Consider the following 144,179-nt stretch of genomic DNA (forward strand, 5'->3'; position numbering starts at 1 on the left):
CATTGCCAAGTGTCCCCTAGGGAGCAAAATTGCTCCTGGTTGAGAGCCACTGCAGTAGAGGAAGGTGAGATGGGAGAACAGAGGGCATTTTCCCAGAAGCTATTACCAAAGTAGACATCTGGGGGTGTAGGGGGAAGAATAAGGAGAAAGACATGGAGGAAGGGAGGGAGGAAGGATGGAGATTATAGGGCTTCCAGCACCTCCCATATCATTTTTCCATTAGCCCCTTGGCACCAATTAATTTATCATATTATATAGTTGTCACCTTGGAAGAAGAGCTAGGGTCCTAGGACGTAGGAAACGGAATAAGCCATATAAATACTTCAGCCTGGCGATGTGGGGAGGGAAGGATGGACTAAGGATTCAGATTCCTTAACGGAGGAGGCAGATTATGGTAATTCAGCATCAATGACTATAACCTGAGGGTGCTGTGCTGTATTTCTTGTGTCTACCACCAATTGTTATCCACATTAACAAAAGTGATCTCTTGTAATTCAGCTTTCTTTGGGCTTTCTCAGATCCAATCTTATTTGATTCTCCCCCAAACCCTGTGAAGTGGGCAAGGGAAGATCTTCTTATGGCCATTTACATATGAATAAATTGAGATCTATAATAGAGGAGATAGAAGCACTATCATGTGGGCTTCTAAGACAGACAAATCAGGCTTCCATCCTCGGCTTTACCATTTACTAGTTATTTAATCTTGTCAAGTTACTTAACCCCTCATCTGTATAATGGAGTCAATACCTAGGTAACATAGGTCATCATGAGAATTAAATTGGCTAATGTAGGTAAAGTATCTATTACGGTTCCTGGCACTTAGCAAGCACATAATAAAAGTTAACAAGTATTATTATCATAGTTATCACTATCATCACTGAAATTCTAAGAAAAATAAAAATTAAGCAATTAAGCCAGAGTCTCACAGCCTGTAAACGATGGGTCAGGTCCTTAAATTCAACTTTTGAATACTGGCATCATTTTACTATTCTGTGATGACTGAGACTGAGTAAGGGGATGAAGATCGATTGTCCACCAAGGGGTCTGATACTTTATATTACCTTACTTAATCTCACTATAATATTGAGAATTAGTCAATAGTAACTCCATTTTACAAGTGAAAAAATCTGAGACTTAGAAAAGTAACTTGCCCACTGTCATTCAGGTAGGGAATGGGGTTGGATTATGGGATTTGTGTTATGAAATCCAAGTCATTCTTTTGCAATTCTAGTGACTGGCTGAGGTATGGGATGGAGACACAACTCTGGCCATGAAGACGTGAGAAGTCTCAGGGAGATGGAGAGCTTTTAAGAAAGCTTTTCCTCACTGAAAAAAATTAAGATGCACAGGGGAAGAAACGGCCCCTGTACAGAATAGCTGCCACCATCTGGCAACCATGATAAGAAAAGCTGGAGGGGAAAACTGAAACATCAAAGATAACAGAGCAGAAGACAGAAAGATGATATCACTCAACCAACCACTGATTTAACAGCTCGGTCTCCAAACTTGTTTTCACATGAGAAAATAAACCTCCTTTTTGTTTCATCCATTTGAATCAGGTTTTCTGTTACTTGCAGCCAAATACATCCCGATACAATCAACCATAATAATACCTTTACTATTAATAAGAATAGTATTCATTGTACACTTCCCACATTCCAAATACTGTGTTAAGCTTTTGAGATTTGATATTTCATCCCTACAACAAACCCATTAAGTAGATACTATTGTTCACTCCATTTTACAGACATGTACTAGGGTGGAAGAAAGAAAACTAACATTTGTAGGTTGATGATATGTAACCTCTTGGGACATTGGGAAGATGGCTCAGAGTGCAGACTCTTGAGTCAGACCATCTACATTCAAATCCAGTGTTGTCACTTACTGGCCATGTGCTTTTGATCAAGTACTTACAAACTATTCTCTTCCAGCCTCTGTTTCCTCATCCTTAAAATGGACATGATCATTGTATCCCTCTCAAAGTGTTGTTAGGATGGAATGGGATTCATTCAATCAACAAATATTGTGCACAAGATTTGATGTTCCTCATAATTTTGCAAGGTTGAGAAATACTGCCTCCATATATGTAATTGAGGAAACTGAGGTTTAAAGATGTTAAATTACTTGCCAAACTCCACACTGCTAGGAAGCAGGGTTCTGGAACTCAAATCTAAGTAGGATCCTTTTAGTCCCAAAGAATTGGGCATAATTACATGACAAAGGCTGTTTGGGTCAGGGGCTGGGACATCTGAGAGGTGGAAGGATGGATTAAGCCCAGGTTGTGAAGAGTTCTTTGTCAAGGAGCTTTGTCAAGGAATGTGGGGAACATATTGGGTGAAGTGAGGCTGTGGGACTGTGAGAGGAAGGAGGCAGCATGGTCTAGAGTTGGCAGTAGGGAACAAGAGAAGGTGGGCACTGCCAGATGGGTGACCCTCAGTCTACAGAAATGCTGCCAGTCTCTGGGGACACACTCTCCAAGGATGGCTATGGGATTGCCAACCCAAGTGGCCTCAATAATTATTAGATTTGCCTTGCCCACTGTAATATTGTGATTTATAATAAGAAATATATATTAGGGCTTTGTCCCATTTCTGGTACAGAGTTCCTAAAACTCTTGGAATTTCCTAAGTGTTAAAATCGATAAAGGTGTCTTTTGTTATGTTAATGAGGGGACTTTTGGACACACCTAAGGATGAGGGCTGGTTGCCAGGAGAACCAACCATGTGATTAGAGGGCTGGAACTTTGAGTCCCATTCCCTGACCTTCCTGGAGAAAAGAGAATCTGGAGATTGAGTTCGATCGCCAATGGCCAATGATTTAATCAACCACACCTGTGTAATGAAGTCTCCATAAAAATCCAGAAGGAGAGGATTTGCAGGGTTTGCAGAGCTTCCAGGTTAGTGAACACATGGAGGTGCTGAGCTCAGAGAGGGCATGGAACTCCTCGCCCTTTCCCCCACACCTTGCCCTATGCATCTCTTCCATCTGGCTGTTCCTGAGTTATACCCTTTTATAGTAAACCAGTAATCTAGTAAGTAAAACGTTGCACTGAGTTCTGTGAGCCAATCTAGCAAATTAATTGAACCCAAGGAGGGGATTGTTGGAACTTTCAATTTATAGCCGGTGGGACAACCTGGACTAGTGATTGGCATCTGAAGTGGGGCAGTGGGGAGGGGTGCGATCTTGTGGGACCAAGCCCAAAACCTGTGGATCTGATGTTATCTCCAGATAGGTAGCGTCAGAAACACACTGAATTGTAGGACACCTAGCTGGTGTTGCAGAATGGCTTGGTGTGGGAAAAACCCACACACTGGAATTGGCATCAGAATATTATGCACTCTTGTTGCTAAAAATCTATGAGACGTCACTGATGGCTACAGTTCAATCACCTCTCCATCTTGACATGAGCACAAGCTGACCTCAAGCATTTGGGCAATCAGGGCTCTGAGGCCCCAAACACTCTTATTCCAAAAAACAACCAGATCTAGTAGCCACAGTAGGAAATTTGGGATCAGACAGAGCTGGCCTGGAATCCTTAGTGTCTGGGTGATCTTAAGCACAAATGCTTAACTCTTGGGACCTCAGTATAACAGTGACAGAGTCAGACAACCTGGGTTCAAACCTTGCATCTGCCACCTACTGGTTGTGTAACCTCAGATAAATGACTTATAGGTTCTCTGAGACTGTTTCCTCATCTGTAAAATGGGGAAGACAGTTTTAACTACCTGTTAGAGCAGTGGAGATGATATATAAATTATATAAGTCATACATTCAATGAACAGTTACTGAGAACTTTCTATGTGCCAGTCAGGCTCTGGTGGTGACAAGACAGACAAGATCCCTGTTCTCATGGAGCTCACACTGAAGTAGGAGAGAAGAGATGACACGCAGATCATTAAAATAACAAAATAACATCACGCAGTGATCAAACTAGAGCTGGGCACAGAAAGGGACACCGAAGGGGAGGTTTGAGCAGAGAGTTGAATAATAATTGAGCAGTGGGAATGGCAAGTGCAAAGGCCCTGAGGCAAAACAGAGTTTGATGTGATCATGGAGGAAACAAGAAGGCCAGTATGTCTGGACATACTGAGCAAAAGAAGGGTAGTGTAAGAGGACATCAAGGGCGGGATCACAGGAAGCCTCATCACTCTTGTTGGTATTTTGGATTTTACTCTACTTAAGAAGGGAAGGCGTGGCGTAGCAGTTAAGTGCATGAGCTGGCTGGATTGTCCTCATCTTCTGAGCAGAGCAGACCCCAAGCAAAGTTGGGCCCTGGGCAAAGCTTCTCTCTAGCCCCTTCTCCCTCTGGAGTCTCCAGGCCTCAGCCTCCTCCTCCCCTAAAATGCCCTCCCAGACCCGTCACCTCTGACCTTTTTCTCAGCCTGGGTACAGCCCTCTTCCTGACCACTCTGAACCTGATTCCCCATCTGTGCAAGGGGGATAGAGATGGTACCGACCTCGGGATGCCATGAGATGATGCCTGCACAGTGCAATGCTTAGCACAGGCCCGTAACAGGAGGGGCCTTTGATTGTATCATTATTGCCTTTAATGGCTGCGTACCTTCTAAGGCACCAGTTCTAGGAGGACAGATGCCCCTGGGAGATGATGATGCTAATGTGAAGAGGGGCTCAGCACTTGGATGCTTCTTGTCCTTATGACAGTCTTTGGACGCTGGCATGGACACTCCCATTTTAATGAAGGAAACTTGCTCAGGGTCACACCGCTGGTAAGCAGCATAGTTGGGTCTCAAGCCCAAAGCTCCTGGCCTGGCCTCCAGGGGTCATAAAGGGCTCCCCTGCATGGGAGGCTTTGGCTTTGGGGAACAATTGGTTTCTTGGCTGAAGGAAAGATCTCACCTGTTCCAGGCACCTAACCTCTGTCACTTCTCCTTCTTTCCCTCCTCCCTGCTGGAGCTATGATCTGGGTGACCCTGGCACCCTTCATGGAAGTCTCCAGTCCCTTACAGGCTGGGCCTCTCTCCCATTCACTTCTGGGCTAGTCTGACTTCCACCCCTCCTGTACTGGTCTCTCCTTGTATAACCAGGAGAGATCCCCTCTGGGGAGTTTTAGGCAGGCAACAGCATCTAAACAGAATTTAATACGCACCATTGGTTTGTTGTCCTTGTTTTGTTTTTGTTTTGCTTGGTTTTTACGGTTTCCGTATATTTATGGTAAAAGACACTGATTTTCCTCTGTAACAGTGATGGAATGTTTCCTGTTTACTATACACGTAAATTTACTAAATGTAATAATAAAAAATGGTGGGATTTAAAGCAATGACTTTAAGCTGCCATGGGCCTGAGTGAGTTGGGGAAACACTGTGTGCAGTCATGCAGAACAGCACGTTGGGAAGCTCAGGACAGGGCCCAGGAGAGATGATCACCAGTGGGGTTTGTCCCAGTCACCTGGGTCCCTGGGCCCCTGCCCACCTGCTTGACTCTCCCCGCCCATCACGCCTGGTGCTGCCAAGCTCTCTTGGTGTTGTCCCCATGTGACCCAGGAGAGATGATGATGAACTTTCTCTCTTAAAATGCTCACTTTCCTGGAGATCCTGGGAAATCAATCATGAGAGAGTCAGCTTGGATTTTCCCCACTGAGGTTCATAATGTAAAGCTCATGCTAACAGGTAGCAGGGTGACATAGATAAGAGACATATCCACTGCTGTTTTGGGTGATAAAATATCTGGTTAATTACGAATGATTTTGAGACCATATGATCTTGTCGCACAAAGTGGAATATCCAGACCATAAGGAGACATATTTTATTACCACTTAATCATAATCATATCATTCAGTTCAAATATAGCCTCTTTTCCTTTGGGATTTCTTCCTACAGTCATATTTTATTTATCATATTTATAAATATTATAAAATTTCCAAGCATATGGAAATATCTTGTTAGCTTCTATCAATGACTTGTAGCACAATTACATTAGTAGAAACACGCTCCATGTGATTTCATTCCTCCAAAACATATTGAAATTTGCTTTATAGCCAAAATAAATAGGGTTAATTTTGTAAATGTATCATATGTGCTAAAAATTAATGTCTCCTCAGGGTGGCCCTGTGGCTTAGTGGTTAAGTTCAGCATGCTCTGCTTTGGTGGCCCAAGTTCGATTCCCAAGCACGGACCTACACCACTTTTCGGCGGCCATGCTGTGGTGGTGACCCACATACAAAAATAGAGGAAGATTGGCACAGATGTTAGTTCAGGGCCAATCTTCCTCAGCAAAAGAAAAAATAAATAAATAAAATTTAATGTGTCCTCAACAGTTGTTATACGAGTATAGTTAGATATATGGATACATCTATATGATTAGGACAATTTGCTATTAAGATCTTTTGCCTCTTACAGATGTTCTGTCTCCTTCTTGTAAGAGTTGCTGAGAACCTCCCACTCTACTTGTGTATTTGACTCTTCTTTCACTTCTGTCATCATTTGCTTTACATGTTTTTAAGCAAATGCCCATGGGAAATCTTGGGAGGTTGGAAAGGAAGGAGGGAGCCCCCAGAAGTAGGGGACAGGGGACTTGGGTTGGGAAGGACCAGAAACCAGAAGGTCTGCGAAGGTTCCAAAGAGGACCTGTCATTGGGATGGCTCCTCATGAGGCACCAGCTGGGGGAGGGGCATTCTAAAAATGAGGTCATGCAAGGTGTGCACTGTGATGACCCAGGGGTGAAGGCAGGGGATTGGTCAAAAGGGAGTGTAAAGCATAGGGATTGCTAAGGCAGCACCCACACAGGAGAAGGCTCAGAGGAAGACGAAGTCCTCATCCCCTCCAACTGCTCCTGAGAGTTCACCTCACCTGCTTCTTGTGTCCTGTTGACCTACTGACCTACTGACCTGTCTGAACCCTCCTTCCTCCCTTCTAGGACTTGATCTGACCCAGTACTTTCCCTGACCCCCTTCTTCTCCTCCCAGGTGCCAAACATCCCCCTTCCTGACACACCCACTCCATAATGCATCCCAAATTCCAACTCCTCCCTGGACCCTCTCCCCACCCCTCTACTGACCCCCTCCACATTCCTGCCTCCCAATCACCTTCCTGGCAACCTCAGGGCCCTTGAGAGAACCAGGGGAAGGGGATGCAGATGATGGTCTACTGGTTCCTCCTGCTCGGGTCTCCTAGTTATCCTAATGTAAATGTGAATAAATATCAGACATCAGTGATAGCTTCCTTTTTATTGGGCTGTTTTTCATGGTGGTTAAATAACAGCTTTTTCATGGAATCCTTGTTGGGAACTCAGACATTCCTGAAGACTGAAGACCTCAGGGCAGGTTTCTTGACCAGCCTGAACGGGTTCTGGCCACAGCTGTTCGCATCAAGTTCTGGGTCCTGTCAGCATTGCTTGGACCAAACATAGCAGGACTGACAGGACGGAAACCTGAAAATAGTAACTTTATAGTGTCTAGAAGGAAGGATTTGTGAATATACTGAAAGTCATTGAGTTGTATGTCTTCAATGTGAGAATTGTATGATATGTGAATTATATTTCGATAAAATCATTTTTAAAAACATAAACTCTTATTTAATAGGAGTCATGGGAGTTAGACTGGCTCCTGGAAGCCTGGTCAAGATCCTGCTTCAAGCTATGTAAGTGTCGAGTCCATCTCACGTGTAGTTTTATTTCTTATAAGTACGTGGTTCATATATGTGAAGGCTGGCAGCCCTGGGAACAGTGGTGTCTAAGCGTTGGTCTTGGTGCTAGTCTGTTAAAAAGGGAAATGTCATTTGTGCTCTGTGCTTTCTGGCTTGTTGACTTTTAGCAACTTCTGAGTCGTCCCTTCCTTTCTGCTCTTGGAAGCTGCCCCCAGGGACTCTGTGTCCAACCAGGTTGATGGGAGCCCTGAGAAGTCAATCAGAAAATAAGTGGCTGCATCCAGCTGGGATGTTTATAATGGGGAAATCATTAGGAGTGACATGCCCAGGAGGTGAATGAGTTGTCTTTTCTTTAGTAAAGTGTTCATGTCCAGAGTATTGATCTACTCAAGGCAAAAAGGGTCCTTAATGCCCTCAGGATTGTCCAAATATAAAGAAATTCCAGATTCCTACTGTGAAAGGTTTCACTCTCTCATTAAAAACACCTCTACCTCCAGGAGAGAGAAAGAGAGAGAGAGAGAGAGAGAGAGAGAGAGAGACAGAGAGAGAGAGACAGAGAGACAGAGAGACAGAGAGACAGAGAGAGAGAGAGAGAGACTGAAAATACCCCATAGAGTTAACTAGATTTGTTTTGATTGGCAGGCACCAGATTCTTAGAGAGGGATCTGGAAAGGTCTAGTGGTCAGGAACAACCCTTGCATTGAGGCAGAATCACCCCACATGAATATCTCCAATCAAAGAAATATCTATTCACTTTCTTTTGTATCTATGAAGGAGGAAATTTCTTGATAGTCTTTATTGGAACTTCTCCCCTTGTACTTAGACTGCATTCTCATAGAGGAGTTAAGCTCTCTTTCCTACCTCATCTTTGAGCACCTGGATAAACTCACTTGTCTTTCATTTCCCACATCCACCCTTGCTCATGGTCATTGAGTATCAGAACCTCAGCTTTATGGGCCCCATTGGATCGAATCTAGGTGGGAGTGAACTACTGACATCAGCTCCCGACAGCTGACAGATGTAACAAGAGTCCATGACTGGGGATGTTTTACCAGGTAGTGACCAGATGGTCTTTGCCTTTTTTGTGCATTTGATCCACATGTTTAACCATTGTGCTGAGCTACTGCTCTCAGTCAGTGGTGATTCAAAAAAGACAGTGTATGTTTCCCATGGGCACACATTTTACTGACCCCAGCTGTGAGGGCTGAAGATGAAAACGTTATAGATTTCAGAGGCCACTTTCTAGAGAAGTTTTATTTGCACAAAACTGAAGTTTGGTATGTGGATTAGCATGAATTACATTGTACGTTTGTTTTCTCCTAAAATCCTTGTACATCTAGCTTTTGTAAAACAATGTTTGCCTTTTTATGTTGCCATTTGTTTTGGTGAACATACATTCCAGAAATTTTGTATTCTCTTACAAATTAATTTCATGTTTGCTATTGATTGATTTAAGTGCAATACTATGAAATATGAATGTGAATTCTTTTTATTAGCTTTGTGGAATTGTGTTTTTAACCAACTTCAGTTCTCGTAGTTTTAATCATAAAAGGTCACACTATTATGCAAATCTTTATGTACTTCAGGAATCTGAAACTGTGCTCTGGTTCAGAATCAAAGAGAATATTGAAAGAAAACCTCAATGGTTTTAGAAACTTGGATGAAACAATAATCTATACTTAACTTTTGTTGGAATAATAGTCCCAGTATTATTATAATAGCAGCTGCCCATCTCTCTCAGTTATGTCCCTATCTATAAACCTCTCTCTCTATATTATTCTCATTTGTATCTTTAACAAACATTTTTGACTTATTTTTGCCCATTCTTCCATATTTTCTTGATATTTCAGCATCATTTACAAATCCTACAAATGCTATAGCATGACAAATATTTGTGAAATGTGTTGACTCATCAACCCAGATAGAGAAGCTGCTGCTTTTCAGTTAATTACATAAGATCTCTTTCACATCACATAAGCCAATTTACTAAATTGAGAGGAAAGTCTTTTCAATTTCTTGTACTGTTTCTTGCCCTAGCATTTTAATGGGGGTATTATTAGATTCTTACCAACTATGTGAATGTTTCTTTTCTAGAATAAAATACTAAATAATTTGATTATCAAATCTTTTCACTGAGTGTGATTTTTTCAACAAAAGCTTTACCATTTTGTTATTCCAAAAGCCATTTAAAATAATGAACACCTTTTCTTATCAAACGGCTATATATATAGTTACAATTGCTGGAGCAAATGCTAGGTTTGTAAGTTTCATTCCACAGATGATGTACAATGGAATAGGACAACTTGGATTTTGAGTCTGTATAAAACTATTGAGAAGTAGCTTTCATAGTAAACAAAGAATTTCTTTGTGTCTCTTTTTTGCTCTAGTAACTGTAGTAACTCAGAAAACTAATTCATCACTAACCTTATAGGAAATGCCTGTAGTTCTATGCCTAGAATAGTCGTCTTCTATCTCACACCTTGCCTTCAAAAACTATAGCACTGGACCGTCACATCTGTCTGTAACCAACAAAAGTTAATGAAATATAAAAATGGGCATAATAACTAAACAAGAAAATCACAAAAAGTACAAAAACTTCTCAGAACAACTCATTTCTAACCTATACGACCCATGTTTTTGCAATGTTTACAACAAATTGGCAGGGACCGTTGAGTTACAACCCGAAAAAATTCCTTCCTTAGAATGGTAATTTCCCTGATATTTCAGGAGCTTGTTTGCTCACATTAAGTCAGTTGGCAGTGCAGAGGGGGAGGCTGGGGAAGGCAGTCATGAGGGACAGGCCATCATCATCCTCCTACCACTCTCCCCTCCGTGCAAGTGTTCACCAATTATCCACAGCTTCTCCTAGCTCACTCAAATGTGTGTGGACCTACTGCACACTGTCACACAGGGCAGAAAAGATCTGTAACAAAACTGTTAACAGGGCTGCTCAATCACTGTTCACTACTGTGAGTACAGCATTATGCAGCCCACAAAGTTCAAAAACTACATTTTCAGTCACAATTTTAATGATACAGAATCCCAGCAACATCTCACAGAGCCCCAGTTGAGAAACCCACCTCCAACACCAAGTGATTTTTTTTCATATGAGAGGTCATTTTCATTTGACTCAGATCCTTCTGTGACTTGACTTGCAAGTTCAGGCTTAGCTCCTCCCTCATTCACTACCTGAGTCTCAGATATTGGTTTTGTCTGCTCCAGCTCCTCACTATTCTCTGGTACCACCTGCTGGTTATTTGTTCCCTCTGCTGGGCATTGTGATTTGATTTGTCACCAGATTCCAATTTAGCTTCTTCCCATTTCCTGCTTGTGCTACCTGCTTTAGATTAAGCTGTGCCGGGTCCCTGTCACTCTTCACCACCTCCTGGAGATTATATTTTCTGAACACCAAATAATCTTCCAAACAGTCGGGCAACAGACAGCTTTAATGATTTCTACTACCACTGTGTACTGTGGATTGCTAAAATCCACTTTACTTTCCAAACTGAGGCTGTCTACTATTCCAGTAATAAAAAGGATAAGGAAACAGCCTGAGAAGGATACATGAAGCTTGACAGACAAAAAACAATCTTCATCTCTTTCTGCTTGGGACTTGCTAAAGCAATATATATACTAGTCCACTGGTAATATATATACTAGTCCACTACAAGAACCTCAATCAAATTCCCTGAACTTTTCCAATAAAAAAATACAAATGAAATCCTCAGAAAGAGTATTTTTTTCCCCAAAGAAAATTCAATCTTGATTTTGAAAAGACTGAATATCTAACTACCAGGAAATCTATCTCTCATATTGAAATCCGTTAGGTTGGATATTATTTTAAGGATATTTTAATATACTTGTTCAACATTCAAAAATGTAGGCCTTAAATCTTGATAAACAAATTCTTAAAAACAAGAAGTATTTACCATTGCACACCAATATAAAGTCACTAGGAGAAACATGCCAGTTCTTTGATAACTTCTCTATTTATGTGACTGTTATTTTGAGATTTATATACAATCTGAAATGTCCTTTTGTTTGGAGCTTTAAACCAGGGTTCCAAAAATGTTCCTGCATATTTCTTCCTAGCTTCTTTTTTTTTAAAGATTTTATTTATTTATTTTTTACCCCCAAAGCCCCAGTAGATAGTTGTATGTCATAGCTGCACACCCTTCTAGTTGCTGTATGTGGGACGCGGCCTCAGCATGGCAGGAGAAGCAGTGCGTCGGTGCGCGCCCGGGATCCAAACCCAGGCTGCCAGCAGCGGAGTGCGTGTACTTAACCGCTAAGCCACGGGGCCGGCCCTCTTCCTAGCTTCTAAGAAAGCCCGGCATGTGCCTGAGAGGGTAACATTTGTAGAATAACCCAAGTCATTGTCTTCTTGGTTTTGTACATACCCTGGAGAATATGATGCACTGATTTCTCAGATTCTAAGGAAAAAAAATCAGCACACAACCAACAAGTAAGTTAAGAATATAAGTGCTCAGACATTTTAAAGACTCTTTAAACTCTCTAAAATGAATTTTCATTGGCAGTAACATAAGTTGATGGGAGAGTAGAAGAAATTATCATAATGAACTTTAAATAAGTCTAAGCAACCATTTTTTCCAACTAATACTTCTTCAGTGCCTACTATGTATTAACACTGTATCGAATATTTTAACTCTTTGGCATTATTACTGCTTTCACTAAAAACAACTGTTCATGAAGACGTTGGAGTTAATTTTGTGATGCCTGATTTATCCAACGACACCACCATACTGTTGTTTTCCTATAACAGGAGCAACTGTAAAAGTAACAAACATTAAATAGTACACATTTTTTTACAAAGACAAACAAAACAAAAATCTGCAAGTCACAAAACACTTCATTAATCCATTAGCTAGGTTTGTACAGAAGCCTAGATCTCAAACTTTGGAGGAGCTCCAGAACCATGAACTGCACTAGATCATGATACAGTTCTTAGGCTGCATCCTGACTACATACAAGTCTGTTTTGGGCTGCTTGGTGTTCTCAATGCTTTTATATTAGTTAACTGTGTTTAAAAATCTAGAAACTTTTCCAGATTTCCAACTTCTTTTGAAAAACCAGAAGATCTGGCCCTACCAGGACTACATTCCCAAATGGCTGGAGCCATTCCAAATCAGCCAGAGCTGAGGAGCAGCTGCTCCTTTTAGACAGAACATGTACTCTTGTTTTCCTAAAGGTACACAGAAAGAAAGCCTCAAAGCCAGGTTTCCACTCCACCACCCCATTCTACCTCTCCATATGTCTAGTGCTAACACAGTGTAGAGAGGATGCAATCAAATGATTAACTGAGCCACCACCATGAAGCCATTTTGCAAGCAGTGTTCTCTGAGACAGGGAGGTGTCCGGATGTTACAGGACCAATAATCGTAAGGCATATGGGTCAGATACACCTATCCCAAGTGTCACACCTATCTCAAATGCCACAAAAGCTCATGTCAAAAGCTATATGAAACTCCCAGTGACAGATGGCTCAATACTGACAATAAAAATTTATTAAGAGACTGAGACATCACTCCCCCAAAAACACAGAGGAAGAAGAGAGTTCCCTCAGACTATGCTACATATAATTTAAAAATGCTTTCAAAAGCATCTTGACAGCTTGGGACAGAGTAATGCGCTCACCAAATGAATCATTTCAGGCGGCACCTTAATCCCATCACTAGATATATTTCTGCCTGAAATGACACTCCCTTCTTGGTGAGATTAGACCAAATAGGTACGGAATTAAATCCCTCACTCATGTTCTACCGAGGAACAGGGAACAGAAATAGCTCAAGAACTTGCTCAAGGACCAGTGTAGAAAGGACACGCACTTGTTGCCCAGTTCTCTGCCTCACCAACGGAGCTGCCAATCAAACACTAATATAACTGTACACAGTACACAGCCTTTACTATAGACCAGGATGTACTCTATGTACATAAGCAACCTTTTAGCTAACCTTACGAAATACTATCATTGTTCTCTTCTTTATCTAGCTCAGCAGGATTAGATAACGAGCCCAAGCCCCAGAGCTAGTAAATGACAGTACCTGAATTCAAATCCCCTGGGGACCATCCTCCTGCATTTAACTCCTCGGAGTGTTGGGGTCCAGATCCTAAGCCAAGAACATTATTTCCAAACTGTGACGGGACAATTAGATTTTTAGGTGGTATTGGTGCAATAGTTTTTACTTTTTAAAATGTATTTATACGTGCATTTGAGACATAACTAGCACTAATACTAAACCCACTCTTCCAGAGATACTGCTTAGGACCAACACATTATCACCACCACGGTGCGCACATGGCGGTTAAGACACGGCAAAAACCACGAGGAATGAGGTTTGCTCGAGTGAACTGGACCATCTACTGAAGCTGCTCGAGCCTCAGTGTCCTCGTGAACATTACGTCACAAGGATATCGTGAGGAGTAAATGTTTCTGAAAGAGCTTCAGAAACACAAGGCCTGAGCCGCAGGAAGCAATCTAGAAAGGAGAGCCTCCCTGATTAACGATGCGGGCAAAAGCCCAACGTGCAAGCGTTTCACGACGCGAGGGGGCGGGAACCGGGGAAGCCACGCCCCTTCCTCGCCACGCTCGCGACAAAACTCACGCATGCGTATACAGACAGACAGACAGCCTTCCCGCCTTCCCTCCTTCCTTAAAGCCCTAACGGCCCCGCCCACCCGAGCCTCTACCTTCTCCGGACGGTAAATGTCGTCTCCGTACTTGTTGAGCAGGCTGTAGGCCTCCTCCACGCACCTGCGCTCGTTCATGTTGCAGGTGATGAGAAGGCCCTCTGGCCCGGCTTCCAATTGCCGGAGCCGCCGCCGGCACGTACCGAGCGCTGCCTTTGCACTTGCCGCCGCCAGACTGAGGAGGCTGCTGGACGGGAGAGCTGAGGCTCCCGAGAAAACCTCTCCTCCACGCCTCTCGGCGTCCCCACCTCTGAGGGCGCGGGCTGGTGACGTCAGACGCACGCGACGGCCTCCCCTGGCCCCGCCTCCCAGCTTCCTTCCGTGCTGCGCCGGTCCTAAAGCCTGTCGGAGGCTGTCTGTGGAGAGGGAGCGGGAGACCCGCCGCTGCCCCGCCCCTCGCGAGGATTGACAGGCGTTTCTTTCACGTCACCACCGGAAGAACGGGTTTCCTTGGAAAGTGGTCTTGGAGGGAGCCGGCCTGTAAGCTTAGATGCTGGTCTCCAAGTGGGTGTACACAGTGCTTGCAAAGAACCGTTTCGTTTACTCATTCATATTCATTGATCCGTTCAGTTAATATTTATTAAGCACCTGTGCGCTAGTTATTGTCCTAAGTACTGAGGTCGAGACCATTGGCAAAGCAAGACACACTTCATACTCACGTTGCCCTTGTAGGCACGTTTCTTAGAAGTTAGTGGGGCCTTCCAAACCACCCTCCTAATTCTTGCTCCTATTGAAATGTGCATATTCGATAGACTTTCCTTTACTATTCCTGTTGCAGGACCCCCAAAGGTACAAAGAAAAACAAGACATAAAGTACAAGGAACTCATTGAAGTCAGAGACCTGATTATCAGAATGAGAAATACAAAATTCAGGGAAACTGGGCCAAGCTTCTTAACATTAAGTTGGCACCATGGGGACATTTTAACTTGGAAAATATGTTTATATTAATACCAAAAATATTGTCCATATCAGTTTCTTCACACACTTTTGTTTGACACTGATGTTATAACAAGTGATGGTGACATTTTGGTGAATTATTGTTCCAAGTGTACTTGGTTTGAACAGGAAATCACATTCCTCACTTCTGAACAAAATCATGAAGAGCCAAAACAGGATTTGTCGTTTGTTGCCCTAGAAAGGATTACCTAGTCCAGTGACCCCAAAATGTGGCGTGGATTGTAGTGGGAAGTCAGGAATAAAGAACCTCTTATTTACTGTGAGGCCTGCATCTCTCAGATTCCCATTCTTGTGACTCCCAAGAAAAAGTAATGCTGATATGAAGTAATAGTCTAGAACTCAATATACATCTCAAATAATTTTCACTAACGGTAAGGGAAAATATTCATCTTTTCTCCAATGAAATATCCCTTGCCATTTTCTTTTCTTCATACCTGTCCCCAAAATGTCGAAGAACCCACTCATTAGTCTGGATAGGTAAACAATCCCCTCAGAGTTAACATCATAATATTCCCCCTACCCTGAAGTCAGGAATCCAGCTCTTTTACTTCATGCAATTAGAAGTCAACTTGACCGTTATAAATCCTTGTGATGGGGTTGCACCTTTGACAGTGTACTGCTTTTAGTGAGCAAATGAAGGAACACTGTGTATTTTACTTTTAGATATTTCAATCTAAAGATAGATATTTCAATCTCACATTCTGAGATTTAATTGTTATATATGAAGGAACAAAATATTAAGAGGAGGAAAAGTAATTAGCTTGATACTGAACTTCAGAGTTAACTGGGTTTTTTTCTTCATTATAGCTGTAATGTATATATCTACCTATCTATCTGTATATGGGTAGATATATACATATTCTATCTTGCATAACCTTATCTTCCCTTAAGTCCTTTTGCTTAAATTATTAATATGAAGACTAGAGTTCCTGATAATAAGGTGTTAACTGTCCTATTCCACACTGCAGAGGAGGACAAATGGAAAACATTCATTTCCATTTCAGGGTGCCCCCTTCTGGCCAACTATGGAAGTGATTACATAAGAATCAGAGTACTTGAGAAAGTGTTTTCCAATATGTCTTTATTCAATACCATTATTCTAGCGGATGAAGGCAGAGAAATAACCAGATTCTATTACTAGCAGGGGAAGACTGGGGTAGAATACATACCATGACCACCTATGACTACTTTCTCTATAGTTTTGGTCTAAATTGTGGTTAACATTTGTTGTTTTTGTTTGCTCAACAAACGAATCCCCTTCCTTTTGTGTGTGTGTGTTGGGGGGAATCCATCATTGGACAAGTCTGAGTGGAAGACAGGGTCCCACCTCACACCATAGAAGCTTAAAATGTCAGCTATCCCTTCCTCCCACCCTGTGGTGTGAGCACATCATCTCAGCTTCATCATCAGATGCTCCTGTCTGGGACTGAGTATTGGGAGCAAATGTGTAAAGAAGTAGCACCTGCTTAGAATTCATCCCACCAATGACAGCGCCATCCTGAATCCAGTGTTAGTAGCTTTGCAGCCACTCCAGAAGTGGTGGCAGTGGCAAACTTTCCAAAACACTCATGATGGTTCCAGCCTCCTAGCTCCCCCAACCATCTTGGCACCTGTTCCTCCAGCTTTCCCTATAATTCTGTCAGCTTCCCAAAGCCTTCCAGTAGATTCCTTTTCAGCCTAAATTTGCCAGAATATGTTTCCATATTACTACTCCCAACCAAGGATGTTGGCTTCTGTAAGTGTTTCACACTGCTTTCTCTGTGATATTTTTATCCATAATTTCAGCAACTCTTGTGTTAATATATTATCTTTTTTAAGTCATTCAGTAGATGCCACTTTTGAAGAATGTCTTCAGGAGGAGCGGGTGCTCCCCGTACTCACCCTCAACTACTCCTCAGGTACAAAGCTATTGCCAGATTTGATTTCCTACAAATCCTAAAAGAGGTCATCTGATATTGTAAAGGAGGCACTGAACTGAGAGTCCATGATCTTTGGTTCTAAGCCTAGATCTACCGCTATTTCCAAAAATTTCATCGTCATCTTATTTTTTGCTTCCACCTGTGTATTCAGCACAGTCTTTACTTTTCAGAATATCATTAATGGAGAGATTGCATAGCATAGATTTCCGGGGGTCTTCAGTTGATTGTGAAGAACAGTCTCATTACACTGGCATTGCTGCAGTGTTAGGAGGCATAAAGAGAGCTGACTGAAACTCGGTTTTATTTTTCTTTTCATCCTCAGTGCCTAGCATAGTGCCTGGTCCATAGTAGGTGCTCACAAAATGTCTTTGAATTGCACTCAACTCAAAAAATGGTCAATAAAGGAAAGAGGTTAAGACTCATGCCATTAAGAAGGAAAGTACACCCGAGTCCTGATCCCATAAAACTACGCTGGAGGAGCTAAAAAAGGACGTTGGCCTCTCATAGAATCTGTCTCTCTTCTACTAGCTGGATTTCAGTTGCTCATACGCTGCCCTCTGTCCTTGGGACCTTAGAAGTTAGCCTCCAGATAAAAGTCTAGGGGTGCTGGCCCAGTGACGTAGTGGTTAAGTTCGTGTGCTCTGCCTCAGCGGCCTGGGGTTCGCAGGTTTGGATCCCAGGCGTGGACCCACGCACTACTTATCAAGCCATACTGTGGCAGGCATGCCACATAAAATAGAGGAAGATGGGCCCAGATGTTAGCCCAGGGCCAATCTCCCTCAGCAAAAAGGGGAAAATTGGCAATGGATGTTAGCTCAGGGCTAATCTTCCTCGCAAAAAGAAAAAAAAAATCCAGGGGCCGGCCCCATGGCATAGCAGTTCAGTTCAGTGCATTCTGCTTTGGCAGCCAGGGTTCATAGGTTTGGATTCCCGGTGCGGACCTAGACCACCCATCAGCCACACTGTGGCAGTGACCTACATATAAAGTAGAGGAAGATTGACACAGATGTTAGCTCAGGGCTAACCTTCCTCAAGCGAAAAACAAGGAAGATTGGCAACAGATGTTAACTCAGGGCTAATCATCCTCAGCAAAAAAAAAAAAAAAAGTCCAGATACAAAGTTTGAGCCCCAAGCATATTTGAGTCTTTCATGCTGGAAGTGCCAATCAGGAGGCAAACTTGAAAAACCAAACTCAGTTTATTGTATTTCATGTTTGCTGACTATGCCAAGAGCACCCCTATTAAGTGAAGAATATGCAAACCTCCAACCCCTAGTCTAGATGTGGGAATTATGTAAATTGCCCCCTCGTCCTGTTGCAATCATAGGTGACACGTCCACTTATTTCCCCCTGAACCAGGAGGAAAGCCTTAGTCCTTAGTCCAGCTCTAGATAACTCAGCCTTTGCTTGTTCTTGATTGTTTTTCTTTGTTTATTCTTTTTTATTTATTTTTTTGCGTGCCTAAGTCATTATTTCATTAGGAGAGACATTTCCTTGGCAATGCTGGAAACACACTTGTAAAAGTTTCTACCTGTGTGAACTTTCACCTCCTTAGGTTACCAGTCATGGTCAGTGGACTAATGTCTATCACTGGGCAACAAGGGCTCTGTGATGTGGCTTGTAGACCACACCTTCTGGCTCCTGTATGCCTGAGTGTTTTCTAAGAGGAGGAATGTTGCTGTTATAGAAAGGGCCACTTGACACCTTGTGGAGTGGACAGAGGTGCTATGAGGAATTTGCCTTTTATTCTAATTAGCCATTGCTTCACATATTTAGGAGAGCTTACAATGCAGCAAGGGGGGAATGGTGTAAGACATCCTAAATTCCCCTTTTCTTTCTCTTCCTAACTTCAAAATTACCACCATTTAATTTCTACTTGTACGTTCAGTACAGAATCCATCCTGGTCCCAAACACGGTAGGAAACACTCTTGGATATGCTTCCTGTTCTGACCTCTCTATCCATCCAGGGTTTCCTGACTTATTCACTTGTTACCCAGCATCTTCAGGTAATAGATGTCCTGACACTGAACCCCAGTCTCCTGCTGACTTGATTTCTCAATACCTGCCACCTTGAGTTGGTATCATGTAGGATAAAGAGCCCAAATTCTGGGCCGGCCCCATGGCGTAGCGGCCCCATGTGCATGCTCCACTGCTGGCGTCCTGGGTTCAGATCCCTGGCGTGCACCCAGGCACCACTTGTCAGGCCATGCTGTGGTGGCGTCCCATATAAAGTGGAGGAAGATGGGCACAGATGTTAGCCCAGGGCCAGGCTTCCTCAGCAAAAAGAAGAAGATTGGCATGGATGTTAGCTCAGGGCTGATCTTCCTCACAAAAAAAGAGCCCAAATTCTAAAGTCAAACCAAGTTCAAATCCCAGTTCTGCCATGGCCTGGCTGTGGGACTCTGAGCAAGTTACCTAAGCCAAGCTTCCTTATTAGCTAAAAAAATTTAAATGGAGGTAATAATAATACCCACATCATGGGTTATTGGGAACGTTTGTGAAGATCAGGCATGACAAGTGCTAAGCTCAGAGTCACTGTTCAATCGATGTGGACTTAAAAACAGCTGGATTGGGGCTCAGTTGTGACTCACTGAAGTCTAGTTTTTTCGTACTAGTATTCATCCAATCCAATCTCCTAAACTCGTTATCTGTCTCCTAATCTCTTATCCCAATGGCTCTTTTATATGTGTGACTTACTGAAAGCTAAATTTAACCCTTTTAGGAAGGAGGCTAGGAGGGAAATAAATAAAACATAAAATGGTGTCAAGTAAAATAAGATATCATACACAGCACCTGCATGCCCTCACCTCTGCCAGCTGGTTCCTGCCTCACATTTGATCGAGTGACTCCACAGGCTTTTCACCGGCTTTGTGTCCTCAGCTGACAGCACTTGTGTCGCACTTGCACTTTCATCAACCCACAAGCTGCATAAGAAAGATGCCCAACAAACAGCCTGATCCCCCAGGTTGGGACCCAGCTTTGAACCCATGCGAGCTTGGGTCCATTCCTGAGAAGCCACATTTGGCCTGGCTCTTTGCTCCTACATGCCTCTTCACTCAGCCCTACTGGGCGTCCTGAACTCCTGATCCTGGCCTCCCCCAGTTTGCTCCATCCACCATTGCCTGACTCTCGTTTTTGACAGGTCTGCTTCTTTAAGTTAAACTTAGCATTTTGTGGACCTAAGTTCTCGAAGGCAAAAGTGCCTGAACCTATTTCTCTCCATTTTATATTCTGTACATGCATGAGTCTTTCTCCTTTAAACTTTTCCTGATGTTTCATATATACGTCCTTCTACTCCTTTGAGATTTGGTTGAATAATCTACGTTTAAATTTAGTTGTTTTAGGGGCCATCCCTGTGGCCTAGTGGTTAAGTCAGCATGCTCTGCTTAGGCGGCCTGGCTTCAGTTCCGGTGCATGGACCTACACCACTCATCAGCAGCCATGCTGTGGTGGTGACCCACATACAAAATAGAGGAACACTGATAGAGATATTAGCTCAGGGCAAATCTTCCTCAAGTAAAAAGAGGAAGATTGGCAGCAGATGTGAGCTCAGGGTGAATCTTACTCAGCAAAAAAAAAAAAAATAAATTGTTTTATTATTTAGTTCTACTTCTTTGAGCACTTCTAGATCATTCTCCTGCTTCTTACTTCCCCTTTAGTCAATGCTCCTAAGAATGAATCTGTAGTGGTGGAATCTCAGACTTGATAAGTTGGAGAGAAAGACTTCCATTTGCAAGTGAGATCATGCTATGAACTGCACACTCTACCAACACATAACACTAGTCTTGGAAAAAACACTAATGCAAAAATTTGTATTTTAACAAATTTAGTGGATGTACAGTACGTATTTAAGAATCCAGAGTGACTGAGACTTAGAAGATCTTTCAGCACAGATGAGGCATAAATAAGAATGATCTACATGAGTACTCAGGTTGAATAATTTACATGTAAATTAAAAATTAGAGGGAAGTCAATGAGAATACAGCATTCACTGTATAGATGAACAGAGACAAATTGATTAAGAACATACTTTGAGAGTCAGACAGTCTTGGGTTTAAATACTGACTCTACCACTTTGCCAGCTCTATGACCGTGGCCCAGTTAACTGCTCTAACCTTCATGTTCCTCATGTGTAAAATAGGAATAGCTACAATATATACCTTACAGATCATTGTGAATATTGAATAAGATAATTCATGCCAAACACACACAAAAATATCCAATAAATGTTAGCTGCTGCTCTTTTGTGGTAGCTGTTCCTAATTGGAAGGTTTGATGGGGACAATTTTTATCCAACAAGAGAAGACGTTAAGACCCAGGCTTTTTGTGTTAGTCAGTTTGCTTTGAGGTGTCTCCAGCCACCCCTCACTGATTCCCAGTTCAAGAGACACCTTATTATATCTAAATGTGTTAATATGGAAAGCTTTACAAGATACATTGGAAAATGGGGGAAAAAATCAATGTGAGGTATGTGTAATACCAACCAATTCATGCTTTAAAAGGGAATATATAGTGCACATATATACACATACATATGTGTGTATATTATATATATAAACGTATATATGTGTTTTAATCCTATATGTATATATCCTATGTGTATATCAAAATGATGCTTAGCAAGACTTCTACTATTTCTCCACATTTCTCAACTAAAGCCCAAGGCTAAGGATGAACAGGCACTAAGTCTCTGCCATTTCCATTCTACAAAGAACTGTCAACAAAGACTAAGCTAGGCGCCTCTCTCAGGTTTGCAAAAAGGTGGCTCAACTGGCCCTGCTTCCCCCAATACCACTCTCTTCTCAGCTTACATCAGAAGCCTGGGAGGGGAGAGAAGACAGTGTTTTCAGCCCCTTTGCTGAGAGGGACACCAAGGGAATCTCTCGTAAAGGTTAGAAGTGCCCGGAAGAAGAAGAGACTGGCATCATATTCCTGGGGTTATGTCCCCTTGGGTCTGGCTAAGTGAGGAAATGAGCCAGAAAGGGAAGTAGAGACAGAGGGCAGGACACAGAGAGGGGGGTAGGGGTGGAGGCACAACAGAGGAGAGGCCTGGCGCCCAGGATAGGGTGTTCTAAAGATGTGTGACTGAGTGTCTGGTGTGTCAATAGCCTCCCAGAAGGTGCCTGGGCTCAAACAGATAGACCCACAGACCAGGGATTAACATCACACCCAGCATGGTAAACCTCTTGCCCTAGTCTCTTTTCCTTATCCCCAGCAACAGAGGATCTAGAGCTTAGAAGTGGGAGGGGGTAAAGTTGTCTGGGAGACAGACAAGACCACTTGTCTCTATCCCAGGTGCTGGAGTGGGAGGAGCAGCAGGAGAGTGGAGAGCCCTCCTGTCTGCTGCAGGTTCCCAGAAGCACAGAGCAAGCCCATGCTGGAGAGAGTGGAACAGGTGCAATGTGCATTGAGTGTGAGATTAAAGTTTTTGAGTGGACAGACTTGTAATAATTGAAAATGATTGGGCAGTTGCGGATCATCCCAAGAGGTCATTAAGTGATGGAAAAGTGTATGGACTGAAGATTTTAGTGTGGCTCAGGAGTTACCATGATAAAGGTACTAAAGAGAAATCAAGTATGGCAAGACATGAGGAATTAGTCAAAACATGGAGTGTTCAAACAGATTTTAGAGGCAGTATTGTTGGTAGTAATGAGAAGGTGTGGGGTGTGATCATGAGAATGAGGGACTGAGGTTAGGTAGGAAGGAGGTCATTGGCAGAGAGCAGATCAAGGAAATGAAACACTAGGGTATTGAATGGATCATTCACCTGAAGAACGAAGTCACGAAGAATGATGGCAGAAATTATAGTAGAGAAACATGGTAAAGTAGCATAACTGAGGAAGGAATCTGCAGAACATAGGACACATTGTGTCCAGGTGAGATCTGATATAGAACTAACAACACCAGAACATCTCTGGCTGAAGTTAATTAATTTTATTAACAAAGAAAGAATTACATAAGCACCCAGGCAGAATAAGTAAGGCACTACAATACTGCATTTCAATTCCATTCTGACACTAACTGTGTGGGCTTAGTGTCAGACCCCACAGCTTTAAGGGTACAGTCCCAGCAACTCTGCCCTTACTTCAGATGCTAGCTGCAAGTCCAGGGGTCCCAAGGCCACTCATACCTCTGACAAACTGACTACAAAATCAGAAGGTCCCACAATCCCCTCGTGTTCGTTAACTCACTAGAACAATTCACAGAACTCAGAAAAGTGCTATACTTAGGATTACGGTTTTATTATAAAGGATATAGATCAGGACCAGCCAAACAAACAGAAACATAGAGTAAGGTCTGGGAGGGTCCCAAATGCAGAGCTTCCATGCCCTCTCCCCGTGGAATCAGGGCATGTCACCCTCCTGGCACATGGATGTGTTCACTGACCAGGAAGCTTCACCAAGTTTTTATTGGGGTTTCATTATGTAGCCATGATTGACTGAATCATTAGCCGTATGACTAAATTCCATCTCCAGTCCCCTTCCCTCCCCAGAGGTTGGGCTGGCTTCAAAGCTCCAACCCTCTATCACAAGGTTGATGTTTCTGGTGACCAGACTCCTCACTGGGAGTCATCTTGCTAGCATAAACTCAGGTGTGACGTAAGGTGTGACGTAACGGGTTCATGAATAACAAAAGCACTCCTATTACTCAGGAAATTCCAAAGATTTAGAGTCTCCAAGGACTTAGGAACCAGGGACAAAGGCCAAGTTTTTTATTATACGAAAGCACATGGTAGGAGAAATGCACCTAGCTGACCTTGAGCTTCTCCAAAGTAATACTCAATGCCAGATGACAGTGGAACAAGCTCTACAGTTTTCTGAGGGAAAGAAAATTTAACACAAGAAACCTACACCCAGCCAAGTTGTTCTCCATAGAAATTCAATAAACAGACATTATCAACTAAGCGAGGGAATACAGTCTTTATGAGCACTTGTGAAGAACAAGAAATCTACTAGATAATTAAATTCAGCTAACAAAGAAAAGCAGTCAAGAATACAAGGAAGGAGAAGCTGTGTGAAAAGGAGTATTGGTGAGACTTGAATCCACCTATATATAGATCCGGGTTTCTCAGCCTCAGCACTTGTTGAATTTTAGGCTGGATAATCAATTCTTTGTGGTAGAGGCTGTTTTGTGCATTGCAAGATGTTTCGCAGCATCCGTGGTCTCCAACCACTAGATGCCATAGCACCGACCTCCAAGGTGTGACAACCCACAATGTCTCCAGACATTGCCCAACATCCCCCTGGGGCACAATTGCCCCTAGTTGGGAATCACTGACATAAACTAATGCTTGATAACCGAGGAAGTTAGGGTTACAGAAGAGAATGCATATATCTCAAAACCTGACAGTAATATAAGTAACAAAAATCAAAGGTCTAAGAGAAGGGAGATAGGAGAAATAGAATGTATCAATTGATTAATTTCTCAAAGTGGATATCGATCAATACAGGTTGAATAGAAAAATGTAGTTTTAAAAATGGCTTCAGTCGCTTAGGGTTTTCCTTAACTTTGGTGGGATCTTTTAGGAACCAATGATGTTTCCGGTGAAGAAATATCTACCTATAGTTTGACAATTCTTCAGTTTCATTTCTGTTATATTTCTGTCAGTTAAAGTGTAATTTAATATCACTTTACTTAAAATATTATGCATATCCTGGGCCCATTTTTTATCAGCTTATCCACCTATCTTCCAACTGTAAATACGCATGAAGTAATATCTAAAATGATGTGTGCCCAGAGTTAGTAACAGTTGCTTCTTCATGGTGAAATTTTAAATGGCTTTTTACCTTCTTCTTTATATTTTTCTATGTTGCTTGAATTTTAAAATGAACAGGAATTATTTATATATCAAAATAATTATTCTTCATTATTTTCCTCTGTTTTGTTTTTTCAGTATATCATTTTCATAGATGTGGCTTCTTCACTCACTCATTTAACAGATTTTTACTGAATGCCTATAATGTGTTGGGACCTTTCTAGCTATTTGGAATTGAGTGATGAACAAGACAGCGAAAGTACTTGCATTCTAGCTAGTTTGGAGTGGGCTGACAAGAGCCTTTAGTATAACAGTAACTAGGAGTCGTGACATTGCCTTATTCTGATTAAATGGAATGCCTCTAACATTTCACCATTAAATGTTTCTCATGTTTCAATATCAAAAGGAAGTGTTGGTAGATGTCCTTTATCACATTAAGGAAATTCCCTTCTATTCATATTTCACTTTTTGGAGCGATGGGGCTTGTCATGAATGAGGGCTGAAATTCATTAACTACTTTTTCTGTATTCATTGAAATGCTCATATGGTTTTTCTCTGTTTACCTTTTCTTTCTTTTTTTATTTGTGAGGAAGATCAGCCCTGAGCTAACATCTGATGCCAATCCTCCTCCTTTTTTTTTTTTTTAACTGAGGAAGATTGGCCCTGGGCTAACATCCATGCCCATCTTCCTCTACTTTATATGGTACACCACCACAACATGGCTTGACAGGCAGTGTGTCGGTGTGTGCCAGGGATCCAAACCTGCGAACCCTGCACCCCCAAAGTGGAGTGCAGGCACTTAACCGCTTGTGCCACCAGGCCAGCCCCTGTTTAACTTTTCTTGGAATAAACTTGAACTGGTCGGAATGGATTTCTGGTTTTTGTACATTGATGGTTTCCTTTTGTTAATAATTTATTTTGGTTTTTTTGTTTATGCTCAAAGTTTGTCCGAGTTTGCCTGTGATTTTCTGTCTAGCAGAGTTCTTGTCTGGTTTTGCTGTTAATACTATTCTAATCTCAAAAAATGAAATGGGAGGACTTCTACTCTGGGGAGATCGAACAGACATACTTTTCCCTATTTCCCTATTTTAGTACAACTAAAATCCCTGGGCATTATATATAAAACAAACATAAGAAGACTCTGAAAGGTGTAGAGAAGAAGGCAGACTGGTTATAGACTTTGGGACCAAGGAATGACGCAGTGGTCAGTTCCCTGGGTTTCATTTTTGCCTTATACCTCCTACACTTGAGTTGAAGAAGCCAGCAACCAGAAACACCAGTCTGTATGAACAATAAAAACTCCTGCAAAAGTCTGCTCTCTTTTACCAAATGTCCAGGAAAGGAGCAGCCTAGCAAGACAAAAAAACATTTAAACAATATTGCTCCATTCCAGCCAAATACCACAGAAAAGAATCATGGCTCCAGCCATCCTCATGTATGCCAGAAAAGGTAGAGTGGGAAGCCTAGACTTCTACCTTCAAGGTCTCCCAATACCCCCTGCTGGGATGGTATCAGAGAAGGCCAAGTAGGGAGCTGGCTGGTATCCTTAGATACCCCCTGGGGAGTTGGAACTCTCATCCCCATCCAGCAATAACAAGGATCTCCTCCCCCCACTCCAGTGTCATTGGAGGCTGAGTGGAGAACCTGAACTTCTATATTCACCTGGCAATAATGAAGTGGTACTCTCTTGCTTCCCCTGCCTGAGCAGTGTCAGACAAAGCCAGCTAAAACAGAAGGTTTAAATAAGATCCAGAGTCTCATTACATAATACAAAACATCCAGATTTCAATCGAAGAATCACTCATCATAACAAGAACCAGGAAGAGCTCAAACTGAATGAAAAAAGACAATCACTACACGCTAACTCAAGATGACAGAGATTTTAGAAGTATCTGAAAAATATTTTGAGGCAGCCATGATAAAAATGCTCCAGTGAGCAATTACAGATATTCTTGAAACAAATGAAAAAACAAAGCTTCAGCAAAGAAAGAGAAGATATCAAGAAGAACCAAATGGAAATTTTAGAACTAAAAAATACAATAAGGAAATAAAAAGCTAATTTGATGGGCTCAGCAGCAGAATGAAAGGAACAGAAGAAAGAAATCAGTGAACTGGAAGATGGAACAATAGAAATTACCCAATCTTAACAACAGAGAAAAACCAGATTGAAAAAACGAACAGAGCCTCAGAGACCTCTGGGACTTTGACAACAGAGCTAACGATTGTGTCATCAGAATCCCAAAAGGGGAGCAAGAGAGGGTGGAGCTGAAAAATTAATCCAAGAAATAATGGCTCAAAATTTCTCAAATTTGACAAGAAACAAAACCATAGACTTCAGTAATATATGAAAACAATTATACACCAGGACCAAGTAGGGTTTATTCTAGGCAAGCAAGGCTGGTTCAATATTTGAAAATCAATTAATGTAATCCACCTCATTGACAGGCTAAAGAAGAAAAATCACATGACGATATTAATCAATGCAGAAACGGTATTTCCCAAAATTCACAATAAAAACTCGCAGAAGAGTTAGAATAGAGGAGAATTTCCTCAACTTGATAAAAAGTATCTGCAAAAAACCTACAGTTGACGTTATCCTTAAGCATGAAAGACTGAATACTTTTCCCCTAACATTCGGAACAAGGCAAGGATGTCTGCTCTCACCACTCTTATTTAACATAGTGCTAGAAATTCTAGCCAGTGTAATAAGGCAAGAAAAGCAAATAAAAAGTGTGTAGCCCTGGAAGGAAGAGGTAAAACTGTCTCTCTTTGCAGAAGAAGTGACTATCTACATAGAAAATCCCAAGGAATCAACAGCAATGAAAAACTCCTGGAACTAACAAGTGGCCAATATATTCCTCATTCTGAATAAGTGAATTTGAGTTGGCTTTTTGTCACATGTAACTGAAAGAGTCATTTACTCATTTACCCATCAAATATTGTTGAATGCCTAAAATTTGCCAGCAACTGTTCTAGGCAATAGTGATACATCAGTGAAGAAAACAAAGTTCTAATTCTCAAGGGTGATGGTAAGAGACATAAAATTTTCAAACAGTTTAAAGAGAAAAAAATGAGGGGTGCTATTTTCAAAATGTGATAAAGGAAGACCTCTTTGGTAGGACTCCTCATAAAATGAGGGATTTGACCCAGGGGATATCTGAAGGAAAAGTGTTCTAGGCAGTGGGAACTGTAAGGTCAAAGAGCCCAAGCCTGGAACAAGCTGGTATGTTCCAGAAAAAGCAAGGGGGCAAATATGGCTGCAGTAGAGCCAAGGAGAGGAGGAGGTGGGTCAGAGAGGCCCCTGTGCCAGATCATGAAAGTAGTAGTAGTCCCTGGAAGGACTTGAGGTTTTACCTGGAGTGACCTGGGAAGCACTGAAGGATTTAAGCAGAGGAGCTACCTGGTAGCATTTATGTTTAGTCTTGACAAGTTCAACAGATAAACACAGCAACCGGTTTATGGAGACCTAAAGCAACCCATACTCGCCCTGCAACTTCTTTCCTTTCCATTTCAAAACCCCTCTGTCATCTTCCACCCTTTTTTCTTTCCTCTTTCTCAGAGAAAACTTCCTCTATCCCTTCACAGGACTCCAGCAGCTCTTTGGACACTTACCTTCCTGTGAATACATTACATTCCCAGCCCCCCAAAAGCTTGCAGAGTTTGTAAATCATAACTGTAATAGGGACAACTGCCTGCAGGGAACTGTGTAAACTTTCAGTGTAAACTTAGCCCAGAACTCCTGCTCCTCCTTCCGCAATGTCTCCACCAATCAAGGAAAGGCACTCTGGGCATGTCTTGCTTCTTCCGAGGGTCAGACTACTTCTCTCTCTCCCTTTGGCTGCTACCAGTACCGAAGAGATGTGAGAGCTCATGTTGCTCTTCTAGGAGATGGGTCTGCCATCATCTCCAGCTGTGTCGGAATCTGGCACTTGAGTGAGTACCTTATCTGTCTCCTACATAAGGTTTGCTGGTCTGGCACAAGCACTTTTGAGCCAAGATAACAAACAAGCAAACAAAACCAACAAATCAAAAATGTTCTCACTGAAGTCTTGGGCAGTCAAGGTGTTTCTATGAGAATTTCTCAGTTGTTGTGGAATATTCTTTAGGAAGTGACCAAGAGTATGTACACACAAAAGGGTGGAAACATAGCAGCTGGGTTTTTCATTGTAAGCTTTTTGGTGCTATTTAATTTTTTAAAAACTATGTGCATGTGTTAACTTGATAAAATATTTTGGAAAAAAAATGTAATTGAGTCTGAGCAGCAGCTAGGTTTTTCACTGTACTGTCTACTTAGCTCCCCACTCAGCTCAGTGGCAGATAGGAATCATCTTCTGCATCACCCAGAAAGTATGCAAACTACCTTGAGGAAACTTCTGGAAACACGGACATGCAAACCCAAGGAAATAACCTGGGGCAGCCACTTTTCTCCATTAGCTAGTCAAGGGCAGCTCCAAAAATCCTGTAGAAAAGTTGAAGGCAGCGTCTTGTTAGGGTTGGGGAGAACAGTGGGGCCTCCACCTTGCTTTGAGGCTGTATGTGCCAAGGCACTGTTATTACTTGGTTTCCTTGGTAGGGGAGGTACTTATGGAGATGTGGGAGGCTAGGGTCCCCTTGGCACTGCTGTTTATATGCGTGTAGAGCTTGCATTTCAGATGAGACCTTCAATATTTTCAAAAGCCCATCTGACCAGCAGTGGTACCGTCTTCCTTAGAAGAGTTTTCTGTGGCTCAGTATAAAAACCTGGACTCACACTGGGAAAGTTATCTCAGCTTTTTCATTGGCCAGAATATTGGCGACCTATAAAATGGACGTTGTACAATGCTGAGATCAGTGAAAAGACAGGAGCATAACTTTGTTGAGGAGAAGGCAACCTCACGGTTTGATGAAGAGGGTGTTGATATTTTCCTTTTGGTGGAACAGAATTGTTAGGCTCATTTTAAGCTCCAAATGACTGGTCAGTTTTCCTTGCAACATATATTTGAAAGATTTCAAATATGGTGAAGAAAAGAGCTTCAAAATTTCATCTAAATTGCAAAATCATGGAAACAACTCACAGCATGATCAATAGGGGACTGGAATGCCATGCAGCTGTTTAAAAACAAACAAAAACAGAATAAGGAAGATCTCTGTGTACTGATATGGAAAAACCTCCAAAATTTCATTGTATAAAATTTTTCAACAGACAGAATAGCGTGTCTTCTAGGCTACCTGTTGTGTAAAATTGGTGGAGAAATAAGAATCTACAGTCATATTTGCTTGAATACACATAAAGAAACTCTGAAAAGATACATGGAAATAGTAATAGTGGTTCCCTGTGGGAGTACGGGTGAGATGAAACTGGGCAGCTGTGAGACTAGGGATGGGAGGCAGATTTTTCACTGTGTACCCTTTATGTTTCTTGACCTATTTGAAGACATTATCCAGAAAAATTTAAAAACAGAAAGCAAAGTTACAACACTAAAAACTTAGTGTTGACTACTTACCTTCTTCCTTCAGTGGAAGGAAACCTGATGCTAATTCTGTAAGAAGGGAGATGGCTGCCAAGTGTGAGGGCTGTAACTTGCCAGCAAACAGCAGAGAAGGGCGGTTCCCTCTCTCCTCAACCCCACTGCCAAATAGGATGTTTGAGGACTTGGGGGCTTATTTCTGTTCTCAAGAGCAGTCTCTTCTCCCAGAGCCTGAGAGAACTGCTAAGAGATCTCTGTTAACACTTTCCCTCCCACAGCCCTTAGGCAAGACAACAGTGATGGGCAACACTTGACTAACCCTGAACCCTTAGAAAAGTCTTACCTTGGGAACCCTTCCCCTCAATTTTCCTGTATTTTAATGCCCCATACCACTCTAGTTCTGAGCTTTTATAAATATAGATCAGCACTGTCCAAAAGAATTTTCTGCAATGATAGAAATGTTTTGGGCCTGCACTGACCCATATACAGTAGCCACCAGCCACATGTGAGTATTAAGCACTTGAATGTAGCTAGTGTGATTGAAGAACTGATTCTTATGTAGTACTTAAATTAATTTAAACTTAAATAGCCACATGTGAACAGTGCAGGTATCACATAAATCTGATTAAAGCTGTAGAGGCATTTCTCAGGTCTATTATAACCCTGAGTTATTGGAATAAACCATGTGTAAAAGTTCTCCCTTCTGGAAAAGGGGTTTATTCATTCAACAAATATTTATTAAGAACCTATTATAGGCCAAATGCTGTTACAATTCCCAGGGATAGTATCATGAACATAACACACAAGACCCCTACCCTCATAGAACTCGCATTCTAGTGCAAAGATCAGCAAACTATGGCCCATGGGCTAAATCAGGCCCTCTACCTGTTTTTGTATAGCCTGTGAACCAAGAATGGTTTCTACATTTTTAAATATTTGAAAAAATCAAAAGAGGAATAATTCATGTCATATAGCAATTACCTGAAATTCAAGTTTCAGTATCCACAAATAGGGTTTTTTTTTGGAACACAGTCATGCCTATTTATTTACGTATTGTCAATGGCTGCTGTCCCAACCAGAGTTGAGTTGAGCAGTTGCAACAGAGACCATATGGCCTGCAAAGCCTAAAATACTTACTATCTGGCCCTTTACAGAAAAAGTTTGCCCAACACTTTGCCTGCATTATCTTATTTAATCTGTGGGATAACTCTCTGATGGAGGTTCTGTTAGCCTCTCCATTGGTAAAATATGAAACTGGAGCCTGAGAATGTGTACTTCTAACAAGCTTCCAGGTGATACTGATGCTGCTGTTTCACAGATCACAGCCTCTAGATCAGACATTCTCAACCTTGCTTGCACATTAGCATCCTCTGAGGAAATTTTTAAGAATATGATGCCCAGGCCCCACCCCCAGAGATTCTGATTTAATTGGTCCAAGACCCAGGCATGAGTATTTTTATAAAGCTTTCCTGGTGATTCAAATATATAGCCAGGGTGAGAATCACTGCTGTATTGAAATTCTATTGAACTGTAGTGAAGTGAGCATTCAAATAGGAGTTCAAAGTCAGGACTTCTAGTCCTAACTCTGAGACGACACGTTGAAGCAAGTTGCTTCCCCTCTCTGGGGCTCCGTTTTCTTTGCAGGTGAAAAGTGAGGAGTTGATTTCAGAGGGCTCAAGCTCACTGACTGGTCAGGTCCTCACACAACAGGTGGAGAGTCAGAAGTATCCAGGTTTCCCAATGCATTGGGTGCAACAACATGATGCCCAAACACCAGGTCCATTTAGGGTAAAACTTGTGGCTGACATCCATTATTAATTATTGTTTGGCAATTGATCAATGCAGAAATGCTTCCACATAGCCACGCAGCCTTACACACCACACAGCTAGAATTGCAGTTAAAATGATGATTTAATGATTGTGAAGGTAGTATTTTATTGTAAGGAATTTGGAAGATTACGGAAAGTCTAAAGAAGAGAACCCTATGATGCCTAGAACTGTGTTTTTAACAGCCTCCTTTATGAGACTTCAGCCAAGTCAATGACATCATGATCAAATGATTTCCCACAGGAGCAGGGAGAGCTGAGTGGCCCAGAGGGGCCTCCCCCACAAAACTCCTCAAGGTTAAAGCCCTATTATTACATCTCAGGTAAATGCAGCTCCAGGCCTGGACTCCAAGATAGCATGGGCTCCTCTGGGGAGCGTGGGAACTGCAGCCTATAAGCTGGAGCATCCCTGACAGCGCTTTCATGCCTGATTGGTACCGGGTTCCTCTCAGTTTCTTCATCTATGAATTATCCACCATGGAAAATTCTCCTAAACATTCCTGCACTAATTTTGAAATCTGCAGGTGAAAGCTATTAAATAAAAAGGCTTAGCCCTTTGCTTTCACTGAGAGGAACTAGTGACAGCTTTTCTTTAGAAATGCATATGGGAGGCAACAGCACGTAGTAGTCAGGAGAAGAGGCTGGGACCAGACAGCTCTGAGTTCAAATCCAACCAGTGCCTCTGTTACAGACTGAATGTTTGGGTCCCCCCAAATTCAAATGTTGAAGACCTAACCCCCCAAATGTGATGGTATTTGGAGGTGGGGTCTTTGGGAGGTATTTAGGTTTAGATAAGGCCATGATGGTGAGGCCCCCATGATGGGACTAGTATCCTTATAAGAAGAGGAAGAGAGACCGGAGCTCTCTCTCTCTCTCTACCATGTGAGGACACAGAGAGAAGGCGACTATCTGCAAGCCAGGGATAGGCCCTCACCGGGGGACCTGAATCAGCCAGCACCTTGATCTTGGACTTCCCAGACTCCAGAATTGTGAGAAAAAAATACCTTTTGTTTAAGCCACCTGGTCAATGGTATTTTTGTCATGGCAGCCAGAGCTGACTATGACAGCCTCTTACTAGTTGTATTCTCCACCTATAAACAGAAATGATAATAGTATCCACTTCACAGGGTTACTCTGAAGATTTAATGATAAATTGTATGTAAGTAAACCACTGAGCACAGTGTTCAGAACATAGTGAGTGTTCAGAAAGTGCTACTGATACCGAGCAATGGGTTCGCTCTGCTTGCCACATTCTAAGCCAATTAATCACAGTGAGCTAGGGATCTAGAAAGGAAGTTTCAATTCGATTAGCCAGCATAACTGGGAAGATGGCAGACTAATGTCTCAAAAAAACAACCTTCAAGAATTACAGAATCTTGAGGTAGTTATATAGGGAAAATGGGCAGTAAGGAGGGGATTTAGAAATGTCAGCCTTCAGGCACGATGGACTCCTGCATCTTTCATTGTTCCTTTCTTCTGTCAGTGATAATGAATATCAAGTAGGTGTGTTTCCCGCCTGTGGTCAGCCTGTTCCTGGAGAGAAACTCATAGAACAAAGTTTTAATTTATCAAGCTATAGGGCAGTACATACATAAGCAGAGGCTATAAATCAGGAGAGCATGTGAATTTTTTTAGAGTATGTGCAGAGTAGCAAGTAGTCACATAGAGGAGGGGCTGGGACCATTTAGTAGTACAAGATGGCCTCACTTATGTTCTCTTACAGTACTATTATGCTGATTAATAATAAAACTTAGCTGCTTTGGGGTATGGCTACCTTTAGGACAGAAACAAATTCTTGTCCTTGTGCTTGTCTTTTAGATGGATTGGTCTCTGTGGAAATACTGAGTGCTAAAACATCCAACAAGACTGATTCTGGTTCTCATCACCATGGAGATATTACTTCGTGCCAAGCATTTTCAGCGCCTAGCAATTCCTGGTTCTGTGAGACCATTGCATAAAGATTACAGACTAGTGACTCCTCAGAATTTCTCCGACTATGAATCCATAAAACAGGACTTCAAACTGGAGATTCCTGAGTATTTCAACTTTGCTAAAGACGTCCTGGACCAATGGACCAATACGGAAAACGTATGGAGCAAGGGCCGCTCAGACTACAGTTTCTCAAGTGGGAGTGACTTTGCCCCCAGGGGACATTTGCAATGTCTGGAGACAACTTTGAGCCATGACTTGGGGGAGAGTGGGTGCTAATGGGTAGAGGCCAGAGATGCTGCTAAATATCCTATAATGCACAGGACAGTCCCCCACAACAAAGAATTATGTGACTCAACATGTTAACAGTTCCCTAGTTAAGAAAGCCTGGGTTACCAAAATGTACGATTACAGCTTAATTTTTTTAAAAACAAAAAGGGGTAGAGTGAAAAGTGATTCCAAGAGTCAGAAATGGTAGGAAATGAGGTTTAGATACAGCATTGGGAGAAATATCAAGGGATGCAAGAATTCTAACCTTTTTGGAAAGAAAAATGATCAGGGTCAATGAGAAATGACATGTGTCAGAAGAAATGACATAGCTCTCAACATCTAGAAATAAGGACCTAGAGTTATTTCCAAATATTCTATGTATGTCCTAACTAATGACCTGTGAATTTTCTTCAGAGGAAATATTTCATTAAGTCACTTGAAATAGAATTTAGCTGCATAACCACCTTTAAATCCATGACTGGTTCGTCTTTCCTCAGGCTGGAAAAGCCTTCTGGTGGATAAGTGGAAATGGAAAAGAATTGAGATGGAGTTTTGAGGAACTGGGATCTTTGTCCAGGAAATTCGCCAACATACTTACAGAAGCCTCTGCTCTGCAAAGGGGAGATCAAGTAATTGTAATTCTGCCCAGCATCCCAGAATGGTGGCTCTCAAATATAGCCTGTCTGCGAACAGGTTAGTTTGCAATCTGATTCTATTTAAACTAGGATGGATGGGAGATTTTCCAAAACACCTAAGTAATCAGGAAACATTTATTTGGGTAAATTATTTGAGGAACTGTACACAATATAGTATTATTCTCAGGAACCTTATAAATGTGTTGGAAACGTGCCGTATCTTTGGACCTAAACTAGGCGTTGTGTTTCTCAAAATGAAATGGCATTAAGTGAATGCCGATCAACAGTTGCATATCCTCATATCTACTGCTCTTCTCCTCCTATAGGACCCATGGTCATCTGAAACTCAATGCAGCCACAAACTCAAAGAACCCATCCCAGTTCTTGTTTCATGCCTTCATTCCTCTCATGGTTAATTACCATTTGTCTGGTGCTCTAAGCAAGACTTCTGGACTCCTCCATCCTAATCATCTTGTACATTTGACCTCCTACATGCCTCCAGAGTCCCTCTTCTCCAATTCCATTGCCATGCCTTACTTTACCACCTACATCTTTCCCGTCTGCATCTTTACATTTCCCCAAAAGTATGTTTAATTTAGGTCTTGCGTATGCCCACACCCCACTCCAATCCAATTCTTCCTCCATAGCCAATGTTCTTTCTAGAACACACATTTTATCCTGTCATTTTGCTACTTCACATTATTTAATAACTCCCCGTTGCCTACCAGATAAAGTCTGAGCTTACTTAGGTGTGTCATGGAAGGCTCTAGCTATCTTCCCTTCATTGTTCTCATTTCCCCACCCTCTTACGCTGTGCTCCAGCCATGTCCAATGGTTTCTTATAAGATTTGTGATCTCTCTCATCTCCTGCCTTTTGTGCACACAGTTTCCTATGCTTGGAAAGTCTTTCCTTCACACCAACCACCTGGACAACTCCTATTAGACTTTCAAGTCTCAGCTCTAATGTCACTTCTCAGGCAACCCCACCCTGATGTCCCAATCCAGGTGCTTTCTATTTGGGCTCCCCAAAGAAACATGTATGTATTTCTGTTTTAACCTGTACTATATTGTCTGGGTGTACTGTTTGCTCATATATCTGTCATTCCCATATGACTATGTAAGCTCCCAAAAGGCAATGACAGGTCATCTCTGCACCTCCAATGACTGGCATGTAGTAAATGCTCAGTGAAATATTTGTTGAATTAATTGGTATCCCTGTTGTCATAATAAATCATTATATTAAGTAACATTCTTAATTTATTATAATCATTACTTTCATTTGAGGAGAGTTATATGCTCCAATCTCATGTGTACATATAAATTATATACTAGAGTTGCACAGTCAACTTTTACACAGTTTTTTTTTTTTTAACAAAATGATTGCTTTCCTGAATGCTACTTAAGCTCACTGTCTTAGTAAGAGACTTATTGATTGCCAGGACCAGAAATCCATTCACATTAGTTCAATAAGGAAGGAGAATTATTGAACATCTACTGGAGAATCTCAGAGGAAAAAAAAAAGTACAGAAAGAACAACTGGCCTCTGCAGGCGAACAGGGTCTTCAGCAGGCAGCTTCTATCTTTATTTCTTTTGCTCTGAGGCCACAGGGAACAGGTATATCAGGGTACAGTTTAACCTTGCTTCTCTGTGAGTCCTTGTGTCTGGTTATACTGACTTTGCATATCTCTGTTCTGATCTATTTTATGTTGACTTTATAGTTTAGCTCTTGGAAGGCAATCTATTACCCTTATTTCCAAGCTCTCGGAGAGGTCTGCCCTCTAGCCCCCAGTGCCAACAACAAACTCTCATACCACATTTTCATTTTCAAACTCTTTTCTGTGTATTATTGGCCAAATTCTATTACAACAGAAATCTCAGTATATAATTATTAAAAAATATTAATTTCCAATGAGTTGGTCCCTTACTTTAAGTAATATCTACCACAAAACACTAGTATAACATCCAATCTCAGTCCACATGTCTTTAGGAAGTTTCTAGGTGGATGTAATCCCTTTAGTATTATAATAAACATTTGTTCATTTTGTCTTTGCAACAGCCTTATGATTATGAAGGGAAAGCTTGTTTTATAAACAGGGAAGCCAAAGCTTTCATAGATAAGGGAAAAAGGAACATTGACTCACCTGCCCAAAGTCACTTAGCAAGTCAGTACTAGAGCCCAATGCACTCGCCAGCATTTCCTAGAATTTTCATAAAATTTCAGAATAGAAACAGTTCTTAAAAATCATCTAGTTCATTCTTCTCGTATGAATCACTTGGGGATCTCGGTAAATGCAGATTCTGATCCAATAAGCCTGGGTGGGACCCGAGAGCCTGCATTTCTAACAAGCTCCAGGTGACGTCGATGCTGCTGGCCCATGAGCCACCCTTTGAGTGACAGGGAACTAGTCCTTCCATAAATTTACAGGTGAGGAAAGCAAGGTCTAAATCCAGCAACTTGGCCAAGGTCACACCTTGATTAGAGGAACAGGGAAAACAAGGACCTTGGAGCCCAGATGTCCAGCCCAGAGCTCTTTCTGATATTGCACGGGGCTTTCTTTACACGTTTCCCTACCCAGTATCAGTAGCATGGATCAATCCCTATGCCCTTATGCAAAACAACAACTGTGAAGCAGAAATGGACATTTTATTTCTGGAAGTTTTTAACTTTTTTTTTAATATGAAACAAATTTAAATAGGAATCTTCCTCAGAGAGGTCAACCCTGGCCACCCTATCTGAAACAGTGCCCCCCCACCCCCGCCAAAAGTGGTCATTTTCTATCCTTTTAAATAGCACTTATCATCACCTGATATTGTATATGTGCTTAATGTCTGTCTAGAACGTAAGATCCATGAAGGCAGGGACCTCTGTCCATCGCATTCTCTACAGTATCCTTAGCACTTAGAAGAGTGTCTGCCACATGGTAGGCTCTCCATATATATTTTTAAATGAATGAGTGAATAAACAAATCCATTGTGTTTTTTATATTCAACTAGGACATCAGTCCAGAGCAATACTGGAAGATTTTATTTTTTTATTTAAAGTAACAGTTTTCTCCCTGGCAAGAAACTATGTAATGCTTCCCAGAATGATTAATCTGGACAGGAAATAGTTTTAATAGGTAAGAGTGATCACTGTTAATAGATTATTTTAAAGATATGACATGAATTATCTATTGGCAGAAATTAATTTTCTAAGGGTAATGTCTTTAAATAAAGTGCTTCTTCTGGGCATGAAATGCTGGCAGTGGGCTTATTGCTAGGGAGTGCCTTTAAATTATGGAAAAGTGTTACGCCATGGTAGGTTAATTACTTATCCCTCGGTGGAACAATAAGGAATATCCATGGAGTTAAAGCCTCATACAAATTGCTACATTGCCCTGTTTAGAAAAGGAAGATATGCCAAAGAATTGTATTTTCGCCCTGGTTTTCTGTTTCCTGAAGAACTCCTCTGAAGGGGCTTGATCTTTCCAAAATAAAGATGAGTCAGTGCCAAGAGTCCAGGAATGACCAGACAGAACCTGAGACTCACGGAGGTGAAGTGACTTGTCCAAGGCCAAGCTGTAAGAGTATCTGGCTCCAGGACACACTCTTAACCATTCCACTGCACCGTACAGTAGAATTTACAGCAGAACGGAGTAGCAGCGCAGAAAAGATGAATGCCTCAATCCTTCCCTTTGGAGAGAAACTGTAAGACAGTCATGGCCATTATAAGAGACACTGGATGGAAGTGGTTAAGTGTGCAGCTCTGGTGTCAGGTTGCAGGGTTCAGTCCCTGCACTGCCACTTCCTACTGGTCATCTTGGGCAAGTTACTCATAGCTTTTGTGTTTGGGGCTTTTGGGTGGGGGTTAAATGAGTTAAAACAGGCAGAACATTTAGAATAGGGCCTGGCACTCAAGTACTCAATAAACATTAGTAATATTACTTTTCAATCAAAACCCTCTTCAAGCTGAACACCATGAATGGTCTTCAGATAGAAGGTAATCATCCAGCATTTAACACCCTTTCATGTTAGGTCAAAAGGGTCATAAATTTGAGATCCAAAGAAAGGCAAATGCAGAATAATTGGAGAAAGACAAGTTGATCCCTTGCCTGGTACATTGACTAACTCATTCTGAGAAATACAGAATGTACATGAGCTATCTACACTACGCTAACTAACATGATGAAGGAGATCCTTCCTTCTAAACATTGTTTCTTTTCTGCTCCTTTAGGGACAGTTTTAATTCCAGGGACAACTCAGCTAACCCAGAAAGACATCCTCTAGAGACTACAATCTTCAAAAGCAAAGTGCATTATTACCAATGATGTTTTAGCCCCGGCAGTAGATGCTGTTGCATCTAAATGTGAAAATCTGCACTCCAAGCTAATTGTGTCTCAGAACCCCAGAGAAGAGTGGGGGAACCTCAAGGAGATGATGAAGTGAGTAGCCATAGTTGTTGTAGAACAGCTTCCCCAAAACAAATGCAAGTTGAAAAGTCATTCAACCCACAAGTGATCAGAAAAATGAAAATTAAAACAATAGGCAAAGGGAACAATTGATGATTATTGTTGCACTAATAGTGCAAAGTTCTGAGGCAGGAAGGAGCTTGCAGTGTTTTCTTAGGTTGGGATTTCCAGGAAGCAGTTGCTGAGAGAGATTAGCTGTGCAAGAAGTGTGTTAAGGAGTTCTCTTGGGATCAACACCTGTGAAGGAGGGGGAAAGATGTGGAATTGGGAAGAAGAAGAAATTTATCTGCCATGTACTCCCCCCAAAACCCTCAGCCAACCCACTGGGACCTGTGGAGTTTGGATAGCCCCTCAAAGTTGTTCCCAGCTAAAGTAAGAGGTCCTGGCGTTTATATGCCCATACTGACCAGTAATTGTTGTGGGCTGTCCCTAGAAGCAGGTGTGATCTTGAACAAGGCAGCTCTCTCCAGCCAAGGCAATCTTTAAAGAGGACTCTCAGGGGCCGGTCCCGTGGCTTAGCAGTTAACTGCGTGTGCTCCGCTACTGGCGGCCTGGGTTCGCATCCCGGGCGCGCACCGACGCACCGCTTCTCCAGCCATGCTGAGGCCGTGTCCTACATACAGCAACTAGAAGTATGTGCAACTATGACATACAACTATCTACTGGGGCTTTGGGAAAAAAAAAAAGGAGGAGGATTGGCAACAGATGTTAGCTCAGAGCCGGTCTCCCTCAGTAAAAAAAAATGAGGAGGATTAGCACGGATGTTAGCTCAGGGCTGATCTTCCTCACAAAAAAATAAATTAAAAAAAAAAAAAGAGAGAGCTCTCAGCACTTGTGGGGATAAGTCCTTCATTCCTGCAGCGGGATCTAGGGGGTGCCTCACAGCATCAACCACAGAGCTGTTATCATTTCCCAGGGAAATTGACTGCTATCAATCCTTCTGTGTAGGCTATATAATTCCCTTGCTGGCAGCAACACTTCTATCAGGTTAATCTAAGAGGAACACTTAATGTTAATGGATGCAAGTACAGAACTGATTTGTACTGATGTTCACGCTCTGCTATGGGGTGCTTCCAGGGTCACTTGGAACTCTTGCCAGGCATTGGTTATATCTTAGCTTAAGGTTGACAGCAAATTCGCTCTCTAGAATGAGCATGCTTTACTCAAGGATTTAGGAGCATGCTTGGAACTCTGAACTTATTCCCACCTTCTCTGAAATAGCTGACATTTATCAAGTTCTTATCAAAGGCCAGGTACTGTTCTAATACAAACAATGTTATAATTGCAAGAAGAGCTAACATTTACATGGCACTGGTTGTGTGCCAAAAACTGTTCCAAGCACTTCAGGTATATTAACTCATTTAAATCTTAGGTATTATAATTATACAGATGAATAAGGTCAAATGCTAGGATCTGGCAGTGTTGGGTTCCAAACCCAGGCAGTCTGGCTTCTGAGCTCGCACTCCTACCTGCTATGTTACTGCTTCCAGTAGTGAGATGTTAGTATAATAACCCTGTCTTAGGTTTCCAAAGCAACCATACCTATGATAGAAGTCATAGGTACAGAGCTATAGGTACTGACTATTTTTAAGGAAGATAATTGAGGAATCATAGACTAAACACTTGGTCTAGCTTTGTTAGTCTTTGAAAACAGCTTTTCTATATTTCTCATGGCCTGGGTGTTTCTGATTCATCCATTCTCAGCCCAGTACTTCCAGATAAACTCTGTGTGCCTCTTAGACACTGGATGTGCAGAGTTGACCCCCTCTCAGCTGCCCTAACGTATGACTGATACAGCAGCCCAGTTATCCTTTGGATCTAAATGTTCTCTTTCTCTTTCACTGCGGCCCTTCCTTCCCTGATGGATGCTGAGATCCTCTTCAGTCTTACTGTTCACTGTATTCAGAACCACGTAGACTCTCTTGTGGGAAATAGAAAACCCATCCTTTCAGGAGTCAGGAAACATTTTCTATAAAAGTGGTGGATAACAAGTATTTTAGGCTTTGTAGTCTCTGTCACTACTACTCACCACTGCTGTTGTAGCATGAAAACAGCCATAGACAGTATGCAAATGAGTGGGCATGGCTGTGTTCCAATAAAACTTTATTTATGAAAACAGGAGGCAGGCCAGATTTGGCCCGTGGACTGTAGTTTGCCGAATCCTGCTTTATACCATTACCCAGGACTTCGGTTAACAGACCCATTTAAAAAAAAAATCACATTTTAAAGCATCCACAGTGAAGGGGAAGGGCAGTTCTTCACATATCCATGATTACAAGATCAGAGAATCCTCATTCTGCTGGCAGTATGATAAAATTCTTGAGTTTTTAAAATGCTTCCAACTCTTCTTTATCATACGGTAAAAAGCTATGAAACAGCTGTTATAAATGGGCTGTTGATGGCACAGTTTAGTTTGATTCCAGAAAGCACCTAAAAAGATGGAGAGAGAGATGGCTTTTTCCTTGGAATTCAACCTAAGTCACTGGGGCCTGATCCATGAGATGAAGAGGTCCGAGTAGATGGTTTCTCGAATACTTTTCTGTGGTAACGGTCTATGATGCTGTGTTTAACGTGCAGAATCATTATAGTTTTCCTTTGTAGACATGCCAGTGATAACTACACCTGTGTGAAGACAACACATGATGAGATGATGGCCATTTACTTCACCAGTGGAACAAGTGAACCTCCTAAAATGACCGGACACACCCACAGCAGTTTTGGCTTAGGATTATCTGTAAACGGAAGGTACTTTCACAGAACAGCATCTTGAAGTGTCAAAACTGCCAAGGTGATGATCCATTTATGGGTCTTTTAAATTTGTTTTCCTGTATATTTCAGGGCTATTCTTTGTTTTCCCAGGTTCTGGCTGGATTTGACACATTCAGATGTGATGTGGAATATCTCAGACACAGGTTGCGCAAAGTCTGCATGGAGTAGTGTTTTTTTCTCCATGGATCCAGGGAGCATGTGTATTTGCACATTATCTGCTGGGTTTTGAGCCAACTTTCATCTTAGAAGTAAGGACAGAGCACAAGAGATCAACATTTAGAAATGCACTAGCAGTGTCACTGACAGAACTGGTGAATAAAGTAACTTGCAGAAGTAAGCATAGACAACATGATTTAAGATATGTCACATCCAGAAAGTCAATTATCCTGAAAAGATACACAGAGGAAAGGTGTGAGTGCATTTATGTTAGAATAAACAAGGTTTAAGTCGTGCTGTGCCTACCATAGACGTTTAGGTACTTGTTAAAGTTGTCATAAGACTGAGAGTTTACCTCTAAATTGCAGACGCTTTCTAAGTTTCCCATCACAGTCTTCTGTTCATCGCCAACTGCATACCCAATGCTTGTACAGAGTGATATGAGCAGGTAAGAAAGCTTGGTAAATAGGCACCTAGTGGGGGAGGGGAGAGGAAGAGGAAGCTATAAAGTAAAAGGTCTTTCTGCCTAAAACATAGCTCCAAACTAGTAGGTATGGGATTAAACAATCTCTCCTCCTCTTTCTCCTTCTTGCTTACATTCTGTAAATGATAACCACTACATCCAGGGCAGGCTCCCCCAAGCAAAGAGAGGAAAGGGAGGGTTCAGCCCTGTGTATACCTCTGAGCCCAGTGGTTTTGGGTAAGAAAGTGTTTAATCTTTTGGATGATGACTATTACCTGAGCTGAGAAAGTAGAGAAATTGCCCCTATTTGGAAACTATCCCAGCAAATAGGAAAAAGGATGAATGTCTTTTGTTCTATTACTGGTCCCATTTGAAAGGGTGGATTGGTAAATATTTTTAAATTGATTTTTTTAAATTTTTGAATAGGAAGTAGTTCATATGATATAAATTTTAATAGCTATATAAGAATATATAGTGAAAAGTCTTCCTCCAAACCTTTCCTCAGTCTCCATTCTCCCTCTCCCTGAAATCTACACACACAAAAGCCAATATGCTTATATTCTCCCCTGCTCTCTTATAAACATAAATGGAAACACAATATGCTGTGTTTCCTTCATCCACAGGTGAAGAATTGTGTGTTCTTCATCTTCCTTTTTTTGCCTAAATATACACGCTGGAACTGTGCTGTCCCATATGGTAACAACTAGCCACATGCAGTTATTTAAATTTAAGTTTTAATTAAAGTTAAAATTCAGTTCCTCAGTGGCAGTAGCCATGTTTCAAGTGCTCAATAGCCACACAGGACTATAAGATATTGTAGTGGATAGTGCAGATTATAGAACACTTCTGTTGTTGCGGAAAGTTCTGTTGGACAGCAGGGTCCAGGATCTTCCTCATTCTTTTTTATAGCTGTATAGTATTCCATTGCATGAATATTCCATAGTTTATCCAGACAATTGGTAAACTTTTAATTGCTGATTTAAAATGTTATTATGTGATAACTTCCCTAAGGATGGCATGGCTGTATTTTGCAACAAATCATGCTTCCCACCCCTCCAAAAAAACTAAAGTCAGAAAAGAAAAAGAAAAACTGGTGTTTGGGGAGTCATTTTATGATGTTAGAATGATTCATTTGGGCCGGCTCCGTGGCTTAGCGGTTAGGTGCGCGCGCTCCGCTGCTGGCGGCCTGGGTTCGGATCCCGGGTGCGCACCGACACACCGCTTCTCTGGCTGTGCTGAGGCCGCGTCCCACATACAGCAACTAGAAGGATGTGCAGCTATGACCTACAACTATCTACTGGGGCTTTGGGGGGGGGGGAATAAATAAAATAAAATCTAAAAAAAAAAAAAAAGAATGATTCATTTATTTTGTGTTGGAGAGGGGAGTAAGGAAGGAACTACAACACATTTTATATTGAAATTTCGTTAGCAATCATCCTAACTTCCATTTCTCTCCATTTTTCCTCCTAAATTTAACTTGTTATCTGTTTCTGAGAAGCTATAAGTTCAAAAGCTTAAAGCACTGTGTGAGTGGTGGGGAACCAATCAACTCTAAGTGACTGAACAATGGAGAAACAGGACAGGTCTGGATATCTACGAAGCATATGGACAGACTGAAACGGTACATGGACCTCACTGAACAGACAGGGCTGGCCTTGATTTAGTTGGATGAATAAAACCAAAGTGTTTATTATGACCTTATGATTGTTTGAGGGATGGAGAGGAGGTGGAGTGGTTAGAAGAACAGTTTAAAAAAAAGATGGAGGGACGCTGATTACAAAAAAGCTCTTAACAGTTGTTTAAAGTTGTTTAAATACCCATTCTTTGAGGAAAACCCCTATATAACTGATTGGGATGAGGTCATTAAAATATATTTTAAATGAAAACATGCTAGATCTACAGAAAGAGAGATTTACCCTTCTGTAATAGGGAACTTTCTTAGTCAGGGCTACCTCAAAAATGGAAAATGTTGAATTCTTTGTTACTTGAAATATTATGAATTTGCTGGACAACTCTTTGGTAAGCATACTCTTAAAAGAGTTATTTAAGGAGCTCATAGAAATAAGAAGAAATTCTAGAGGTAATGAATGAAATAATAACAAAAGTGGTTATTATGTAGGGAAAGAGAGGAGTAAGATGGAGCAGATAAGGGAAAAATGAAAGAAATTTTTCATGGTGTGTCTTTTTGTAATGCTTCAATTTATAAACCATGAGAATGTAGTACCTGGTCAAAAATTAAAATCTGAAAAATAAAATAAAACCAAAAATTGACATACGTATTAAGTAGAAATTGCATATCATACCAATATGAATAAAAATGTTTTCATAAATATGGTATTTTAGTAATTATAAATTTACTAGGTATTATAAGCTTATTATATATATTTGCTTAGTGTCTATCTCTACATTCCATGAGAGCAGAGAATTTGTTTTACTTTGAGCCTGGTTCATAGTAAGTTCTCAGTAAATATTTGTTGAATGAATGCAGAGTGATGAATGAATGAATTTTAAGTTACTTGTAATGTTACTCCACTCTTTCTTCTTCTTAACTAGGTGCTAATCTGTGGAAATTTTAAGGGAATGAAAATTAAGCCTAGCTCAATGGGAAAGCCTTTTCCTGCTTTTGATGTTAAGGTTTGCGCATTCCCTTCCAGGAGAATATTTAACAACCCAATCTGTTTACCACCTCCCCCACTACTACCCTCCCATACTCTTAGTTTTGGTGATGATTTCATGTTACTTCCATGGTATCTTAACTTCCATGTAAAGACGGAAATATGTTAGAAACATTAGTTTATTGGTCTCCTTTTTTTTGCAAAGCAGTTGCTTGTGCCAAGCAGTTCTAAGCATTTTACAAATATTAATCCATTTAATTCCCAGATGGAACCTATGAGATACATACTAATATAAGAACCATTTCACAGATGAGGCACAGAGAGGTAAGGACTTCACCAGAGGTCACACAGCTAGTAGCTTCTAGCATTAGGATTCAATCCCAAGCAATCTGGTTCCAGTATCCCCACTCTTAACCACACCACCACCCTGCCGCTTCTGTTGAGGGAGGTCAAGACCTCCTGAAGTGGTCAAGTAGGCCAAAAGAGGCTAAGCGTACAGTGGCTGCAGCATTCTCCCTCTCTTTCCTCAGCCTCACCTGGCCATTTCCTGGCTCTCCATAACCACTGCCATTACCACAACCTGATCCCTAGGGGGCATCCTATCATCCCATCCGCAAGCTTTGTACGGGGTTAGAATTGTTCTCAGATCAACCCAGCCAGAGCTAGGTATAAACAAAGGAACTTGCACTAACAGTGAGAGAAAACCATAGCAACAAAAACACAAAATGGATGAGTTTACGGAACGGAGAGCTCAGAACCAAACTTAAATGAGAGTTAGTTGTAGATTAGATCAATGTTTCCCAAGCTTATCTGATCATAAAAATCACATGGCCTCTTGTTAAAAATACTGACTCGCAGCCCCTTCTCTAGAGAGTCTGATTCCACAGATTTGGGGTGGGACCCTGAAATCTATGTTTTAGACAAGCACTCTAGGTAATTCTTACGATTAGATAAGTTTGAGAACGTTTAGATGAGAATGACTGCTGATGTCACTGTTTATTGTTTAAACCAGATCCGGGCTCTTTTCCTAACTTTAACTTTTGCTATGAGAACCTGTCTAAAGAGAGGATTGCCGAGTGGTTCAGGCCTGGCTCTGCTCTTCACTAGCTGAGTGTCTTTGGGTAAGTTGTTGAAGCCTCAGTTTCCTGATTTGTAAAATGGGGACTAGGGTGAACAACTTGCCCCAGTTTGCCTGGGACTTACCTGGTTTTAGTACTGAAAGTCACACATCCCAGAGGCACTCTCCTGCCTCAGTCCTGGACAAACTGAGAAGGTTGGTAATCCTAACAACAGAACTGATTTTATAGGTTTCTTGTGAGGATTAAATGAGATAACATCTCTAAAGAGCATAGCAAAGTGCTTGGTATACAATAAAATTCTGAAAGATAGGTGCCATTATTATTATTCACCTCTCCCTCGCACTCCCTGCCTTTGAAAAGCTTTTCTAAGAAGACATGGTAGGGAAGCCCTGGTTACAGTCTGTTAATAGACTTAACAATAGTTCACTTGTTTATAGGCTGCCTTAGGTTGGAGACAGATATATTGATAATTAAGTATTATCATGTCTGGATTACAAGCAATCAAGTTGGCCTTTCACACAACTGTGTTCCTTTCTTCCCTCTTAGTGACAGCTCCCAACATGCATTGCTGTGACGGTCTCACAGGTGCAGCTGTACTCACAGTGGTGCCAACCGCGATGTACCACCAGTTCCCTGCTAATTCGAGCCCAGTGGTTTTCTAGAGCAATTATAATTCAATGCAAAGGGGTGTGGCCAAAAGGAAAACAGTGCTCTGCCATACATCCCTAATAAGCATCACTACCTTCATTTCTTTTCCCAATTTTTTTATTGTGGTAAAATACACATAACATAAAATTTACCATCTTGACCACTTTCTTTTTGCCGAGGAAGATTTGCCCTGAGCTAACATCTGTTGCCAATCTTCCTCTTCTTTGCTTGAGGAAGATTCGCCCTGAGCTAAGATCTGTGTCAATCTTCCTCTATTTTGTATTTTGTGGGTCACCACCACAGCATGGCTGCCAATGAGTGTTGTAGGTTCCGCGTCTGGGAACCAAACCCGGGCCACTGCAGTGGAGCACGCTGAACTTAACCACTAGGCCATGGGGCCGGCCCCCCATCTTGACCATTTTTAAGCGCACAAATAAGTGGTATTAAATACATTCATAATGTTGTGCAACCATCTCCAGTATCTATATCCATAACTCTTATCATTTTGAAAAATTGAAACTCTGTATCCCTTAAACAATAACTCCCAATTCCCCAATCCTCCCAGCCCTGGCAACCACCATTCTACTTTCTGTCTCTGTGATTTTGACTGTTCTAAATACCTAATATAAGTGGAATCATACAGTATTTGTCTTTTTGTGACTGGCTTATTACACTTAGCATAATGTCCTCATGGTTCATCCATGTTGTTGCATGTGTCAGAATTTCTCTCCTTTTTAAGGCTGAGTAATATTCCATTGTATGGATATAACACATTTTGCTTATTCACTCATCTGTTGATGGATGGTTGGGTTTCTTCCACAGTTTAGCTATTGTGAATAATGCTGTGATGAACTTGGGTGTACAAATATCTCTTGGAGACCATACTTTTAATTCTTTGGGGTATATACCCAAAAGTGGAATTGCTGGATCATATGGTAATTCTATTTTTAATTTTCTGAAGAACTGCCAAACTGTTTTCCACAGTGGCTAGACCATTTTACATTCCCACCAACAGTGCACAAGGGTTCCAATTTCTTCACATCCTCGCCGATACTTATTTTGTATTTTTTTGGCAGTAGCCATCCTCATGGGTGTGAGGCAGTATCTCATTGTAGTTTCGATTTGCATTTTCCTAATGCAGCTACCTTCATTTTTAACTCTTCCCCAAGGGCTCTTGTTACTGGGCCTCTTGTTACCTGGCTAACAGCACCTGCAATGATATTCTGGCATCTGGGAATGTGCTCCTACCAGCTCGATTTCAGATTTTGCAACTTCAAAGCCCAAAGCTCATAATTTTCATGTTTAAACATTTTAAGATCCCTTGAACAATGAGGAACATGATTCTCTCCAAAGATAGGACATTTTATCTTTTTCCCATCTATTGAAGAATAGTCTGTGATAAGTATTTGGAGCTCTTAAGATAGCTCCTTTCCATCAATAATTCCTTGATACTGGAGCCAAATATTTCTTTAGATGACTGGGCAGGTATTTATATTTTTTATTAGCAAGAATTGAAAATTAAGGTTTTACATTTAGAATTCCTTTGCCTTTCAAGTTTATCATTGAGGACATAAGCCCTTTTACCTCTGGAAAGTGGCCGATAAGTATTATACCCTTATTTTCCACAGAAGTCACATCTCAGGTTTGAAGGTTCTTGGTGGATGTATATAAAAGCAGAGTAGAGTGTTCATATTTAGAAAAAGCTAAGAGTTATTTAGAGTAAAATATGGTATGTAACATAAACAATCAATCTGAGAAATGTAATTTGGATTTTTAAAAATTGAATTGAACTCCTGGAGAGATTCCAGAGAGAAGTGTAATGATGAAAAGTGTAGGATCTGGAGTGTGATTGCTGAGATTTGAATTCCTGCTCAATCATGTACTGTCTTACTTAAACTCTCTGCACCTCAGTTTCCTCATATGGAAAGTGAGCCTAATAATAGTTCTAAGCAGATAGCACTGTTGTAAGGAATAAAGAAGGTGTGAAGTACTTAGAGCTGTAGCATTTATTACTTGGAATGCAGTAAGTGTCTAATAAATGCTAGCTACTATCAGGCACTTCAGGGAACCATGAGGATTGGGAGAGGGTGAGAGAGCAAGGCTTTGGCTTACCCACCACTGTCTCAACCAGAGAACATTCCCCTTTTCCTGCTGACTTCTGTTTGGCTTCCCAAGTGAGGTTTTGTTTGTTCCACAGTAAAAGTTAGAAAAATACTAATGAAATATTGATTTGAGAGGAAAAGACAATCAAGATATATTGCTAAATGATAAAAGCAGGTTGTAAAACAGTATGTTATAAAGTGACCCCATTTTTTCCTATGTCTATATTGTCTCAAAAGATGTCACCAAAATGTGATTATTGCTAAATGGTAGAATTAAAGAAAATTTTTATTTTCTTTCACATTTTGCTAACCTGCATTTTATATTTTACAATAAGAATTTAAATAAATACATTTGTCTTAGGAATTTAAAGTATACTAAAAATTTTTTGACGTCTGCATTCCTGAAGGGCAACAGAACAAAATAAAACATGCAAAGTAAAGATTTAAGATTTGGCATTACATAAAAATTCTCTTAAATAAATTGTTCTGTTTTATCCTAGATTTTAGATGTAAATGGCAATGTTCTACCTCCTGGACAAGAAGGAGATATTGGCATTCAAGTTCTACCTACCCGACCATGTGGCCTTTTTACACATTATGTAGTAAGAGACTTATCAAATAGCCTCTTATCTTCTATTTCTCTCTCAAAAGTGCTTGGTAACTATCCCTACTTGCCACAAAACACACCTGAGTACTTGGCCTTTTCTGAGAGAGTCATTGTCCTGCCTAGTAATCCCTCAGACAGGGAATTGAAGAAACCCCCAAATGCTTACTAGAGAAGGGCACGCTGGTCCCCCGAGGCTAGATCACAGCTCCAGACCCATGAAGCCCTAGAAAGAGCCCTAGAAAGAAGACAGCCCTCTTAATATCCATTGATCCTCTCCACTATAAAACAGGACCCAGTCATTTTCCTGAAATCTGATTAGCAGTCTCCCTTCTTGGGAGGAGTGAGAGGGAGAGAGAATGGGGCAGTGAGATGAAGTAAATTTCTTTCACTAGAGGCCTTCCAAGCTCCTTACTGTTTGCAAACATATTTTCATCTCTAATCATAGCATAGAAATCAGAGCAAATTTTACATCAATATAATCAATAGTCCAGGTTTTACTTGCCAGTGAATTTTACATAATGTAACAATACTTCATTTTTCTCCCTGCCAAAGTGATAGGACCAATTCTCTGTATTTGTGTAAAACAAAACAAAACGCAAAAAGAAAAAAAAGCTGTTCATTGAATGATTAAGTGTTGGTGCTTTCTTTTAACTCTGAGTATTGACTTCTCTCTTTTCCTACCAGTATTAGATATTGACCAATTAGCAAAAGACTTATTTAGCCTACTCCTCTGAGCTGTGAGCTCCCGCAATATTTATTTTGTGATCCATCTAAGAAAATCCTCAGGATGGAAGCATGCCTAGTCTTTGTAACTGTAGTTTACCTTTCTTATATTGGGCTGGCTCAGTGCTGGAATTTCATCCTCATTTCACACACTGGCTCCCCTTCAGTCTAAGGCTTCTCAAAGGCACCAAACTTTTCTTTTTCCTTGAACATTTAAAATTCCAACAGAAGAGTCACATTCACAGTAATATTAACAAAATGCTATTTGTTTCACAAGATAATCCTACAAAAACAGCTTCAACTCTACGAGGCAATTTCTATATCACTGGGGACAGGGGCTATATGGATGAAGATGGGTATTTCTGGTTTGTGGCAGGATCGGATGATGTCATATTATCCTCTGGGTAATTTTCTTTTTCATCTGTGCATATGTCTATGTTAACTGATCATCATTCTCCTGGAGTGAACTTGCTGCTCCCGTTTATAAATTCCTGCCATATGTTTCATTTCCCAGCTACCGAATTGGACCATTTGAAGTAGAAAGTGCCCTGACTGAGCATCCTGCGGTAGCAGAGTCAGCTGTTGTCAGCAGCCCAGACCCCATCAGAGGAGAGGTAAAAAGAATGGATTCACCTCCACTTTATAACTTGTTGGCAGTCTAACACACACTTCTAAGCAATAGTTCGTTGAAACAGAATTACCCAAATGATTCATTCACTAACTATGCAAGTCAGATAGAGAGTTATTAATAAATATGCAAGTCAGATAGAAATATGCTAGTCAGAAAGAAGTGCTATATAATAAGACTAAAAAATATAACTATAAAGAATTTGAGGGGCCAGCCCTGTGGCCTAGTAGTTAAGTTCAGCGTGCTCTGCTTCGGCAGCCTGGGTTCAGTTCCTGGGTGCAGACCTACGCCACTTGTCGGCAGCCATGCTGTAGCGGCGACCCACATACAAAATAGAGGAAGATTGGCACAGATGTTAGCTCTAGGAGAATCTTCCTCAGCGAAAAATAAGGAAACTAAAGAACGAATGAATTTGCATCCTTTCCATGGAGAGCTGGGGCAAAGATGGTGTGAATGCCAACAACCCAGGCTCACACCAGGAGAGGGTGCCAGAGGTTAGCTAGATAGGATCAAGTTCTTACCCAGAAAGTCTGGAAACCAACATGGTCCTGGTGTAGCTGAGGAGGATAGGCTGGCATCAGAAAACAGGGGTGTGAGCCAGGGCAGAGACAGGAACTGAGGCAACCAGAAGCAGGCTGGGTGGGTAGATAAGTAGAGGATTAAGGAAATAAAATAAGCCATGAATAAGACAGGAGTCCTGAAATCTCCTCCTATTGTGGCTGCGCACATGGTAGTTTGGGTTTAAAGTTTCCATGCCACTCTTTAGGCCCCCTTTGCCAGGCAGGGCCTTCAATATTCCAGGTAGACGAGAGCAGGGAACAGATTCAGTGATTATTGAAGTTTGTCCCTTCACTCTGAACTCCACTAGTAGAGTTTCATGAGTCTCAGCTCCTCCTGCACCTCTTCCCTAGCATCAGGCATCCTTAGATTTATCCACCTAGACAGGTGCTTACTTGCTGGCTGAGCTTTTACGACCAGGGTTGGCTTGGCAGTCACCTGATACCCAGAGTATAATACATAACGGGTTATGGTCCCCCAACAGCTCTGGGGTCTTGGTGTAGGGCTTGGATTAGCCAAGTGAGGGGAAAAGTTTGACCAGTTCAGTTCCCCAAGTTTAGTGAGCTGCAACATTTCCTGGCAGATGTTGGTGGGTGTCCCCTGTGAGTTATCCACACACAAAGTGGCCAAGTGCTCCACGCCACAGGCAGCTCCTCTCTTTCTGGGAGCAGGCCTATCCCAGCTGGGTTAGGTCTTTCTTCAGGCTAGGTCCTGCCAGGCCTATGATTGAGCAGCAAGTTCCAGGAGAATTGATCAAAAACAGATAAAATGAAGACTTTAGGACAATATCCAAAACAGGGATCATTTTTATCTACCTACCATTGTTTTGTGACTTATTGCATGCATTTTCACACTATTGCCTGTTTTGCAATGTTTTAGCTTTAAAACTTCCTAACACTATTAGCTAATCATAACTACTTTGAGATTTTTCATGAATATTTAATTTTTTTCTCAGGTATACTGTCCAAAACTAATGGGTTTAAAATGAGCATTTCCCTAATTCAATTTCTGTATTGATCATTTTTGTGCCCCCTCACTTGGTTTTCACATTTTAATATTTTTTAGGAATTTCACGTAGCTACTTTCCTTTAAAAACTTATTTTCAGCCAATGACTAAATATACCTAGTTAGCTATATTGTCACAATTTTTAAAAATGTGTGCTTGCTACAAGCCTTCTTTAAAAGACAAAACTTCCAATAAGGATAAAGGAATGGATGACTTTTGTTGTTGTTGCTACTTCTGACAAGAACATTTAGATTTTAAATACTATTTTAACACTGGAATGTGAAATAAAGGGCTGAGAATATTTGTCTAGGTCACTAGGTTCCTAAATTTTTTGGATCACACAGTTCTTTGGAATTTGAAGGCCATCGGGCACTACTGGACTTATGCAATGATGGAAATGTTCTGTATTTGCGTTGTCCAATACAGCAGCCACAGTGTCTATCAAGCGCTTGAGATGTGGCTAGTGCAACTGAGGAAATCTTATTTTATTTCATTTTAGTTCATTTAAATTTAAATAGCCACATGTGACTTGTGACTACCGTATTGAATAGCACAACCATAGACTCTTCTCATAAAAATGCAAAATTTTGCATAGAATTTCAGAGAAACTTTGAAGCCCACTTAGGGATTTTAGGTTAAAAAAATCTTGTGCTTACACTACTACTACAATAATACTTAATGTTTTTGATGGCTTAGTATGTTCCAGGTGTTGGTGTAAGCTCTATGCCTACGTTAACTTATTTCATCCCTACAACCTCTTTTTACAGAGAAGGAAACTGAGGCACAGAGAGGCGTCCTAATTTACTCACGATTATACAATGAAGTGTGACTCGAACCCAGGTTGTCTGACTTCAGAGTTCATGCTCTTAACCATGTTCGCTTATTCCTTGTTAATTTATCACTGTCTGTAATGGTTTATAAAGACCTTCATAACAATAAAGTAGACTTTATCCAAGGTGTAGAAATCATGCCTCAATATGCAAACCAGTAATTACAAATGTTAGTTCTTAAAATAATTCGCCTCTGAATGATTCACTTACAGCAAGCATAAAATTTTTAAAAATTCACAAAAGTGTTGATAAAACAGCAGAGCAGGCGAAAATACAAATAAATTTTATAAAGTGTCAAAAAATGGATAGGATAAAATCTGTACGTGCATGTAAATACACACACACACACACACACACACACCAGGTTGCACAACTGCCCTATGGTACATGTAAATTAGAAATGTTCAAGGGGGCTGGTAAAGACAAAAATTAGCAATTGCTCATAAAATGTTATAAAACTGCTCACTGGTAAACAATGATCAATATGTGAAAAATTTATCACTGTAAGTCTTCATTTCTCACTGACTGGTTGTTCTGAGTGATTTATTGTTTCAAACAGTTCATTTTCAATCAAATATTTACTCGCAGACCAAGATGCATAGGTTATGCTGGCAGCTTATCTTCATGCTGGATACATGAATCCGTGAATTCAATAAGATCTCAGTCTCTTAAGCGCAGGATATTCCATCATAAAAGTTGCAGGAAACTGTCCTGGAACTGTGCCCACAAGGAAGCATCATTCCATGGCAAACCCTGGGTTCGTAATCTGGATTTGGTGGTGCATACTAGTTGACTCACCTGGAGTCCTGCCTCTAGAAAAGGCAGTGAATGGCAGTGTTGGCAGTGCCCCAGGAGAGAACATTCATAATCCCAATATTCTCCTGAAGGGGGGTACACATGAGGGATGTCCTTCTGTCTTCTCCACTAAAGAACCAGAAACTCTAGGCAGGATTTTCCAAAACATTTCAAGGAAGGGTGAACTTTGGGGACAGGGTTTGTGAGCATAAAGTGATAATAACGTGATGGCTGTCTTCTGCCAGTTAGAGAGCAAGAGCCGCCACCACCTCTGCTCTTGTTCCTCAGGGCCAGGTAAGTGGGTCAGAGCAATAGGAAAGTGGCTGTTGGAATCTTCACAGCCTTGCATCAACAGACGTGTCTCTGGAATAGAGCACACAGCCTCAATGAATGGTTCTCATCAACAAGGATATGGCAAACCCAGTATAAATACTGTTTATAAGGGCCACACTGAGGGTAGGACCTACGAGCTAGGCTGGATCAGCCTGGGTTGTTACACAAGAGACTGTGCTTAGTGTACTGCCAAGTTTCCAAAAGGACACTTTTTTGAAGGAGATAAAAGATGAGGCAAGAAGTCAAGAACAGAGATATTCAGACATAGGTCAGAAAGTAGAGCTCAAGATGTAGTTAGATGAGAAGGTTCAAGTGTAGATCATAAACGAAGCAGTGGTCAGAAGCTCTCTTGTATTAGACACAGAACAGGAGGTATGTGAGTCAACTGGCTGGCTCAAGAGCACAGAGCCGGGATCAAACCCTATTAAACCTTCTGGCCCACCTACCAGGCACTTAGATTCCCAGTTAGAGAAAGCAAACAAGACACGCTAAATCATAAAAATACACAACTCATCTTTCTGGTGTTTCAAATATTTATTTTAGATAGTAAAGGCTTTTATTGTTCTGAACCCCGACTACAAGTCACGTGATCAAGAACAACTGAAAAAAGAGATTCAGATGCATGTAAAAAAAACTACAGCACCTTACAAATATCCCCGAAAGGTAGATATTCTAATTCTGATGAACATTTTCTTAGTGTTCTGAAAAATTCCAGCTGGTTATTTTTTCCATTTTAATGAACATTCTTCTCAAACATGCTACACCAAATGTTCCAAACTGAACTAAGCACATGGATAAGAATCAGAATCTTTGAGGCCGGCCCTGTGGCATAGCGGTTAAGTGCGTGTGCTCCGCTGCTGGTGGCCCGGGTTCGGATCCCAGGCGTGCACCGACGCACCACTTGTCAGGCCATGCTGTGGCGGCGTCCCACATAAAGTGGAGGAAGATCGGTGGGATGTTAGCTCAGGGCTAGTCTTCCTCAGCAAAAAGAGGAGGATTGGCATGGATGTTAGCTCAGAGCTGATCTTCCTCACAAAAAAAAAAAAAAAGGATTCAGAATTTTTGAGATTAAAATGAAACTCTTAATCTGTCAGGTCATTGGCTCACCAGACTTGTCGTGAATACTAAGTATCAAGAAAAGTCTCCTCAACAATACCCCTCTGCCTTTTTGGTTGTTACTAAAAACTCATTCCAATGGGTGTCCTAATTTTTCATCTAGAGTTCATAATGGAACTGCTATATAATTGACTTTATCTAAAGATAAAAACTTCTGGGCTAATTTTCTTCCCTTGATCCCAACAGGTAGAATTTATTCAATTCTGCCAAAGACTATCAGTGGGAAGATAAAAAGAAATGAACTGAGAAAGCAAGAATGGGAAACAATTTAAATCCATTCCATTAATTATCATATCTATAAAACAAACTCTGTAGAAACCACGAGATTATGGAATTGTGATAAAAAATGTGATAGTATGCTTATAAACTATTGATTTAAAATATCTTCTGGTTATAATGTCAGAGGCTGAATTTTGAAAGAAAATATTTAATCAGTTCCTCTGCTTTAGTGTCAATTTTCCTATAATTTGGTAATATAAAAAGAATATCATCAACTGCTGAGGAATTTTTAAACATATAGTATAGAAGCAATTTCTGAACCAATCTATTGGTTTTCAAATCTTAGTTGAATAATTCTTCTGATATGTTGATATAGAAATCAGAACCAATCTTCAAGCATTGAAATAAAACTAAAGAAGTGATAAAATATTTTAGAAAAATAAAACATGTCAGAAGATTATGCTAATTCTCAAAGTACAAGTATCTACTTGAAAATAGGCTACGGATTTTTGTTAATCACGTTTCTATTCAAATAATTTAAAAATAGTTTAAAATTTGTTTCAAGGTCTAATTGTAAAAGAAGCGTATCATATACTGTTGTTGGTTATTATATTTAATATAATATAGTTTGCAGAATATTTCATTTATGGTTCTTCAAAAAAGTACAATAAATTTGGCAAATGGTAATATATGAAATATAAATAAAATAGTCTAAGACATGATCAGAATACTCATAATGTTTGGGAATTCAAGGAACAATCAGGAATCAGACATGAACAGAAGACAAATGTTAGATAACTGGTGAATGAAATTGGAAGCCTGTGAAATTTGTTTTTTCTCTGTTTTCAGTGAGTGTGTGTGTGTGTATGTGTTTAATAGCCTCAGTGTCATCTACAGACTACGCTAAATCCTCATAACTTGTAGCCCTATACGTTTTTTTCTCTTTACTGCACTGAAAGTCGCATTAAAGTAAAAATATAGTTTAGATGTAAAGAAAATTTATCAGTTCCTCATTGAAGGTCTGAGTCTCAATGAATTTTCAGTACAAAAATTTACATTTCTGTCACAAATAGGGCTTGTTTTTGGAGAACCAAAACTGAGTCCCTCTGGGGAATGAGAGAGAACTATGCTATTGGCTCTTTCCTTTTGAAGTGTTTGTCCCCATTTGGAATAATCACAGCATTTTCTGTTTTCTTGGTATTTCCCACTAGGGCAACAGGAGAAGACTTTTCCGTGGTTTGGTCCATTATTAGAAACAACAAGTCTCTTAGATCTTCGGCCACATTTGCATAAAGGAGGTGTCATTCTCCCACTCTTCCAAGGCCTTTGTAGGTTAACTGTAGAAGTTAAGATAGAGTGGAGAACCTTCTGGGAAGAACTTCTCCCTGGGGAGTCAGCAGATGATGTAGGCTTTTCTTCACGAATAGTGAAGGTCTGTTTTTTTTGCTGGTGGGAAAGCTAGGGGAATAGATGGACTCCTTTTAGTACCACGTGAAAGAAGAGGATGTTTCCCTAAAACTGAAGGATGAAACATATTGGCATTAACACCGCTGAAGCTACTTGATTTGCATTCAGGTACTTTAAAGTCAAAAAAATCTGAACCCGGATCTTTGGCTTCTTTTACATTATAAATAGTAGTATGTGGACTCATACACAATAGACTCAGAGGTCTCAGATTTTTGAGAAGTTTCTTCTGTGCTTCCAAAGTTTTCATGACTTAGCATTTCAGATTCTTTTAAAACCATTATTATTTCTCCAGAATTAAATGAAGTATCTAAGTTTGAGTCACTGATGGCAGATATGAAATCTATATTTTGCTCCGGCTGAGATGCTGGCAGTAAAGCTGCATCCTCCCAATTGGCCAAAATAGGTAAACAGTCAAGAGCAGAACTCATTTCCGTATCAGAAACACAATTAACAGATGAAATGGTAGTTGAAACAATTGTTGAATACTTAGATTCGGTATTAAATGCAAGATGTTTGCTTTTTATTTGCTTCTGCATAGGTGTATTCAAGCTGGGAGACTGCAACTGCCCCAGAGAAGTGGCGGACTTAGTATTAAAAAGAGATAAACCCCTTTTGACACTGTGAAGACCCACTTTTGTACTGCTCTTTAGTTGTAACTGATCTTGCTGTACCTTTTTAGGAGAATTCACACCAATTGACGTCATTTTAACTTTTTCATGAGAATTTTTTGTATTTTTACGGCCACTATCAAATATGCTGGAATGCTGAATGGTACTGTTGCAGGCTGATGTTTCTTCAACTTATTTGTATTCAAATTTCTGGCCAAAATGTTGGGATTCTTCTTAGTGGGAACCTATGATTCCACAGACAAATCCAACAGCTTTAGAAACTGTGCATTCATAATTTCTTTAATGTACATTATATGATATGACAAGAAAGAAAAATGTCATCATTGATTTATAAATGATTGCACACGTGCTATCTAAAATTTGATGAACCTATGATTAAATCTGGAGTTTGAGATGACAGAATAAAGAGGCAAGACACCACTAACCTTGTTCAAGGACCTTTTAATCTTCATTAAGCAACCATTCCTGATCATTTTCAAAGCAAGAAGGGCAGTACTGAGAATCATCCAACCCTAAGGAAATAGATATCAAACACTGAATTTAGTGGTACCAGTGTAAAGAAATATAGCAAACAAACAAACAAACAAAAAAAACACACCACTACTTAAATAGAAATTGGAAAATACTGTTAGTTTTATAATCATCTACTAATTTTCATCATGATAAATTGGTCTCATGGAAAGCTGTGGCAGCCGTACCAATGAAAGACAAGATCTCCCACATTCACAGAGGAGGAAGTGAAAATTTGTTAGATAGTTCACAAAAATGTAAGGAACATTCTGTAGGGACCATGTTTCCTGAGTAATCTAATAGTCTTGTTAGTTTTTTCACTAGTCCACTGTATTATTTATTTGTTTAATCTTCATTTGATTTAGCTAATTCTTTTAATTCTTTTTAGCAACTGGAAAGCCACTAGATGGCAGTCTTTACAATACTTTATGAAAGTTGTAATTTGAAAGTCTTAGAAACAATTTGAATTGTGTAGATCAGGAGCGTTTTTTTTTAATTTTTTGTTTATTGCAGTAACATTGGTTTATAACATTGTATAAATTTCAGGTGTACATCATTATACTTCCATTTCTGCATAGATTACATCATATTCACCACCCAAATACTAATTACAACCCATCACCACACACATGTGCCGAATTATCTCTTTCGCTCTCCTCCCTCCTCCCTTCCCCTGTGGTAACCACCAATCCAATCTCTGTCTCTTATGTGTTTGTTTATTGTTGTTATTATCTACTACTTAATGAAGGAAATCATACGGTATTTGACCTTCTCCCTCTGACTTATTTTGCTTTGCATAATACCCTCAATGTCCATCCATGTTGTCACAAATGGCTGGATTTCATCGTTTCTTATGGCTGAGTAGTATTCCATTGTGTATATATACCACAGCTTCTTTATCCATTCGTCCCTTGATGGGCACTTAGGTTGCTTCCAAGTCTTGGCTATTGTGAATAATGCTGCAATGAACACAGGGGTCCATGTATCTTTACCATTGGTGTTTTCAAGTTCTTTGGATAAATACCCAGCAGTGGAATAGCTGGATCATATGGTAGTCCTATCCTTGATTTTTTGAGGAATCTCCATACTGTTTTCCATAGTGGCTGCACCAGTTTGCACTCCCACCAGCAGTGTATGAGAGTTCCCTTCTCTCCACATCCTCTCCAACATATGTTGTTTCCTGTCTTGTTAAGTATAGCCATTCTGATAGGCATGAGGTGATATCTCATTGTAGTTTTGATTTACATTTCTCTGATAGTTAATGATTTTGAACATCTTTTCATGTGTCTGTTGGCCATTTGTATATCTTCTTCGGAGAAATGTCTGTTGAGGTCTTTTGCCCATTTTTTAATTGGGTTGTTAGTTTTTTTGTTGTTGAGATGCATGAGTTCTTTATATATTTTGGAGATTAAGCCCTTATCAGATATATGGTTTGCAAATATCTTCTCCCAATTGTTAGGTTGTCTTTTCGTTTTGTTGATGGTTTCCTTTGCTGTGCAGAAGCTTTTTAGTTTGATGTAGTCCCATTTGTTTATTTTTTCTATTGTTTCTCTTGCCCGGTCAGACATGGTGCTTGAAAATATGTTGCTAAGGCCGATGTCAAAGAGCGTACTGCCTATGTTTTCTGCTAGAAGTTTCACAGTTTCAGGTCTTACATACAAGTCTTTAATCCATTTGGAGTTAATTTTTGTGTATGGTGTAAGGTAAGGGTCTACTTTCATTTTTTTGCATATGGCTATCCAGTTTTCCCAACACCATTTGTTGAAGAGACTTTCTTTTCCCCATTGTATGTTCTTGGCTCCTTTGTCAAAGATTAGCTGTCCATAGATGTGTGGGTTTATTTCTGGGCTTTCAATTCTATTCCATTGATCTGTGTGTCTGTTTTTGTGCCAGTACCATGCTGTTTTGGTTACTATAGCTTTGTAGTATGTTTTGAAATCAGGGAGTGTGATACCTCCAGTTTTGTTCTTTTTTCTCAGGATTCCTTTAGCTATTCGGGGTCTTTTGTTGTTCCATATAAATTTTTAGGATTCTTTGCTCTATTTCTGTGAAAAATGTTGTTGGAACTTTGATAGGGATGCATTGAATCTATAGATTGCTTTAGGAAGTATGGACATCTTAATTATGTTAATTCTTCCAATCCAAGAGCACGGAATATCTTTCCATTTCTTTGTGTCTTCTTCAATTTCTTTCAGCAATGTTTTATAGTTTTCCGTGTACAGATCTTTCACCTCTTTGGTTGAGTTTATTCCTAGGTATTTTATTCTTTTTGTTGCAATTGTAAATGGGATGGTATTCTTAATTTCTCTTTCTGCTACTTCATTGTTAGTGTATAGAAATGCAACTGATTTTTGTATGTTGATTTTGTATCCCGCAACTTTACCATATTCGTTTATTACTTCTAAAAGTTTTCTGGTGGATTCTTTGGAGTTTTCTATATATAAAATCATGTCATCTGCAAATAGTGACAGTTTCAATTCTTCCTTTCCAATTTGGATCCCTTTTATTTCTTTCTCTTGCCTGATTGCTCTGGCTAGGACTTCCAGTACTATGTTAAATAGGAGTGGTGACAGTGGGCATCCTTGTCTGGTTCCTGTTCTTAGAGGGATGGCTTTCAGTTTTTCACCATTGAGGATGATATTAGCTGTGGGTTTCTCATATATGGGCCTTATTATGTTGAGGTACTTTCCTTCTATCCCCATTTCATTCAGAGTTTTTATCATAAATGGATGCTGTATCTCGTCAAATGCTTTCTCTGCATCTATTGAGATGATCATGTGATTTTTATTCTTCATTTTATTAATGTGGTGTATCACGTTGATTGATTTGCGAATGTTGAACCATCCCTGCATCCCTGGAATAAATCCCACTTGATCATGGTGTATAATCTTTTTAACATATTATTGTATGCGATTTGCTAATATTTTGTTGAGGATTTTTGCATCGATGTTCATCAGTGATATTGGCCTGTAATTTTCTTTTTTTGTGTTGTCCTTGTCTGGTTTTGGTATCAGGGTAATGTCAGCTTTGTAGAATGAGTTAGGGAGCTTCCCCCGCTCTTCAATTTTTTGGAAGATTTTGAGAAGGATAGGTATTAAGTCTTCTTTGAATGTTTGGTAGAATTCACCAGGGAAGCCGTCTGGTCCTGAACTTTTATTTTGGGGGAGGTTTTTGATTACTGTTTCGATCTCCTTAGTAGTGATTGGTCTATTCAAATTCTCTACTTCTTCTTCTTTTTTTTTTTTTTTGTGAGGAGATCAGCCCTGTGCTAACATCCGCCAATCCTCCTCTTTTTTTGCTGAGGAAGACGGCCCTGGGCTAACATCTGTGCCCATCTTCCTCCACTTTATATGGGACGCCGCCACAGCATGGCTTGCCAAGCAGTGCGTCGGTGCGCGCCCGGGATCCGAACCAGCGAACCCCGGGCCACCGCAGCGGAGTGCGCGCACTTAACCGCTTGCGCCACCGGGCTGGCCCCTCTACTTCTTCTTGATCCAGTTTTGGAAGGTTGTATGATTCTAAGAATTTATCCATTTCTTCCAGATTGTCGAATTGGTTGGCATATAGCTTTTCATAGTATTCTCTTGTATTCTTTTATATTTCTGAGGTGTCTGTTGTAATTTCTCCTCTTTCATTTCTGATTTTACTTATTTGTGCCTTTTCTCTTTTTTTCTTGGTGAGTCTAGCTAAAGGTTTGTCAATTTTATTTATCTTTTCAAAGCACCAGCTCTTGGTTTTATTAATTTTTTTTTGGTCTCTATTTCATTATTTCTGCTCTGATTTTTATTAGTTGCCTTCTTCTACTGATTTTGGGCTTTGTTTGTTCTTCTTATTTCAGTTACTTTAGGTGCATTGTTAGATTGTTTATTTGAGATTTTTCTTGTTTGTTGAGATATGCCTGTATTGCTATAAACTTCCCTCTTAGAACCGCTGTTGCTGTATCCCATAAACTCTGGCATGTCGTATTTTCATTTTCATTTGTCTCCAGGTATTTTTTGATTTCTTCTTTGATTTCTTCATTGACCCAGTCGTTGTTCAGTAGCATTTTGTTTAATCTCCACGTATTTGTGGCTTTTCTGATTTTCTTCCTATAGTTGATTTCTAGTTTCATATGGGTGCGGTCAGAAAAGATGCTTGGTATTACTTCAATCTTCTTAAATTTATGGAGACTTGTTTTGTGGCCTAATATGTGATCAATCCTGGAGAATGTTCCATGTGCCTTTGAAAAGAACGTGTATTCTTCGGTTTTTGGATGGAATGCTCTGTATATATCTACTAGGTCCATCTGTTCTAGTGTGTCATTTAAGGCCAATGTTTCCTTATTGATCTTCTGTTTGGATGATCTATCCGTTGGTGTAAGTGGAGTGTTAAAGTCCCCTACTATTACTGTGTTACTGTCTATTTCTGTTTTTATGTCTGTTAATAATTGCTTTATATATTTAGGCGCACCTATGTTGGGTGCGTAGATATTTACAAGTGTTATATCCTCTTGTTGGATTGTTCCCTTGATCATTATGTAATGCCCTTCTTTGTCTCTTTTTACAGTTTTCGTTTTAAAGTCTATTTTGTCTGATATGAGTACTGCTACCCCAGCTTTCTTTTCATTGCCATTTGCATGGAGTATCTTTTTCCATCCCTTCACTTTCAGTTTGTGAGTGTCTTTAGGTCTGAAGTGTGTCTCTTGTATGCAGCATATATATGGGTCTTGTTTTTTTAATCCAATCAGCCACCCTATGCCTTTTAATTGGAACATTTAGTCCATTGACGTTTAAAGTAGCTAGTGATAAGTATGTACTGACTGCCATTTTTTAACTTTTTTTTCCTCAGTGTTTTAGTAGTCCTTCTCTGTTCCTTTCTTCTCCTATACAGAATTGATGGTCTCTTTAGTTTGACCTCTATCTGAAAGCTCTACTCTTTAACTCCCCTCCTCCCTCCTTTTATGTTTTTGATATCATATCTAACCTCTTTTTTGTGCATTTGTATCCATTACCCTCTTATCATGGAAATAGATAATTTTTCCTATTTGTGGTCTTCTCTTTTCCCCTTACATCAGTCCCTTTAACATTTCTTGTAGCACTGGTTTCTTGGTGACAAAGTCCTTTAATTTTTGCTTATCTGGGAAAATTTTGATCTCTCCTTCCATTTTGAATGATAACTTTGCTGGGTAGAGTATTCTTGGCTATAAATTTTTTCCTTTTAGCACTTTAAATATATCGTGTCACTCTCTTCTAGCCTGTAAGGTTTCTGCTGAGAAGTCAGCTGATAGCCTTATGGGGTTTCCTTTGTATGTAACTTCACTTTCTCTTGCGGCTTTTAGGATTCTCTCTTTATCTTTAATTCTGGACATTTTGATGATGATGTGTGTTGGTGTGGGCCTCTTTGGGTTTATCTTGTTTGGGGCTCTGTGTGCTTCCTGTACCTGGATGTCTGTTTCCTTCCTGAGGTTAGGGAAGTTTTCATCTATTATTTCTTGAAATAGATTCTCTGCCCCTTTGTCTCTCTCTTCTCCTTCCAGGACACCTATAACACGGATGGTAGTGCACTTGATGTTGTCCCAGAGGTCCCTTAGACTGTCCTCACTCTTTTTAATTCTTTTCTCTTTTACCTGTTCAGCTTGGGTAATTTCTTCTAGCTTTCGTCCAGCTCCCAGATCTGTTCTTCTGTATCCTCTACTCTGCTTTTGAGTCCCTCTAATGAATTTTTCATTTCCAGTATTGTATTCTTCATTTCTGATTTGTTCTTTTTTATATCTTCCATTTCTTTGTTGATGTTCTTACTGAGTTCATCTATTCTTCTCCCCAGATCCGTGAGCATCCTTCACACTCTTAGTTTGAACTCTCTGTCGGGTAGGTTGCTCATTTCTGTTTCACTTAGTTCTTTTTCTGGGGTTTTGTCCTGTTCCCTTACTTGGAATATCTTCCTTTGCCTCCTCATTTTGCCTCTTTCCCTGTGCTTGTGTCTACGCATTATGTAGGTCAGCTACGTCTCCTGCTCTTGGATAGGTGACCTTATATAAGTGATGCCTTAGGAGGCCTGTTGTGTCCTTCTCTCAGTTCTCAATGTTCCAGGGTTGGCCCCTATGTGGGCTACGTGTGTCCTTCTGTTGTGGCCTGTTTGCTCTCCCTATAGGAGCCCAGGGAGGCTGAGTTATGCTCCTGGCCAGCTGTTGTAATGCTCAGCTGCTTGTAGTTGTTGTGGGCCCTTCAGTCTCTTTATCAGGTGTGGGGATCCCCAGCACAGTTGGCTGCAAGTTCTAATAGCACATTTGTGTTGCAGTATTTCTTTTAAGTGAGTAGGCCCGCAGCATGGCAGGTTGTTAGACTCAGGGCCTTACAATTGCTATAAGCCTCCAGCCTTTAGGTCTCTTGTCAGCTCTCTGAGGATTGCAGCTGGGTGGGGCTGGCCTCAGGCATGGGAGCACCCAATTGTCTCAGGCTTTGGAAGGTGGGGCAAACCCCCTATGTGAGTCTTTGAGAAGCACAAGTCTTCTGCAGCTGACAAGCCCCGCCACCCACAGGTCCACACACATAGTCAACACAGTCCGATCAGGAGCCATTTTTAGGCTGAAGGATATTCCTCATTAATGACATCACAAAAAAGGGAGATTCAAATGAAAGACTTTATAAAAGTAAAATAACTGACATAATAAAATGATTTTCAATTTATACTAACCAGAATGTTCTCATCCCAAGAATTCTGTTCCCACTTCCTGCTGGGGACCACTTAGTCCTTTTGGTTTTCTCTTATAGAAAATCAAATCAAATCAAAGAAGACATATATAAAAAAAGAATTGCTATTTGAAAGGCTTTGTATTAACCACTTTTCATAATTTTTCGTTCTATTCGATTTGGAATGTGCATATTATTGTTGTGTTGTTTTTACATACTTTAAGAAATGTATTTATGGGAACATTTCAAAAGAAAGTATTTTATTTGTAGAAACCCATGCCCACATGTGGGATAAAGTTTAATCACTTTTCAAGAGAAGGAAAGTGAACATTCCCCCATCTTTGACCTTTGCCTTGTAAGTTACTCTGAGATCAATACAAGAATTTAAGAACATAGGTTTTAACAGCTGTTTTCTTTTAAACTCATACTCCAGGAAAACCTCCAAGTCCCAGTCTGCATGAAGTATATTAAAATAGAATAAAGTCAACAATACCAGCAGTTTTTACTTATGCTATCATCATTTATAAATAAATTGCTAAAAGATGATATAAAACAGAATAGTAAGATATAAAATAATATAATATGTACTAGTAAACTATAATGCTATACTATACTATATACTATATATATAATAATATAATAAATCATATAAAATAAAATAGATTTAATGGCTCTTGTAATATCTAACAATTATTCACTTTATATAACTTTCTATTAAGAAATTAGGTTGGGGGCCAGCCCAGTGGTGTAGTGGTTGAATTCATGTGCTCCACTTTGGTGGCCTGAGCTTCACGGATTTGGATCCCGGGTGTGGACCTATACCACTCATCAAGCCATGCTGTGGCGGCGACCCACATACAAAATAGAGGAGGATTGGCATGGACATTAGCTCAGGGACAATATTCCTGAAGGAAAAAGAGGAAGATTGGCAACAGATGTTAGCTCAGGGCCAATCTTCCTCACCAAAAAAGAAAAGAAAGAAATTAGGTTGGGCTAGCCCCAGGAGCCTAGTGGTTAAGTTCAGCACACTCTGCTTTGGTGCCCAGGCATGGACCTACATTGCTCTGTAATGTTTTTAAGTTCAGTGTGCTCTGCTTCAGCAGCCCAGGTTCAGTTACCAGGCATGGACTACACCACTCTGTTAGTGGCCATGCTGTCCTGGCAGCTCACATACTAAAAAATAAAGGAAGACTGGCACAGATGTTAGCTCAGGGAGAATCTTCCTCAGGAAAGGAAGGAAGGAAGGAAGGAAGGAAGGAAGGAAGGAAGGAAGGAAGGAAGGAAGGAAGGGGGAAAGGAAGGAAGGAAGAAGGAAAGAAAAAAATTAGGTTGGTAACTGACTTTCAAAGTTTCTTAAAGACCCTATAAAACACACTGAATATTTCAGAAAGAAGAGTAAGGTGTTAAATTACAAAGGCTATATGAAGAAGGTTATATGCTTTCCACATTCTAGGAAAATATTAATGTAATTGAGAAACCAATCATCTTATAGCAACCTGAAACCAAATATGCCTATCAGTGCTATGCTATTGTCGATGCAAATAATCCATAACCAATCTATAAATCAAAATTGGGGTGAGTTTATTATGAGCCAAATTTCAGGACCATGTATCCCGGGAGAGCCCTTTCATAAAGGAATGGAGCACGCCAAAGAAGTAGGAGTGTACAGAGTGGTTATACACTGTCAAAGAGCATGTATCACATGATTGCAATGTCCCTTTTACAATAGTCATGAGATTGCCCTGTCAGCACAGTGATTGATGGACACAGTGGGTCTGCTGTTTCAAGTTGAGTGGTCACAGGATGAGTGCAGCAATTAAGTCCTACCCTAGGGAGAAATGCTTATCCTTAAGGAAATGCCAATGTGGGGGAAGTTGCGTCCTTATCTTAAGGGCATTTGTTCTTGTCTTTGGGACATGGTAAATGCTTAAAGCAGATATACAATGCATATTCAAGGGCCACAGCCCCTTTTGGGAAAAAAAAGGTCAGGCTGAATTAGTTTTACTCCAAATGGCTTCCTCATATACTCCAATATACCCTATTGCTTGCCAGTTATTTATCACTATCAATGGCACGGCATTGCTATCAATGATATTAAGGACAATGCTATATTGTTGTCATATGAAAGACCTTAAATGGCCCATTTTTTTTCCTTGATGTCTACATTAGTAAGTATGAAAGTATAAAAGCAAAGGATGTGAGTTGAATGAGAACTCTTTTTATTCAAGGTTGTAGAAAATAGCATGAGAAGACCTGTCACTAAATCATTGTTACCTGGATTCAGAAGAATAGAGAGGAACAATCCAGAAAGATTCTTAAAGTTAAGGCTTAAAATTTTAAGGTATCCCAGAATGATAATTTAAAAAATATGACTAAATTTACTATTCTTGTTTAACATCTGCTAGGCACTTGGATTTCTTTTCCTGGCCCAGGAGGTTAAGTATAATCCTTACTAGAGATATAGAATTATATAATGGTAATGCATTGATAATTGATAGATATAACTTATTTTTTTACCTGACCAAGTAACAACTGCACATAATTTTACTTCAGAACTAGGAAGATCTACAACCCCAGTAGCAAAAATAATTTTATTCTGTTGCTGAGTCTTCTGAATCCATTTACAGAAGTGAGATAAGCAAATCTTCAGAGGGACTCCTTCATCAGCTTGAGGCTAAACAGTCACATAATATGAATTCAACAATTGAATTCTATAATTATTGAGCACATCATTAGGCATTGTGGGGGGATATAGCAAAGAGGAAGAGGTTCTGACAAAGAGTTTACCTAGTGAAAAGATGTGAAAACACATGAGAAAGAGATAATATAATGATCAGAACTCTGCAAGATAAAAATTAGGTTCAGCAATCTAAAATCACACAAATATAATAAATCCAGACTGACAGAAATTTGATGTCATTTAATTTCCTCAAAATAAATTTGATATTTATTTTTACAACACTATTATTCCTTATTTTTAAAGATTCCAATAGCCTTCTGGAGGGGACATTATTTCTCTTAACACTGAATAAATCAAATTCCAACTGGTATGTATATAGCTTTTACTTTATTTTTGAAACTGATTTCTGAATTTTAGTATTTCCATCATACTTGCTTGTTTTTTGGTTGGGGGCAGGTGAGAAGAGAGATGGTAAAAAGAGAAGGGCATACCTACTTTATGGCTGTCAGTTCCATGCAAAATTCAGAAAAAACTGGATGTTCCTGAGGCTGAACATAAGCATGGAACTCAGATTCAATCTCTCCAGTTGACGTGTTCAGCAATACTGCTGGACATTCAACTACATGAAAGAATCAATTGACACTTGAACATAGAATTGTGAAATTAATGCTGTAATCACTCTAAATTAAACCTAGATTACCATCATCTAGCATTGTTAAACAATCCCTGTTTCAGTAAAGGCATATTAAAATGACCAAAGCAGTGTGATGTAACGATTATAATAAAATTATGTCAAAGAATAACTCAAAATATTAAGTTATATCTACTTAAAAGTCTTGAATATATTTCCACAATTAAATATGAAGACCATAAGGAAGTTGAAATGTACTCGTTTTTGCAGAGGTGTTTTTTTTTCACTTCTATGCAATTGAGATTTTGTACGTAATCCTAAAACGATTATTTTGTATGATGACACATATAGGTATTCATGTTTTTCTTCTTTTTTTGTGTCAAATCAGGTTTTATAGTAAACTACCAATTCATAGACTATTTTGTTTTCTTAAACTAACTGTTGACTGATTCCTGTATAGAAACCTTCAAGTTACTGATCTAGCGCTAGTCTTGGCCATTGGCAGTCCAGACTTACTTATTTTCTGGCACTGGTGGCGTTTCCCATCGTTCCAGCATGTCGACTCAAAATCCATGACAATTAAGTAGTCAAACAACTGCTTTGCAAAAGATCTGGGTGTCCTTAGGCTTTACCAGTGTTAAAAGTGCAAATCTACAAAATGTAAAGAAACTAAGCACACTGCTTATCGGATTTGCTTCTTCCTAGATTTCCATTTGCTGGTGCAATTGACTTTCTCCTAATTAATCCAAGCTGCCTAAAAGTGTAAAACCCCAATATGTTCAACAAACTCATTCACACTCCTGTTTAAATAGGCTAAAAAACTAATGATATAACCCTCATTATTAATGTATTAATGTATTGTGATTGAGAGGAGACTGAACTAGACTTTGAGGGCAAAAGACCTTGATTTTTGTACTAACTGCCACCCTGTCTTTTGATTTTAGTAGTCATTTTACCTGCATGGGCCTCAAAGCACATATTGCAAGCTTAGACTAAGTCTTTCGACTCCCTCCCCCTTAGTTTTCAGTGATAGCACAGAAGTGATCATAGAAGTAAAGATGCATTGAAAAGCTTAAGTTACTCTTCCCTTTGCATTTTTCAAGCCCTTGCTATGTGTACAGCACAGTTCTGAGGAGACAAGGCAGGTCCAGTCTTCTAGGAGCTTAAAATATCTGAGGAAAAAAACTAGACATCCATGCTAAGCTACTATAAGGTAATATATGATAAAGGATATCCAATGACACTGAGTCCACAGAGAAGGAAGAGCTTACTGAGACAGCGAGACAAACTACTTTGATGAGTAAGTAGAGTTTAACCAGGCAGACGCCTCCTGTTCTAGTTTTTTTGTTTATGAGGTGTGATGGGGTGTTGAGAATGAGAGTTAACCTCTATTGATTGCTTACTACATCCAGGCACTGAACTAAGATGGTGACCTCATTTAATCCTCAACCACTGTACAAGGTGGTCACTTTTGCTACCTGTATGTAATGAATGAGAAAACGAATTTGGTAATTTGCCAAAAAACACATATTTGGTATGTGAACTCACATACCAAATGCATTCTTTATTACACCAATTCTAGAAATCACAAATGTGCACAGCGTGTCCAGGAAGCAGGGAGAAGGCCACAACCATTCACATTGTGCATTAAATGGATCCCTAGGACGTAGTGGGATGAACAGTTTCATGGGTGCGGTGCGGGCTGCCTGAGACCTCCGAACGCTGTCACGTCCAATCGTTTCCCCGAGGCCCAGAGTGGGCCGACACCGGCTCTAGGCCACACAGTCAAGGACCCTGGTCCTTCCAACCACGCGAACAGGGCGTCCTGAGGCTGCAGGCTGAGGCCTTTCAGCCCGGGCCACAGAGCGCAGGTGGGAGAGCCCGCGGCTGCCCCTGCCCAGCCTGCGCGGACGCCAGCACCGGACCCGGAGCGACCTCCGCCCGGAACTCCCTCGCGTACCACCCCAGCCTCTCCGCCGCCTTTCCCGACATGCCTTTTGCTTCACAGCCCAACCGCTGGAAGTCGGCCGAATCCACTTCCGGTCCGTTCTAACGCCCCACGCGGCTGAGGGGGCTCGGGGCTTCGGGACGTGGGGACTGGTTCTGGTCGAGGGGAGCCGCTTGGCAGCGCCCCCTTTCCTCTTGTCCGAGGGGCAGAGGCGCGTTTGCGCCGTTGGGGAACCGTTTGGAATCCAGCCTCCGGCGCGGACGGTAAAACCGTTTGGTTTGGGGCAGGCGGTCGGCGCCCTGGCTTTTCGGGGCGGGCGGGGAGCGCTGTGTAAAGGGAATTGAGGAGAGGACCTGAGGGAGCTGGGAGCTGTCGACGCCCCTGCCGCTCCCCACTCAGGACGCGCGGGCCGGGAAGCTGGGCGTCGGGGTTTCCTCAGCTCCAGCCGATCTTTCTGCACAGCCTCATGGAGCCGGAGAGGGCGAGGACCGGGGGGCTCCCCAAGAAGGGCAGGAAGAGGAGGCGGGCCCCCAACAAGCTGGTCGGGGCGGCCGAGGCGATGAGAGCCCGCTGGGAACTCGAGGAGAGGCGGCCCGGGGCCAAGGTGAGCAGCGCCGGGGTGGGCGGCCCGAGGCGGGTTGGGGCTCCCAGAGCCTCGCCCCAGCCGCCGGCAGGGCCCCGTCCGCCCTGGACTCTGGGCAGGCGCCCCCACCGCTGGCCTCTCGGAACCTGCTTCCCCAACTGTAAAATGCGTGTGATGAGGTAACACCACCCACCTCCGGCGAGATGCTGGCGGGTTAAAACCGTGCGGTGCCTGGCGCACAGGAGGATGTTCATTCACAAACATTTATTGAGGTGTTTCGTGTGCCAGGAACTGTTCTAGGTTCTGGGGATCTCCTGGTGCAAGAAAACAGAAAATTCCCTGTCCTCCTGCAATTTACGTTCCAATAGGGGAATCATAAGGCTGCTGATCCTCCCTACCATTTATCGAGAGCTAAATATAGGTCATTCGTCCCTTCAGTCATCAGATTTCTGTTGTCTGCCCTCTGCTGGGCACTGCCCTGAGCCCTTGGGGTCCACCAGGGAATAAAAGACCACTCCTTACGTTCTAGTGGAGAGAGACAGATCAACAAAAGATGTGATAAGTGTTGTGCAGTATGTTGGAAGGGAATTAGTGCTATGAAAACATTTGTTATTGAAGTGGAATTCCTTTTTTTTTTGCCTGTCAGATTGGCAAAGCAATTTTTTAAAGGTTAATGTGATAAGAAGTGTAAGGAAATTGACAATCTCATGACTTTTTTATTTTGAAATAATCTCAAACTTACAGAAATGTTGGGAGAACAGTACCCAAAACTCTCACCAGCCAACATATGAAAGTAGTTGCTAACGCAATGCTCTATCACCCCCCACCCCAATATTTTAGTGTGTATTTCCTACAAACAATCCTACGTAACCACAATGCAACCATCAAAATCAGGAAATAACGTGGATGTATTGCTAACATCTAGTCCTCAGACCTCATTCAAGTTTCTCCAGTCGTCCCAGTAATGTCCTTTTTAAGCAATAAGATCCAGGCTAGAAGGTGTGTTACATTTAGTTGTCGTGTCTCCTTCAGTCCAGAGAATTCCTCAGTCATTTCCTTGACATTCATGATCTTACTACTTTTGAGGGATCCTGGGCAAGTTATTTTTCTCGAATGTCCCTCCAGTTAGGTTTCTCTGTTTCCTCATTGATTAGACTCAGGTTACACATCTTTAGCAGGAGTATCACAGAAGTCATATTCTGTTCTCATGTATTTTATCAGATTGTACACAATTTTGATTTGTCCTATTACTGGTGACGTTAGCCTTGATTACTTGATTAGGATAGTGTGTGCTAAACTTCTCTAAAGTTACTGTTTTCCCCTGTAATTTTGTAGGGAGATGCTTCTTTAGTAAACTTACCATTTATTCATTTTTTTAAAAATCAGTATAAACTCATGGATACCTATTTATTCAGTGAGCTATAATCCATTACTATATTTATATTGGTGCTGAAAATATCCCAGATTTGGCCATGAAGCTAGCTTCTGTGTCCTTTGGACATGACCCCCATCTTTCTTTGATCCTTTCCTTACTTTCTGACACAAAAACATGTTATTTCAGACTCTTCTGTGGGTTCCCTTCCCCAGCCCTGGTCAGGCATTTTTCCTAGGATATTTGGTTCTTTTTAGTGGAGAATGACATTTAGAAACTCAAGATTTGGGTGCTAGCCATGCTGATTGCTATTGGCATGTCAGTATTCCCGAGAGAGCTAGGAAATATGTGTGTATGTGGATATACACATATTCCCAAACACACATACACATCTTTACATTTCAATATTTCTCTATATCCATACATGTTGAAAAGCCATGAATTGATACCAGTATCTCCACTTCTAGTCCAATTCCACAGGGTTCATTCCAGTTTTCTCTCTTTTCGTATTTATAACTTCTTTCTCTAACATTGAGAAACCTGACTCCCATTATCTTCAATATATATGATTAGTCCCCCATTGCTGCCACTGACCCACATCCCCATCCTGCTTGAACTCTGTCACCCTGACCTTGTACTAGGTCACCCTCGTGTGTAAATGCCCATATCCATCTCATAAGGACACCCTGACCCTGTTCAGGCTCTGAATTCTGTGAAAGGCTACTATTGTTCCTCAGCATCAATGCCCTCTTTTTCCCTAAACAGTTTCTGACATCTGAGGTGAGGCTTCACTGCTCTCTACTTCCCACAGCATGGATGTCCTCCTGGTATCACTCAGGCTTTGACAACCCACACTGGGCCACCCTCCTGCATGTATGGCCTGGGTTCCTATCCCTAGTCCTGGGCTGTCTCCCCTGTAGGATGCCCTCCTCACCCTACTCGGGCTCTGACTTCACATGCTCAGCAACCATGATTACTCACCACCATATAGACCCCCACCTCACTCAGTCCCACATTATCAATTTTATACATTTCTGGTTGGTAAAGATAATTTGGTACATTCTTTCAAGAATTAGCAATATTTGTAAGAATGTAAAATATACATGTTTATTTTGACCAGGAATTTATCCTGAGAAAATAGACAGGTGTACAAGGATGTCTACACAAGAATGCTCCTCATAATAATGTTATACTTTAAAAAAAAAACAAAACAGCAGTGTCATCAACAAGGAATTTTTTTCAAGTAAATAATAAGTTTTTAGGTAAATTCAGACACTGGAGTGTTATTAAAATTGACGTTTCTTATATTTAACTGATATTGAAAAATACAGATTTTTTTTTGGTGGGGGGAGTTTGTTACAAAACAGAATGTATACTGTAATCCCTTGGGGGTGGTATAGTATAGAGATGAAGAGAGTTTTGGCTTTGGAGCCTATACTCCAGTCTTGGTTCTATCACTTTTTAGTTCCTCCATTTGTTTATTTGTAAAATGGGATAATAGTAGTACTCACTTACAAAGACTTGTAAGAATTAAATGGTTTAATAGATGTAAAGTGCTCAGAACTGTATATAGCTAATAATAAGTGTCAACATTAGCTTAAGAAAGTCACAGGGGAAAAATAGCACTACCTCACTGGTCTTCCCAATAACCTCATGAGGTAGAATTACAATTACTCTATAGAGGAAGAAACTGAGTCTTAGGTTCAGGCACTTGTCCCAGATGGTAGAGCTTGGTATTTGAACTCAGGTAGTGTGACTCCAGGGCTTGAGCTCCTAACCCCTATACTCTGCTGCCTCCCAGACCAAAATGACAGTGGTAATTATCTCAGAGTTGTACAAGTACAGGTGACTTTTGTTTTCGTTTATCTGTTGTCTATCTTTTATCTATTTTGCCTTTCTCTATTATCTGACTCTTTTAACAAGCATGAATTATTTTAATAACCAGTTATAAGTGCAAAGCTATTTTAAGGAGGAAGGAGCTTCAGGGAACTCCCTGTTGCCCCAGGATAAAGTCTGATGCCTTAGCTTAGAACCCTCCTTATGTTTGGAGGTTATGTGCTAAAATAATCAGAAACTGGAATATTGTAATAATTTGCCTTGCTTTGTTGCTATTCTTGCTAATGATAATTTGTTATGCCCTGATTTATCTTTGCAGAAAGCCCACTTATCTACCATTTTATTGGCTGAACACTGTAAAGTAACCCATGACCAGCTGTGTGAATTGCTGAAGTATGCAGTTCTGGGAAAATCCAGTGTCCCTAAACCCAGATATGAGGTGAACTTAAATGGTAGGTAATAGACCTTAGGTTTCAAACTGGTGTCTAGAGGTCCATATCTACCTTAACTGACGTCATTTGTTTGCCATACAGAATGTCCTAAATTTTTTCTTATGATAGTTGCCAACAATTTAATTCGGGAATTCTCTTATAAAAATCTGGACTTTTGACTTCTTCAAAAAGCTCAAAAATCTGGCACCTGTCCCTGTATTCCCACATGGCAACAATTTTTCAAAGCTAAATAGTGGTCTCCCGCTTTAGATGGGGTATGTACACTTCAATGCCCCACCTGGCCTGCTTCCCTTATTTCCAGTATCTGTCTGTCTACTATAGGGAATTTGTAACCCCCAGTGGGGACCCAGTTGAAATAACATGATCATGTGTTTAGAATCCCAGTCAATCTTTTTTGTTTCTTTTATAAATAAATAGCAAAGAGAATTTTACTATTCTGATATCCTCAGTGCCATTATTAAACATCTAATGTAAATTGCATTTGTATATGTACCATTAGAGAGCTTTTCAAATGCACACATCTGTCCAGGGAAGGTTGGGTAGATATCCCAAAATTCCTCTACTGCATTAACAGAAATACTGCTGTTAGTCTGTCAATTTATCCAGAACTGGCTTTTTTTTTTTTTTTTTGCTGAGGAAGATTTGCCCTGAGCTAACATCTGTTGCCAGTCTTCCTCTACTGTGTTTGTGGGTCGCCACCACAGCATGGCTGACGAGTGGTGTAGGTCCTCGCCCGAGATCTGAACCCGTGAAACCCGGCTGCCAAAGTGGAGCGCACCATACTTAACCGCTACGCCATGGGGCTGGGCCCCTAAACTGGCTTTTTTGAAGCCAGTTGTATGATTACCAGCTTTAGAAAGGATTGCAGAACAAGTTGGGATCTTGAGGATATGCCTTTGTGCAGAGAGCTTAGTTCCAATTTAAAACAAATCTTAATAGGATTTTGGATATGAGTGCATTTCATTTCACTTGGTATTCTATTTGATTTGAATGCAGTAAATAATTATCTTAAGAGATTGTTTGAATTCTATGCAGTAAAATAGCTGTTCTCCATTTCTAGTCAGTCAGTGAGTGAGGATAAACTCCATTAGCTGTTGCTCACTGCTTTTTTTCCCCACACTTCCCTTCCATATAACTGACTTGACAGTATCACTTTTAGCTGTGTTGGTTTGAATTTTCAACATTTGGTACCAGCTTTTTCACCAAAATCAACTGAACAACAAACGTGTTGGTGTTTGTACTGCAGGGAATGGGTCAGCCACACTTTTACAGTTTCTTTTTGGAGTTTGGATTTCTCTGAAAGGCATTCAGACATGTAAGTTAAGAAAACTTTGTATTAGGGCCTGAGTCAGGTCCTCCCATGCAGAGACTGGTGCACATGTCTCAAACCGTGCTCCTTGGCAACCTGATTGAATAAGCAGTAGGGGTTGTAGAAAGCAAAAAAGGCTAAGATTCAGAGACCTCGTGTTGAGGTTAGATTTGTCTCTGATTTTCTTTGGTAATCTAGGTGAAACCCTTGTTCCCAGATTGCAGTCTGTAGTTCACAGGTTGATATTTTATTTGGGCTATGGTGTTTTCAAAAATTGTAATATTTACATAAAATCTATATTTTTCGGTCTCTCTTGATAACATCACAAGATTGAGTGCCCTTAGTATAGTAGCTGGATCTGAATAGCAGCTGTCGCCTTTAGAAGAGGCGTGTGCTCTCCATTTTCCTGTAGCCTCCTCCATTCTTTATTGGACTGTTTCATCCATTTCCCCCGAGGGCATTTGAGTTGCTGAGCCCTAATTTAATCTCCCTGGGTCTCCATTTTCCTTTTTTGCTTTCATTTATTGAACACTAGCTATGTGCTAGGACCTACATTAGTCATGCTGCTTGCATCATCTTTAATTCTCACAAGTGTCCTGTAAGAGGTAGATACATTTTTTATTCCCATTTATATATAAGGCAGCTGAGTAACTTGCCCAAGTTACAGCTGGTAAGTGTGGAGCTAGAATTCAAGCCCAGGTGAGCCTGAGGCTGGAGCTCTCAGCCTCTTTGCTGTGTCATCTGTCGTAACTACCTGGCATGTTGTCCACTGAAGTAGTAGATATAAAAGTGCTTTGGAAAATATAAGAGTCTTTCGTTTTGTAAGTTATACATTTCTGTCATGTTGGTTTTTGGTATTTTTTTTTAACAATGTGTAATCAGAGGAGAAAATAAAATTTCTGGAGTGGGACAAGTGTGGTGTTTCACTTACTTATTCACTTTTACACATTAAGGGAACAGTCCTCATTTTACAGTGCAGACAGTTAGGGTCCAGACCTTTCATAGCACTGAGCTGACAATAAAAGTCCAGGTCTTTGACAGTATTTTAAATGCTTTCAAGCATTTTTGTAAAAACCTGTTACATATTTTCAGAAATTCTGCTTGCCTCCTCCATCATCTAATATCCTAGCTGATATCATTGGGCTGCAAAAGAAACAAACAACTGGCGCTCCGTCCAAGACGATGGAAGGTATGGCTGTGACTCTGGTTGATGATTTGCTCATTCTAAAGGTATTATGGATATGCTTGTAAGTAGGTTTATCAGTCAAATTTATTCTTTCAAGCAACAAAACTCAATTCTAACTAAGTTAAGCAGAAAAGCAATTTTTTTTTAAGGAAAAAATAGGTGAGTACCCAGGGAGACTAGACAGCAGGAACCATAGCTAGGGTTCATGCCTCAGAAACCATCTGATTAGGTTAGAGAGCTAAGGCTGCCCCTAGATATCACTGACATTGGGCTCTTATGAATTAATGTGAATAATTTTTAAACTGTCACTGGGTCTTTTTACCCCAAAGTGTACAAATGCGAAGGCAGATCTTGCCTTTGACTAATGTAAGGGAAACACACTAATACTACTGACAGTAGGGGATAGGCAGGAGATTTAGATCCTGGCCAGCTAAAAGAGAAATATCCATGATAGCACTGTTTTTCAAACTGTGGGTTGTGTCCCATTAGTAAGTAGTAGCTAACCTTTTGTTTTTGGTGGGGAGGGAAGTGAATGATGGAGTAGAATAGAACTTATCGTAGTTCATTGCACAGAGTAGGGTAACTATCATTCACTGATGCTCTTCTTGAGTTCAGAAATAATTAAATAATTGAATAGTTGCACTGAGGAGACATGAAAAAGTGGTGAGGAGTAACCAGTGATTCCTTCCCATCTCCTCCAGGACTGTGCTTCCTATTGTCCTCTGTCTCAAAGGCATCTAACTTCCCACCTTTCCATTGTTCCCCTCTCCTTCCAACAGATGCCCATATCTGACCTGCAGCTGTGTTTGACTTGACCTGCAGTGTATTGTAAACATTGTTGAGCAAATCCCAGAGTACTTATTATGAGATTCAAAGCTCATGTAAAAACATCGAGTTGTAAAAGAAAAGATAGAGTCAGGAAAAAGAAATTTCATATGGCTGAAGAAGAATATAGATTGTTGGGGGTGATTGTGGCGGGTAGTGGGGAATAAGAAGAGGTAGTGGTGAGAGACGAAGCTGAGAGGTAGGTTAAAGCTGTGTCCTGCAGGCTGTAAATGCCATGCTAAGGACTTTGGATTTTATTCTGTAGGCATTGAGGAGCCAGAGGGTTATGGCTACTTCTCTGTCCTCTTAAGGATTTTGCTTCATTTTCCCATCCTACATATCAAAGTCCCCCGGGCATAGTCCATAGCACTCTGATCTTCCTTCAATTCAGTCTTTCCTTTGGAATATTGATCTATTCTTCCCAATTTTACTCATCATTCTTCTATGGATAACTCCTGTATTTTTATCTCTAGATCTAACATCCCACATTCTAGGCCTGCATATTCAACTGCCTGCTGGATGTTACTGCTTGGATATTCTACTGGCTCCTCAATCATAACATAGCTAAAAGCATTTTTCTCATCCCTGAATAACAGGCTCCCATCTTCAAATCCCCTTTTCTGTTGGTACCATTTTTCTCTAAGATACCAGTTTTGAAGTTTGGCTCCCCGTACCCAGTGTGTGTGGCTCATTCCTTTTGTTCCTGTGAATCTCTGTTCACATGACACTTTGTCAGAGAGACCTTCACTGATCATAAAATACATGACAGTAACCCTTTTGCTGCTCCAGCACTCCCTCTCCTCCTTTCCTTCCTTTACTTTTTTCCATAGTCTTTATCCTCATGTATTATATATTTGTTTATTGTCCATCTTCCCAACTAGAATTCAAGTTCCATGGAGAATCCACTGGGAATTCTCTAGTGGCCAGAACAATGCTAGGCATGTGGTAGGTACTCAATAAATATTTTGTTGACTGAATTGAATTATTCTGTCACTGTGCTCTAACAGTTTTTCTTGTGTAATATTTCTTTCATATATCCCCTTTCCTCCATTCCTTTCACCATCTTAATCCATATTAATTTTTTTTTGTCAGAATTACTGCAAAGTCTTTTTATATTTCTCTCTTTACTCCATTTTCCACATATCTTGGAGGTTGATCTTAAAATACTGTTTGGTTATGCCACTTCCCTTCCCTTTCTGTTGCTCCCCATTATGTATTGAATGATGGACTCAAGTCCAAACTCTTGAGCCTGGTGTTCACAGTGGTCTGCAATTCACTTTTATCTTCCTCTCTCAACCTTGTTTACTACACTGCTGTCCTACACAGACCTTTTTTTCTCCCCAGCTGGTCTAGTTACTGCTGTAGCAAGTTTGCTTTGTACATTTATGTCTTACCTGGAGTGCCCTCTTTTCTACTTATGATAATTTGGCTCTTTTAGTTGCAAGGACCAGATACTTATTCAGGCCACTTTAAAGTGAGAAGGGATATTATTTGGAGGATGCTTTGGACTAGAAAGCCGTCAGAAATCTTAAGTGCCTCTAGTGAAGAGCTGTTCTCCATCCCTTTCATGGCATCTTAACTTCTCTGTTTTCTACTCTGTTCTACTGGTCAATTCTTTATACTTCTAGTTCAATTCTGGAAGCAAGCAATCTGAATAGCTTAGCTAATTACATTTGTCTCTTTTGAGCGTGTCTTGATAAGGAATAGCAAGTCACTGGTCAGTTTATAGATGGGGCCCTCTTACGTCAGGTCCCCACTCTTAATCCAGTCAGTGACCACCCCTGCTTAAAGAACAGGCTGGTGCTTGAGCAAGTGGCTAGGAATTGAGTAGCTTTAGCTAGAATGGGGTGTTAGGAGTGGCAGGCACTGTAATGGACAGGTCTAATACACTAGCTATCTGATTTCTGCCTTTTCTTCAAGACTCAGCTAATCTTTTCTCTCTTGAACCATCTCCGACCACCCCAGCCAGTGTATTCTTCTTCCTTTCCCTTTTATAGCTTTTATTATTATGACCCAATTGGGATTTATTTTCTCTTTGTGTTCCTATAACTGTATTAGAGTGCAAGCTCCTTAAAAGTTGGGGCTGGGTCTTATATCTCTTTTGATCTTCACCTTGCTTACTCTACACAACATGAAGAGACATGAGGTCTCTTAAACACACATTCCAACCTACATTCAGTTGTCCTTTTTGTTTCAGGGTCTTTACCTTCTGCCACTTCAAAAGTCAGCATCAACCTGCAGAATGACCCCATCGTTCAAAAGTATGGCTCTAAGAAAGTGGGCTTGACCAGATGCCTTCTCACAAAGGAGGAAATGAAAACATTTCACTTTCCATTACAAGATTGGTTTAGATTAAATTTGATGTTGGTAACAATGTAAGAATATCTAGCAGTTATATTTAAAAATATTACTGTTGAAAGTTCATTTTTTAAAATTTATTGAGGTCATAATAGTTTTAACATTGTGAAATTTCAGTTGTACATTATTATTTGTCAGTCACCACATATATGTGCTCTTTTACCCCTTATGACCACCCCGCAATGCCCTTCCCATCTGGTAACCACTAATCTGTTCTCTTTGTCCATGTGTTTATATTCCACATATGAGTGAAATCATGTGGTGGTTGTCTTTGTCTGGCTTATTTCACTTAACATCATACTCTCAAGGTCCATTCATGTTGTTGCAAATGGGACGATCTTGTCTTTTCTGTGGCTGAGTAGTATTCCATTGTATATATATATACCACAACTTATTTATCCATTTATCAGTTGGTGGGCACTTGGGTTGCTTCCATGTCTTGGCTATTGTGAATAATGCTGCAATGAACATAGGGGTGCATAAGTCTCTTTGAATTGTTGATTTCAAGTTCTTTGGATAAATACCCAGTAGTGGGATAGGTGGGTCATGTGGTATTTCTCTTTTTAATTTTTTGAGAAATCTCCATACTGTTCTCCATAGTGGCTGCACCAGTTTGCATTCCCACCAGCAGTGTATGAGGGTTCCCTTTTCTCCACCTCCTCGCCAACATTCGTTATTTTCTGTCTTGGTAATTTTACCCATTCTAATGGGTGAAAAGTGATATCTCCTAGTTTTGATTTGCATTTCCCTAATGATTAGTGATGTTGAACATCTTTTTTTTTTTTTTTTTGTGAGGAGATCAGCCCTGTGCTAACATCCGCCAATCATCCTTTTTTTGCTGAGGAAGACGGCCCTGGGCTAACATCCGTGCCCATCTTCCTCCACTTTATATGGGACGCCGCCACAGCATGGCTTGCCAAGCAGTGCGTCGGTGTGCGCCCGGGATCCGAACCAGTGAACCCCGGGCCGCCGCAGCGGAGCGTGCGCACTTAACCGCTTGCGCCACTGGGCCGGCCCCATGTTGAACATCTTTTCATGTGCCTATTGGCCATCTGTATATCTTCTTTGGAAAAATGTTCATTTCCTCTGCACATTTTTTGATCAGGTTATTTGTTTTTTTTGTTGTTGAGTTGTGTGAGTTCTTTATATATTTTGGAGATTAATTGTTGGATATATAATTTGCAAATATTTTCTGCCAGTTGGTGGGTTGCGTTTTTGTTTTATTCCTGGTTTCCTTTGCCTTGCAGAAGCTATTTAGTCTGATAAAGTCCCATTTGTTTATTTTTTCTTTGTCTCCCTTGCTTGAGTAGACAGAGTATGCAAAAAGATGTTTGTAAGACCAGTGTCAAAGAGTCTACTGCCTATATTTTCTTCTAGGAGTTTAATGGTTTCACGTCTTATGTTCAAGTCTTTAATCCATTTTGGGTAATTTTTGTGTATGGTGAAAGATGATGGTCTACTTTCATTCTTTTGCATGTGGCTGTCTAGTTTTACCACCACCATTTATTGAAGAGAATTTCCTTTCTCCATTGTTATGTTCTTCGCTCCTTTGTTGAAGACTAGCTGGCCGTAGATATGTGGTTTTACTTCTGGGCTTTCAATTCTGTTCCATTGATCTGTGAGTCTGTTTTTGTACCAGTACTATGCTGTTTTGATGACTATAGCTTTGTAGTATGTTTTGAAGTCACGGATTGTGATGCCTCCAGCTTTGTTCTTTTTTCTCAGAATTGCTCTGGCTACTCAGGGTCTTTTATTGCCCCATGTGAATTTTTGGGATTCTTTGTTCTATTTCCATGAAGAATGTTACTGGGATTCTGATTGGGATTGCATTGAATCTGTAGATTGCTTTAGGTAGTGTGGACATTTTAACTATGTTTATTCTTCCAATCCATGTGAGTGGAATATCATTCCATTTCTTTATGTCATCATTGATTTCTTTCAATAATGTCTTATAGTTTTCATTGTATAGGTCTTTCAACTTCTTGGTTAAATGTGTTCATAGATATTTTATTCTTTTTGTTGCGATTGTAAATGGGAATATATTCTTGAGTTCTTTTACTGTTAGTTTGGTATTAGAATATAGAAATGCAACTGGTTTTTGTAAGTTGATTTTGTACCCTACACCTTTGCTGTAGTTGGTTATTTCTAATAGTTTTCTGATGGATTCTTTAGGGTTTTCTATATATAGAATCATGTCGTCTGCAAACAGCAAGAGTTTCACTTCTTCCTTGCCAATTTGGATACCTTTTGTTTCTTTTCCTTGCCTAATTGCTCTGGCTGAAACCTCCAGTACTGTGTTGGATAAGAATGGTGAGAGTGGGTACCCTTGTCTTGTTCCTGTTCTCAGAGGGATGGCTTTCAGTTTTTCCCCATTGAGTATGATGTTGGCTAGGGATTTGTCATATATGGACTTTATTATGTTGAGGTACTTTCCTTCTATACCCATTATATTGAGAGTTTTTATCACAAATAGATGTTGGATCTTGTCAAATGCTTTCTCTGCATCTATTGAGGTGATTGTGGGGTTTTTATTCCTCATTTTGTTAATGTGGTGTATCATGTTGGCTGATTTGTGGATGTTGAGCCATCTCTGCATCCCTTGTATAAATCCCACTTGATCATGGTGTATGATCCTTTTAATATATTGCTGTATTCAGTTCGCCAATATTTTGTTGAGGATTTTTGCATCTATGTTCATCAGTGGTATTGACGTGTAATTTTCCTTCTTTGTATTGTCCTTGTCTGGCTTTGGGATCTGGGTGATGTTGGCCTCATAGATTGAGTTAGGAAGTATTCCATCTTACTCAATTTTTTGGAATTTTTTGGAATAGTTTGACAAAGATAGGTATTAAATCTTCTTTGAATTTTTGGTGGAATTTTCCTGAGAAGCCATGTGGTCCTGGACTTTTATTTTTTGGGAGGTTTTTGATTATTGTTTCACTCTCTTTACTTGTGATTGGTTTATTTAGATTCTCTGTTTCTTCTTGATTCAGTTTTGTGAGGTTGTATGAGTCTAAGAATTTATCTATTCTTCTTGATTGTCCAATTTTTTGCCATATATTTTTTCATAGCACTCTCTTATAATCCTTTGTATTTCTGTGGTATCCATTGTAATTTCTCCTCTTTCATTTCTAATTTTATTTATTTGAGCCTTGTCTCTTTTTTTCTTAGTGAATCTGGCTACAGGTTTGTCAATTTTGTTTATCTTCTCAAAGAACTAGCTCTTAGTTTCATTGATCTTTTCTACTGTTTTTTTTTTTGGTTTCAATTTCATTTATTTCTGCTCTAATTTTTATTATTTCCTGTCTTCTGCTGACTTTGGGCATTGTTCGTTCTTCTTTTTCTAATTCTGTTAGGTGTAGTTTAAGGTTGCTTATTTGAGATTTTTCCTGTTTGTTAAGGTGGGCCTGTATTGCTATGAATTTCCCTCTTAGGACCACTTTTGCTACATCCCATATGAGTTGGTATGGTGTGTTTTCATTTTCATCTGTCTCCAGATATTTGTTGATTTCTCCTTTAATTTCTTCCATGATCCATTGGTTGTTCAGTAGCATGTTGTTTAATCTCCACATATTTGTGACTTTCCCAGCTTTTTGCTTGTCATTGATTTCTACTGTCTTAGTCTTATGGTCAGAAAAGATGCTTGATGTGATTTCAATCTTCTTAAATTTATTGAGGCTTGCCTTGTTTCCTAACATATCGTCTGTCTTTGAGAATGTTCCATGTGCACTTGAGAGGAATGTGTAATCTGCTGATTTTGGATGGAATGTTCTAAATATATCTATTAAGTCCATCGTCCAGTTTTTCATTTAATTCCACTATTTCCTTGTTGATTTTCTGTCTAGATGATCTATCCATTGATGTAAGTGGGGCATTGATGTCCCTTACTATTATTGTGGTGCTTTTAATTTCTCCTTTTAGGTCTGTTAATAGTTGCTTTATGTACTTTGATGCTCCTGTGTTAGGTGCATGTATATTTATAAGTGTTATGTCATCTTGGTAGAGTATCCCTTTTATCATTATATATTGCCCCTCTTTGTCTCTCATTGTCTTTTTTATCTTGAAGTCTACTTGGTCTGATATAAGTATAGCAACACCTGCTGTCTTTTGTTTGCCATTAGCTTAGGTGTCGTCTTCCGTCTGTTCACTGTGAGCCTGTGTTTGTCTTTAGAGCTGAGATGTGTTTCCTGGAGACAGGGTATTGTTGGGTCTTCTTTTTTAGTCCATCCAGCCACTTTGTGTCTTTTGATTGGAGAATTCAGTGCACTTACATTTAGACTGATTATTGATATAGGAGGGCTTAATACTGCCATTTTATCATTTGTTTTCCCATTGTTCTGTATGTCCCGTGTTTCTCATCCCGTGTATTTCCAACTGCCAGTTCAGTTTGGTGTTTCTCTATGGTGGTTTTCTCTTTATTTAGCATTTTTGTCTCTTTTCTGATTTTTTGTTTTGTGGTTACTGTGAGATTTGTATAAAAGATCTCATAGATGAGATAGTCCATTTTCTGCTAGCCTCTTATTTCCTTATTCTAAGCAGGTTCCCTCCCTTTCCTCTTCCCTATCTAAGTTTTTGTTGTCACAACTTATTCCATTTTGTGTGGTGGATTTGTGATTAAAATGAAGTGATTATAGTTGTTTTTGATGCTTTCCTTCCCTTTATCTTTAATGTTATAATTAAGTGTTTGCTAACCTGTTCTGATAGAGAGCTGCAGTTTTCTGATTTTGTCTGTTTATCTCCTTGCTCAAGGCTTTGTGAACCCTTTCTTTTTTTTCAGGTATGAGCGCCTTCTTGATCTTTTCTTGTGAGTGTGGTCTTGTGCTGATGAACTCCATCAACCTTTGTTTATTTGGGAGAGTTTTTATTTCTCCATTGCATCTGAAGGATAATCTCTCTGGATAGAGTATATTTGGCTTTAAAGTTTTTGTCTTTCAGAATTTTGAATATATCATCCTACGCACTCCTAGCCTATAAGCTTTCTGCTGAAAGCCTAATAGGGGTTCCTTTGTATGTTATTTTCTTCTGCCTTGCTGCCCTTAATATATTCCTTTGTCATTGACTTCTGCCAGTTTTACGAATATATGAGTTGGAGAAGGTCTTTTTATGTTGCTGTAATTAGGTGTTCTATTAGCTTCTTTTACATGTAATTGCAGCTCCTTCTCCAAGTTTGGGAAGTTCTCAGCTATTATTTCTTAGAACAAGCTCTCTGCTCCATTCTCCCCCTCTTCTTCCTCTGGAATACCTATAATCCCTATGTTGCATTTCCTAATTGAGTCAGATGTTTCTCGGAGAATTTCTTCATTTCTTTTTAGTCTTAGTTCTGTCTCCTCCTCCATCTGCAGCATTTCTATATTTCTATCCTCTAAATTGTTGATTCTGTCCACCATAATATCATCTCTGTGTTTTAAAGACTCCAGATTTTTCTTTCCCTCATTCATTGTTTTTCATCTCCAGCATTTCTGAGTTTTTTAATAGTTTCAATCTCTTTTGTGAAGAATTCTGTCTGTTCATTACTTTTATTCCTGAGATCATTAAGCTGTCTTTCTGAGTTTTCTTGTAACTCCTTGACTTTCTTTATGATAACTGTTTTGAATTCTCTGTCATTTTGACTGTAAATTTCTGTGACTTCAGGATTGATTTCTGGGTACTTGTCATTTCCCTTCTGGTCTGCAGCGTTAATATACTTCTTCATGCTTTTTGATAGGGTGGACTTTTGCTATTGCATAGTGGTTGTATCTAGTTGCAGATTCTACCTGCCACCACTTGAGGGGAGCAGGACCTGTGTTTCTAAGCCTGCTGTGACCCCTGGCAGATGTGCCTGTCTGTTGGAAGCTGTGCTGACAGGAGCCGTCAGTGTTTGCCTACTGGCCACTGCTGCTTTACACGCGTATGTGCAGGCGCTCTGCCGGAGGCCCCCTGCTCTGGCCAGTGGGCTGAGCTGGTGTGCCAGGCAGGAGTGAGGGAGGGGTGCTTGCTTTTACCTGTGTGATCCCATGCACTCCCACTCTACACTCAGTGTCTGCCTACATGGGATGCTTGGCTTGGTGTGGATGCCCCCATGATTATTTAGCTGCCTCGATGTAGAGTGTTCCCACAGGCTGGAAGACAACTCCGAGAGCACAACCATTCCCATGGAGGGCTGCCTTCTCCCCCTTCTCCTCTCAGGGTTGCATGCTGACTGCCACACAAGGGCCAACGCCCTAGATCAATGCTGCTTGGGAGAGGAGATCCCCTTATTTATTTCCACTGCCTCCCAGGGGGACCCATCACCCCCTCCTTCAGACATATGGCTGTGTGCCTCTCTCAGATGTCTGTTGTGTTGTGTGTATGTCCTCTGTTGGTTTATGAATATCCTTTTCATTGTATCTTAGCAGGGAGAGACTAAGAGAAGAGCTCACAATGTCACTTCCCTGAAAGTTCATTTTCTTGGCTGCTTTACAAGTGACTTATTCCATCTTCTGTTAATGAGGAAATACTTTAAATGCAGTGTTTCCTGGAGTGTGGGATGTGTACCATGGTGGGTAAAGTGATGAACATGACCTGAAATAGCATTGAAATGCTTAGGAAGTTATTCCTTTTTCAATTTTCTTTCATTCCTTCTTAACATATTAAAAAGAAGTCAATATTTCTTTAACACTTCAGCACTTCTCCAATACTTCTGCTCCTCTTCCCACCCCACCTTCATTTTCTTTAATAAATAGAGTAAGTCTGGGCTCAGAGCCTTGGTCAGTTATGTAGTATAAATTTAATAAAAATGCTTTGATTTCATTTTATTTTCTTTGCTACCTCTTAATCATAGCAATGATGTTAAGTTTCATTTTTTTTTAAAAAAAACAACTCTTTTCTGATATAATTAACCTACTATACAATTCATTCATTTAAAGTATACAATTAAATAGTTTTTAGTATCATTACAGAGTTTTACAACCATCACTACAATCAATTTTAGGACACTTTCATCACCCCAAAAGAAACCCCATGCTATCGTTTACCCCCAGTGCCCTTAGCCCTAGGCAACCACTAATCTGCTCTCTGTCTATAGATTTACCTCTTGTGGATATTTCACATAAATGGTATCGTACAATATGTGGTCTTTTGTAACTGACTTCTTTCACTTAGCATAAAGTTTTTAAGGTTCATCCACGTTGTAGCATATATCAGTACTTCATTTATTTTCGTTCTAATGATATTCCATATATGAATATACAACATTTAATTTATCCATTCATCAGTTGATGGACATTTGGGTTGTTTCCACTTTTTTGCCTTTTATGAAGAATGCTGCTGTGAACATTCAGGTACAAGTTTTGGTGTGCACATGTGTTTTCATTTTTCTTGGGTATAGACCTAGGTGTGGAATTGCTGGGTTATATGGTAGCTCTGTGTTTAACTTTTTGAGGAATTACCACTGTTTTCCAAAGCAGCTGCTCCATTTTACATTCCCTCCAGCAATGTGTAAGGGTTCCATTTTCTGCACATCCTCGTCAATACTTGTTACTCTCTGTCTTTTTGATTATACCTATCCTAGTGGGTGTAAAGTAGTATCTCATTGTGATTTTGATTTGCATTTCTCTGATGGCTAATGATGTTGAGCATCTTTTCATATGCTTCTTGGCCATTTGTATATCTTTTCACATCCTTTGTCCATTTTTTAATTGGGCTATCTTTTTTATTATTGAGTTATTGGATACATAAATTTTCTTTTAAAATAAATTTACTTAAGTAAAAGAGCTATCTTTAAAATGGAATTAATAGTTCATATATCATGGGATTGCCATAAGGATTAAATGAGTTAATGTACAAAAGGTGCTTAGTATGTTGCCTGGCACATAGTGCTTAAGAAAAGTTAGTTATTTTTTTTTGTTATTATTGCCACTAATAATATAGACAAAGAGGGCAGCAGGTATAATGTCTCTCAGATTTGGAGATGCCTCTCTTTTCTGGTCTAGACCATCTTTTGATTCTTTAATTGTAATCAGTTGGAAACTTCAGGGTGCTGTGACATAGAAACTGGTCAAAGCTTTTCATAACTCTCCTTTATTTCTTTTCAAACAAGATCCAGGTATTTACCTTTACTGTTTCAGCCTCTGTCTGACGGTAGGAATCTTCAATGATTCTAACACTTTTTGGCCTCTGAGCTGAATGTCCCTGGTTATTGACTTAGAGTATCCAGCCAAGGGGGTACCCTAAACCTGTAGGTGAACTTCTGTAGGGGATTTTTCAGGCTCTGATTCCAGAAAATGCAAGCATGTTTCTGAACAGGGATCTCAGAGAAATCTCAAGGGTAGAGTTGTGTGCAAGGATGCGCATGATGAATGTTACTTAAACTTTCACCTACAGTGAGATCTTTTTAGATCTCTACTATGGTGGAATCTCATTCCTACTTTTTCTTGCTTTATTTAGGAAAGAAAGATGCCACATGCAGTCATTTGCATACTTTATTCATCCTTTCTTAGTGCCTACATGGAAAAGGTCTGGTGACTTTGGATTTAGCCACAATTTAGTTATAATCTCTTTTCTTATAAGGAGGAACAATTTTTACTAGGTAACTGCCAGACTTAGTATATCTCCTAGGATAGCAGCTTACGTTATTCTCCCAGAATATAAAAATGAGTGGATGGAGAAAAAATTGAGGACAGAGATCACCTCTTATTTGATCTTTTGATGTCTGACATAGAGAAGGTGCCCAGCAAATGTGGTATTTCAGTTTTTCCTGGATGAATCTAAGAGTGATGTTTAGCATCTCTAGTTCTAATGGCAAATATTTTATTTCTTTTCCTCCTAGGTTTTCCTGACTGTGAGAACTTCATACCTACCAAATGTAATGGTTTTATAAAAGACAACAGTCCTCTTTGGACTTGACTGTGAAATGGTAAGTATTACTTCTGATTTTTCAACTGGAGTGTTGCAAACTAGGGTCTAGTACAAGATAATTTCTTTTTTTTCTGTGTGTGTGTGAGGAAGATTGGCCCTGAGCTAACATCTGTGCCCATCTTCATCTATTTTGTATATGGGATGCCCCCACAGCGTGGCTTAATGAGTGGTGCATAGGTCTGCACCCAGGATCCAAACCTGTGAACCCTGGGCCACCGAAGCGGAGTGTGTGAACTCAACCACTACGACCACCAGGCCGGCCCCAGAGAAGATGATTTCTTGAGTCTAATGCACCAATGAACCAATACATTCAGTTCCAATATTCAGTTTAAATAACTGAAAGTAGACTCTCCTACTCACATTTTAAAAAACTTAGATCTATGCTCCAGGATGAAGACTAAATATCATATAAGTTTTCTAACTAGTTGCTATGTTTAATCAAATCTATGTATAATACCAGAAGTTTACTCCTTCTGTCTTTTGAACAGTGTTTTTTGCTATTATTGCCTTGAAGACTGCCTCAATTAACATCAGTGTGGCTTAGTTTTACTCATTTAAGATCAGAAGTAGGATTTCCCTGCTTAAGCTCCCCATGTGTTTTACTTTGTTTAATTAGTAAGTCTCCTTTCAAAGACAGTGCATCCCCTCTCACTTAGTACTCAGGTAACAGTTTCTCAATTCTTAACAGAGTGGCTAAGAGCTAACGTTTTGGAGTCTGTCATATCAGGGTGTGTTTCTTGGTCTTGCCTGTGGCCATGTCACCTTAGACAAATTCCCTAACCTCTCTCAGTCTCAGCTTCTCTCTCTGTGAAGTGGGGACAATAATAGAGACAATAATAACCTCATTGGGTTATTATGAGGTGGTATATATAAAATGCTTAGTACTGCATTAGATGATAATAGAGTGTGCTAATAAAAATTACTTATTAGTGTACTTAGCATAATACTGGGATGTAGTACACTCAATAAATGGTACAATTATGATTGATGTTATTTCCATTTATCTTCCTTCAGCACATCCTTCCCAGAGAAATTGTACTGTGTTGGTTGCCTTGAGTGTAACGTTCAGCAGCCTGCCCAGCTTTAATTTCCTTCATACTGGATCCTCTAGTCAGCACCAGGCTGTGCCATTGTCACAGAGACCCCGGTAGATTAGGGTAGATGGCAGTTGACATAGTCTGAATAATGAGAGGAAGCAGGAGTGTCCACAGTTCAGCAGCCTGACTATGTCCTGGTCTTTCAGTGCCTCACATCCAAGGGGAGGGAACTAACACGCATCTCACTGGTTGCTGACGGAGGCTGCTGTGTTGTGGATGAACTTGTTAAACGTGACAGCAAGATTCTGGATTACCTCACCAGGTATTTTTCACCTTGCCTTCAGCTCTTTCTCATTCTCATGGAATGAGACCTAAAAGGAATAGCGTGTAGCTTCTGTTTAGTTTGGTATTATCTACTTATATATTATCAGAGAAAAGGCTGGGGCATCCCAACTGTAAATTTTTATGCTGAAATTGCTCTTACCCTTTGTGCTTTCTAATCTTCCTGTGACCTTCAGTCGGCAGAATATTATCTTCCCTGTCATAGAGTCGACCCAACTGTAGTCATTATCTAGTAACTGCCAAATGGCTGGAGCTTTGCTCTCTGATAAGACCTCATCTGAAAAATCTGCACATCCTCATTTGGCAGGCAAATGATGTTAGAGCTTAATCTGCATTGACCTCAAAAACCAAAACAATACTAAGTTATTCCATAACAGAAATTTGAAGCTGAAAAATAATAGTCTATCTTTCCAAAGATTAGCATATAATTTCAGAATATACCCACTACAGTGATTTAGGCAAAGAAAAGCCAATGAAACATTATTCTTTCTGCCCATTTAAGTTGCACCAGTAGCTTCATGCTTACTTAGGCACAGAAAGGCCATAACAGTGATAAATACTGTCCTATTAATAGACATGATAATTAGACAATATTCTTAAGGGACAGTGATGTGTGCAAAGATGTATATATAAGCATGCTTGTCACAGTACTGCAAAAATACGGGAGTATAAATGTCTGAAAGTAGGGGATTAGTTAAAATATATACATACAGTGGGATACTTTGTAACCATTTAAAAGGATGGGCTGAAATAAACTATTGATGTGAAAACTTGTTCACGGTATATGGCAAATGATAAAATCATGTTATTGTTACCGAACCTGAAGTGAGTCCACTCACCTGTCACGCAGCAAGCCAATCTCTGATACCAGGTGTAGTGGAAGAAAATAGGAAGTTTATTGCAAAGCGCTGAGCAAGGAGAATGGGCAGCTAACACTGTAATCCTGAACTCCTCAAAAAGCTACAAGTAAGGGAGGGGGGTCATGTGGCTAAAGTTTAGAATCTGTCGTAGCTTCTCAGTGCTCCTGTGAGATGCATCTTCGGGCAGGGGCTGTCAGCAAGCTACTCTCTTATCACTGGTCCTCCTACTATTCTGCAAAGTAAGCTCAGAAACTTTTGTTATTTTGTTTTCCATGTTAACCTTTTGGGTACAAGGCATGGTTTCAGCCTAAACCAGGGAAATTTTAACCCCTTCATCCTCAGTTTCATTATAAAGTAGCATATGAATTATGATTACATTTTTATAAAAATAAAATACACACATGAATATATGTGTATCAAAAAATATGAAAGGATATTTACTAAAATGTAAAAAGTGATGATCTCTGGATGGTAGGATTATGGGTAGTTTTTAATTTCATCTTTGTTTATTTGTATCTTCATCCTTTCTACAGTGAGCATATATTAATTTTTTTAAATATTCTTTTGAAATGGCTTTCCAGGGAGAAAAACTTAATATCCTGGCCTGTCCATTTCTCCTTTTTTTTAAATTGATGTTTTAATGGTTTTTAACATGGTGAAATTTTGGGTTGTGCATTTTTTTTGTCCATCACCATATATATGACTCCTTTCACCCCTTGTGCCCACCACCCACCCCCACTGCCCCTGGTAATCACAATACAGTTTTCTCTGTCCATGTGTTGGTTTATATTCCACATATGAGTGAGATCATGCAGTGTTTGTCTTTCTCTTTCTGGCTTATTTCACTTAACATAATACGCTGCAGGCCCATCCATGTTGTTGCAAATGGGACGATTTTGTCTTTTTTTATGGCTGAGTAGTATTCCATTGTATATATAAACCACATTTTCTTAATCCAGTCGTCAGTCGAGGGACTCTTAGGTTGCTTCCACTTCTTGGCTATGGTGAATAAGGCTGCAATGAACATAGGGGTGCATAAGCCTCTTTGGATTGTTGATTTCAGGTTCGTTGGATAGATTCCCAGTAATGGGATGGCTGGGTCTTAGGGCATCTCTATTTTTAAGTCTTTGAGGAATCTCCATACCGTTTTCCATAGAGGCTGCACCAGTTTGCATTCCCACCAGCTGTGCGTGAGGGTTCCTGTTTCTCCACATCCTCTTCAACACTTGTTGTTTTTTTGTCTTGGTGATTATAGCCATTCTAACGGGCGTGAGGTGGTATCTTAGTGTTGTTTTGATTTGCATTTCCCTGATGATTAGTGATGTTGAACATCTTTTCATATGCCTATTGGCCATCTGTATATCTTCTTTGGAGAAGTGTCAGTTCATTTCCTCTGCCCATTTTTTGATTGGGTTGTTTGTTTTTTGGTTGTTCAGTTGTGTGAGTTCTTTATATATTAAGGAGATCAACCCCTTGTCAGATGTATGTTTTGCAAATATTCTCTCCCAGCTGGTGGGTTGTCTGTTCATCTTGATTCTGGTTTCGTTTGTCTTATAGAAGCTCTTTAATCTGATAAGGTCCCACTTGTTTATTTTTTCTTTCGTTTCCCTAGTCTGGGTAGGTATGTCATCTGAAAAGATTCCTTTATAACCAATGTCAAATAGTGTGTTGCCTATATTTTCTTCTATGAGTTTTATAGTTTCAGGTCTCACCTTCAGGTCTTTGATCCATTTTGAGTTAATTTTTGTGAATGACGATAGCAGATGGTCCACTTTCATTCTTTTGCATGTGGCTGTCCAGTTTTCCCAACACCATTTATTGAAGAGACTTTCCTTTCTCCATTGTATGCTCTTAGCACCTTTGTCGAAAATTAGCTGTCCGTATATGTGTGGTTTTATTTCTGGGCTTTCAATTCTGTTCCATTGATCTGTGTGTCTGTTTTTGTACCAGTACCATGCTGTTTTGATTACTATTGCTTTGTAGTATGTTTTGAAGTCAGGGATTGTGATGACTCCTGCTTTGTTCTTTTTTCTTAGGATTTCTTTAGCTATTTGGGGTCTTTTCTTGCCCCATATAAATTTTAGTATTCTTTTTTCTATTTCTGTGAAGAATGTCATTGGGATTCTGATTGGGATTGCATTGAATCTGTAGATTGCTTTAGGTAATATAGACATTTTAACTCTGTTTATTCTTCCAATCCATGTGCATGGGATATCTTTCCATTTCTTTATGTCATCATGGATTTCTTTCAATAATGTCTTGTAGTTCTCATTGTATAGGTCATTCACCTCCTTGGTAAGATTTATTCCTAGGTATTTTATTCTTTTTGATGCAATTGTAAATGGTATTATCTTTTTGAGCTCTCTTTCTGTTAGTTCATTATTAGCATACAGAAATGCAACTGATTTTTGTAGATTGATTTTGTACCCTGCAACTTTGCTGTAGTTGTTGATTGTTTCTAATAGTTTTCCAACAGATTCTTTAGGGTTTTCTATATATACAATCATGTCATCTGCAAATAGTGAGAGTTTCACTTCTTCGTTACCTATTTGGATTCCTTTTATTCCTTTTTCTTGCCTAATCGCTCTGGCCAAAACATCCAGTACTATGTTGAACGGGAGTAGTGAGAGTGGGCAGCCCTGCCTCATTCCTGTTCTCAGAGGAATGCCTTTCAGTCTTTCCCCGTTGAGTATGATGTTGGCTGTGGGTTTGTCATAAATAGCCTTTATTATGTTGAGGTACTTTCCTTCTATTCCCATTTTGTTGAGAGTTGTTTTCATTAATGGATATTGTATGTTGTCAAATGCCTTCTCTGTGTCTATTGAGATGATCATGTGGTTTTTATTCTTTGTTTTGTTGATGTGATGTATCACGTTGATTGATTTGCGGATGTTGAACCATCCCTGCGTCCCTGGTATAAATCCCACTTGATCATGGTGTATGACCTTTTTAATGTATTGTTGTATTTGGTTTGCCAATATTTTGTTGAGGATTTTTGCATCAATGTTCATCAGCGATATTGGCCTGTAATTTTCTTTCTTTGTATTGTCTTTGTCTGGCTTTGGTATCAGGGTGATGTTGGCCTCATAGAATGATTTAGGAAGTGTTCCATCTTCCTCTATTTTTTGGAATAGTTTGAGGAGGATGGGTATTAAATCTTCTTTGAATGTTTGGTAAAATTCACCGGAGAAGCCATCTGGTCCTGGACTTTTATTTTTTTGGGAGGTTTTTGATTACTATTTCAATCACTTTACTTGTGATTGGTCTATTCAGATTCTCCATTTCTTCCTGGTTCAGTTTTGGGAGGTTGTATGAGTTTAAGAATTTATCCATTTCTTCTAGAATGTCCAATTTGTTGGCATATAATTTCTCATAGTATTCTCTTATAATCCTCTGTATTTCCATGGTATCCGTTGTAATTTCTCCTCTTTCATTTCTAATTTTATTTACTTGAGCCTTTTCTCTTTTTTTCTTAGTAAGCCTGGCTAAGGGTTTGTCGATTTTGTTTATCTTCTCAAAGAACCAACTGTTTGTTTCATTAATCCTTTCTACTGTTTTTTTTGGTCTCAATTTCATTTATTTATGCTCTGATTTTTATTATTTCTCTCCTTCTGCTGACTTTGGGCTTTGTTTGTTCTTCTGTTTCTAGTTCTCTTAGGTGTAGTTTAAGGTTTCCTATTTGGGCTTTTTCTTGTTTGTTAAGGTGGGCTTGTATCGCTATGAGTTTCCCTCTCAGGACTGCTTTTGCTGCATCCCATATGGTTTGATATGGCATGTTATCATTTTCGTTTGTTTCCAGATAGCTTTTGATTTCTCCTTTAATTTCATCAATGATCCATTGGTTGTTCAGTAGCATGTTGTTTAATCTCCACATTTTTGTCACTTTCCCAGTTTTTTTTTCATGGTTCATTTCCAGTTTCATAGCCTTATGGTCTGAAAAGATGCTTGTTATGATTTCAATCTTCTTAAATTTATTGAGGCTTGCTTTGTTTCCCAACATATGGTCTATCCTAGAGAATGTTCCATGCGTGCTTGAGAAGAATGTGTAGTCAGCTGTTTTTGGATGGAGTGCTCTGTATATGTCTACTAGGTCCATCTTGTCCAGTTTTTCATTTAAGTCTACTATTTATTTATTTACTTTTTGTCTGGATGATCTATCCATTGATGTAAGTGGGGTATTAAGATCCCCTACTATTATTGTGTTGTTGTTAATGTCTCCTTTTAGGTTTGTTAATAGTTCCTTTATGTACATTGGTGCTCCTATGTTGGGTGCATATATATTTATAAGTGGTATGTCTTCTTGGTGGAGTGTCCCTTTTATCATTATATATTTCCCTTGTTTGTCTTTCTTAACCTGTTTTATCTTGAAGTCTATCTTATCTTGTCTGATATGAGTATGGCAGCACCTGCTTTCTTTTGTTTGCCATTAGCTTGGAGTATTGTCTTCCATCCTTTCACTCTGAGCCTGTGCTTGTCTTTAGTGCTAAGATGTGTTTGCTGAAGGCAGCATATTGTTGGGTCTTGCTTTTTAATCCATCCTGCCACTCTGTATCTTTTGATTGGAAAGTTCAATCCATTTACATTTAGGGTAATTATTGATATATGAGGGCTAAATGTTGCTATTTTGTCACTTATTTTCTTGTTCTTTTGTGTTTCCTTTGTTTCTTGTCCCATTTGTTTTGGACTGCCAATTCACTTTCGTTGTTCTGTCTTATTACTCTTCTAGTTTTCTCTTTGTTTATCATATGTGGTTTTGTTTTGATTATTTGTTTAGTGGTTACCTTGAGGTTTGGGTAAAAAATCTTGTGTATGAGATAGTCCATTATCTGATGGCCTCCTGTTTCCTTATACTAAGTCAATTCAGTCACTTTCCTCTTCCCCTTCTAAGTCGTTCTTGTTATACCTTATTCTATCTTGTGTTGTGGCTGTGTGTTTACAATGATGAGGTTAAATTTATTTTTGGTGAGTTCCTTCCTTTGATCTTTGATTTTAGTATTTAAGTGGTTGCTAACCTATTCCGGTAAAGATCTACTATTTTTCTGAGTTTATCTACCTATTTTTCTCCTTGCTCCAAGCTTTGTGTTCCCTTTCTCTTCTTTTTTTCAGGCCTGAGGGCCTTCTTGAGTATTTCTTGTAGTGGGGGTCTCGTGGCCATGAACTCCCTTAGCTTTTGTTTATCTGGGAGAGTTACTATTTCTCCATCATATTTGAAGGATATTTTTGCTGGATAGAGTATTCTTGGCTGAAAGTTTTTGTCTTTCAGTATTTTGAACATATCATTCCAGTCTCTCCTAGCCTGTAAAGTTTCTGTTGAGAAATCCGCTGAGGGCCTAATGGGAGTTCCTTTGTATGTTGTTTTTTGTTTTTGTCGAGCTGCCCTTAATATTATTTCTTTGTCATTGACTCTGGCTAGCCTTACCACTAGGTGTTGTGGAGAAGGCCTTTGTCTGTTAATATATTTAAGTGACCTGTTGGCTTCACATAGTGGTATTTCCTGCTCCTTCCCCAGATTTGGGAAATTCTCAGCTATTATTTCCTTGAATAGGCTCTCTGTTCCTCTTTCCCTCTCTTCTCCCTCAGGAATACCTATAATTCTTATGTTACATTTCCTAATAGAGTCAGATATTTCTCAGAGTCTTTCTTCATTTCTTTTTAGTCTTAGTTCTCTCTCCTCTTCCATCTGGAGCATATCTGTATTCCTATCCTCTAAAATGCTAATTCTTTCCTCCATGTTGTCAGCTCTGTTCTTTAAAGATTCCAGATTCTCCTTTATCTCCTCCATTGTGTTCTTTATCTCCATCAGCACTGATTGGTTTTTTTTTTATGATTTCAATCTCTTTTGTGAAGAAACTCCTAATCTCATTTAATTGTGTTGTCTCGTATTTCGTTGAGTGTTTTTATGATAGCTATTTTGAAATCTCTGTCATTTAGATTATGGATTTCTGTGTCTTCGGGGTTGGTTTCTGGGTGCTTGTCATTTTCCTTCTGGTCTGGTGATTTCATGTATCTTTGCATTGTGGTTCCTGTGTTGGCTTGGTTTTTCCTCATCCTGGAAATCTCTGGTTGCAATTTCCACCCACCACCACTGTGTGGTGGTAAGGTGCTGTGTAGTCTAAGCCCCAGAGCTCTGCCCAGGTTTTTCTGCTGCGATCCGCAGTTTTTATTTATTTTTTTTCTGCTGTGCTCCGCAGGTCGGGTCGCTTGATCTGTTCTGCCGTGGATCGCTTGGTCTGGTCTGGTCGGTTGAGCTGCAGAGTCCGGTTTGCGCAGAGGGGGGGCTCTCTCTTTTGCCCTCTGGGTCCCTGGCATGGGGGGCTTCTCGTTTGCCCCTCTTTATCCGCTCTCTGGGGTGCTCAGATGTTGATGGTAGCCCTGTGGCTCTTCTGAGTCCTCTGTGCGGGAGTTTCCCCCTGGCTGAGAGAGCCTGAAGAGCTACGGTTTCCCTGCCGAGGGCCGCCCCTCCCCCCTCTCTGGGAGCCGCAGGGACCGGGATCACTGATCTGATGGGGAGGGAGAGGAGTTCTCCTTACCTCTCCCCACTTCCTCTTCCTCCGGGGGCCCAGCACGTTCCACTCTCAGATGTGCGGCATTGTGGACCTTTCCGATCTAGCTTTTCACTGTCTGGGATTCTGTTGTTGGTCTGTGACTGTTCCTTTTGTTGTATCTTATCAGGGGAAGAGTTCACGGGAAAGCTCACTCCACCATGACGCTGACGTCACCTCCATTTCTCTTTTTTATTGAAAGCTTGTCAGAAATCACAAAGAAAATTCTCAGTGATGACCAAACTCAAAGATGTACAGAGACAGTTAGAACTGCTTCCTCCTGACCTATGTTTATGGGTCACTCAGACTTGGATCTCAGAGCCCTGAAAGTGAATATCTAATTGAAGACTTAGTTTTCTAGTATATATGCCTGTTCCATTTATCTCAAATCTAAAGCCTTGCGCTCTTCTATTGTCCAGCACACTTGTTTTTGTTTTTTTCTTTAGCATAGGATGCTGCTCATTCTACTCTCTTTCCTCCTCAGATGATACATCATATATTACTGATAAATTGTTGCCTTATGTCAGAGAGCAGGGCAGAATATTTAAGCTACAGTTCTCAGCCAAAGCTATTTTGGGGTAGGTTTGTTTGCGTATTATAATGTTGTCCTGACAAATTGCACAGAAGTTAGCATATAGTATCTTATTTAATGCATATTGTAAAATTGAAGGTCTCTGTTCTCCTTCTTAGTTGTAAGCATTATTCCTTTCATTTCTTGTGTATCCTGGGATCCTAACTCCAGAGAGAAATATGATTCAGAAATGATGAAATTGTGGGAATAGAAAAAAAAAGGGGTTTGCATTCACAGCTGAGGGTTGATGGATAGAACTGGACAGGAAGGGGCAGAAAAGTTAACCTAAGTTTCAAAACAACATTCCTATATTGAATGTATCCTATTATGTACAAACACATTCATTATAGAATGGCTTAAAATATCCCAAAAAACTGAAAATATTCTACAAGACTGATTAAATAAATTATGGTTATCTGTATTATCGAATACTTTGTTATTGTTTTTCAAAAGAATGTCATAGATCTGTATGTGCTTATTAGGACACCTCTTTAAGATACTACAGGGAATAAAATGGAGATGCAGAACAAGATCTGTATATGCCTAGATTATCAATATGATACAGATTAGATTTAGATATATCTATAGACATAAACATATTACATATTTTTAATGTTTTTAAAAAAAACAAGAAAGAATTTAAGTAATATAGAAACTTGTATATAAATAGAAAATTTCTGGAAGGTAACTTTAAAGAATGACTACATCTAAGAAAATGAGATAGGGAGTTGACTGGGGAGTGGGCCAGAGACTTTTTATAGGGTACTCTTTTGTCCAGATGATATACATGCTGTAGACAAAGCCATTCCTCATTGTTCCACATCCTCAGTAGCTATCTCAGGTCCTGGCACTTAGGAATAATATTGTGATGCAAATCTGATAATCAGAATACTGAAATTTTACTTACAGCAGAATATTTGAGGTGGTTGAAGGAACATAACACTAAAACTACTCCCAGGTATGTCAATTTTATCTTGACTTTCCAAGAAGGATATACAGTGTCCGGATAGGCTTGGTCATGATGCCACAGAAGATGCTAGAACAACCCTTGAATTGACTCAGTGTTTCTTTAAGTATGGACCAAAGAAGGTTAGTGTCTTTGACCTGTGTGTTTGCTTTTCTTACAATTATGGGACTAGAACAAATAATTACAGATTGCCATCTCCTGTTGTTAGCTTTCTTTACAAAAATGGAAATGTAATTCAAGCTGAGCATATATTCTATTCAGAATTAAGACCTATATCACTTGTACAATGTAGTGGTTAAGTACATAGTCTTAGAAGTTGGACTGTTTTTAAATAAAGACTCTACTATGTTTAGCTGTATGATCTAGAGCAATTTCTCTGAACAACTTCAGTTTCTAGGTCTGTGAAATGGGAACATCTCTGGGATATTGGTGAAGGTAAATGAGATACTGTGTATGAAGCGTCTTAGCACAGTGCCTTGAATATGTTAAGCACCATAATGTGCTGTTTATTATTGTAGCTGATGCTAATACTTGCAGTAATTATAAAAAATCTACATAGATTTTTGCTCTCTTGGGGTAGGGGGAGCAAACCAGTGTTCCAACAGCAGTTCAGTGGGTATGGATTAGAACAGCACAATAAGGGAGACATTGAAGAGGACGTAGGTTCTGACAGACCTTGTTTTTTTTTTTTTAAAGATTTCATTTATTTATTTTTTACCCCCAAAGCCCCAGTGGATAGTTGTATGTCATAGCTGCACATCCTTCCAGTTGCTGTATGTGAGACGCGGCCCCAGCATGGCCGGAGAAGCAGTGCGCGCCCGGGATCTGAACCCGGGCCGCCAGCAGCGGAGCGCGCGCGCTTAACTGCTAAGCCACAGGGCCGGCCCTGACAGACCTTGTTATAATGCATTCTAACCTATTAGATTGTCCCATTGCATGATATCTTCTGTTATGACTCCATTAGAAATAAATCATCGTCCATGTAGAATAATGAACAGCCAGAGTAGTGTTTTGTGTCATGGTGATAGAAGGACATTCTAAAATATCTTATTGGGCGTGTAAATAATAATACCCACCATTCACTGAGATCTTACTTAAGTGTACTGTTCTAAAATGTTTTGTATACGTTATCTTATCCTTATAGCAACACTGTAAGTTAACCATTATTATCATGTCAATTTTATGTATGATTATATTGAAGTTTTGAAAGGTTAGATAACTTATCTAGGGTTCCACAGCTAGTCAGAGGTGGAATCAGGATTCAAACCCACATTTGTCAGATTCCAAAGCCTGTCTTTGCTCTACATTAGGGGTTAGCAAACTTTTTCTGTAAAGGCCACATAGTAACTATTTTAGGCTTTACAGGCCATACTGTCTCTATCACAACTACTCAACTTGCTGTTGGTAGTGTAAAAGCAGCCATAACAGTATGTCGATGAATGGGCATAGCCATGTACCAATAAAACTTTATTTACAAAAACAGGCGTTGGGCTGGACTTGAGGCAATGACTGGAATATGCCAGCCCCTGCTCTAAACCACTACATCAGAGATTCTAAAAACTTTTTGTTCTCAGGACCCATTTACCCTCAAAGAGCTTTTGTTTATGTGGGTCATATCTATCAACATTTACCATATTAGAAATTAAACATGAAAAAAATAATCTTAATATTTATTAACTTGTTAAAAATATGCCCCAAACCCATTGCATGTTAACACACAAAATGTATTTTTTATGGAAAAAAAACATTTTCAGAAAAAATTAGTGGGAAGTGTCTTATTGTTTTACATATTTTGCAAATATCTTTAATATCTAGCTTAATAGGAGACAAGTGACTTTCTCATATCTGCTTTTACATTCAATCTGTTGTGTTATGTAGTTGGAGAAGGAAAGACTTCATGTAAGGGTCTGTGGAACCCCCAGGAGTTCTTGAACCACACTTTGAGAACCGCTGCATTCTATTTTCATGCCACTTGATTTCCAGTGAAGATTTTATGTCACTTGGGTAAAAACTAAGGAAATCTGAATTAAGCATGGAGTTCAGTTAATAATAACATCAATAGTGGTTCATTTATGTATCAAATGCATCATACCAATCAATTAATAATAGTTGAAAATGGGAGTAGGGTATATGGGAACTCTGTACTATCTTCATAATTTTTCTGTAAATCTAAAAGGATTCTAAATAAAAAGTTTATATCTCACTCTTTACATCACAACTCCCAAGTGGTCTCCCATTTTGTGGAAGAAGAATAAACTAGAATACACTGTTCATGATTTTGTATTAAACCAGAAAGAAAGCTTTTTTTGATAATGCCATAAAAGCCATTCTTTTCTCATTTCCAAAAGTTGTATGTTTGCAGAGAAGTAAATTTTAAGTGACTGACTATGGAATGAATGATGAGCCAAAATTGCCATCCCTTTTCACTTAGCCCTCTTTGGCCCTTTCCTGTATTCATGTAACAACATCACCAGCTGGTGACAGATTGCCATTCTTGGCTGAGCAGCCAGAAACCATCTGGTAACTATCGAAGCCAGCCTGGGACTATGGCAATGGCCAAAGCCACTGTCTACAGAAGCAGAGAACACCACTTGAGTGGGTTTTTCTTGGATTTTTTTTTTTAACTTCAGATGCATTGCAAGAAATTAGATGATTTTTACCACTTTATTTTCTTCAGGATTGCAGAACTAAATCTGGAGGCACTAGCCAGTCACCAAGAACTGCAAGCAGCAGTCCAAGAGCCAAGAAATACAACAGAAGTAGTTCAGCAGGCAAACACAAGGTAGTATTTTTCCGTTCTAAACAAGAGCAAAGACAAATGGAGAATCTAGTTTCTTATTTAAAAACAAAATGTGGGAGTATTTTTCCCTCTTTTTAGTCTATTGAGAAAAGTTTACCAATAGAATGAGTAACATTCTTCCATCACAAAAACCATGGAGGGAAAAATAACCACCTTCTGCCCTAAATAGTATCTAATTATTTTTCTAGTTTTATGAGTCTAGTGACTGGTCTTAAATGACTTCCTTTACAGAAAAGTAAGACATTGAAATGCATTGAACTTAGTTGCATTAGGGGAGATGCTAGGCTAGTGGGTATTTTGATTAGAAGAGTCATCCATGGCCTTGATGTATTGCCCAGGTTAGGGGAAAAAACAAAACAAAACAGAAAACAGCCTCAGACGAGGTTTCTCTCCACATCATCCTAAATATCTCAGATCCTTAGATCTGGCCTAACCTTTGATAGAGAGCTTTGAGTGTATTTCTTGTTTATCCTTTGTCCCTCTAAATATAAAGCAACACTGTCCAATATGATTTCTATAATAGTAGAAGCGCTCCATGTCTGTGCTGTCCGGTAAGGTCCACACAACACAGTACAGTACATGTGACTAGTGGAATTGAGGAACTGAATTTTAATTTTATTTAATTTTAATTTAAATAGCCACGTGTTGCTGGTGGCTGCCATATTAGTGCAAGTACAGAGAAATAACTCTTGGGTTAGGGAAAACTTGTTTTTACCTTATTCTCTTCTACTTCTTTACAGTGTTTTAGAATGCTCTACTCAATGGGTCCGAAGCTCCTTTTCTTGACTTGAGAGGCAGATGTTAGTGAATTTTCTTCTTCCAGGAACTGTCAAAACTATTAAGTGCCTTTCCAATAAACAGGCGCATGACCTGCTATCTCTTTGAAGGTTGATTCAGAGCAGAGGAGAATGTAGCCCTTTGCAACCCATGCAAGTGTCAAGGTTTTTTTCATCAGCAACTCTGGCTACCATTAGCAAGTCTGGCTTCTGTCTTACATCTTGTATAGAGCACTTTTAGGAGCAGAACTGTCAGCTGCCAGTGTCTGCTTCCAGAGGCCAACAGGCCTGTGGCCTTTGGCCTTGCACACTACTTTGCATTTCTGTTTGGTTTCTGGTTCATGGAGACTTTTATCTTGGTTTTTAGCCTGACTATATCTTTTTGGTTTTCTCTTTTTACATTTTATCTATCATTGCTGTATGTATAAAGCAGAAGGGATGCATCAAAGCATGAACTTCGGTCATCTTGTTCAGAAGATCTGTATTTTTTTTAAACATTTTATTTGGAAATAATTTCCAACTTACAGAAAACTTGTATCAGTGGCAGAACAGCTATATACCTTCAATCTAGATTCATCTTCTGTTAACACTCTGCCCCATTTGCTTTATTATTCTGTGTGTGCTGGCATGCTCATGCTCTCTCACTTGTTTTCTTGCTCTCTCTATATGACATTTGATTTTCTAAACCATTTGAGAATAAGCTGCATATATCATGGCCCTTTACCCCTAGACACTTCAGTGTGTTTTTCCTAAGAATAACAGTATTCTCTTACATAGCCACAGTAAACTTCAGTAAATTTACTATTGATGCTGTATCTTTACCTAATTTTTGTCGTATTCCAGTTTTCTGAGTTGACCCAATAATGCCCTTGAGCATTTTTTTCCCCTTTGGAACAGTATCCATCCTAGGATCACATATTTACATTTAGTTGTCATATCTTTTAGTTTCCTTTAATCTGGAACCATTCCTCACCTTTCTTTGTCTTTCATGACTTTGGTAATTTTTGAGTAATACATGCTCCCGCCCCCCAAATGTTCTTCATTTTGGGTGTGTGTGGTGTTTCCTCATGATTAGATTCAGGTTATACATTCTTAGCCAGACTACACATAAGTGATATGTCCTTCTCAGAGTGTCACAGCCAGAGACACCTGTTGTCATCTGTTGCTCTTTTGTGCTGCTTATTTTGATGACCTTAACAAGATATTGTCTGCTTCCTTTGCTGTAGAGTTACTGTTCTTTTCCCTTACTTCTAATAAGTAATATGTGGGGAGATACTTTAAGAACAGCAAATATCCTTCTTTTCATCAAAATTTCTCCCCTAATATTTAGAAAAAACTGGTGATTCTTGCCTGAATCAGTCTCTACTGTGATGGTTGTACAATGATGGTTTTCCAACTCTAGCACTTCCTCCATATTTACTAGTTGTTACTCAGCATTCTATAAGCAAGAGTCCTCCCTTTACCCTGTTTATTTGTTTGTTTATTTATTTTTCATTCATTCATTCACTGTGGACTCATGGATTCCTATTTATTTTGATGGTTCATAATTTATGATTGTACTAAATTGTTTTAGTTCTCAAATTTCGCAGATTTGGCCTAGTGGTCGCCCCTTAAAGTTGGCTCCTCTGTCCTTGTGACATGCACTCATAATTTTTTTGAGCATTTTCTTCCTTTCTGGCACAACAAGATATTCAAGTTCATCTGGGTATTAGAAGCCAATACCAGCATATTGCATATTACTATGCATATTACTGTGCGGTGTCTTTGCTTCTAGACCCTTGAAGGACACAGAATTAGGATATATATGCATGTAGATAAACATGCATACACCCATACACATGTATATTAAGAGATATGTAACATTCATATGCATATTTCAGAAATCATGTCTGTACCAATACCTCTAATTTCAGCCCTCTCATACAGGGTTCTTCCTTGCTTTTCCTTATTCCATATTTGTATCTCCTTTTATCCACTGTGGGAACATTGGCTCACAACAACATTGAGGTTTACTCTTTTGCTCAAACCTAAACTGTATCCAAAATAGTTTTAGAATTGATGCACCCAAATCACTACAGAATGAGTTCAGAATTTGGTTTGCAGTTCTACTCTCTTTCTTTTTACCCACTACCCAACCCACAGCTGAGAGTATTGGGTATATGACTATTTTATTCATAAATTAACTTGGATTATCTTTTTTCTCCCATTCAGATTGGCTGTGTTTTATGCATTTAAAATACAGTTCAGTTCGTTTGTTTGCTTTCAGTTTTAGTTTTCTCCTCTTTTCCATTCTTGTTGATTTATTTTTTGGATCTATGGAACATTAACGTGTGTTCAAAGGCTGAACTACAAAAAAGTATGCTCAGGGAAGTGTCATTCCTTTTCTTATCTCTTTTACCCAGTCCTCCCCGCTACCTCATGTAAGTAAATAACTTCATTGTTTTCTGATTTACCCTTCCTTTGTTCCTTTTTTGTAAAGAAAAGTTGATATATGTATGCTTTCTTATTTCTCTTTCCTACACAGAAGATAACATACTATATAAGCTCTTTTGCAGTTGGCTTTTTTCCCTTAACAATATATCCTGGAAACCATACCATATCAGTTTATAAGGATCCTCCTCATTCTTTATTATAGCTGCATAGTACTCCAGTCTGTAAATACCATAGTTTTATTATTCCTTTTCCGATTTTTATGTCCATGATTATTTTCTTTTTTCTGAATGCTTTCACTAATGTATCCAGAACAGTGTTAGCTGAGATCATTGATTTGAAACTGTTCTTGTTTACTATAGGTATTTACAACTATAAATTTCCCTAAATTCTACTTTAACTGCATCTTACAAGTATTAGTAAGTTTTGTATTCATTTCCATTCCATTCAGAACACTTTTTAATTTTCCTTTTGATTTCTTCTTTGACTCATGGTTATTTATAAGTGTGTTATTTTGTTTTCAAATATTTAGGGATTTTCTGGAAATCTATTACTGATTTCTTATTTAATTTCTCTGTTGTCCAAGAATATACTTTGAATTACTTGAATCTTTTAATTTGTTGAGAGGTAGACTCTCCAACTATAATTGTGGATTTGTCTGTTTCTTCTTCGAGTTCTATTAATTTTTGCTATATGTATCATGAAGCTTTGCTGGTAGGTACATGAACATTATGCATGATGTCCTCCTCGTGAATTGGCCTCTTGATCGTTATGAACAGGCCTTCTTTATCCTTGGAAACATTCTCTATTTTGACTTCTACTTTGTCTCATATTAATATAGCTACTCTTTCTTTCTTTTGTTTATTGTTGGCATGGTATATATTTCTTATTTTATGTTTAATCCATGTGTACCTTTATATTTAAAGTGGGTTTCTTGTAGTCAACAGTTAGGCTTTGCTTTTCTATCCAATCTGATAATCTTTGCCTTTTAAGTGGGGTATTTATGTTATTTGCATTTAATATGATTATTGATATTTTTAGGTTGAAGTCTATCATCTTGCTGTTTTCTTTCTGTTTGTCCATCTCTTCTTATGTTTTGTATTTCCTTTTTTTCTTCCTTCTTTTGAATTAATGAGGTATTTGTTATGGTTTTATTTTATCTCCTTTGGCAGTGTGTTAACTATGATTCTGTGTTGTGTTATTTTAGTTGTTGCTTTAGGATTTGTAGTATATGTCTTTAACTTAACACAGTTTACCTTTAAGTGATATTACACCACTTCACATATAAGAACCTTAGAACTATATATTTTTATTTCTCCCCTCTTGGCCTGGGTGCTGTTGTTGTCATCAAACATTTTACTTCTCCATGTTATATAACCAAAAATATTGTTATTATTTTGCTTTAAACAGTCAATTATTTTTTAAAGAGGTTTCAATGTATTGAGGTACTGCCATATTGTTCACTGTAGCAGTTGCACTATTTTACAATCCCACCAACAGTGCATAAGGGTTCCAACTTTTCCACATCTCTGTCAACACTTGTTTTTTCTTGTTATTTTGATAGTAGACATCGTAATGGGTATGAGTTGATATCTCATTGTGGTTTTCATTTGCATTTCTCGTATAATTAGTGATGTTGAACATCTTCTTTTTCTTAAGTTTGTTGGCCATTTCTATGTAATCTTTTAAGAAATGTGTATTCAAGTCGTTTGCCCATTTTTGAATTGGGTTTTTTGTTGTTAAAGTTTTAGAAGTTCTTTATATATTCTGGATCTTAATTCCTTATCATATGATTTGCAAACATTTTCTCTCATTCTGTAGGTTGCCTTTTCATTCTGCTGATTGTGTCTTTTGATGAATAAAAAGATGGTAAGTTTCATGTAGTCCCATTTGTCTGTTTTTGCTTTTGTTGCCTGTGATTTTGCTGTCATACCCAAGAAATCATTGCCAAATCTAATGTTTTCTTCTAGCAGTTTTATAGTTTTGGATCTTACATTTAGGTCTTTAATCCACTTTACATTAATTCTTGTATATGGTGGAAGATAAGGTTCCAGCTTTCATCTTTTGCATGTGGATATCGAGTTTTCCCACTACCATTTTGTTGAAGAGACTATCCTTTTCACATCAAGTAGTCTTGGCACCCTTGTCAAAGATAATTTGACCAAATATGCAAGGTTTTATTTCTGAACTGTATTCTGTTGCATTGGTCTATATGTCTGTCTTTGTGCCACTACCACATTGTTTTGATTACTGTTGCTTTATAATATGTTCGAAGTTGGGAAGTTTGTGTCCTCCAATTTTGTTCTTTTTCAGAATTATTTTGGCTATTCAGAGTCCTTTGAAATGCCATATGAATTTTAGGATAGTTTTTTTCTATTTCTGCAAAACATGACATTAGAATTTTAATTGAGATTGCTCTGAATCTGTAGCTCACTGGGTACTATTGACATCTTAACATTACTGTGTTCCAGTCCATGAACATGGGAATGTTTCCATTTACTTGTGTCTTTAATTTCTTTCAGCAGTGTTTTGTAGTTTTTAGCATGCGAGTGTTTCACCTAATTGATTAAGTTTATTCCTAAGTATTTTATCCTTTTTGGATGCTATTGTAAATGAGATTTTTTCCTTGATTTCCTTTTCTGATTGTTTGTTGTTAGTATATAGAAACAAAACTGATTTTGTATGTTGATTTTGTATCCTTAAACTTTTCTGAATTAATTTATTAGTTCTAACAGAGTTTTTGTGGAATCTTTAGAGTTTTCTACATGTCATATGCGAACAGAGATAATTTTACTTCTTCCTTTCCAATTTGGAAAACTTTTATTTATTTTTTTCTTGTTTAATTGCTTTAAGACTCCCAAAACTATGTTGAATAGAGGCATTGAGAGCAGGCATCCTTGTTCCTGATCTTACAGAAAAATCAATCTTTCACGTTTGAGTACAGTGTTAGCTGTGGGCTTTTCATATATGACCTTTCTAATGTTGACTTAGTTTCCTTCTATTCCTAGTTCGTTGAGTGTTTTTATTGTGAGTGATGAATCTTGTCAAATGCTTTTTCTGCATCAGTTGAGATGATCGTGTGGTTTTTGTCCTTCATTTACTTAATGTGGTATATTGCATAGGATGCTTTTAATATATTGGACAGTCTTTGCTTTTAAGGAATAAATCTCACTTGGTGATAGTGTATAGTCCTTTCAGTGTGCTGTTGAATTCATTTTGCTAATATGTTGCTATTAAGGTAATTACTAGGACTTACTGTTTCCACTTTGTAGATTGTTTTCTGTATGTCTTATAGCTTTTTGTCTTTCCTTTCCTCTCTACTATATTCCTTTGTGTTTCATTGGTTTTTTTGTAGTGACATGCTTTGATATCCTTATCATTTCCTTTTGTGTATATTTTATAGATATTTTCTTCGCAGCTGTCATTGAAATTACATAAAACATATTAAAGTCATAACATTCTATTTTAAACTGATAACAAGTTAACTTCAATTGCTATGACAACTCTACTCCTATAAGCTCTGCTCCCCCCACTTTATGTTATTGATGTCATAAATTAGATCTTTATATATTGTATACCCATTAACATAGGTACATAGTTACTTTTACATGTTTTTGTCATTTAAATTGTGAATAAGAATTAAAAGTGAATATATGCACCAAAATTACATTAATACAGGTTACTGTATTCGTCCATGTATTTATCTTTACTGGAGAACTTTATGTTTTCGTGTGGCTTCATGTTGCTGTCTGGTGTCATTGCATCTTGAAGAACTCCCTTTAACATTTCTTGCAGAGCAGGTCTAGTAGTAATGAACTCCCTCAGCTTTTTTTCCTGTGTGGGAAAGTCTTAATTTCCCCTTCATTTTTGAAGCACAGTTTTGCTAGATACAGTATTCTTGGTTGATGATTTTTTTCTTTTAGCACGTTGACTATATCATGCCACTCTCTTCTGGACTGCAAGGTTTCTGCTGAGAGATCCACTGGTAATCTTAGGGAAGCTTCTCTTGTATGTGATGAGTTGCTTTTCTCTTGCTGCTCTCAAGATTCTCTTTTTGACTTTTGACAATTTGATTGTAGTGTGTCTTTGTGAGACTGACTCTCTTTGCATTTATCCTGTTTGGTGTTCTTTGAGCTTCTTCAATTTGTATGTCCATTTCTTTCATCAGATATGGAAAGTTTTCAGCCATTATTTCTTCAAATAAGCTCTCTGCTCCTTTTTCTCTTCACCTTCCAGGAATCCCATATGTGTATGTTGGTCTTCTTGCTAGTGTCCCATATGCCTTTTAGGTTCTATTTACTTTTCTTCATTTTTTTTTCTTTTTACTCTGATTCAATGGTTTCCAATAATCTACCTTCAAGTTTGCTGATTCTTTCTTCTGCCTGATCTAGTCTAATATTGAACTCCTTTAATGAATTTGTCAAATCACTTATTGTATTTTTCAGCTCCAGAATTTCTGTTTGGTTCTTTTTATAGTTGCTGTCTCTTTGTTGATATCCTCATTTTGTACATGCATCATAGTCCTGATTTTGTTAGTTGTCTATCTTTGTTCTTTTTTAGCTAACTCTGTGTTTCTTTGGTTTGGTTTCTGGAGTTTTATCTTGTTCCTTTAATTGGGCCGTTTTCCCCTATTTCTTTATATACCTTGTGATTTTTTTTCTTGAGACCTAAGCATTTGAAAAAGAAAATAATAACTCTCTCTCCCATTGTTATGGCCTAGCATCGTGGATGGGACACTTTCTTGATCAGCCCAGCCAGAGGTTCCAGGACCTCTGAAACCCATTTGGAGGATGTGTTTTCTCTGAGCTTGTGTGTGTGCTTTTAGTTGTCTCAGATTCCCTAATCAGCTTGGGTCTATTTCTTGTCAGAGCTTGTACTCTGTTGCTCTCCCTGGCATCTGCTTGTGGAACTGCAACTCTAGTGTGTCACGGTGATCACGTCTGCTTTCAGTGGCTTCTGAACAAGGCCAACAGTGCTGTCAGTACTCTGAGTCAGGGAGACAGAAACTAGTCCCTCAGGCAGCCTCCAGACTAGCCATGATATTGGATGCATGATCTGCTCTTGTTTCTGTCCAGAAGGAGGATCCCTAGTATGGGAAGTTTCCTCCCTTTTGAGCCCCAGTAAGTTGGATAGGCACACAAAACACTGCATTATTTTCCTTTCCCTTTTGCTAGAATCGATTCTTGTTTTTTTTGGTCAGAGTGCTGTATAAGTTTCCCAGCTGGTCTCTAGAGTTCTTGCAAAGATATTCTGGTCTGTTGTTGTTAACTAATTTGTTGTTAACCTGGTGTCTCTGTGAGAGAGTGAGGGCCTGATGCTTCCTAGTCCCCCATTTGACTGAAGTCACTCCTTTACAGGAGTTTCCAAACAACGATGCCAGTATTATCAATGCTCGAGTCAGGCAAGACAGATATTAGTCCCTCGAGCACCCTCCAGACAAGTTGGATGGAAGGTCCACCGTTATGTTTCTGTCCCACTGGAGGAAACCTCAGTGTGGGAGGTTTCCTCTGGGTTGCACTGCCCTAGGTCAGATGGGTGAGGGGCATGAATGGGCTTGCCAAACACCACAAATTTTCTTACCCTGTTGGTTGGAATCTTCTTGGTTTTATGTTGGTCTGGGTAGTATATAGCTTCTCAACTGCTCTTTAGAGTTTTCCCAAAGGTATTCTGGTCTATATATTATTAACTCAGTGTCTGTGGGAGAGCAAAATCTGAAGCTTCCTTTTACTCCATCTTGCTGATGTCATTCTCTCTTTTCTTTTTTTGAAATGTTGTTTCTTCTGAAGATGAGGTTGTGGTGCTTGGAAGAATAAGGAGTTTATAATGCTCTTGGAAAGGGTTAGCATTTGTCTCATTTATTTCTCTTCAGGATCATTAATTTCACCCCTTATTTCCTTCTTTCCCTTCAGTGAAATGTCTACAAGAGGGTATTACCTCTTCTCTGTATATCTGATTCTTCCCCAGAAGCACTGTTTCTCTGAGCTTGCCAAGCCTTTCCCCTGTAGTCAAGCACTGGGGACTGTCAAAGTCATGACCTGTGTTCAATATTTTGGCACTTAATTGTATTTTTTCTTTCTGGGGGTGATTTCCTTTGTGCTTGATCAACATCTTCCGTGCCCCTTGATGTTTTTCCACAGTCTCTTAAGCCTCCTCTCCTTGCTGTCTTTACTCTCTGGCTTGTAGCAGTGTGGGATGCTCTTGGAATTTAACTTATTTCTTTACTTAGAGGTAATTTAAAGGTTGTAGTAGTCTCTGTTTCTTAGTAATGCTAAAGGTATGGGTCATATGTGATTTTATTTGTTCTCTTTACTGATTATATAATTTATTTAGGAGGCTGCATGGTGTCACCGTTTTCTCAGCATCTAAGCACTTACGGTTTCTGGAGGCGCCACCAAAGATGGCAAGCTAAGAGTGGAGAAGCCCACGGGCTCTTAGGAAAGAGTTTGCTTTTGGAAAAGTAAGTGACACAGTGCACATACAACAGAACACACAAACCAAAGACAAGACCAGGAAAGGCTGCTTTATAAAACTGTAGATCTTTCCAGAAATAGTTACAACTGAAAATGACCACAGCATTTACTTTGCCCTTCTCTGCCTCCTTAGTAGGGAATGAGCTGCTATTCCTCATAGGAGCCACTGCACCAGGTCCCAGATCTGATAAAGGCCAGAGAAGGGATGCAGGTTTATTTGGACTTCCATAGACTGTGTAGAAGATAAATCCTCTGTGCCTTCTTCCACCATCTGACACTCATTCCTCAGGTGACCCTCAAGAGGTCAGGTGTTTTCATAACTAATCAACCATCTCTGGACAGGTCAGAGCTCAACTAGCTAGAAATCAACACTGAAACAGGGCTTTTCCGGAAAGTATACATCAGGGGAAATCACAATTTCAACATAGAGTAAAAATTAAAATAAGAATATCGTTGGTTAGGATATCAATAAACCCTCAACGTGAATAGCTTGGGTCTTTTTCTTCAGGCCACAGGTGGATATTTCAATTTTTTAGTCTTTTTGTATGTATGAGCTGCCTTCCATATGTGACCAGCCATTATAAAAATTTTTATGAAAAGAAATGGACTTAGAATAATAGTATAGTAATGAGAAAAGGAAAGATATGGGGATTTAACCATAAATCTAGCATTAACACTGATAATGTAAGAGGAGTAAAATTACATAGAATTTTAATTTAGGAATGGAGTACTGTGGTTCACAATAAAACAAATAGAATAAAGAACCTCCAAAAATATTAGGTAAATGCGTTTTTTCTTAACTAAGAGAAAAATAAAGTCTTCACCCTTGACTCAAGGTGGGAAGGAAGCATGGCCTCACTTCCCCTCTAGGCATATCTCTTCAGTTAGGAGTAACCCAAGGTCAGTGGGGTTTGTGGAGGTAGGGGGTAGAGAGGGTCCACAGTCAATGGAGGGGCATGAGCTGCACCAGTCACAGGACCCAGGCCCGAAAAGCCATTCTGGCTGGGGCACCTGAGGAAAACATCTTCCTGTCACCCCTTAAGACAAATTGTTTTCTTTAGGTCATGCTTGGGATTGTTTCCAGGCAACACGATGATTCCCCCACAGGAACAAGTAGGACATGGAGTGGTTTTGCAGCAGAAATTAAATTGTTGCACTTTACAATGTGCTCCTTACCTCTCTGTGGAGGGTTGTGCATCTCAGGTCTTCCTGACATTGGTTTGTGCAGCCTGTATCCCTCAGGCAGCCTCTTTTTGGGCCTTATCTCCAATGTTGAATGTAGAAAAACAGTGGACTTCAATAAGAATTATAACACTAAGTCCTTTACTAGGCACAAAACAGCCTAGCCTTAATACCTCAAAAACATCCTTAAAAAAATATATGTCAAAATCTCATACGCGTGTTTCAGGTGAGCATCTTCCCTGCTTTGCTCCGCCATCTCCCTCTCCAAAATCTGAGCCTTGATCTGTGGGAGAAAAACACATCCACCTTCAGTTGTGGCAGACTGTGCACAAAGGGAAGGAAAGAAAGCAAAACGTACCCAATTGTCTTCAGCATTCTTCTCATACATAGTGATCTGAAAAAGCCAACATGTCAAAAATCCCATGTTTAGGGCTTCTAATGGCCATTATAATCATCTGCATTAGGTACTAAAGGATTCAGTAACTTTGGGAGGAATGCAGGTTACCTGATGTCTAAAGGTGGACGCCCCTTGCTGCAGTTGTTTTCACATTTCTTGAACTCTTTTACTGTGAGTTGCAAGTGCTTTCATCAGATGAACCTCAATATTGATTTTCCTTTTGTCTGACTTCTTTTTTTAAAAAAATTATTTTATTGAGGTGATCTTGGCTTATAACACTGTGTAAATTTCAGGTGTACATTATTATATGTCAGTTTATGTATAGACTGCATTGTGTTTACCACCAACAGTCTAGTTTTTATCCATCACCATACATATGTGCCCCTTAACCCATTTAGCCTTCCCCCCACCTCCTTCCTCTCTGGCATCCACTAAGCTTTTCTCCTTAAACATGTGTTTCTTTATCTTCCACATAAGAGTCAAATCATGCAGTATTTGTCTTCCTCTGTCTGGCTTATTTTGCTTAGCACAATACCCTCAAGGTGGGTGCATGTTGTTGCAAATGGCACAATTTTGTCTTTTTTGATGGCTGAGTAGTATTCCGTTGTGTATATATACCACATCTTCTTTATCCATTCATCCATTGGTTAGCACTTGGGTTGCTTCCATATCTTGGCTATTGTGAATAATACTGCGATGATTGTAGGGATGTGTGAATCTCTTTGGATTGTTGATTTCATATTTGAATAAATAGCCATTAGTGGGATAGCTGGATCATATGGTATTTCTCTTTTTAATTTTTTGAGAAATCTCCATACTATTTTCCATAATGACTGCACCAGTTTGCGTTCCCATCAGTAGTGTATGAGTGTTCTCTTTTCTTCACATGCTCTCCAACATTTGTTATTTCTTGTCTTGTTAATTATAGCCATTCTGATGGGTGTAAGATGATATCTCATTGTAGCTTTGATTTGCATTTCCCTAATAATTAGTGATGTTGCACATCCTTTCATGTGCCTGATGGCCATCTATGTATCCTCTTTGGAAATGTCTGTTCATATCCTCTGCTTATTTTTTGATCAGGTTGTTTGTTTTATGTTGTTGAGTTGTGTGAGTTCTTTATATATTTTGGAAATTAACACGTTGTTGGATATATGATTTGCAAATAATTTCTCCCAGTTGGTGGGTTGTCTTCTCATTTTGTTCATGGTTTCCTTTGCCTTGCAGAAGCTTTTTAGTCCAATGTAGTCCCATTTGTTTATTTTTTCTTTCGTCTCCCTTGCTTGAGTAGACATTGTATTCTAAAAGATGCTGCTAAGACCGATATCAAAGAGTGTACTGCTTATATTTTCTTCTAGGACTTTTCTGGTTTCAGGTCTTACATTCAAGTCTTTAATCCATTTTGAGTTAATTTTTGTGTGTGCTGTAAGATAATGGTCTACTTTCATTCTTTTGCCTGTGGCTGTACAGTTTTCCCACCACCATTTATTGAAGAGACTTTCCTTTCTCCATTGTATATTCTTGGCTCCTTTGTTGAAGACTAGCTGTCCGTAGATGTGTGGTTTTATTTCTGGGCTTACAGTTCTGTTACATTGATCTGTGTGTCTGTTTTTCTGCCAGTACCATGCTGTTTTGATCACTATACTTCTTTAGCATATTTTGAAGTCAGGGATGGTGATACCTCCAGCATTGTTCTTTTTTCTTAGGACTGCTTTAGCTATTTGGGGTCTTTTGTTGCCCCATATGAATTTTAGGATTCTTTGTTCTGTTTCCATGATGAATGTCATTGGGATTCTGATTGGGATTGCATTGAATCTGCAGATTGCTTTAGGTAATATGGATATTTTAACTATGTTTATTCTTTCAATCCATGAGCATGGAATATCTTTCCACTTCTTTATGTCTTCTTCGATTTCTTTCAACAGTGTCTTATAGTTTTCAATGTGTAGGTCTTTCACCTCCTTGGTTAAGTTTATTGCTAGATATTTTATTCTTTCTGTCACAGTTGTAAATTGGGATTGTAGTCATCTCTTTCTGCTAGTTTGTTATTAGTGTTTAGAAATGCAATTGATTTTTGTATGTTTATTGTGTACTCTTCAAATTTGCTACAGTTGTCGATTATTTATAACAGTTTTCTGGTGGATTCTTTAGGGTATTCTATATATAGAATCATGTCACCTGCAAACAGTGAACCTTTTACTTTTTGCTTTCCAATTTGTTTGCATTTTGTTTCTTTTTCTTGCCTAATTGCTCTGGCCAAAACTTCCAGTACTATATTGAATAAGAGTGGTCAGAGTAGGCACCCTTGTCTTGTTCCTGTTCTCAAAGGACTGCCTTTCAATTTTTCACCATTAGGTATGGTATTGGCTGTGGCTTTGTCATTTATGGCCATTATTATGTTGAGATGCTTTCCTTCTATACCCATTTTCTTGAGAGTTTTTATCATAAATGAATGTCGCACCTTGTCAAATGCTTTCTCTGCATCTATTGAGATGATCATGTGATTTTTATTTCTCATTTTCTTAATGTGGTGCATGATACTGTTTGATTTGCGGATGTTCAACCATCCCTGCATGCCTAGAGCAAATCCCAGTTGATTGTGGTATATGATCCTTTCAATGTATTGTTGTATTTGATTTGCTAGTATTTTGTGGAGGATTTTTGCATCTATGTTCATCAGAGATATTGGCCTGTAATTTTCTTTTTGTGTGTGCTGTTCTTGTCTGGTTTAGGTATCAGGGTAATGTTGGCCTCATAGAATGAGTTAGGAAGTGTCCCATCTTCTTCAGTATTTCAGAATAGTTTGAGAAGGATAGGTATTAAGTCTCCTTTGAATGTTTGGTAGAATTCACCAGAGAACCCATCTGGTCCTGGACTTTGGTTTTTGGGGAGGTTTTTGATTACTGTTTCAAATCTCTTTACTTGTGTTTGGTCTATTCAGATTCTGTACTTCTTCTTGATTCAGTTTTGGGAGGGTTGTATGATTCTAAGAATTTATCCATTTCTACCAAGTTATCCAGTTTCTTGGCGTGTAGCTTTTCATCGTATTCTGTTATAATCCTTCGTGTGTCTGTGATATCAATTGTAATTTCTCTTTCATTTATAATTTTATTTATTTGAGTCTTCTGTCTTTTTTCCTTAGTGTGTCTGGCTAAGGATGTGTCAGTTTTGTTTATCTTCTCAAAGAACCTGCTCTTAGTTTCATTGATCCTTTCTATTTTTTTTTTTTTGTCCTATGTTTCATTTATTTCTGCTCTGATTTTCATTATTTCCCTCCTCCTACTGACTTTGGGCTTTGTTTGTTCTTCTTTTTCCATTTCTTTTAAGTGTAGTTTAAGATTACTTATTTGGGATTTTTCTTGTTTGTTGAGGTAGGCCTGTATTGCTATAAATTTCCCTCTTACTACTGTTTTTGCTGTATCCCATAAGAGTTAATATGCTGTGCTTTCATTTTCATTTGTCTTCAGGTATTTTTGGATTTCTCCTTTGATTTCTTCATTGATCCATTGGTTGTTCAGTAGCATGTTGTTTAGTATCCCCTTATTTGTGACTTTCCTAGCTTTTTTCTTGTAGTTGATTTCTAGTTTCATAGCATTTGAGGTCAGAAAAATTGCTTAATATTATTTCCACCTTCTTAAATTTATTGAGGCTTGCCTTGTTTCCCATTATATAGTCTGTCTTTGAGAATGTGTCATGTGTACTTGAGAAGAATGTGTATTCTGATGCTTTTGGACAGAATGTTCTATATATATCTCTTAAGTCCTTCTGGTCTAGTGTTTCAATTAATGCCATGGTTTCCTTGTTCATTTTCTGTCTGGATGACCTATCCATTGATGTAAGAGGGTGTTAAGCTTCCCAACTATTATTGTGTAGCTATCAAATTCTCCCTTTAGGTCTGTTAATGTTTACTTTATATACTTTGGTGCTCCTGTGCTAGGTGAGTATGTATTCATAAGTGTTATGTCTTCTTGGTGGAATGTCCCTTTTATCATTATTTAGTGCCCATTTTTGTCTCTCATTATCTTTTTGATCTTGAAGCTTGCTTTGTCTAAGTATGGCTACACCCACTTTCTTTTGCTTGCCATTTGCTTGGAGTATCATCTTCCATCCCTTTACTCTGAGCCTATGTTTGTCTGCAGAGCTGAGATGTGTTTCCTGGAGGCAGCATTGTTTTTGGGTCTTATTTTTTAATCTATCCAGCCACTCTGTGTCTTTTGGTTGGTGAATTCAATCCATTTACATTTAGGGTAATTATTGATGTATGAGGGCTTAATACTGCTATTTTATCTCTTGTTTTCAAGTTATTCTATATTTCTTTTGTTTCTTTTCCCTTGTATTTCTGACTTCCACCTCAGTTTCTATGATGGTTTTCTCTTTATTTATGATTTGTGACTCTGCTCTGATTTTTTGTTTAGTGGGTACCATGAGGTTTGTAAAAAAGGTTTCATAGATGAGATAGTCCCTTTTCTGATAGCCTCTTATCTCCATTAGCCTAAGCAGCTTCTATCCCTTTCTGCTTCCCCTTCTATGTTTTTGTTACAAATTATTCTTTTTTGTGTTGTGAGTGTATGACTAAATTGAAGTGTTTATAGTTATTTTTGATGCTTCTTTCCCTTTATCTTTTATGTTATAATAATTTGCTAACCTATTCTGATAGAGAGCTGCAATTTTCTGATTTTGTCTGTCTATTTATGTCCTTGCTCAAAGCTTTATACACCTTTGCCTTTTTCTTTCAGGTGAAGGGCTCCCTTCATCATTTCCTTTAAGGTAGGTCTGGTGAAAATGAATTCCCTCAGCTTTTGTTTATCTTAGAAAGCTTTTATTTCTCTGATATATCTGAAGGATAATTTTGCTGAGTAGAGTGTTCTTGGCTGATAGTTTTTGTCTTTCAGTATTTTGAATATATCATTCCATTCTCTCCTAACCGTAAGGTTTCTGTTGAGAAGTCCACTGAAAGCGTGATGGGGGTTCTTTTGTAGATCATTTCCTTCTCTCTTGCTGCCCTTAATGTTTTTTCTTTGTCATTGACTTTGGACAGTTTTAATATTACATACCTTAGAGAAGGTCTTTTTGCATTGATGTAATTAGGAGTTCTGATGGCTTCATGTACTTTTATGTCCAGTTCTTTCCCCAGGTTTGGGAAGTTCTCGGCTATTATTTTTTTGAACAAGGTCTCTGCTCCTTTCTTCCTCTCTTCTCCCTCTGGGATACCTATAATCCTTATGTTAGTTTTCCTAATTTGAGTTGGACATTTCTCAAAGAATTTCTTCATTTTTAAAAATCTTAGTTCTCTCTCCTTTTCCACCTGAAGCATTTCTAGTTTTCTATCTTTGAGGTCACTAAGTCTCTGCTCAGTAAGGCCTACTCTATTTTTTATGCTTTACATTATTTTTATCTCCTTAATTGTGTTCTTCATATACAGAATTTCGGTTTTGTTTTTACTTTTTAGTCTCTTTGGTGAAGTATTCTTTGTGTTCATTAACTTTATACCTGAGCTCATTGAACTGTCTTTCTGAGTTTTCTTGTAACTCATTGAGTGTCTTTATGATAGCTATTTTGAATTCTCTGTCAATTAGATTGTGGTCTTCTCTGACTTCAGGTTTGGTTTCTGGAGAGTTGTCATTCCTTTCTGTTTTGCTGTGTTACTGTAGTTCTTCATGGTGTTTGATAAATTTATCCTCTTTCGGTGCATTTCTGGTAGTGCTCATGTTTTCTTATTTGGATACAGCTCTGGTTACTTTGGTTTCTGGTCACCTGGGTCTCATATTCCTCGACATATTCCTCCACTGTCTCTCCCTGGGCTCAGATACTACTGGCCCATGCACCACCTATGCTACTGTTCCCAGGTTGTCTTTGGGTGCTGGGTTCACAGATGTCACTGTCGCTGGAGGGGACCTTGGGACCCGGGGACTTGTGTACAGGCCCTCCTGCTGGTGGAGCTGGTGTTGAGATGCCACCACTGGTTCTGCTGTGGTTCCTGTTGCTTCTGGTCACAGATTGCATCTGCCAACATTGGGGGCCCAGGGGCTGCTTTTTCTCTCCCCACCCCGTCTGCTTGTAGTTGTGCCAGTTGGCTACTATGTGTTCATACAGGCTAGGCTGCAGTGCTCTGCAGGGCGCCTTAATGCAGGCTGGGCCACTGCACTTGGCAGGTGGGTTGCGCTTGTGTGTTTGGGGCCACCACCTGATGGGGCGCCTTCGTGTGGGTGGGGCTGCCTTGGCACAGTGGGTGCTCCCACGGGCTGGGCTATTGCCACTCCACAAGTGTTCATGAATGTGCCGGGCTGCCCCTCGCCTTCACTCACAGTCATGCTTGCCACTGTTTGGGGATACATGACCTGGGTCGCTGCCCATGGGGAGAGCGAGGGGGCCACTCCCCTAGTTCCACTGCTTCCTGGGGGTCCAGTCCACCCAACTTCAGATATATAGCTGCATGGATCTCTCAGTCATCCTGTTGTGCCGTGTACAGAAGCCTCTGTTGGTTAATGGATGTCTGTTTAGTTTTAACTGAGAGGGGAGAGACAGAAAGAACAATTCCCTCGCCCATGATGCTGACATCACTCAGATGGTGATTTTACATAATCTTCCCATCTTCCCGTTATCCTCATATCTGTCCCCTAATAGAATTTCTCCATACCCATAAAACACTTGTGCTTGTATATTTCTTCTACAGCCAATTTCAGGTATTCCTGGGTAGCTGATAGCTGCTTCTCTCTTTCCACTCATTCACATTGTTTCATTTTCCACTTCCTAAGATGGGAAAGACACACATTGTCCAGTAGCCAATGCGAAATTCTGCATTTTTTTAACTCCTGGTGATCTGAAGGCTAGATTCAAATGTCCCTTCCCACCGTGCCCACCCTGGCAATATCTACTGGATTATAAAATGATATGAACTGTCACATAGTGTGTTATCTCTGAGATGCTGATTTCAGAAGGAAAACTGTCTGCTTCAGGGTGTCAGTCTACTTTAAAAAGACTGAGTTGATTGATGGTGAAAGCAGCAAAGGGCGATGGCTTAGAAAAGGTTTGTTTTCTGTGTTGCCCTCTGATGATTTTGTTCAGGGTCTTGATTCAAAGGGTTTCAGCTTGACACTTGATTTCCTATAGAATCATGTGGAAAATTTGAAGACTCTAAGAAACAGGGAGATAAGCACTAAAGAGAGAAAGGTACATGCATTTCTCTCTGGCCTCCCAGGCAGTCCTTCAGCAGATACTTTCTAGAGGGGCTGTAATGTAGTGACTATGTTGTAAGGTGCTGAAATGGAAAGGTGGTCAGGGCACTTGACCCACCCCTAAACAGAGCTTACAGATTAATGAAAACAAGATGCTCGTGAGGACAGAGCAATCCTACCCCGGGCTTGGGAAGGAATAACACAAAGTTGAGTCTTCAGGGAAGATAAGGAAGAGTTTTACTTTTGAACATGGATTTAAGTCCCTGATCTCCTCCTGAGAACAACAGTAATTACTGGACAAAGTATGAAACGTGATTGAATGTACCAAATTTCTAAGATGCCAGTAAGGAAACACGAGGCCAAGATGGAGAAGAAGGAAGCCCAAGACAAAGGCCAGCCTGGCATTTGGAGCCAATTTCCCCAGGATTCGTCAATGAATTCTGGAACAGACTGCTGAACTGCAAAGAAGCTGAACAACTTTTTTACACCTGCCTGGGCTTAGAAGGGAACAAGTGAAGTTCAGTGTCAGCCAGCGAAGGTGAGCTCTAGTGAATCCTGCAGGCTTTGGTTGGGACCTAGGAGAGTTACACAAAAGGAATAAAGGTGGGCAGGAAATAGCCTGGCCTTCATAGGGATTGATCCTATGGTGAAGGATCTCAATTGCAGACTGGATTAAAGGAATCCAGTACTGCTGGTACCCTTGATCAGTTGCCAGAAATAAACTCCCATCTTTTCTGCTGCAAGATCACTCAATTTTTCTCTAAATATTTTTGACCCAATGTCTGGTGCTGAATAAAAAAATGACCTGACACCGGGCTGAACAAGACAATATGATGGCACTGAAACCTACAGGACAATGGAAATGGACCCAGAGGAGGTCCAGATAGTGAAGTGATTAATGCTGGTACCATCCCTCCTCTACTCCATATAAATTACAGGCAAGAACATGTGACAACCAGTTAGAATGGAAAGAAAAATGCAGATTACAGAAATCAAGGTAGGAAGGGCAGGCACAGTTCTGTACTGAATGAATTTGGCAAAAATAATGTGGAACCTATTTTGAAAGAAATATAATGATCTATATTGATCGACACATTCATTCATACAACAGTTATTTGTAACAATTAACACATGCACCGCTTACTCTTCTGTAGCCATTTTTTCTTTGCTTATAGAATTCCTCAAGGATGTCTACATTCTTCTTTAGCATTTGAATTCCACTTCCTTTGTCTCTTTCACAGACCTCAGTGCATTACAGTTGTCTTTCAGGTTCCTTTTACATTCTGTAAAGGATGAGTTTTCTTTGTGTGTGTGCACATGTACCTGAGAACTTGGTTGGAGTGGGGAAGGGAGAAGGGCAGGAGCCCTGAGAACAGGAAGCTATTCTTTCCCTTCTCAATGCACACTACTTTCCACTGTATGGGGATTTCTTCCTAAGAAACAGCATACCTTCCAGGTTACATCTTTTGGACCTCAAGGCTCTCAGCTCTGAATCCTCAAATTCAGCATTTGCATCTTATGACTTTAAGAGAGATACAAGAAAAGACATTCAAGAAGTAATGATTGTGCAACAATGTGAATGTACTTAACACGACAGGATCATGCACTTAGCAGTGTTTAAGGGCCTGGCCCCATGGCCGAGTGGTTAAAAGTTGCACGTGCTCTTCTTTGGCTGCCTGGGTTCATGGGTTCGGATACCAGGGACGGACCTACTCCACTCACCAGCCATACTGTGGTGGTGTCCTATATATAAAGTAGGGGAAGATTGGCCCAGATGTTAGCTCAAGGCACATCTTCCTCAGCAAAAATAAATAAATAAATAAATATAGTTTAATAGGTTCATTTTGTGTGTATTGCACCACAATTAAAAATTAAAGAGGAAGTAATAATTTTCAGTTCTCTCATTCAAGTAATCTGTGAGAGTGATTTTTGTTACCTGTTCCTTCTCTATGTGAAGCCAAAGATTTTCCTTCTGTTCTTCAGATTTTGCTTTTGCTTCATTGACACAGGCTTCATTCAGGGAAATCTGAACCTAAAGCAAAACATTCTCCTAATTACTTAATTCCCAAGAAAAAAAATCCAAGTAGATATCATCATTTTAATCTTATAAGACATGAAATAGTTGTTCCTCCTGAAAGCTAATGTGTACGGTAGAAATCCTACAGCAACTGGAGAAAGTTTATCTCTGAAATTGCTGAGGTGTTCATTGAAAGAACACCTTTCAAGTTCTTTGTAGATTTTTCTTTTCCCAATGTCTGCACATAGGATAGAAACAAAACATGTAGTAAGATTTCAATAGAAACACCGGGTGATATGCTAAAGAGATGTAACATCAACCAAACATGTCCCTCAGTTATCCCTATGTTTCTTGTGAGAGTAGTTGATCCTGCTTGGGCCCAGGAAAAATGGCAAGTGCATAAAGAAATGTGGAACAAGAAAGACCTTGAGGCATGAATATTTTGTGGCATCCACAAACTTCTTGTTTACTGGATAATAGAATAGATGACAGGATGACAAGGGGAAAGCAAAGAAGGTGGAAAATAGTTTGTCAAACAGCACATAAATGACTTTTCTTAATGGAATATATATATATATATATATGTATGTATAAAAATATAAAACCCAAATTCACGTTGAAAGTTCTGTGTTCAACATTCATTGGTGTAGGGTTGTAGAACTTGGCTAAATATTGTGAAAATTAATAAAAGGAAACCTCATTTAAAATGGAGTCAGGAGGCCAGAAGCTGGAGCTCCCATACAGTACCACATGGTCAGATACAGGAATGATAGTCCATTACAGACCCCAGCAGAAGTCATGAACAGGAAAGGATCTCAATTGTAGGAAGAAATATATATTGCATCCCAAACAGAAATCGACTACCTCAGCCACTCAGCGAATGAGAAACCATCACCACCCTTAACTCTTGCTTTTCCCCCAATAGACTTTCGTTCAGAACAGCCCCTCCCAAACTCCTCTCTTTTCTCCATGAGATAACAGTCTTCTCCTTTGATTGTTGATTTACCTATGGTCCTCCATAGCATGCACTTCCCAAAATCTAGTTCTTTGCTTATTCACTAATAAGTTTATCTTGCTGGTAAAATAACTGGCTGTTTTATTTTTGAGGTTGCCAATATCTTTTTTCGTCTCTCATATATTTTTGAGTTTTTCTACATATCTCGGAGGGCAGTGCTGAATGATGGGAAAATTACCTAGGTTGTGAAAATAATACATATTTTCTAGTCTCTGAAATAGAAAAAGTCGTGATAGTACTTGAAATAACAGATCATTCCTCATAAAGTAGTTCAGTTCGCAGACTTGCAGACTCCACTTTGGTGAACAGCGAGAGGATATGGAGTGCTCAATTCACCCAATATATACAAAGCCTCAAAAGCCAAAATTACAGTAAAACTTAGCAGCCAACCCTTACCAAGTCCTGATTCTTGACATTCTGATCTCTCCTAGATTGCAGTCTACCACATGTACTTTGAAGGATGTGATTCATATAATCGTTAGCCTTTTCTAGTGTTTTGGTGTTATTCTTCAACAAAACATTGAATCAGTAATAATTACTCATTACTTTTACTTCTGTTTTTAGAATGTAATGTGGGCAAAGAAGGAATTTTTACCTGAAAGTACTTCAGCAGCGAGAAGCTTGTTTTGCCTCATGGTTTCTTGTAGGAATTTCTTTGATTCATTGGTCTGCACAAATGTGAGAAAGGAATCAGAATTCAAAAATATTAATTATAGTGCTAGACAAACCTATCAGGAAGTGTGAATCCTTGCAAAAATAAAGAAAGCAAAACTTTAAATTTGTGAAGCTTGCTTAGAGTTTGGACTGTTTAAAAATTATAAAAAGGACAGAGGGGTCGCCACACACCTCAGGTGATCCCCGATGATGAGGGGGAGACCAGTCCCCTGACCCTTGAGGAAGACCACAGGGTCCGGTTCAGGAGTATTAATGACTCCTCAGCAATCTGTGGACAGCTCAGTGCCCAACAAAAGCTGAAACCAACTGAAGCAGGGGCAGCACCCGGCACCCTCCCCCCTTCCAGCTACCAAGAGAGCAGGATCAGTGCCAGATAACTCTACCATTCCTTCTAGGGCTCACCCAGCTTGGGGCAGAACAGACACAACAGGGATGAACCACTGTCACCACACGTCACTGCTTGTATCTGTGAAAGCAGAGGAGCACGGGTCCTCTACTAGAATACCGGGAGAGGCAACACCAAACTAAGAAAGGAGCAGATTCCAGGCAGACAGGCATCTTGGTCCAGGACCACCCTCTGCCCTCCTCACCACCCCCCAGCACCACAGAAGGTTGTTTGCTCTCTATTCAGAAGAGAGAGAATAAGAGGGATAGAAAAGCCCGCTCCCCACACCTGTAAGCGGAGCTACTCCTGGAGAAAAGCTCCGCCTGCAGGCCCCTGCCCTGCCCATCCCCTGCCTCAGCTTCCCTCCCCGACAAAGGGGTCTTCTCTTCTGTGTGGGGGCTGCCCACAGGCACCAGGACCTCTGGGGACATGGGCATGCCTGGATTCTTGGAGGGAACAGGGAGAGCGTTTGTTGAGAGGAACAAAGTTAACTGCAAAACGTGGTTATGCGCAGCTCTGTTAATCGGAATTCATAGATAATTGTGATTTCTAAGTCCACTGTGAGATGCTGACTAATTGTGTCCAACGGAAACATGAGGTGAAATTCTAAATAACAAAATAACACAAATGTGTTTTGACTTCAGGTGTAAAATCCCATGACGGGTGTTAAGAAGACATCTCAGCTGTAATAATGCCACAGACTCACCTTCATGTGAACACAAGTGAAGGACTTTGATGGGAATTGGTCATGCAGGTCATTCCTGATGATTGCTCTTCATTCCTTCAGTACTGGTATCCATTTCCTACTGCAAATATGTCATCTCTGGACGTTCAGATTATTTTGACCTAAGCTACCACTGGAGGGATCCTGGAGAGCACACTGACCCACAGAGATGGGACCCTGAGGAACTGTGACATCGGCTGGATCCAAGAACATTCCAGATCACACAAAGCACCCAATATGCAGTTGGAGGGACGGCCTCTCACGTTCCTCTCCCGTGAGGATGACGGCAGACGTTCCCAACAGGCTCCTCACCAAACCCAAACCAGGAATGGAGCAAAGGAACCACAACAACCACAATCCCACATCAAGCAGTTCAGGAAGGAGTCGGCTTTGCTGGGAGACTTCAGTTAAGTGAGGTTAAGTGTCACCCTCCAAGTGTTATTTCCAGAAACACACTGTGAGAACCCTGCAGTCCTCGGCCTGGAAGCACTGCAGGCTTCTGGAGACGCCACCAAAGATGAAAGCTGAGAGTGGAGAAGCTGGAAGGCTCCTGGGGAAGACTGTGCTTTTGGAAAAGGAAATTGCACAGTAGACGTGCCATGAACAATACAAACCGGACATGAGGCCAGGAGAGGCTGCTGCATACACACATAAACGTTTCCAGAAATAGTTACAACTGAAAGTGACCACAGTGTTTACCTTGCCATCGTTCTCCTGCTCCGTGGAGCAGGAGCTGCTGTTTCTCCCAGGAGATGCGGGACCAAGTCCTGGATCTGATAAAGGCCAGAGAGGAGGGATGGAGGTTTAGTCTGGCTTACACAGACTGTGCGGAAGGAAAACAGACCCTCTGTGCCGTCCTCCAGAAAGAGACTGACGTGCTTTGCCACCGTCAGTGTCCTTGTCAGTGGCAGAGGGCTCCCCACAGGACTTAGGTGACCCCTGAAGATGAGGGGGAGACCTGTCCCCTAACTGTTGAAGAAGAAACCACAGGGCCCGGTTCAGGAGGTTTTGCAACTCCTCAGCAAAGTATGGACAGCTCAGGGCTCAACCAGCCATAAAGAAAGTTAGAGGTGCATCTGAATCCCCACTGACCGACACATGGTCTCTGTCCAATGCTTATCTGCAGACCTGCTCTTTCTGCCTTTCCAGAGACAGCCTCTTTCCTTCTCCACAAGAGACACCTGCTGCCCAGCTCAGGCTGGAGACATAACACAGCCCAGGTGACGTACATCCCGAGAAACTCGAGGAACGTTACCGTGTCCTCAGCCAGGTTTAGCCTCACACTGCCAAGCCCTCAGTAATGTCTCTCCATTTAACCCAACAAATTCATAGGAAAAAACATGAATATGCTTTACAAGTCAATTCATACACTTCAGACGACCTTACCGTGTGGGGCAGGTAGAGGTGATGGGTAAGGTCTCAGAGGGCTACAGGGTGGAGGAGGTGGAAATGGCCCAGAGCCTATGAGTTCGGGCATGCCACGTGGTCTTTTGAAAGGAAAGGGCCCTCTTCTCTCCACGTTGACCTGCAAAACCAAAGGTTAAAAGTCAGGCTGATGTGGTAGACACAAGCACCAACACAGCAAAAGTTGAAACCCACTGAAGCAGGGGCAGCATCCAGCACCCTCTGCTCCACCAGGTGCCAAGAGAGCAGCATCAATGGCAGACAACTCGACCCCTCCCACTAGGGCCCACCCAGTTGAGACAGAAGAAACATCATAGGGATGAACCACTGTCACCACGCATCACTGCCTGTGTCTATGAAAGCAAAAGTGCAAGGGGTCCTGTCCTAGAGGACCGGCTGAGGCAACACCAAATAAAAAGGAGCAGATTCAAGGCAGACAGACATCTTGGTCCAGGATCAGCCTCCACCCTTCTCACCACCCCCAGCACCACAGAAGCTTGTTTTCTTTCTATTCAGAAGAGAGAGAATGAACGAGATGGGAAAGCCCGCTCCCCACACCTGGTACCAGAGCTACACCTGGGGAAAAGCACTGGCTGCAAGCTCCAGCCCTGCCTGTCCCCCGCCTCTGCTTCCCTCCCTGACAAAGAGGTCTTCTCCTCTGCATGGGCTGCCCACGGGCACCAGGACCTCTGGGGTGGTGGGCATCCCTGGGGTCATGCAGGGGAATAGGGAGAGCATTTTCTGAGACGAATGTTGTGACCAACAGAACTCGATTAGGCTCAGCTCTATTTATGGTCATTCACAGGGAATTCTGATATCTAAGTCCGCTGTGAGATGCAAGCTAATTGTGTCCAGTGGGAATATGAGGTAAGAATTCTAAATGACAGAATGAACACAAACGTGTTTTGATTCCAGTGGTAAAATCCCGGGACGGATGATAAGAGAACATCCCAGCTCTAAGGGTACCACAGGACAGCACAGGACCACCTTCATGTGAACACAAGTGAAGGCCTCTGGTGGGAATGGATCCTGCAGGTCAGTCCTGATGTTCACGCTACACTCCATCAGTGCCTGAGCTCATTTCCTACTGTGAATAGGCCATCTCTGATCATTCAGAATATTTTGACCTAGGCTACCACTGGAGGGATCCTGAAAAGCACACTGACCCACAGAGAGGGGACCGTGGGGGAACTGAGACATCTGCTGGATCCAAGAACATTCCAGTTCGCTCAAAGCACCCAATATGAAGTTGGAGGAATGGCCTCTCACGTTTCTCTCCCGTGAGGATGACAGCAGATGTTCCCAACAGGCTCCTCACCAAACCCAAACCAGGAAAGGAGCAAAAGAACCACAACGACCACAATCCCACGGCAAGCAGTTCGGGAAGGAAATGGCTCTGCCAGACTTCAGTTAAGTGGGCTGAAGTGTCACCCTCCAAGTGTTATTTCCAGAAACACACTGTGAGAGCCCTGCAGTCCTTGGCCTGGAAGCACTGCAGGCTTCTGGAGGCACCACCAAAGATGAGAGCTCAGAGTCAAGAAACCTGAAAGCTCCTGGGTAAGACTCTGCTTTCAGAAAAGTAAATGGCACAGCAGGCATACCATGGAACACACAAACTGGGGATGAGGCCCAGAGAGGCTGCTGCATGCATGTGTAAACGTTTCTAGAAATAGTTACAACTAAAAGTGACCACAGAATTTACCTTGCCCTCATCCTCCTCCTTTGTGCAGCAGGAGATGCTGCTCCTCCCAGGAGCTGTAGCACCAGGTCCCAGATCTGATAAAAGTCAGAGAGAAGAGATGGAGATTTAGTTTGGCTTGCACACACTGTGAGGAAGGAAAACAGATCCTCCGCACCATTCTCCAGAAAGAGTCTGACACTCTTTCCCATCCTCAGTGCCCTTGCTGGCAGCACTGGGCTCCCTGCATGCCTCCGGTGACCCCCAGGGATGAGTGATGATCTGTCCCTGTCCATTGAGGAAGACACCACAGGCCCACTTCAGGAATTTCCATGACTCCTCAGCAATGTGCGGACAGTTTAGGGCTCAGTCAGCTGGAAAGAAGGTTAGGGGTGTGCCTCAACCCCCACAGAGCCTGGCACGTGGTCTCTGTCCAATGCGCATCTGCAGAACTGCTCTTTCTGCCTTTCTGGAGGCAGCCTCTTTCTTTCTCCGTAATAGACACCTGCTGCCCAGCTCAAGATGGTGAAACGACACAGCCCAGGGCACGTACTTCCCAAGAAACTCAAGGAACATGACAATGTACTCACCCAGGTTTAGCTTTGCACTGCCAAGCCCTCAGTAACATCTCTCCATTTAACCCAACAAATCCCTAGGAAAAAAGGTGACTATACTTTACAAGTCAACTCATATTCTTCAGATCACCTTACTGTGTGGGGCAGGTGCAGATGATGATTGAGGCCTCAGTGGCCTCCATGGTGGAAGAGGTGGACGTGGCCCTGATCCCATGGGATTGGACATGCGGGGTGATCCTTCCCTAGGAGGAAGCCTTCTTGCCTCCACGCTGACCTGCAGAACACAAGGTTAGAGTTAAATGAATATGGCCGACACAAGCACCAACACCAACAAAAGCTGAAACCCAGTGAAGTAGGATGGCAAAATGTAGTTTTGGAAAACCACATGAATGTGCTTAGCAGTACAGGATTGTGCATTTAAATTGGTTAAGATTATTCATTTTAATTTATGTGTATTTCACCACAAATATTAAATAGGAAGTAATGATTTTCTGTTCTGTGATTGAAATAATTTATGAGACGAACTTTTTGTTGGCTCCTTCTTAATAATAAGCTGAATAATTTTTTTTGTATGCTCTGTGCTTCAGATTTCACTTTCGCTTTATTAACACAAGCTTCGTTAAGGGAAATTTGAACCTAAAGCAAAACATTCTCATTAGTGACTTAATTCCCAACAAGAAAATTTACAAGTAGATATCATCATTTTAATCTTCAAGTCATGAAATTGTTGTTACTCATGAATGCTAATTTGCGCATGGAAATCCTCCAGCAAATGTAGGTAGTTTATCTCTGAAATTGCTGAGGTGTTGATTGAAATAACACATTTCACATTCTCTGCAGACTTTTCTTTTTCCAATATCTTCACATAGGATTGTAACACAACACATACCAAATGTCAACAGAAACACTGGGTGATATGCTAAAGAGATGTAACATCAACCAAACGTGTCCCTCAGTTACCCCTATATTTCATGTGAGAGTAGTTGATCCAGCTTGGGCCCAGGAAAATTGTCGAGCACATAAAGAAATCAGAAGAAAGAAAGAACTTGAAGCATGAATACTTCCTGGCATCTACAAACTTTTTGTTTACTGGATAACGTGATAGATGACAGGATGACAAGGGAAAAACAAAGAAAGTGAAAAATAGTTCAAGTCAAAGAGTGCATAAATGGCTTTTCTTAATGGAATATATATTCATTCCAGTATGTATATGTGTATATACATATATATACATACACACATATAAATATATATACACTTACATAGAGCTTCCACAAATTCACATTGGAATCTCTGTGTTCAACATTCATAGGGATAGCAACTGTATAGCATGGCTAGATATTGTGAAAATTAATAAAGAAATCCTCATTTAAAATGAAGTCAGGAGGCCAGAAGCTGGAGCCCCCACGCAGTACCACCCACACTCAGTTATAGGAAAGACAGTCAATTACAGACCCAACAGAAGTTGTGAACAAGAAAGAATCATCAATAACAGGAAGAAATGTACATTGCATCCAAAACAGAAGTCACTGGCTGAGGAACTCAGCCAATGAGAAACCATCACCACTCTAAACTCTTGCTTTTTTCCAATAGACTTTCTTTCAAAACAACCTTTCCCAACTTCCTCCTTTTTCTCTATAAAATAATGTTCCTCTCCATTGATTGCTGGATTTGCCTATGGTCAGCCATAGCATGCTCATCTGGAATTGTAATCTTTGGCTATTCCCAAATAAACTCATTTTGGTGGTAAAATAACTGGCTGTTTTATTAAGGTTGACAATATTTTCCTTCATCTCATATATTTTTAGGTTTTTCTACATACCTTGGAGGGCAGTGCTGAATGATGGAAAATTACCTAGGTTGTGAAAAGAAAACTTACGTCCTAGTCTCTGAAATAGAAAAAGTCATGGTAGTACTTGAAATATCAGATCATGGTTCAGAATGGGGTTCAGCTCCCAGACTTGCAGGCTCCACGTTGGTGAATGGTGAGAGGACATGGAGGGCTCAATTCACCCAAGGTACACAAAGCCTCAAAAGCCAAATTATGGTAAAACTTAGCAGCCAAACCCTCACCAAGTCCTGATTCTTGACATTCTGATCTCTCCTAGATCGCAATCTACCACCTGTACTTTGAAGGATGTCATTCAAAGAATCGTTAGCCTTTTCCAGTGTCTTGATGTTATTCTTCAACAAAATATATTGAATCAGTAATAATTACTCATTGCTTTTACTTCTGTTTTTGGAATGTAATGCAGGCAAAGAAGGAATTTTTACTTGAAATTTAAGCTACAATAATCTTATTTTCCTGCTTTATTTCTTTTTTTGTGAGGAAGATCATCCCTGAGCTAACATCTGCCAATCCTGCTCCTTTTGCTGAGGAAGACTGGCCCTGGGCTAACATCCATGCCCATCTTTCTCCACTTTATGTGGAACACCGCCACAGCATGGCTTGACAAGTGGTGCATTGGTGCATGCCCAGGATCTGAACCGGCAAACCCCAGGTCGCCGCAGCAGAGCGTGCACACTTAACCGCTTGTGCCACTGGGCCGGCCCCTTCCTGCTTTATTTCTTTAACATTTTTCTTTACTTCATTGATATATACAATGTAAGAAAGAAATGTAAGAAAGAAGAAAGAAATCAGAATTCAAAATATAAATGACAATTCTGGACAAAATTATCTTCTAGTGCAAGTCCTTAACACAAAAAAGAAAGCCATGCTTTACATTTTTGAAGCTTGCTTTGAATTTGAACTGCTTATAGAACATATGAAATAGGACAGAGGGACGAAAGAAGAGATAACAAAATAACTGAACTACCAGAGGTGGAAGTAATTGAAAGTGCCATCATGAAAAATAATTGAAAGGACAATGATACTTTGTGTTCCCAAATAGATTTTTTTTTCTGCAAGTTGCCTACTTTCTCTCTTCATGATGTCTGTCTCTTCAATTATTTGTTGTAAATCAGCTAAAAGGAGATTTAACAATGTCTAAGATTATTAGGCAAACCTGGTACCGGCACATTGGGTTCTTATTTTCTCCCAGGCTGGAAATCAAGAGAGACAACAAACAGGATTAGAAAAGGAAAAGTTTATTAGTTTATGCACAGGAGAGGCACAAGGGATCTGGTGCAGATGACCAGCTTGTTAGGGAGTGGGAATGTGGGGTTTTATTAGGCAAAGTCTGGGGATAAGTGACTTATCATGGCCATAAAGGTGGGGATGTGCTTGCACCTGTGCTGTTGTGTGGCATGCTACTACATGCAATGCATGTATCATTAGCATGCTAGCTCTCCACCCTTGGGTGTGACTTTTAGTATGGTAATGGAGCTAGGGTCACCTTCAGACAACTCTGGGGTGCTAGGGTGTATGCGTAAGTCCAGGAAAGCTCTGAAACTGCGGAATGTGCATCTTGGTTGGTGGTCTCTGATTCTCCTAGCTTGTGGATTGGTTAGGGGCCTTATGTTATTAGGCCAGGGGGCCTTGCAGATGGCCCTGTCTCGTTAGGCTGTTTCCTGTCTCAAACCCAGTAAAATTGAATTATCCCAGTGTATTAGCAGCAGAGACACATTATCTAGCACTAGGAGTGTAACTAACTCTTTAGCTTTAGTATTGTGCCTGAAGAAAGCAAATTTTAGTGGTATTTTAAATCTAAGAAAATCTTATTTCAGTGAGGTGCCTATTTAAATTTTTTTTATTGATATTTTAATGGTTTCTAACATTGTGAAATTTTGGGTTGTACATTTTTGTTTGTCCATCACCACATATATGACTCCCTTCACCCCTTGTGCCCAGCCCCGACCCCCACTGCCCTGGTAACCACAGTCCAGTTTTCTCTGTCCATGTGTTGGTTTATATTCCACATATGAGTGAGATCATACAGTGTTTGTCTTTCTCTTTCTGGCTTATTTCACTTAACATAATACGCTCCAGGCCCATCCATGTTGTTGCGAATGGGACAATTTTGTCTTTTTTTATGGCTGAGTAGTATTCCATTGTATATATATACCACATTTTCTTAATCCAATCGTCAGTCGAGGGACACTTAGGTTGCTTCCACTTCTTGGCTATGGTGAATAATGCTGCAATGAACATAGGGGTGCATAAGCCTCTTTGGATTGTTGATTTCAGGTGCGTTGGATAGATTCCCAGTAGTGGGATGGCTGGATCATAGGGCATCTCTATTTTTAATTCTTTGAGGAATCTCCATACCGTTTTCCATAGAGGCTGCACCAATTTGCATTCCCACCAGCTGTGTATGAGGGTTCCTGTTTCTCCACATCCTCTCCAACATTTGTTGTTTTTTGTCTTGGTGATTATAGCCATTCTAACAGGCGTGAGGTGGTATCTTAGTGTTGTTTTGATTTGCATTTCCCTGATGATTAGTGATGTTGAGCATCTTTTCATGTGCCTATTGGCCATCTGTATATCTTCCTTGGAGAAGTGTCTGTTCATTTCCTCTGCCCATTTTTGATTGGGTTGTTTGTTTTTTGGTTGTTCAGTTGTGTGAGTTCTTTATATGTTATGGAGATCAACCCCTTGTCAGACGTATGTTTTGCAAATATTCTCTCCCAGCTGGTTGGTTGTTTGTTCATCTTGATTCTGGTTTCATTTGTCTTATAAAAGCTCTTTAATCTGATAAAGTCCCACTTGTTTATTTTTTCTTTAGTTTCCCTAGTCTGGGTAGGCATGTCATCCGAAAAGATTCCTTTAAAACCAATGTCAAATAGTGTGTTGCCTATATTTTCTTCTATGAGTTTTATAGTTTCAGGTCTCACCTTCAGGTCTTTGATCCATTTTGAGTTAATTTTTGTGAATGACGATAGCAGATGGTCCACTTTCATTCTTTTGCATGTGGCTGTCCAGTTTTCCCAACACCATTTATTGAAGAGACTTTCCTTTCTCCATTGTATGCTCTTAGCACCTTTGTCGAAAATTAGCTGTCCGTATATGTGTGGTTTTATTTCTGGGCTTTCAATTCTGTTCCATTGATCTGTGTGTCTGTTTTTGTACCAGTACCATGCTGTTTTGATTACTATTGCTTTGTAGTATGTTTTGAAGTCAGGAATTGTGATGCCTCCTGCTTTGTTCTTTTTCTTTAGGATTTCTTTAGCTATTTGGGGTCTTTTGTTGCCCCATATGAATTTTAGTATTCTTTTTTCTATTTCTGTGAAGAATGTCATTGGGATTCTGATTGGGATTGCATTGAATCTGTAGATTGCTTTAGGTAATATAGACATTTTAATTATGTTTATTCTTCCAATCCATGTGCATGGGATATCTTTCCATTTCTTTATGTCATCATGGATTTCTTTCAATAATGTCTTGTAGTTCTCATTGTATAGGTCATTCACCTCCTTGGTAAGATTTATTCCTAGGTATTTTATTCTTTTTGATGCAATTGTAAATGGTATTATCTTTTTGAGCTCTCTTTCTGTTAGTTCATTATTAGCATACAGAAATGCAACTGATTTTTGTAGATTGATTTTGTACCCTGCAACTTTGCTGTAGTTGTTGATTGTTTCTAATAGTTTTCCAACAGATTCTTTAGGGTTTTCTATATATACAATCATGTCATCTGCAAATAGTGAGAGTTTCACTTCTTCGTTACCTATTTGGATTCCTTTTATTCCTTTTTCTTGCCTAATCGCTCTGGCCAAAACATCCAGTACTATGTTGAACGGGAGTGGTGAGAGTGGGCAGCCCTGCCTCATTCCTGTTCTCAGAGGAATGCCTTTCAGTCTTTCCCTGTTGAGTATGATGTTAGCTGTGGGTTTGTCATATATGGCCTTTATTATGTTGAGGTTCGTTCCTTCTATTCCCATTTTATTGAGAGTTTTTATCATAAATGGATGTTGTGTCTTGTCAAATGCCTTCTCTGCGTCTATTGAGATGATCATGTGGTTTTTATTCTTTGTTTTGTTGATGTGATGTATCACGTTGATTGATTTGTGGATGTTGAACCATCCCTGCATCTCTGGTATAAATCCCACTTGATCATGGTGTATGATCTTTTTAATGTATTGTTGTATTCGGTTTGCCAATATTTTGTTGAGGATTTTTGCATCAATGTTCATCAGCGATATTGGCCTGTAATTTTCTTTCTTTGTATTGTCTTTGTCTGGTTTTGGTATCAGGGTGATGTTGGCCTCATAGAATGATTCAGGAAGTGTTCCATCTTCCTCTATTTTTTGGAATAGTTTGAGGAGGATGGGTATTAAATCTTCTTTGAATGTTTGGTAAAATTCACAGAAGAAGCCATCTGGTCCTGGACTTTTATTTTTTGGGAGGTTTTTGATTACTATTTCAATCTCTTTACTTGTGATTGGTCTATTCAGATTCTCCATTTCTTCTTGGTTCAATTTTGGGAGGTTGTATAAGTCTAAGAATTTATCCATTTCTTCTAGATTGTCCAATTTGTTGGCATATAATTTCTCATAGTATTCTCTTATAATCCTCTGTATTTCCATGGTATCCGTTGTAATTTCTCCTCTTTCATTTCTAATTTTATTTACTTGAGCCTTTTCTCTTTTTTTCTTAGTAAGCCTGGCTAAGGGTTTGTCTATTTTGTTTATCTTCTCGAAGAACCAACTCTTTGTTTCATTAATCCTTTCTACTGTTTTTTTGGTCTCAATATCATTTATTTCTGCTCTGATTTTTATTATTTCTCTCCTTCTGCTGGCTTTGGGCTTTGTTTGTTCTTCTTTTTCTAGTTCTGTTAGGTGTAATTTAAGGTTGCCTATTAGGGCTTTTTCTTGTTTGTTAAGGTGGGCTTGTATCGCTATGAGTTTCCCTCTCAGGACCGCTTTTGCTGCATCCCATATGGTTTGATATGGCATGTTATCATTTTCGTTTGTTTCCAGATAGTTTTTGATTTCTCCTTTAATTTCATCAATGATCCATTGGTTGTTCAGTAGCGTGTTGTTTAATCTCCACATTTTTGTCACTTTCCCAGTTTTTTTTCCTGGTTCATTTCCAGTTTCATAGCCTTATGGTCTGAAAAGATGCTTGTTATGATTTCAATCTTCTTAAATTTATTGAGGCTTGCTTTGTTTCCCAACATATGGTCTATCCTAGAGAATGTTCCATGCGCGCTTGAGAAGAATGTGTAGTCAGCTGTTTTTGGGTGGAGTGCTCTGTATATGTCTACTAGGTCCATCTCGTCCATTTTATCATTTAAGTCTAATATTTCTTTATTAACTTTTTGTCTGGATGATCTATCCATTGCTGTAAGTGGGGTGTTAAGATCCCCTACTATTATTGTGTTGTTGTTGATTTCTCCTTTTAGGTTTGTTAATAGTTGCTTTATGTACATTGGTGCTCCTATGTTGGGTGCATATATATTTATAAGTGATATGTCTTCTTGATGTAGTGTCCCTTTTATCATTATATATTTCCCTTCTTTGTCTTTCTTAACCTGTTTTATCTTAAAGTCTACTTTGTCTGATATGAGTATGGCAACACCTGCTTTCTTTTGTTTGCCATTAGCTTGGAGTATTGTCTTCCATCCTTTCACTCTGAGCCTGTGCTTGTCTTTAGTGCTAAGATGTGTTTCCTGAAGGCAGCATATTGTTGGGTCTTGCTTTTTAATCCATCCTGCCACTCTGTATCTTTTGATTGGAGAGTTCAATCCATTTACATTTAGGGTAATTATTGAAATATGAGGGCTTAATGTTGCTGTTTTGTCACTTATTTTCTGGTTGTTTTGCATTTCCTTTGTTTCTTGTCCCATTTGTTTTGGACTGCCAATTCAGTTTGGTTGTTCTGTCTTATGATTCTTCTATTTTTCTCTTTGTTTATCATATGTGGTTTTGCTTTGATTATTTGTTTAGTGGCTACCTTGAGGTTTGGGCAAAAAATCTTGTATATGAGATAGTCCATTATCTGATAGCCTCCTATTTCCTTATACTAAGTCAATTCAGTCACTTTCCTCTTCCCCTTCTAAGTTGCTATTGTTATACCTTATTCTATCTTGTGTTGTGGCTGTGTGTTTACAGTGATGAGGTTAAATTTATTTTTGGTGAATTTCTTCCTTTGTTCTTTGAGTTTAGTATTTAAGTGGTTGCTAACCTATTCCGGTAAAGATCTACTATTTCTCTGATTTTGTCTACCTACTTTTCTCCTTCCTCCAAGCTTTGTGTTCCCTTTCTCTTCTTTTTTTCAGGCCTGAGGGCCTTCTTGAGTATTTCTTGTAGTGGGGGTCTCGTGGCCATGAACTCCCTTAGCTTTTGTTTATCTGGGAGAGTTACTATTTCTCCATCATATTTGAAGGATATTTTTGCTGGATAGAGTATTCTTGGCTGAAAGTTTTTGTCTTTCAGTATTTTGAACATATCATTCCAGTCTCTCCTAGCCTGTAAAGTTTCTGTTGAGAAATCCGCTGAGAGCCTGATGGGAGTTCCTTTGTACGTTATTTTTTTTTTTTTGTCGAGCTGCCCTTAATATTGTTTCTTTGTCATTGACTCTGGCTAGCCTTACCACTAGGTGTTGTGGAGAGGGCCTTTGTCTGTTAATATATTTAAGCCAACACTATGTGTTGGCTTCACATAGTGGTATTTCCTGCTCCTTCCCCAGATTTGGGAAATTCTCAGCTATTATTTCCTTGAATAGGCTCTCTGTTCCTCTTTCCCTCTCCTCTCCCTCAGGAATACCTATAATTCTTATGTTACATTTTCTAATAGAGTCAGATATTTCTCGGAGTCTTTCTTCATTTCTTTTTAGTCTTAGTTCTCTCTCTTCTTCCATCTGGAGTATATCTGTATTCCTATCCTCTAAAGTACTAATTCTTTCCTCCATATTGTCAGCTTTGTTCTTTAAAGATTCCAGATTCTCCTTTATCTCCTCCATTGTGTTCTTCATCTCCATCAGCACTGATTGGTTTTTCTTTATGATTTCAATCTCTTTTGTGAAGAAACTCCTAATCTCATTGAATTGTTTGTCTGTGTTGTCTCGTATTTCGTTGAGTGTTTTTATGATAGCTATTTTGAAATCTCTGTCATTTAGTTTATGGATTTCTGTGTCTTCGGGGTTGATTTCTGGGTGCTTGTCATTTTGTTTCTGGTCTGTTGATTTCATATATTTTTGCATTGTGGTTCCTGTGTTGGTTTTGTTTTTCCTCATCCTGGAAGTCTCTGGTTGCAATTTCCACCTGCCGCCACTGCCTGGTGGTAAAGGGCTGTGTAGTCTAAGCCCCCTGTGCTCTGCCCCAGTTTTTCTGCTGCAATCCGCAGTTTTGTTTTGTTTTGTTTTTTCCCCCACTGCGATCCACGGGTCCAGTCCAGTTTGATCAGGTCTGCCTCGGATCGATAGGTCTGGTCTGATCGAGCTGCAGACTCCGGGTTGCGGGGAGGTGGGAGCTCTCTCTTTTGCCCTCTGGATCCCTGACGTGGGAGGCTTCTCGTTTGCCCCTCTTTATCCGCTCTCTGGGGTGCTCAGATGTTGATGGTAGCCCTGTGGCTCCTCTGAGTCCTCTGTGCGGGAGTTTCCCACTGGCTGAGAGAGTCCGAAGAGCCACGGTTTCCCCGCCGAGGGCCGCCCCTCCCCCCTCTCTGGGAGCCGCGCGGACCGGGATCGCTGATCTGATGGGGAGGGAGCGGAGTTCTCCTTACCTCTCCCCACTTCCTCCGGGGGCCCAGCACGTTCTGCTCTCAGATGTGCGGCAGTGTGGATCCCTCCCCTCTAGGTTTTCACTGTCTGGGATTCCGTTGTTGGGGTGTGGATGTTGCTTTTGTTGTATCTTGTGGGGGAAGAATTCACGGGAAAGCTCACTCCGCCATGATGCTGACGTCACTCCGGTATCAGGCCTTCAATGTCCATCCATGTTGTTGCAAATGGCACGATTTTGTCTTTCTTTATGGCTGAGTACACATATTCCCTTGTGTGCATGTATCACATCGTCTTTATCCACTCATCCACTGATGGGCACTTAGGTTGCTTCAAACTGGTGCAGCTCCTGCAGACAGAAGCATCCTCGCAAGCGCCGCGCACGCCTTCATCGTCTGTGTCGGTCGAGGAGCAAGAAGCAGATGTGAAGGAGGGCCTCCTCAGGCTAGTGGGCGTGGGCGTGGAGGTTCCGCGGTGCTGTGCCCACCGGGGACATGGAGGGGCTCAACAGACGCCAGGAGAAGGAGCGAGCCTGGGAGCAGGCAGCAGAGAAGACCTGGACTCCACTCGGCTCCGCCGCCACGGCTCAGCGACACCGCCCACGATGGCTGCCCAGCAACCGGCCCCTAAAATTTTTTTAAAGATGGAGAAACACAATAAAATGTCTTCTGTTAATTTCTCTCCCATCTGTAAGCACCATTCTTAGAAAATTCAGTCACTTCAAATAGTTATGTCATCACTGATACTGGCTCAACACAAGGTTGACATAAGGGAAGCCATATTATAGAAAAGAAAAACCCTGTTGTAACTTTGAATGACCACTGACTAACCCAGCTGGATATGCATCCTCCAGGAGATCTAACTGCTGTGTAGATTTTACTACCCCTGCTTGTGCATGTATCTCCCAGCTGCGATAAAATGGTAACTTTGTCCTGTTGAGTTCCTTAGGAATGTGATGACCCCTGAACAGAGAGTCTATGCTGATAGCCATCATCAATGAAAACTGAAAGATCTTGTGTGACCACTCTCAGTCTGTAACACCCAAAGGTCAACATTCCTAACCCCCACCCCTATAACCCACTGGCCTATATAACTGCTGTAATATTTTGTGCCCCCTTAAGATCATTCTTTCAGACATAAGTTGGCCATCTTCCCCCAAGTCCTTTCTTTCCTACCACCCTGCCTCTTGACTATTGGCATGTCTTGTGGTGAGCAGAAGACCCCCCTTGGGTGGTGACAATCACGAGAGGTGAAACATAAAAATAAAAAACACCTTATTTCATGCAGGTTTGCCCCACTTTCATTCACTACTTGCGATTTCACGGAAGGGAAGTTCAGAATGTCAATTGATTGGCTACTCAAAAGCTTGTAATGTCTTCCTTCTGCCCAGCAGATTGCCTTTGTAGGGGATCAGCTTCCTCTCTTGGTCTTACAGATGTTAATGAAAGCATTAAATTAATTAACAAAAGAACAAAAAGAAGCCTAGGGGAGAATCAAGGGTGAAATTTTTTAAAAAGGATTTTTAGGAAATTAATAAAACCAACATTTTAAGCAGGGGAAACAGAGGAATCAGAAAGGGAAGAGTCATGAGACTCATCCCAGTAAGATGGGAATCTTTAGGTGGTTATTTAAAAAAATGAGATGGATAAAATGAACATTAATGGGGTTAAAACAAAGGTTTTAATACAGCACTGCCTAATGTTACAGGCCAAAGGGACCACCTCCTGGCCCCCCCAACATTAAAGGCCCTAAACATGTCTGCTCTATTTACGCTATTTTAAAATAATTTTAAACGGCCACAAGGCAGAAATCACAATAAAAAACCTCACCCACAATCGCTTGGGGCAGCAGTTAGGCCTGTTAATCAAGTTAGAGATTAGCAAAGAGCCAGAGTCCCTTGGCTTGACCTCTTCCTGAGGACTCAAAGCCTTTTGCACAGAAATGGGTAACATAACCAGAAGAAGGAGAAGTAAATTTCCAAGACTCCTTGATGCAGCAACCCCACAAGATGTGCTACCAGAACCATTTGGTGGGGCCCTGACTCAGGCTACAGTTAGGTTGGGAAAAAAAAAACAAGTCTAAGTGTAGATAAGATTATAAAGGTTGGAATGTTTGAGCTATTATTGTATTAAGAGATTATATCAACTTTGCCTGAGTGTTTTTTAGAAATAAATGTTACATCTGGCCAATGATAAGAAATTTTCACATATTGAGGTACATGAGATAGCTATTCTGGTTTAAACCTGATTCAGCCTGAACTCAGGAAGCTTGACTTATGGTCTGTCAAACATACGTTGTACATCTGCTTTAACCATTAAAGTAAAGAATGCCTTAAACATTACCTCAAAGTAAAAGAATGCACTCTTTGAAGATAGGAATGCATACTTCCTTTTCTATGGGGCCAGTATCTGTACTCCTGAAGATAAGATTGCTTTCCCAGACATCAGGGTCTTGTAGACCTGTTAATCTGTAGCTAAATACCTCTTTGCAACCTTGATGAGTATGTATCCTGGGCATGTTTGATGTCTCTTCTTTGTTCTGAAAAGGAATAAAACTGTACTAAAATTCATGCTTCTCCAGAATGCTTTCTTCCTTTGTGGAGACTGCCTTCCCGGGCTGTAGTCCTCAGCTTGGCTCAAGTAAATTTCACCTTATCTGTCTTATCTATAGATTGGTTATTGGTTATTTGTGTCAACATTTCTTGGCATAGCCAGCAGGATTTCAGAGGAACACACCTGAGACCACCTGGAATCTACTTTGAATGCTGCTTGGTACCAGCATGGGCCCATTGAGCCCCTCTAGCTTCACTGCACTCTTTGGGTGCCTTGGTGAGTTCCTCTGAGATCCAGACATTCTTATTTAGGTTGTAGGTCCAAACTTTTAGTGGTGAGCTGTTTTGAGTCTTAAGACTAGGTGTCTTAAAGGGGCTGCCAGTACATTTCTTAGGTAAGAGAACTTAGCAGGAATTTCCTAGGCCAGGGGAACCTACGAGGAAACTCTGAAGTGAACAGGGTTGGCTGACCTTTTTAATTTGGTTTTTAATTGGTAAGAATTCTATCTATAATATCTGAACAAATTTTTTGATAGCAAAATGAGAGGCTGAACTCATTCAGAGAGAAGAGACACCACCTCCTTCCAGCCATAAGGAGTTCTGAGGCAACCAAGAACTTAGTGGAAGTGTCTGAGGTTGATCCTCGTGACGTATAGTGGTCTCATAGGGAATTCCATTGTGATCATTCACTTTAAGTAACTGACGGCTCATCCAGGGACATACACATAAGGAGTGGTCATCCAGTGCTGTGAGCCCCCACAGTAGTTTTAGACTGCCGGTGGGAGAAACTGTGACACATAAGAGAGTGTTCACGTCCTTTTAGGAAGTGACACTCACAAGCAGCACACTTCTGACCCACTACACTCTCCTTAGAAATTGCTTAGACTGTATAGTAAAATGAAACTAAAAGAAAATGGGAAATTGTGCTTCTGAAGCTGACCAGCTTCCAAATGGAAAGCCTCCCCCTGGAACTCCAGCTGGCTTTATGTACAATATATATAGAGCTGATACTTGCAAGTACTTAACAAAATGGGAAAATTTTGCAAAGGATGACTTGAGTCTTAGTGGCCAAAATGGGGAACGTTCGATTTACCAAAATTAGGTTTTTTGCATGCACAATTGGAAAAAGCTGGCTATAAAATCAAAGAAGTAGAATGGGCAACATATTTTAAGTGATATTGAGAAGCTTCAAATCATGGTAATGATAAAAGGACATCTTTACAGGAAACTAATCAAAATTTTTAGACACCATTGCTAAATTGGAGAAAAGTTCAGAAGCTGCCCTACCTCCTCCACCTCCTCCACCTTCCCCTCCTTCTCCTCTAGTGCCTTTGTATCCTCTCCTGTCTGGATGTCTGTACCCTAACTTATCTACCTTGCCTCCTCCTCCTTCACCTCCAAAGGAGAAATTAACTGAATCCCAGGGAACTAATACTGAAAGTCCTGAAGTCATTGCAGCTCCCTTTAAAGAGAAACCTTCTGGGAGGTGTGAGCCTGCAATTACGTATACTCCCTGGACTAGAACTGAACTTAAGAATTTAACTAAGGACTTTCTAGACCCTTTACAAGATCCTTTAGGGTTTGCTTGAGAGTTTGACCTGTTAGAACATATGAACCAGGATACATTTATATCAGCTCATGCATTCAAAAGTAAAGCTACAGAATGGTAAAGGAGGGAAATTGGAAAGCACCCATGGGAGATTTTCATAAACATGAGTGTGGTGACCTTCAGAAATGTAGGGAACTTGATTGTAATTTACACCAAGCCATTCCCAGGATTTTTCCTAAGAAAGTTGATTGGACAAAGGTCCACCAATGTAAACAAAAACCCAGAGAAACTATCTTTGATTATTTTTAAAGGTTTCAAAAAAACTTCAAGCAGTATTCCAGAATGGCTCCTGAGAGTTTTCAGGACCATCAAAATGATCCAATATTAAATGCAATCTTTTTGGAAGGATTAGAAGAAGTATTGGCAAGACTAATTAAAAGACATGAATTGCACTGGGCTGCATTGTGCACTATTGCTCTTGTCACTGTCGCAGATAAACTTTTGAAACTTTACGAAAGAAGGAAAGGAAGAAGCCACTAAAGTTATGAATGTGCAGTTACAACAGCTTAGTGGCCCAATTAAGACATCTTTTTCAACTCTGACCAAAGATGAAATGACGGCACTTGTTACTATTGCAAAAAGCCTGGTCATTTCAAACGAGATGGCCATAAACTTAAATAGGAGTTAGAACATGGCAAAGTGAAATAGGAGTATGGGTGCTCCGAGGATTATGAGAGGGCATTTCCCCTCATCCTCACCAATACCTTAGGGGAGATTCAAATAACTGTCGGAGGAGAAACTTCAAAGGCCCTTGTGGGCACTGGGTCTATGTTATCCATTCTTACCTCACCCTACCCTTATTCCCTTGGGGTAAACAATTCCAGTGATAGGGGTTTCTAATTTACCAATGCAAGTTTTCAAATCAGAGCCAATAACCTTTCAATTAGGAACTATCACAGAGAGATGTGTTTCCTAGTGAAATGTGC

At 40.0% G+C, this 144,179-nt stretch overlaps 3 pseudogenes; 2 read left to right on the forward strand and 1 right to left on the reverse strand.

Annotated features, from left to right (window-relative positions):
- The first annotated feature begins 34,090 nt into the window (after nucleotides 1–34,090).
- Nucleotides 34,091–56,211, forward strand: LOC131422514 (acyl-coenzyme A synthetase ACSM3, mitochondrial-like; annotated as a pseudogene).
- A 936-nt stretch (nucleotides 56,212–57,147) lies between these two features.
- LOC131422511 (ERI1 exoribonuclease 2-like) lies at nucleotides 57,148–69,681 on the reverse strand (annotated as a pseudogene).
- Nucleotides 69,682–70,857: 1,176 nt separating this feature from the next.
- On the forward strand, nucleotides 70,858–103,477 carry LOC131422002 (RNA exonuclease 5-like; annotated as a pseudogene).
- Nucleotides 103,478–144,179: the final 40,702 nt, after the last annotated feature.

Source organism: Diceros bicornis, chromosome 26 (assembly GCF_020826845.1).
Source record: "Diceros bicornis minor isolate mBicDic1 chromosome 26, mDicBic1.mat.cur, whole genome shotgun sequence".
Classification (NCBI taxonomy): Eukaryota; Metazoa; Chordata; class Mammalia; order Perissodactyla; family Rhinocerotidae; genus Diceros; species Diceros bicornis.